This window comes from Zootoca vivipara, chromosome 7 (genome assembly GCF_965207765.1).
Source record: "Zootoca vivipara chromosome 7, rZooViv2.hap1.1, whole genome shotgun sequence".
NCBI classification, from domain to species: Eukaryota; Metazoa; Chordata; class Lepidosauria; order Squamata; family Lacertidae; genus Zootoca; species Zootoca vivipara.
In genome coordinates, this window is record NC_142590.1 from 78,669,337 (window position 1) to 78,813,515 (window position 144,179).

At 44.4% G+C, this 144,179-nt stretch overlaps 2 protein-coding genes and 1 long non-coding RNA gene across 8 annotated transcripts; 1 reads left to right on the top strand and 2 right to left on the bottom strand.

Moving 5' to 3' along the window:
- Positions 1 to 12,753: 12,753 nt before the first annotated feature.
- Positions 12,754 to 104,479, bottom strand: ATP9A (ATPase phospholipid transporting 9A). Of its 4 annotated transcripts, none has more exons than XM_088674658.1 (28): positions 104,131 to 104,479; positions 77,394 to 77,538; positions 76,442 to 76,555; positions 72,550 to 72,658; positions 65,838 to 65,896; positions 64,816 to 64,867; positions 62,742 to 62,836; positions 62,316 to 62,396; positions 61,529 to 61,604; positions 60,431 to 60,507; positions 58,940 to 59,100; positions 58,089 to 58,231; positions 56,557 to 56,669; positions 52,884 to 53,093; positions 48,438 to 48,599; positions 40,795 to 40,887; positions 39,701 to 39,784; positions 35,530 to 35,700; positions 30,936 to 31,034; positions 27,708 to 27,797; positions 27,450 to 27,594; positions 26,416 to 26,480; positions 24,798 to 24,953; positions 23,357 to 23,421; positions 22,144 to 22,252; positions 21,969 to 22,026; positions 19,732 to 19,935; positions 12,754 to 16,608 (listed from the first exon to the last, which is right to left on the bottom strand). In XM_088674658.1, the coding sequence occupies exons 1-28, from the start codon at positions 104,166 to 104,168 to the stop codon at positions 16,472 to 16,474; spliced, it is 3,111 nt and encodes a 1,036-aa protein (XP_088530784.1). In that variant the 5' UTR covers positions 104,169 to 104,479; the 3' UTR covers positions 12,754 to 16,471. The 4 variants fall into 4 exon arrangements, with proteins under 4 accessions (XP_088530784.1, XP_034977376.2, XP_034977374.3 ...); XM_035121485.3 differs by having other exon boundaries at positions 52,884 to 53,096; XM_035121483.3 differs by having other exon boundaries at positions 52,884 to 53,096; positions 103,782 to 104,270.
- A 4,125-nt stretch (positions 104,480 to 108,604) lies between these two features.
- On the top strand, positions 108,605 to 115,696 carry LOC148685155 (uncharacterized). Its single transcript, XR_015951168.1, has 2 exons — positions 108,605 to 108,763; positions 113,998 to 115,696. It is a non-coding gene; the product is annotated as an uncharacterized LOC148685155 (long non-coding RNA).
- Positions 113,818 to 136,146, bottom strand: SALL4 (spalt like transcription factor 4). Of its 3 annotated transcripts, none has more exons than XM_035123266.3 (4): positions 135,953 to 136,146; positions 120,915 to 123,464; positions 116,964 to 117,265; positions 113,818 to 114,398 (listed from the first exon to the last, which is right to left on the bottom strand). In XM_035123266.3, exons 1-4 carry the CDS (start codon positions 136,023 to 136,025, stop codon positions 113,964 to 113,966), a joined length of 3,360 nt encoding a protein of 1,119 aa, XP_034979157.3. In that variant the 5' UTR covers positions 136,026 to 136,146; the 3' UTR covers positions 113,818 to 113,963. The 3 variants fall into 3 exon arrangements, with proteins under 3 accessions (XP_034979157.3, XP_088530785.1, XP_088530786.1); XM_088674659.1 differs by lacking the exon at positions 135,953 to 136,146 and adding an exon at positions 135,065 to 135,191; XM_088674660.1 differs by lacking the exon at positions 135,953 to 136,146 and adding an exon at positions 131,211 to 131,349.
- Between the last annotated feature and the right edge of the window lie 8,033 nt (positions 136,147 to 144,179).

The window sequence follows — 144,179 nt, forward strand, 5'->3', positions numbered from 1 at the left end:
TTAAGAGCTTTTCTATTTTGATGCAGCAATAATTTTGACATGTAGCTAAATATTACACACACACACACACACACAGAGAGAGAGAGAGAGAGAGAGAGAGAGAGAGAGAGAGAGAGAGAGAGAGAGAGTTACCTCGGTCTATGAACAGTCCTGTTAATGAACTATTCGGGCAACAAACTCCGCAAAATTGGAAGTAGGTGTTCCAGTTAGCGAACCTTGCCCCGGAAGACGAACGAAGGAAGGGCACCGGCGGCAGGAGGCAAAGCGTGACTTGGTTTAAGAATGCTTTGGTTTAAGAACAGACTTCCGGAATGAATTAAGTTTGTAGACTGAGGTACCACTGTATAAACATTGATATTAATCTCTCTTATACTGAAGGAGACCGATTGCTTGATCTAGGCCAGTGTTGTTGATTTTGACAGAGAAAAGTCTTTGCCAACCCTGCTATTTATCTTAGATATATGTGTGAGAACATGCACACATCACACATTGTCATGTGCCCATCACACATCACGAGTGTGATGTCACATCGTCAGGAGGAGGTTGAGTGTAGAGCCCACCATGGCGTGGCTTCCTCTCTTGAGCTCAGGAGAAGCCAGCCACTGAACTGCACTGCGCTCAGTCTCCTCTGCCCCCTCAATATTGAGGGAGCCTAGCCTCCTGCCAGCAGATTTTGAAGCGCTCAAAGACACCTCCACCCCTAGGAGTTGGCGTGCTTACCACATCTAGTATCATGAACCGATGTACTTCTCTCAGTTGTGGAACCATGAGAAGGGCTGCTCTGGAAGGTCTAAGGCCCTGGGCATGCTGGGCAAAATGGTTTCCCCCCCTTCCAAATATATTGCCCCAAATATATTGCCCTCTTTCTATACCTGAAGGAGCGTCTCCACCCCCATCATTCAGCCTGGACACTGAGATCCAGCACCGAGGGCCTTCTGGCGGTTCCCTCATTGCAAGAAGTGAGGTTACAGGGAACCAGACAGAGGGCCTTCTCGGTAGTGGCACCCGCCCTATGGAACGCCCTCCCAGCAGATGTCAAGGCAATAAGCAACTATTTTACTTTTAGAAGACAACTGTAGGCGGCCCTGTTTAGGGAAGTTTTTAATGTTTGATGCTGTACTGTTTTTAATATTCGGTTGGAAGCCGCCCAGAGTGGCTGGGGAGACTCAGCCAGATGGGTGGGGTACAAATAATAAATTATTATTATTATAAATCTATAATCCTATTAGCAGCAGTCACATCTTTTTAAAAAGTAGGGTTGTTATCTCTGGTGAGCACATTTTACAGATGAGAATGACCTGAGGTTGTTCAGCTCAGTCATCTTGGAATACGTCTGATTATGTAGATAGTAATATAATAATAGTAGTAGTAGTAGTAGTAGTAGTAATAATAATAATAATAATAATAATAATAATAATAATAATAATAATAATATATTTATACCCCACCCACCTGGCTGGGTTTCCCCAGCCACTCTGGGCAGTTTCCAACAAAAGATTAAAAATACATTAAAACATCAGTCATTAAAAACTTCCCTAAACAGGGCTGCCTTCAGATGTCTTCTAAACATCAGATGGTCTTGTTAGTATCTTCAGATAAATAATAACCATCTAAATCAGGGATGGAGAACCTCGAGCACTCCAGATAGTGTTGGGTTACAACTCTCATCATTCCTGACCGTTGGCCATACTGACTTGAATTGGTGGAAGCTGGAGCCCAACAACCTCTCTCCCATCCCTGCTCTTTAAATCTTGAATTCACAAATAAACAAACAAACCAAAAGAAGACAGATCACTTTTCATGTTTCCTCCTGCTCTCTCTTCCCCACTACATTGTGGCAGATCTTGGAATGACCGAGAAGAGAATTGTTGAGACTTGAAGTGAGAAGTGTCAACAGTGTAATCAGTTTTAAAGGTTGGGAACAGATGTGCAGTACTTAGCGGAATAAACTGCATATTTATCACAGAAGGTTTAGTTCATGGGTCATCAGATTAATGATTTGGCCCACATTTCTGAAAGGATGGGGTAGTGTTTTGTGGTGCAATCAGCTCATCTGTTCCCTCCTTCTAATACTGTGGATAATTCTGCTTTCCTCGTGGCAAGCAAGTTTCTGGATATAGTTCAACCTACTCCAAGTGCATATTTAAACTAAAAATCTGTTTCACATAGAAGGACAAATGAGAATGGCTATTACCGTCATCTTTAATGCACTAAATTCTTTTGCACAGATTGTTCTTGTTACTACCGCTTTGAACGGATCTGAACAGGACACCATCTTCTTTATGTACATATGTGCCATGAGCAAAGCTAAAAAGAAAAAGCAGAGGACTTGGGAACACCAGAATGTTTGATGTGTCGCTTAAGTCAGGGTTTTGTGCTATTTTTGCTTTGTTTTTTCCGACTGCGGGCATGTGAAACCCTCTTGCCCATTGAAGTCTTTGTGGGAACCAGAGCACTCCATGCATTTCCCTATGACACAATTCCCCATAAACCCACTTCTCCAAAACTTGCGTACACAAAAAGACACAAATAAGCAACTATTCTCTCATTCATGAATGGGGAACCCAGGGCCCACCAGACATTATTGGACAACAAGTGCCATCACCCCTGAGCACTGGCCAGACTGGTTGGAGCTGATGGGAATTGAATCCAACAGGTGGTGTGGCCCACAGGTTCTCCATCCCAGGCCTAAGGTTTTACATCCATCATTTAATTGTATGCATAGCTGCCACGTTCTCCCTTTTTTTAAGGGAAATTCCCTTATGCTGAATAGGCTTCCTCGTGAGAAAAGGGAAAACTTGGCAGCTATGATTGTATTATTTAATTTATATGCAGAATTCATCATGCGAAAGGCTGGACTAGATGAATCCCAAGCCGGAATTAAGATTGCCGGAAGAAATATCAACAACCTCAGATATGCAGATGACACAACCTTGATGGCAGAAAGCGAGGAGGAATTAAAGAACCTTTTAATGAGGGTGAAAGAGGAGAGCGCAAAATATGGTCTGAAGCTCAACATCAAAAAAACCAAGATCATGGCCACTGGTCCCATCACCTCCTGGCAAATAGAAGGGGAAGAAATGGAGGCAGTGAGAGATTTCACCTTCTTGGGCTCCTTGATCACTGCAGATGGTGACAGCAGTCACGAAATTAAAAGACGCCTGCTTCTTGGGAGAAAAGCAATGACAAACCTAGACAGCATCTTAAAAAGCAGAGACATCACCTTGCCGACAAAGGTCCGTATAGTTAAAGCTATGGTTTTCCCAGTAGTGATGTATGGAAGTGAGAGCTGGATCATAAAGAAGGCTGATCGCCGAAGAATGGATGCTTTTGAATTATGGTGCTGGAGGAGACTCTTGAGAGTCCCACGGACTGCAAGAAGATCAAACTTATCCATTCTGAAGGAAATCAGCCCTGAGTGCTCACTGGAAGGGCAGATCCCGAAGCTGAGGCTCCAATACCTCATGAGAAGAGAAGACTCCCTGGAAAAGACCCTGATGTTGGGAAAGATTGAGGGCACAAGGAGAAGGGGACGACAGAGGATGAGATGGTTGGACAGTGTTCTCGAAGCTACGAACATGAGTTTGACCAAACTGCGGGAGGCAGTGGAAGATAGGAGTGCCTGGCGTGCTATGGTCCATGGGGTCACAAAGAGTTGGACACGACTAAACGACTAAACAACAACAATGATTGTATGCCCCCTTTCCATAACTTAAAGCATGCTTAAAAGCATGAAAAAACACATGATTACAAGTAGTCATAAACAATAAAACATCAAACCTACACAACAAAATTAAACAATTTCCACATAAATCATAAGAGCTAAAATAAAGATCAAAACCAAGTCTGTTCAGCAGCCTCAGCTTTTGTACCTGGAGTCAGCCAGGGCCTCACCATCCCAGGCCAGGTGGGAAAAGGACTGCAAGACAAGGAGCTGGTCTTCTAGGACTCACAGCCTATTTTAATTTAAATAGCTACCTTTTAAAAAGCCGCCATGATTTGTGTAATTGCCTACTTGTTGTGCATTGCTACAATCCGAAAGTTGTGCTATTATTAATGTTACATATTGTATTTAATTTTTTTGCATTTCTGTTATGGCCTTGGATCAATATGAAAATAACAGTGAACAGGGCTAATTTTTGCTACATTCCTATATGTAATTACTTGAGTTCTACTAAACTCAGTGCTAGCAGCTTCTGAAAATACATGTACAGTATAGGATTGTTTTGCCCAATAGCAACTGCTGCCTCATGCAGGAGTTTGCTTCCCTCTCCCATTGCAATGGCTGCCAGTTGCTGTTGTAGCCCTAGCAAATGTAGCCCTAGCAATCATAGCTGTCAAGTTTTCCCTTTTCTCGTGAGGAAGCCTATTCAGCATAAGGGAATTTCCCTTAAAAGAGAGAGAGAACTTGTTTTCATCTTGCATTTTGAATGTAACATTTTACTTCCAAATTCAAGTGATATTGACTTGTCGGTAATCAACGGTTGCATTGATTTTGACTCGTGTCTGAAATGTTACACATTGCTAGGTCTGTCAAGCGCGGAACACCATTACGTGTCAACTATCAAATACTGTCAAATATTAAGTACTGAAATTGCATAACATTGTACATTATGCATAGCAAATATCTGGCAGATATTCAATTAGTCAAAATATGCGGGGAAGAGAATTTTGAGCAGCACAATTATATTGTTATATAGTAAAATAACCTTTCCCACTTTTTCAGTTGCTTCTTACCTAATGTTTAATGGCGCAAACACTGAAAAACATACAGAGACATCAATCTGTTAGATATTACAGTGGTACCTCGGGTTAAGTACTTAATTGGTTCCGGAAGTCCGTACTTAACCCGATGCGTACTTAACCTGAAGCGAACTTTCCCATTGAAAGTAATGGAAAGTGGATTAATCCGTTCCAGACAGGTCCGCAGAGTACTTAAATTGAAAGTACTCAACCTGAAGCATACTTAACCCGAGCTATGACTGTACTCTGTTTATATCACTTTCTTCACAAGGCAATCAAGAAGTTCAATCCCACATATTCAGCTGCCTAAAACAAGGTCAGACTCTGTCCCTCTAGCTAAGCATTGTATCCTCTGCCTGGCAGCCATTCCCAACAGTCTCAATCGGAGATATTTCCCATCACTGGCTATGATTAGCTACAGATGCCAGGAGATCTGTGGCTCCTCCCCTAGATATACATGCAACATATAGTAACAAAAATCCAAATTCTTAAACAAAAAATGCAAAATGTAAAAAAGGAGGGGGGGAGGTAAAGGACCCCTGACAGTTAAGTCCAGTCGCAGATGACTCTGGGGTTGCGGCGCTCATATCACTTTACAGGCCAAGGGAGCCAGCATTTGTCCGCAGACAGTTTTTCCGGGTCATGTGACCAGCATGACTAAGCCGTTTCTGGCACAACAGAACACCAAAACCAGAGCAGTGCACAGAAATGCCGTTTACCTTCCTGCCAGAACAGTACCTATTTATCTACTTGCACTTTTTGGTGTGCTTTAGAACTGCTAGGTTGGCAGGAGCTGGGACTGAGCAACGGGAGCTCACCCTTTCATGGGGATTCGAACCGCTGATCTTCTGATCGGCAAGCCCAAGAGACTCAGTGGTTTAGTTTAGACCACAGTGCCACCTGCATCCCTTAAAAAAAGAGAGAGAGAACTCCCACCTAAATTGTGGTTTTCAGCCGATGTTGTTTTCTGACCTGCAGGAACCTGCAGTAAGGACTGGACTTAGAATGAATGGCAAGGGCAGCAATAGCAACAGGCAGAAGGCACAGATCAGATCACAATTAGCTGCAAGGACGAGATTGAAAGCTTTTGTTTCTGTTTTCAGTTTACAGCAGTTTAGCATTAACCACAGTTTAGAGTTCAGGCTAATCTTGAAATATAGTGGCTAGCAACCATTCAGCTACAGGACTCATAGGATAGGTATAATTCTGTAATGTGGCTGCGGGTGGGGAAATAAGGGCACAAGCACTCTTCGAGCAAGCTTAAACCTGGAAGCTTAACCAATCACGTGTGAGCTGCCAAAATTCTGCCAGCTGCTGCAATGGAAATCTGTGACATTTTTAGAATTATGCAATGTGTGTGTGTGTGTGTGTGTGTGTGTGTGTGTGTGTGTGTGTGTGAAAAACTATTGCAGAACTTCCCCTTGTCTCTCCAAAACTATTTCTAGCTTTTAATTACATTTCGCCATTAATTCAGGACAGCTTTTTAGAATAACGACCCACTACACAGAACTTATGTAACCCATTTTAGCATGGGAAATTGGGAACATGTGGAGGGAAAGCCTTTGCTGTAACAATGAAATCTGTTCCTTTTGTCTCGGAGGACCAAAATATTATCTGCTTCGTCAATATTTACAATAGTTACAGGTTCCACAGGACAGAAATAGATAGCGAAAAGCTAGTTTTGGAAGTGCCCTTGTTCTGCAAATGCTGTTGGGATCTCAAGTGAATTGTGAATTATTTATTATGGCGATGGGATTGTGGCATCATATGGAATGCATAAATATGGTTTGATGTTTGATCCCTGGCATCTCTTGTCTGAGGAAGTCAGACAAGAGCTTGCTGAGCCATTGTCAGAGCAAACAGTACTGAATCGATGCTCTGACTCTGTACTGTATATGGTGGGAAAGGACTGCAGTTTAGTCGGGGTACATCTGATTTGCATGCAGAAGTTCCCAAGTTCAATTCCCAGCATCTCCAAGGTGGGATTGGCAGAGACCAGTAAAGGTAAAAGGTTAAAGACCCCTGGATGGTTAAGTCCAGTCAAAGGCGACTATGGTGTGGCGGGGCTCATATTGCTTTCAGGTTGAGGGAGCTGGCATTTGTCCACAGACAGCTTTCCGGGTCATGTGGCCAGCATGACTAAACCGCTTCTGGCGCACTGGAACACCATGGTGGAAACCAGAGCACACGGAAATGCCGTTTGCCTTCCCGTCGCAGCAGTACCTATTTATCGACTTGCACTGGCGTGCTTTCAAACTGCTAGGTTGGCAGGAGCTGGGACAGAGCCATGGGAGCTCATCCTGTCGTGGTGATTCAAACCGCTGACCTTCCAATCAGGAAGCCCAAGAGGCTGAGTGGTATCAGGGGTGCCAACTTGAATAAAATATGGGGGGGGCAGGTAAGCCTGCATGATCAACCGCATGACATGAAACATGCACACTCAACTGCGGGGGGCAGCCCCCTCAAATATTTTATTGGGGAGGCCAAAGGGACCTCTGCCCCCTAGGAGTTGGCTCCTATGCCTCTTATGATGCCCATGAAAGGTTTGGCAAATCTTCCTTCCAGAACTCCTTCCTTAATGTTTGCTCTCTTTATATGGCAGGCATTTTGAAACTCGCACCCACACACTTCCAAATGTACCCACTAGCCCCAAAAGATTGGCAAGTTCCGCCAACCGGACCTACTGGTTACCAGCTTGCTTCTAGGCCAAATTCAAGGTGCTGACGCTTATCTTTAAATGCCCTTTGCCATCTGGGGCCAGGATGCTTACAGGATCTTCTTCTCACATATGTACTTTCCTGCTCTGTAAGATTTGCCACACATAAATCTTTCAGATTAGTGGCCACAACCAAGAGAGAGACCCTTCCTGAAGTTTTCCAGTTTTGGCCATTGTCTCTTTTAAATGGACTTTAATGAGCAGCTTACTACAGGCAGTTTTAAAATATATAGTAAGGAGACTTGTGTTGTTGTTTGCCATTGGTTGCTGTTTTCTTCGTCCCTCCTATTTTCAATAAATATTGAAAGATGACCTATCATTTTTTTTTAAAAAAAACACACACACACAGAGGATAAACATAGTAATGAGAAGGCTGCAATTACTTGGGAGTCCCATTGAACTCAGTGAAATTTGCTTTTGAGTGACATGCACAGGATTGTGCTGGGGGAAGCAGCTCAGGTCAGATCCTGCTTCGTCTCTTTCTACCAGAAAAAGGGTATCCTAAAGATACGTATTACATTTATAACCCATCTTTCCTCCAAGAAGCTCACAGTGGCATATAGAGATGGCTCTCCCCCGCTGTTACACCTACAAATAATTCGGTGAGGTTGGTTACGCTAAGAGATCATAAGGAAACGATGCCTTGTGAGGAACGGCTTAGGGAGCTGGGTATGTTTAGCCTGGAGAAGAGAAGGTTAAGGGGTGATATGATAGCCATGTTCAAATATATAAAAGGATGCCATATAGAGGAGGGAGAAAGGTTGTTTTCTGCTGCTCCAGAGAAGCGGACATGTACAAAGTACAAGAAATAAGATTCCACCTAAACATTAGGAAGAACTTCCTGACAGTAAGAGCTGTTCGGCAGTGGAATTTGCTACCAAGGAGTGTGGTGGAGTCTCCTTCTTTGGAGGTCTTTAAGCAGAGGCTTGACAGGCATATGTCAAGAATGCTTTGATGGTGTTTCCTGCTCGGCAGGGGGATGGACTGGATGGCCCCCGTGGTCTCTTCCAACTCTACGATTCTATGATTCTAAGAGATAGGCACTGACCCAAGAGCAATCAGTGAGCTTCCAGGACTGGGGGGGGGGGGAGTTTGAACAGGGGCGTAGGAAGGGGGGGCGTGAGGGGTGCGGTCCACCCCGGGTGTCATCCCAGAGAGGGTGACAAAATGGCACATCATGGGGGAGGGCACTTACTGCGGGGCCTGGCCTGCAGCGTGCCCGAGCCACGTGTCTCTCCTGGGAGTGGTGCGGTGGCTTGGGGACCCACGCTGCCTGAAACGGCAGCGTGGGGCTTGCGTCCACCAGGCGGATTCTGTGAGCGGATTGCCACGCCACCCCCGTGGGCAGCTCACCCGACCCCCGCCACTCTGGGTGCTGGAGCAGCCAGCTACGCCCCTGGGTTTGAATTTGGGGTTTTCCAGTCCTAGTCAGAATCTCTTAACCAAAAAGCCAAAATAAAATAAAATCCAAAAGCAAACAAGAGGTCTGGTGCAAGAAGATAGTTAATAATCTTGCAAGGTTGTGGCTAGGATTGGTGAGTGTGGAAGTTTCTCAGGTTCTGCTGCACATATTTACCCAATTTTAATGTTAAGTTGTGATAGTTCTTTGATTGTCAGGCATTTATCCGATGGAGAACGCAGTGGGGCATACCTGTATTACCATATATCAGGCATGTCCAACAGGTAGATTGGGATCTACCAGTAGATCACTGGATGTCTGTGGTAGATCACCGGTAGATCAGTGGGTCCCCCCAAAGAAGGTAAAAAAACTGGCTCCCCTAAAAAAGCTTAACATCTTTTCCCTACACCCCCAAAAATGGGGCTTTCCTCCCTATGAAAAGCTCAACAACCTTGACCTGAACCACCCAAACCAGGGTTTTCCTTCCTTAAAAAAAGCTCAGCATCGCTTCCCTCCTCCCTAAAGAAGCTCAACAACTTTGACCTGAACCCCGAAAAAGGGGGTAGATCACTCCCAGTTTTTAACTCTGTGAGTAGATTGCAGTCTCTTGGAAGTTGGCCACCCCTGCCATATATGTACTGGGAACTATGGTACATTAGTGCAGAAATTGGGGGAGGGGGGGTGAATCCGAAATTATGGTGGACAGACTGGATTTCTTCCAAGCAATGAATTCACAGAGGAGGTCAGCTCAAGAATACTTGTTTCTGATGACATAGTTCAGAGGTCATGAGTGAAATTACATATCAAAGAATAAAACGTAACTCAGAACCTGAGATTAAACATCATTTTCACTTTTGCGAATATTTTCAGATTTGAGAATTGTGTTTTGTCATATTTAAAGTTTTTTTTTTAAAAAAATATATTTCATTTTGTGGCTGTCCCTTGTATTTGATACCTAAATGCAGTAACTTGCCCTATGGCCTTAGGGTGAAGTGTGGGATCTTCATTTAAAAATAAATAAAATACAAAATAAACCATTGGCAGTGCCCAGAATTGAACCTGTGAGCTCATTTGGGCAAATTATGTTTTCTACTGCCTAAATTACAGCAGTCCTAGAAGCAAACATAACTGACTTTTTAAATTTCTACTGCTGGTCTGTAACTTTGGGACAGTTGGGTACTCTGGGACTAACTGGTTCTAGAAAACACATGTTTGAGAGAGCCTAAATCAATACTCAAGTTCCACCTAGTGGGCAAATGTAGAAGATCCATTTGTTCTAGTATTCCACAGCAAATTAGCAGAGAATCTTGATTGCTTAAATGAATTAAGAAACGGGGAACAACATATATATGAGGGCTGGTCATGATAATATAAGGTATCAGCTTTGTAATGTCAGTTCCAAACTCTGCAGCCTTTTTGGGAGACTGCAGTTATGAATTTTGGGTTATGAGTAATAACTGCTGGTACATTGAGACCTTTTTAAGAATTGGCAGGAAACCTGGATTTGGCACCAACTGTATGATCAAGAAGAGGTAGCCAGTCCTAAAGATTTGACCTGTAGGAAAGGCAGTTTCCATGCATAAGGATGTGGGTTCAATCCCCAACATCTCAAGGAAATGTCCCCATTTTGGAGCTGCTAGTTGATGTGGATAATACTAGTGAGATGGACTTGTGGTCTGACTCAGTAAAAGGAAGATTTCCATGCATGAAGTAGACATTATGGTTTACTACAATAAAGCAATCTGGCCATGAAACCAAACTACAAGGCTTTATTCCAAGTCACAATGTTGATTTTTAAAGGTGCTGGCTCATTCTATTTTTTTTCTCTTCTCAATGTGAGTCACAATCATGTCTATGGTGCATGCCGGAGAGGGACTATTTGCACATAGAATCTGCTGGTTTGTGAACCAAGCTTTACAACTGTCTCATCTACACTTGCTCCTATTGGCAAAAATGATTCCAATGCCACTATTCCAATTCTCCCATCCTTATTTGTCTTCTCCTTTGCCAGGAATAGACTTTCCCTGTGTGTGATTCTAAGCCTTTTCCTGTTCCTCTTAAGAGCAAGGTTTTTAAGGTGGAATTGGCATTCACTCTTTCATGGGGCATCTAAATACCCTATAAGAATCTAAATTCCATCTGTTGTGGAACTGTTGTCTTCCTGTATTTTCTCTGTCCTGCAGTCTTCTTTCAGGCCACAGAAAATCAGCTTTAATATTTGGGAAAGAACAGTAGCCTGAAAATTTGATCAATAAGACATTCAACTCACAGGCCAAGAATTAGATATGAAGTTGCATAAAATTTTATTTCTTTTAAACCTGGTTTTATACCATTCCCTTTTTAAAAGTTCATACACATCTGCGACACAGAACTGCACACGACAATAATAATTTGCTTTTATATTTCTCTTGCATCAAGAATAGGCACATCTTAATTAACAAGAGGACGGGTACAAAACATTAGCATCACAAATAGTTTGACAAGAGAATCCATGTTCCCCAACACAGGAAAACATTTTCCCCCGATTCACATCCAAAGGTATAGAAATACATACTTTTATTAGGTGACAGTAACCAACTTGATCACAGTTGACACACACTTTGGAGTATCTGAGAGCCAGTTCAAATGTTGACAGAAAATGTGGTATAGCCTTCCTAGGATTGTTCCATGGAGAATGCCCAGGAATGGGCGGTTACTCTCTGTAGCAAAAAGCTAGCAAGCAATACCCTCGCCTGCATCCTGAAACAGTAATCTTAGAAAGCCTACCACATACTGCTTTTTAATTTACACTGTGGTAATTGCAATTGCTGGGCATATCAACCCTACCCGCTGCTTTAGGCCAACACTTGTTCCAGTATACTCAGTGTTCCTGCTGGCTCCTGACACTGAAGACCAGGCTATGATGTTTCATTATAGTATTGCTCATGCATTTATGTGAGAACACAATGGTGAGAACACCAAAAGACTGGCCCCATAAGCTGTAGACAGAGAGAGAGGACATTAAGCCCAGAATTTAGAAGGATTTTCTGTGCATGAAAAGCCTCCTAGACTTTCAGATAGAATGTTCCATATCTGATATTAAATGTCAGAAGTTCTGTGTAGTATTCAACAGATGTTGGGCAGAAGGTTTAGGTGAGCATTTCCGTCTTTTCATCCTATAAATATTTTCTGAGGAAGCCCAATGCAATAGCTGTGACGTATGAGAGCATTTGCCTCAACATGAACAGAAGGAGGGCAATTCTGGCGACTGATATAATCAGTCAGGGAGCTTCACGGGTGATTGTTTCCCTTAAATCATTTGTCGTGTGAAATCTCAACAACTTCCCAATGCCTGCAAATATCACAATTGCCCAGTGCCACAAGCCACAATACCGTGTTGCTGTGAAAATGCAATATATTGCGGCTGTCTCATCTAATGCTGTGTGAAATATGGCTGCACAGGTGCAATAGGCACCCCACGGATAATGTCTGACATAATGGGTGATTAGTACTGCAATTCCTCTATGCAAAGCCTGTACCAATTCCTGAACTTCAAGTTTACTTATTTATTTTTAAAGAGTTTGGGCATTCAAGTATGGGTGTAGTCAAAGCAGTAACCGCAACCCAACCACAGTCCTCACTTGCAGCATCTTCCATTATTTGGGGGTAGGCTATGATACTATTACCTCTGGGTGCTTCGAGCAGGAGTATAGTGCCAATATGTAGCTAATAGCCCAAATCTTAGCCACATTTATTCAGATAAAGGTCCCACTGAAAGCAATGGGACTTTCTCCTAGATGTGTTTGCACAGCACTGCAACCTTGTATTCCTGTCTGAAAAAAGGCTGTGGGAATATGGGCAAACATATGATTCAGAAGTGGGAGAATAACCAACAAAGTATCAGAAACAAAAGGGATGCTGTATCTCCATTTAATGAAACAGAAACATGAGAGGATCATCGTATCAGTGCAAAAATAAATAAGTGTTTTTAGTAACCAGCTGCAAAGAGAAATAGTATTTATCAGCAATCTACATAATGCACCAAAGTATTTCTCCACTTTCTCCATTTTAAGGAAAACTGCCACATTGATTTGTATCACACTAGGTACCGGTAGAATACACAATCTATAGGGATGTTTGCCAGTGTAAACCCAATTGAAACAATTCATTCCAAGCTGTGCCTTTGTGCAAATTTCCATTCCAATATACTGAGATTGTGCTGGCATTCCCAGCAGATTGCACGCCACAAGGTATGATTGCCAGGCTTCACATACTTAAAGTAGCTTAGGAAAGGATAACTCCATTTCTCATAATGACACATAATTATTATTTTTTAGGAGAAAGACAGAAGAGGGGAGAAAAGTTCTGATCTCAGTGGAATTATTGATTTGTGCAATTTGTGCTCCAATCCCCCCCAAAACCAAGGTAATTTTATGGAGATCCTATTAAGCTATAATAATAATAATAAACAAATCAACTGTTGCCACTAGTTTGTTCTACAAGAGGCTGTTTTGAACAATGATTATTTTTTTTAAAGACACGCTCACAAAATTAAATCGCACCCACTCAGAAAGAAACACTTCACAGATTACAACCTTGTCTAAGATGTTATCTACAGAAGAACAACAGGTCAAAGAGATTTCATGTCTTACAAAAAGCATTAATAGTTACATTACTGCCACTAAATAAAATAGTTCCTTAGTCATTAGTCCAATAAATATTACTGAACTTAATTAGAATTCATTCCCTTTTTTGCTGGCTTTGTTAATGTGGCCATTAATGGCCCAGTGATCATTATTTAGTGTAAACTTCACTGATTTAAAAAAAAACCACACACACACAACCCCAAAAATCTATAAAGTCTACCAACATGGTCTTGCATAATAACCATTAAATCTAAAAGGAGCTGTGCAGGGACTGTGACTACAGTTTTCTTATAGGAGACTCTTATACACTCAGGGAGGTGTTATATTTATAGACAGAGAAGACAAAGACAACTCATAAAAGAAGTTGAAGGAGGATAAAATAATTAAAAATAAAATTACTGGCCATGCTGTATTTATGGAATCCTCCCCATTAGGAAAAAAAAAAAGCTGTACAACCCACAGTTAGACATGCTCAAGTCCCACAGAAATGCATTTCAAATGCTGAACACCCACTAATTTGATTGGACTTCTCTTAAATGGCCCAAGGATCTTGAAGTACAGTCGTACCTTGGTTCTCGAACAGAATCCATTCCTGAAGTCCATTTGACTTCTGAAAATGTTTGCAAACCAAGGCGCAGCTTCTGATGGGCTGCAGGAGCTTCCTGCACTCAGTCGGAAGCCGCATCAGACGTTCGGCTTCCAAAAATAGTTCGCAATCCAAACAGTCACTTCCGGGTTTCCGGCGTTCGGGAGCCAAAACGTTCGAGAACTAAGCTGTTTGAAAAACCAAGGTATGACTGTACACAACTCTGAACCAAATGTAGAAATGAATAACCTTCTCACCTGCAGATACACTTCCCTTTTACATGTCACATTTATTGCTGAATTGGAACAATCAGATTTTCTGTGGCATGACGTTTGTTCTGATTCAGCAGTAAACAAGGGGGGCGGGTTACAGGGAAAGTGGCAGGACAGAAGAAAAACCTTTTGAACCCATGCCTGGAAATCGCAGGAGAAAGAGAAGTGTGGATGAGCTTTGTCTGCATGCTGAAAGCCACTGTTGTTTTTACATGGAAAGAACATCCAAGCACAAGTCCACATCTGCAGTCCAAAGTGGCACAGTCCGGTGAAAAATATAAAACGTGCAGTTCAGTGTTAACTTAAAAAAAGCTTTACAGAAAACAACCAGTATCCCATGAACTTTCCCTTGTGATTCTGTTACATCTCTATTACAATCCAATACATCTGTTACGCTTCTGCAGAATAACATTTCAGATATTTTTTTCAAAAGGGGCAATTAGCAGCTGGTTTCCTTCCAAAACATTGATGAAGGTTAAGGTGTTTGTTCTATGATACGACAGTGATGCTCATATTGCCAGCCCCATCTGGGGCATTTACCTGCTGTGTGCATTTGCACAGAGCAGGAAGAAACCTTGGTTAGCTCTACTGGATGAGCCAAACGAAACCTGCATGCGAGAATGGAATCTGTATTATCTCAGCAAGCATATATTTGCTAGCTAGTGGTAAGCTCTGTGTTGAACACGTAGCAGCTCTGTGTTGAACATTTGCACATGTGTCAATTCTCCTTTTCAGCCCCTTTCAGCAGCCAGGCTCTCGCTCTCCCCATTCCCCGCCCCCCGCCGGGCAAAAACAGGAGGAGGGGGGTGACGGTGGCTGGAGGAATGTGTAACAGGGTTAGGTATTGCATCCCTAATTCTCCTTGCAAAAGCCCTTCCACTCTCATGGCGCCCCCTTAAATACAGTGGGGGCATGCCCGCCTTGCTCCCCCCCCATAGGACAGGATCCAGCCAGCATCCTGGCATGGTCAGGAAGGGGAGGTGCCAAACATCTCTTCCCAAACCCCATCGGCCATGCAGGAAGCCCCTGCCCACTCCTTCCTCAAACTGTGCTGTGGCGCAAAGGCTTCCCACCTGGAGCCCAAGGTTAATGGTAGTCTCACACATAGAAGCCAACTCCCAGGGGCCCTGGAGACTTCAGCCCCTGCAATAAAATATTTGAAGGGGCTGCGCCACCGCAAAGTTGATGGGCACTGCCATTCAAATGCTGTGTGTGCACCTTGTTGTGATTGATCATGCAGGGCGGGGCTTACCTGCCCTCCCCCTTCCAATATTTTATTCAAATTGGCACCCTTGGCCATAAGCATTAATTATGTGAATATGGGGTGGGAAGCCCATGTCTGCCTTAGTTCTGGTTGTTATAACCTTTATGATGTGGCGGCAGTTTGGGTGGCGCAGAAGTATTCTCCCAAGAAAATGGTACCATTTAATAAAACAGAACCTCTCTTTTACCAGCGTCAATCCCCGTTAAAAATAATTGGACAACTTCAGAGCAGGAAAGACGAACTGTGGCTTTTTGTTTGTTTCCGTTTTGCAGATTGAAGAAAACTTCGCTGAAATTTGGAGCTCTGGTTTGCATTGGAACACATCAAAAGAGGTCAGCATGGCACTCCGAGTTAAAGTTGCCTGTGAGCATGTGGTTTCACCCATTGTAAAGTATTTCCCAAGAAATACAAAATGCTTATAAACTAGGACCTGAACTAAAAAGATAAATAGTAATATAAAAATGACATGAGGAAATTAAAAAAAAGGGGGGGGGAATCCGTCTGAAAAATTTGTCACATCAATAGCTTACATAGCACTTCCCAAGTAAGCACATTCCAGGAATTTCCCACTGGAAGCCAATTCTTCTTGCCAGTTACATGCATTTATTAAAGTCAAAATAAATATAAAGTTGACAAAAAAACTGGATCACCTATGTCAGTTCTCCGGTTTACTTGACTGTTTCTGCTGCACTGCCAGTTATTTCAGTCTTTCGGAAACATTCTCTAGCCAGTGCACGATCCATTTGCAACCATCGGACATAACCGTTACTATGAGGAACACACATTTATTTTGTGCAAAAAGAAAGAGACGTTTGGGGGCGGGGGGGGGGAAAGAGAAGTAGTCTCTGCTCCACTGGTAGAACCACCTACGAAGTGAGTTTTGAATAGCTTGGGGGAGAAAATCTTCGCCTCAGATACTTTAGGAAGTAGAGGGGGAGACAGCTGACCAGGGTGATTACTGACACCTTCCACAAGAACGACAAGGTTGCAATGAAGTAAACATCTGCAAGAGAGGAAAAAATGAGAGAATGGTTCAAAAAAGAGGCATGTTGAGGGGGAGGGAGGAGAAGAGAAACAGACATCAAAATATGATCAACAGAACAGAGCCCTATGCATGCACCCTAACTAAATAGTAAGCCATGCAACTTTATTTATTTATTTATTTAATACTATTTAATAAAAAGGTAAAGGACCCCCTGGACAGTTAAGTCCAGACAAAAGCAACTATGGGGTGTGGTGCTCATCTCACTTTTCAGGCTGAGGGGACCAGTGTTTGCAGACAGCTTTCCTGGCAGTGCCAGATTAAATATAAGCTAAACACTCCCCCCCCCAATATACTACTTCTTAATTGTATTTCACTATTAAAATACTTCTAAACTGAAATTGTATTTCAGTTCAACAATTACTTTGATAAAATACATGTTTTGTTATGTGCAAATGACTTTAGATACCTATTAGGTCCATAAATTACCATATAGCACATATTCAACACAAAAAAACAGCGACAATTTGTTGTTGGCAAAGGACAGCTGGACATATAAAGGGCCCCATTACTTTCATTAGCTTAGCACCTCATCAAACCTAAATCCGGCCCCGTTTCCGGGTCAAGTGGCCAGCATGACTTAAACCGCTTCTGGCGCAACGAGACAGCATGACAAGTGCCAGAGCGCACAAAGATGGCACTTACCTTCCCGCTGCAGTGGTACCTACTTATCTACTTGCACTGGTGTGCTTTCAAACTGCTAGGTTGGCAGAAGCTTGGAGAGAGAAACGGGAGCTCATGGATTCAAACCGCCGACCTTCTGGTCGGCAAGCCCCAGGGGCTCAGTGGTTTAGACCACAGCGCCACCCGCTTCCCTATTTAATAAACATGCTTACTTCAAGGAGTCCAGCTGTACATTTAAAGCTAACTGGAATCATTTTACTACCCAAAAGTAAGATGGGGGCTTTTGCAGATGGTTCCTCTACTTTGGCAGCTTAACTGGAGTACAACTGAGGTGCAACTTAGAACTGTTAATGAGAAGCCACCAAAATGTGCCCCCCCCAAAGCACAAGTGGGCCAGGAATTGTTTTTTTTTAAATAAAATGCAGATCTAAAAAGGAACATGTTAAGGACTCCAGCGCATTTATTACAGTGTTGCTGTTGTTTTAATACAGCATTTCATGTGTTTATTGTTGGGATGTTTAAAGGTTGGTATTTTTTGACCCTTAAATAATTACTTTTCAAAATTTCCATGTTTTGCATGGTTTGTTAAATGTAATGTTCTGCTAAATATATATTTTTTAAAAGCAAATACAAATTCAAAGAAAGGAATAAAGTAATGGAATGCTCACACTCAGTTTTCCTCCAACTTTGAAGGGACATTTATGTACAGTATATTATGAACTTAACATTGGGAAATGTCACATTTTTTCTGGAAGTCCCATTGATAGCAACAGGGTTCACTTCTGAGTATATAAGATTGTATTGTTAGACTACAGTATCAGTAGTACTTAGCTTTTTTTACACACATTTGAGAAGAAAGCACAGGCCCTTTTCAAAGCATACTTAAATGCCCTTAAAAATAAAATAAAACTGGGTGTAAACATTCCATGAATGAATTTCATCAGTTCCACTCTGATGAAGTAGCTAACTGCCTAAAGTGCTGTTTCAATAAAAATAAGTTCAGGTTAGCTGTAAAAGTGGAACTGGATCCTCTTAAAACAGCAATGGAATCATACAGTATACAATTAAAAAAAAGCAAGCTTCCATATTTAAAATGCGACTGCTAAAATAAAACAACCATGTTACTTATACTTTGAATTTCCAAATGAAAGTTGGTAACTAGTAGCTAGTTTTCAATCTTTGCAGCAGAAAGCAAACACTTAAAGTTAAAAGTGAACTGACTAGAGTAGGCATCCCCAAACTTCGGCCCTCCAGATGTTTTGTACTACAATTCCCATCTTCCCTGGCCACTGGTCCTGTTAGCTAGGGATCATGGGAGTTGTAGGCCAAAACATCTGGAGGGCCGCAGTTTGGGGATGCCTGGACTAGAGCGTCACACTAAGGTCTTCAAAGCGGTGGGGGGGGATAAATCTTCAAAGTTTAAGTTCTGGAAATACAACTTTTAATTCAGCATTGACAGCTGCATATTTTGGAATGGGGGTAGATATATTGTTTCATTGCAATTTTAGACCGCTCTGCAAATTAGCAGTTGTGTTCCTTACATTTTCCCCTGTTCCATCAGCCCTTCCATTACTTCCTTTTCCCCCATTTCCACTGAAAGATTAGACTAACAATGGATACAAAAGAAGACTTTAGTAGACTTTTCTATATTATTAAAAGAAGAGGGCTATTGTTAGCCATTCTGAGAAGATCTGTGGTGAATTCTCATGGTGGTGGCCCCATGCCTCGGGGAAAAAACTTCCCTCTGAAGTGTGTCTCACCATGACCCAGTTGTCATTTCATCATCAGCCGAAGACTTGCCTCTTTACTCAGGCTCTTGGATAATGGAGAGGTACATCGGATTGGATTTCTATTGTGGCTGCTGTTTTATTTGTATGGAAATTGTGTTTGCTGCTTTTAAATGTTAATGTTTAATTTTAACTGCCTGTATTTTGGCACCTTTGAATGAAGGGTGGCCTTTAAACGTAGTAAGCAAATGAATAAAATATGTTGGCTACTGTGGGGAACAGGCCTTTTGGTCTGATACAAGAGGGCTTTACTTATGCTAATGTTTTTATAGGATAGGGTGACTCCTCCGTAAAAACTTACAACAGTAGCTTATAACTGCCCATCACCATCTTGACCTATCAATGGGCCAATGAACGAAACTGACTGTGTTGCTCAGAATTTTCAGGCGGTCTTGTAGATCACAGGTTTTCTACATCTGCTCCAACACCAATTCATCCCTTTCTTTGTCCATTACAATTCATGGGCTTGCAGTTGAACATTTGGAGAGTGGGATGGAAAATCCACATGGCACCCGCTTGCTTTCAATATTCAAGACGGTCATTTCTTTAATTTTAGCTGCCCTAGAGCCCGTGCCCTAAATCCACTTCCAGAAGTACCTTGGCTTCCAGAACTAGCCCTGGTTTTGCATTTTGACTGAGGAAGTTTTGAGAAATTCAGAGCAACGGCTATTACCAATAAACTCGTGCAAGAAGACCAGCGAGGCAATGTAGCAGGAGAGGCTGAGTAGTTCTGCCACTATCATGAGCCAATGCCATGTCTGGATTGTCAATGCCACCATCAACAGCTCAGTGAGGATCAAGGACGTGAAGGAAATAGCCACAATGTGGACAAACTCAGATTCAAAGAGCAGCAATGCGCCGTACATAATGATGCTGCCTGCAAGTGGACGGAAGAGAAAGGAGGGGTTAAATAAAATACAAAAAAAGTTTTAAAAAAAATATACAGTGGGTTGGATCCAGACTTTGAGTGGTCTCCCTGAAATCAGCAGGACTTGTTAGTCAGAGCTATCACTCTTCCACGAACAAGAAAACACAGAAGACTTCCTTCCTTCCTTCCTCTAGCTCAGGCATAGGCAAACTCAGCCCTCCAGGTGTTTTGGGACTCCAACTCCCATGATCCCTAGCTAACAGGACCAGTGGTCAGGGATGATGGGAATTGCAGTCCCAAAACATCTGGAGGGCCGAGTTTGCCTATGCCTGCTCTAGCTGCTAGAAAGTGTCTTAGTATTATACAGTAGCTGTAGAGATTTCAAAACACTTACTATTATTATGACCAATTATATTATTAACTAGCATAATACATCAGAGGCGAGGAACCTTTGGCTCGCCAGGTGTTGTTGACTCCAACTCCCATCATCCCTGACCTTTGGGCCATGCTGCTAGGGTCAATGGTCCAGCAACATCTGGATGGCCACAGGCTCCCCCCTTCTGACATATTACCTGGCTAACCTTACAAGAGCCCTGCAACTAGGTAGATCTGTAATAATATTCACACATTGACAGTAGGGGCAGGTTAGGGGGAGAGAGGGAGAGGGAGAGGGAGAGAGAGAGAGGGAGGGAGGGAGAGGAGCTTGACCAATATTTCTCAGAGCATTCACAGTTGTGATGAGATTTGAAGCTAATTTTGTCGCCAGTCTTAAGCATTCTAAGAAGTCTCAATGATCTCAGTAGGACTTATGTTCAAGGAAACATATTTTTTTGAGAATGGTTAGGGAGAGAAAGACTGAGAATCCCTTTGCATCCAACTTCTGGCTGATCTGAGAATAGCTACACAACGTCCCAGATCATCAGCTGCAGACATAACTCATGTCATCAGCATGAGTAATCTGCACTGATGACTAATCCACAGACATCACATTATGCTTGTTTGAAGAACAATTCTACCAGTGACTCAAGATCAAGCCATAAAACACAGACCCGGGGAGTAAATTTTCCACCATCTGGGTACTGCTCAGTTTTGGGCCATCCCTGATCCTGAGCGATAGCTACTAGCCAAAATTGCATGGTGTGATCCATCAAGGGGTGAGGTCATCTGACCAACAGAATGTAACAGGAGAAGGCTCTTGGCTTGGAAAGCTTTCCCACGATGTCTCACTCTTTCTGACTGTCCGGGAGCTGTGTGATCTCTGCAAAGGCCAAGACACTGCTCTATAGTATTGATTTAGCCCTTAAAAATTGCAGCCGTCTCTCCAATTCTTCCCTGACCCTCTTAAAACGTAATATATTCCTGGTCCTCCTTTTCCAATTAAAAAGGCAATCAATAAAGTGGGTGTAACTTAGCCCCTTTGAATGTGAAGTTAACTGATGGACAATGGCTGCTATGCAGAGCAAACCTGTGACTGGTTTGCTGGAGGAGGCAGGCACCTGTTGGCTTAGTCTTTGCCGAACTGCATTGTCATTACTGTCAATGGCCAGATGGTGGTAGCAGAATGGACCACTCAACAGAGGTCAGATGATGTAACAGCCAGATAGGGTTCTACCCAGTCCTACAAAGCTGCTGATTATGGCTTGGTTCCTTGGCCTCATTGCTCAGGTAGACACAGGATACTGAGCTGCTATTGTCTCCAGACCACCACCCTGACAGCCCCTCTGCACGCTGCTCTCTGCACATGGAGGAAGCAGGATTGCAGCCAATGTCTGGGGAAATCTGAGAAGCCAGAAGGAAACTGAGCAGGACTTCCAGTGGTCAGGGAATGAGCGTGTGTTTGTGTAGATACAAATCTCTGCAGAGCTCATTGCCTCTCTTCCAAACCTATAAAAACCAGAATTTATTACGCACAATATTCAATTTAGTAGATTTGCCTATTCAAGTCAGTGTTTGTTGTTTCCGCCAAACCTGGGAAAATATGAGATTTGAACCATTCATTTCAAACAATTCACTGAGAGGTACCTGGACAGACAGTCTCTTACCTTGGTAAATACTTATCAAAACCCATATCAAAAATGTCTTGTATGATAAGGGCCTTCCCTAAAGAAATGAAAGAGGACAGGAAAACAAAATGAACATCAGTCTGATGCACATTTCTGTATGTGATAAAAAAACCTGAAGACAAAAGATGAAAACACAACACAAGATGTATCAAACCTTCAGAAGATCTTTGTAGAGTTCTGGGTACAGCATGGCAACTTCTGATTTGACATCTTTGTCCAGCACTAAAGAGAATACTGGAAACATAGTATAGAGTGTAGAATACCTGAAAGCAACAACAGAAGAGATCCCCATTGATTTCCACGTGGATTCAACACCACCTCTCCCGCCTTGACAACCCCCTTAAAAGTAAAGAGACCCCTGACCATTAGGTCCAGTCATGAGCGACTCTAGGGTTTGTTTACCTTTTACCAGTATTGTCTACTCTGACTGGCAGTGACTTTCTACAGTCTCAGGCAGAAGTCTTTTCCATTGCCTTGTCACCTGACCTGTTTAAATGTAAATGCCATAGATTGAATCCCCCCCAACCTTCTCCATCCCAGGCATGTGTCCTACTGCTGAACTACAACCCCACCCTGAGGCTGGTGTCCAAGAGCTGCTTCACATCTGAAATGAATCTCTCTCTCTCTCTCTCTCTCTAAAAAAAAGTGCAATGTGTTTTTTTGTGCGATCTAAAATCATAAATGTGGCAAACACATTTGCAAAGCATAGATATCACACGGAGCCACTCATCAGGGGTTAGAATTAGCTGCACCTCCCTAGCAAAAACAGACTTTGAGGCAAATTTTGTTGTGCTGCCGTGAAATGTGTGATGTTGTCTAAGACACAGGCCCTAACACTGAAAACCAATGTTTGCCAATGCTCAGCCAATGCTCAGTCTTAATTCTTCTGCTACAATGACAGACCTTAGGCCAGAAACGTGTGAAGTGGGGCACATGTATCTCTTGTGCTTTCTTGAATAAAAAAAGGGCTCATGTTAGAAAAGCATTGGCTGCCCAGGTTAATTTACTAGTTTTGAAATTTATATCCTGCTTTTCTTCCAAAAGAGGGACGTCTGAGCAAATTAAACCATTTCTTCCTGATCCTCAAATAAAAGTTGTCATAACAGCTGGAATTGGTCCTAATAAGATCCACGTGCTTATCATGATTGAGGGATTAATCGCTGCTTTGAAAATGTGAGCCTTCAAAGTCTCATCTCTTATTCTGATAACAGCAGCTATAGCAGGAAGGAAGGCAGTCCGCATTTTAGACAGCGGCACACAAGGATGTGAACGCTTCCAGACATATGAGAATTTCAAAACTAGCCTCCTTGCATTTCAGACTTCCTAGTCACATAATAGGGGTGGGGTGGGGAGTGTTTGGTTCTTACCCAATAATGAGGAAGCCCTGGTAGAGGGGGACGGATGCAAAGTAGAATACCGAAGAAAAAACAGCCTACAGAAAAAACAAAAAAACAGGAAAGACTAATAATAATAATAATAATAATAATAATAATAATAATAATAATAATATATTATTTATACCCCGCTCATCTGGCTGAGTTCCCCCAGCCACTCTGGGCGGCTTCCAACAAAATATTAAAATACAGAAATCCATCAAACATTAAAAGCTTCCCTAAACAGGGCTGCCTTGAGATGCCTTCTAAAGGTCTGGAAAAAAGCTATTGTTTCCACACGAGGAAGACTCAATGTGAGCTGAGCTAGAGAGGTAGGAGGCTGTGCTTTAACCACAGAAGATACAGACTTGTGTTCTGCGTTCCATCCTACCTATTCTCTCTGTCCTCAAAAGCAATTACTCCCATTGCCCATCATCTGACACATGCTTAAGTATCCTGATGAACAACAGGCCTGAAGTTTCTTTGGGATGCAAAATAGGTCACTGATGTTTTCACAGAACTATTTGGACACAGAATTCAAACTCTGCCTCACTGTTGGCGCATCGCTCAAGATATACAGAGAATTGGCCTCCACAGTCACTTACAGACCCTTTGTTAAAATCGTGTTTATGGAAGACAATCTTACTCGGATATACGAGTGATCGCCAAAGAAGAAGAAGAAGACTATGGGGGGAGGGGAATGTCTCTTTTCAAGTTTTTGGTAAGTTAAAAAGCAGAACTCCACCAATGAGTTCACTGGAGCTTGCTCCTAGGTGAGCAGGTATAGGAATACAGTCAGCCTTTATGCTATTGGTTCTTGGCTTTTACTGTTCTAGATGATAGGCTACCTTGTTGGACTTATTTTTTAGGTGGGAAACAAAATTAAATATCCATTTACAGTGGATAGTTGTCAGAGGATATGGCTATCAATGGCTACTAGCCATGATGGTTATGTTTTGTCTCTGGTGTTGCAGGCAGCAGGCCTTTGCAAATACCACTTGCTGAGAAGAGTAAGTGGGAACAGCGCTGTTTCACCCAGGTCCCACATGTGGGCTGGACCATGGACATGAGAAAAAGATGCTGGACTCGGTAAGCCTTTGGTCTGGTCCAGGCATCTTGACATTGGGCAGGTGGATCCATGACTCTGCTCCACCACTACAGGAACAGATAGGGCCAGCCCCAAGCCTTTGCCAACCGCAACCCATTATTTATTAACTAATGTAGATTTTAATCGGGTCACCGACTGAAAAGCTTAAACTTTGCAGATCCGATAAAAATAAGACACATTTTCAGTTTTAACAGAAGCAAGACGCTGCACTGAATCAACTTTGTGACGTATCAGAGCAATGTAAAAATACTATTTTTAACTTTTGGACATCAGCCGTCCTCTCGTAAACAGGCAGAAGAAAAGTGAAGATGCTGTGGCGTTACTTGCCTGCATTGTACTGATACACAAGCTTCTGTGGATCACAAATTGGCTGAGGGCTGCAGATCTTTTGTAGCTGTTCCGTCCATGCACCATCAGTAGCCGGCCCAGATGCTTAAACTGAGTGATGGAGAAGTCTGCTGCAAGGGAAGCTTGCTTTCCTTCCTAGGTACACCAAGAAACAATTAAGAAACAACCTATCAGACCACGAGATAGTAAGAAAACATACCCTGCCATAGGGAAACAGATACAATCCTAATTCTGTGGCACCTACCTCTCCCTTACTCAGCTGGAATGCAAGCTGCGGTCAGGTGGTTAAGCCCTGCTTCATATGCCCTCATTATGAGAGGTTAGAGCTATAAAAGCAAGATTCAGAACCTTTATCACAATGGCCCCAAGACTCTGCTACAGCATCCTTTGTGAAAGTGGCCATCTCTGGCTCTTTTACAAAAGGGCAATAAGACTTTAAAAAACAATAAATTGCAGATATATGTCTAATGTGCTGTGCAAGCCTATGTCTGTTTATTCAGAAGTAAGTCAAAATGTGTTCAGTGGGGCTTACTCCCAGGTAAGCATGCACATAATTACTGCCTTAGTAGTGTTTGGTCCATTTTTCAGAGTTATTATTTACTGCTTTGTTTTATGATTAGATTTTTTAGTCCACCCTGCTTCCAAAGAGATTAGGTTGGAACACATCATTTTACCCTTTCATCCTCACAACCACACAGAGAAGTAGGTTAGGCCTGCACAGCTTGTGATCTACCAAGCTGAACTCTACCGAAATTGCTACTGAGCCAGCAACCAAGCACAGCAGCTCGCCAGAGCAGAACAGACCTCTTGCTTTTGCTCTTTGTTTGCATTCACAAACTCTTGGCAGGTCATAAAATGTTCTAGGGTTGCACATCTACCAAGTGGTATCTTAATGTGGGAAACATGCATCACCATGGGCAGAATTGACTTTGTCAGGAGGAGAATTTTACCGTTCCAAAGCATGGCTTGTTTTGAAGCCATTATCCACCGTTTCCTGGTTTGCACATAACAAGAAACTATGGTTAACTGTGGCTTCCTGGCCTGTTTCTCCACATGTACACAAGCAGGGAGTGAAGGAACTGTGGTGGGTGCATGGAGCTTGTGCATATCCCAACTTATTCAGTAAGGATTTCATCACGTAAACTAGGTCAGACACTCATTTCATCCCTTTTAGCAAAACAGGTTCCTTGTGTGTGCATTAAGATAAAGGGTAAAGGGACCCCTGACCATTAGGTCCAGTCGTGGACGACTCTGGGGTTGCAGTGCTCATCTCACTTTATTGGCTGAGGGAGCCGGCGTACAGCTTCCGGGTCATGTGGCCAGCATGACAAAGCCACTTCTGGCGAACCAGAGCAGTGCACAGAAATGTGGTACCTATTTATCTACTTGCACTTAGACGTGCTTTCGAACTGCTAGGTTGGCAGAAGCAGGGACTGAGCAACGGGAGCTCACCCCGTCGCGGGGATTTGAACCGCCGACCTTCTGATTGGCAAGCCCTAGGTGGTTTAACCCACAGCGCCACCCACGTGCATTAGCTATCAATATAAATGTTGGCTTTAATTAAAATGGAGAGAGAGAGAGAGAGAGGGAGACTCACCTTTCCTTCAACCCCAACACCACAATCTGCCTCTTGAATCATACTGACATCATTCCCACCATCACCTGAAAGAGGCAACAGAGAAAAAGACCATAGAGAATCTTGATGGAACACCAATCTTTACTTGCAGCTTAGCCTATATTAGACTGTAGGGCTGCTCAGCTTGATCACAAAAGAGCCTCCACTCTGGCATTAATGTGCTAAAGGTGCCTTGCAGCATTTTTGTAGAGCAGGAGAGTGCAATCCCTGGTGCTAGAGATGGATTCCTTGCTTTGGTGCATAATCAATGAGTTTATCTCATATTGTCTGGCTAATAAAGCAAAGGTAAGTTACCCAAGGTAATGATTTCTGTGCTTCTAGTTAGCAAGGGATAGGGAAACTTGCATATATCGCTTTGCATGATACGCAAATTTGAAATGCCCATGGCAGCGGGGGACGGGGGACGGGACAGATGCACAAATTTGTATATTATCAGGGACCTAGGCGTGATGCCTGTGGTAAACCTCCTTGCCCTTATAAACCCAGTCATTGAGAATCAAGCCTGCTCTTGCCAAACCTTCTTGATCATGCTAGAATATGGTGAAATATTGGGGGGACGGGGGACAACAAAACTGAAGCCTCAAAGGGAGGCAGAGACAACGACTTCCTTTGAAGTTACAGCATCTTCTGCTTTCAAGTGGTAGAGGGAGCCATTCAGCACCCAAGGGAGAATGGCTTTTTTTATGGAGTCTATGCTGGGAGGTGCCTGTTTGTGTGTGCAGAGAGCTAGGTAGGCCTGAGTGGATGTGCATGGTTGATGGGGACCTCTGGCAGTATCTCTCGCACCTCATGGGGTGCTGTTCCAGAAGGTATCTGACCATTGTAGGGGATTTCCTGGGGAGCCAGGTGGGTGCAACCAGAAGCTGTACACTGAGAGCCCCTGGAAACATGACATTTAGATCACAGCAGCTCTGTCTCTCAATCTCCAATGAAGATGGGTAAAATAAAACCGCCCAAAGGTGCCGAGCTGGAAAATGAAGCTGGAAGTGACCTACCCACAGCACAGGTCAGCTTCCCAGTTCTCTCCTGGAGCAAGCGTACAATCTGAGCCTTCTGCGTTGGGGCGCATCTGCAGCAGACCACAGCTGGGCACTGGCAAGCCAATTCCATAAACTCATACTCGTAGTATTTCAAGCACACCTGTTCCACAAAACAGATAAAATAATTACGCGGATATAAACATTTCCCCACCACCACCACCACCACCACCAGCTCACCTGCTGCAATGGCTACCACCACAACCACATTCTCACCTCCAATGAATCGCCAGAAATCACTAGGGCACAGTCGTGCTTGCGGCGGAAGGCATTGAGTTCCAAGTGAGCTTCCCCACGGTTGGTGACCTAGGAAAGAGCAAACAGATAACCACAGGCATTCAAAATCATTCCAAGCGGATTTCTAAAATTAACTTGGAAATCAGAGAGAGAGAGAGAGAGAGGAAGAGAGAGGAGAGAGAGAGAGAGAGAGAGATGCTATGCAAAATTGCATGGCCAGGAAGTCACCCCCCCCAAAAGAAAGAAATTCACACAACAACAACAACAACAACAACAACATGCACAGGATCAGGCCATTGAAATGGATTAGTCAGACTATTCCATATTACATTGAACAACTTGAGGACTTGAGCTACTGAGGAGAAATTATTCTAAGGCAGGCATCCCCAAACTTCGGCCCTCCAGATGTTTTGGACTACAATTCCCATCTTCCCCAACCACTGGTCCTGTTAGCTAGGGATCATGGGAGTTGTAGGCCAAAACATCTGGAGGGCCGCAGTTTGGGGATGCCTGTTCTAACGTAATAGCCACACTACAAACCAGTAACACTTTCAACAGACATTGATTTCCTCCAAAGAACCCTGAGAATTGTAGCATGCTGAGCTGAGAATTCTCTTGGGAGCTTCTCAACTTCCCCCTCGCAGAATTACAATCCCCAGCGCTCTGTGGAAAGTGAGAGTGCCTATTAAACCAGTTAAAGATGGCAGTGTAGAAATGCCATGAGATGGCTTTTCATGCAGAAGGTCCCATTCCACGTCTCATGTCTAAAAGGAACAAGTAGCAAGTGATGTGAAAGCCCTCTGCCTGAGGCAATATTGGGGGAAATAGGGGGGCTTGCTATGGTCCTTTATTTACTGCACAACTCTAGGAATTCACAGTAAAATGCTGATGAATTTTCCTGAGGAATAACATTTCAAGCTGCTGGGGAAATGTTGAGAACTGAATTCAATGTGAGTGAGAGAGAGATGAAAATGACAAATGCATCTATCTTGAGACCCTCTGGAAAAGAGATATGAAATTTACGTCTTGTTATGCGTTAAAAGAAAACATGTTGAAAATGCAGTATCGCTGGTACCTCACGCCATCTAGACTCTCCAGAATGGACAAAAGTATATCAGATTTATGTTGGAGATGCGGTGAAAGGAGAGGTGACATGTATCATATGTGGCGGGGGTGTCGAAAAATTAAAGAATTCTGGAACGCTATATATGAGGAGATGAAAAAGATCTTTAGAATAACTTTCATTTTAAAAAAACCCAGAGGCCTTTCTTCTTGGAATTCTGAGCAATGATATTCCTGTAAACAAAAGAGAAATATTTTTGTACGCCTCAGCAGCCAGCCGTCTACTAATAGCAGCAAACTGGAAAGGGGACAAGATCCCAACAGTAAAGGAATGGCAGAATAAACTTCTGGGCTTTGGGGAAATGGCTCAATTAACATACAATCTGAGGGGGAAATCAAAACAAACATTTGTGAAAAATTGGGATATGGTTAAGAGGTATTTACAAGAAAATAATAATAATGATGCGATCTCCATGGCAGCACTAGAATGACTCATGTATAATGTAACATAAAACACATAGGAAACTGAAAGTATGACCTGATATGGATGTACAAAAAACGAAAGAAAGAATACGATGAGAAAAGCAGGTACATCGATAATACTAATGTGATGTACTTCAAGACGGGACGGGAAGTCCAATTTTTATTTTTATTTTTTCTTTATATTTCTTTTTCTTTCTTCTTTTTTGTATCTTAATGTAGTATTTAGATTCGAAACACAGCAAACAACTTGGAAGGGGAAAAAAAGAAAAACAACAAGAAGAAGACTTTTCTGAGTTTGTAATAATCTTTATTTCTTAACATTTGAAATGGAATATTGTATATGTATATAATGTATATAAGAATGTACTATGATTAATACAAAAAAATGCATCTATCTTAGGCATGTCCAAAGTCCCTTTCGGGGGCCTAATCCGGCCCGCCGTTCAGTTGTCGCTTTAATCCGGCCCCTCAACAACTTTGGGGTAAAATTGTAAAAAAAGCACAACAACTCTGGGGTAAAATCATTAAAAAAAGGTCACCAACTTCAATCCTTAAAAAAGGTCAGCAACTTCTGAGGTAAAATCCTTAGAAAAGGTCAACAACTTTGGTCGGCCCTCAAGCATGTTTACTTCATCAAATCTGGCACCCCTGGTCTATCTCTACTAGTCAGGTCTCCTCCAGACTGTCAGTATTTTGTAGGGGGGATTCCAAGCTTGGTACGGGGAACTTTTGGCCCTCCAGATGTTGCTGAATGACAACTCTCGTTGGCCAGGCTTGCTGGGACTGATGGGAGTTGTGGTTTAGAAACATCTGGAGGGTCAGAGGTTCCCCACACCTGCCCTAGTGCAGCAAATCTACATCAGAAAAAGGAAATGGACTTTGTGTCACTAGGAAAGTAATGGGGAAATGCATTGAAATGAATTGTTGAATTAATCAACAAGAATGAATGAATGATTAACAGGAAGATGTCTAAGCACCTCATAAGCATGTCAGGATGAACGTTCATTGTTGTGTAACGCTCCCAACCCCAAAGCAAATCAGAACAAATGCTCAATAATGACCAGATATAATCTAAGCTCCATGTACACTTTGTACAAGCAAATCAAATAAATTGGAGGAGCCCTAAATTATCTGAACACAGGGCCAGTATTGGCTTCTCCTTTTGAATCTCAGAACCTGTCGTTTTTCTGAGCGTCCTCAGAAAAAGCATTTTCACAGAGATTCCCCAAAGAGCTGGAGCTGAGCAAAATTAATGAAGACAGGAATTCTCCACCATATTTACATTGGCCACTAGTTAGCAAACCTATTGCTCTGTGTTTTGCCTCTTAAGTTGTTACAGAAGGGATCCAAATTCACTATGTCAACCGTGCCTGCAGGAAAGAAATCATTTTATCCCAAGAGGGATAAACAAAGGAGGAGGGGAGGGAGACTTTTTTTTCGGAACGCTCTTTTTCCACTATTAATGTCCAACTTCAATGTACTCATCAGATGGGTCTAGGTGTTGTGTAAATGCAACGATGGTCAGAGGGAGATTAGATCTGCATAATATACTCATATTTTATTCTAACTGCACATTGGGGCTGGTGTAAATTATTCCCCTTGATTCATAATGTAGCTCCGTGGACAAGTGCTAAGTAAGCTAGTTTCATTCATATTACTCACCATTCTAAATATATGAATGTCCTGGGTCCTGGTTACCAGATGTGCATTCTTAGCTGTACACGTGGCTGTTTCTAGTTTGTCCCCTGTGAGCATCCATACCTACAATAAAAAAAGCACCATTTAATATCCTGGAATCAGCGATACAAAAATGCATTCGACAAAATGCTTAGTTTGTAGGAGGTTTATCAGATACTCTTTATTTATATTTGTACTGGAATCCAGGAAAATTGGTGTGTGTGTATGTGTGTGTTTGAGCCACATTGTTTTCACATTAAATGAATCAGTTTGAGCAACAAGCTCATTTAAAAATTGAATTTTATTCTAATTGGATCCAATAACTGAGCTACACATTAGAAATAGAAATACTTTATTGTCACTGTACCACTTGTTTACAGTAAGATTAAACGACCCCCCCCCCCAAATCTCTCAGTCCTTGTTACACTCTATGTGCTGTCGTACGACCACCAACCTGTCTTCCATTCAGGAGCTTCACAGCCCATGGGTGGAAACTGTTCTTTAACCTGTTGATGTGGCTCTCCCAGGGCAGGAGATTAAAAAGGTGCTGGCCAGGGCGTGAGTCATCCCTGAGAATGTTCCTCCCTCTTCTGAGGCAACGGTCTCCCGCGATAACATCTAGCGGACTCAGGGGACAGCCCACGATATCGTGAGCTGTCTTCACCACTCTCTGTAGGTACTCTCTGTCCACGGCAGTCAAACCAGCATACCACACCGTAATGCAGAGAACACTTTCTATCATAGACCGATAGAAGGAAGTCATTAGTTGCTGTCCAATCTTGTTCTTTCGCAAGACCCTAAGGAAATGAAGTCTCTGTTGGGCCTTCCTAACCACCTGGGCTGTGTTGACCTTCCATGTTAGGTCTTCACTAAGATGGACTCCCAGGTATATAAAGGAAGAGAGTCTCTCCGCACAGCCCCCCCCCAATATACAACAGGGCTAGTTCCCCTCTCTTCCTCCGAAAGTCCAACACCATCTTCTTTGTCTTGCCAATGTTTAGGTGCAGATTGTTCTCTGAGCACCATGTGGATACCTTTTGAACCCCCCCCCCCGTACGCAGATTCGTCTCTGCCTGTAATTAAACCCATTATGGTGGTGTCATCAGCAAACTTAATAATTGCAGTAGATGGGTCAGATGAAATGCAATCATATGTATACAATGAATACAGGTATGGACTTAGCATGCATCCCTGTGGAGTGCCAGTGCTGAGCTTCAGGGAGGTAGATGTAACAGGTCCAATCCTCACTGTTTGTGTCCGACCTCTCAGAAAGTCTTTAATCCAATCACAGATGTTAGAAGAAAGGTACAGGTCCCTTAACTTTCCAATGAGAATGTCCGGAAGGATGGTATTGAGAGCCGAGCTATAATCAAACAGCATTCTGACACAATTCCCTGATCTCTCCAGATGACTTGTTGCAAGGTGAAAAGCTGTAGCAATGGCATCATCTGTTGACCTATTTCTCCTATAAGTGAACTGGTGTTTATCAAAGACCGGTGGAAAACATGTTCGAAGATGTTGAAGGACCAATCTCTCGAAGCATTTCATCACTACAGATGTTAATGCAATGGGTCTCTAGTCATTTAGGGAATTAATTGCTGTTTTCTTTGGGACTGGGATAATGGTGGCCACTTTCAAACATGATGGAACACAAGCAGTTTGCAGAGAGATGTTAAAAATCCTCGTCAAGATCCCTGCTAATTGATCGGCGCAATTTTTTACCACTATTCCCAGCACCCCATCTGCGCCAGCAGCTTTGCTGGGATTGACCGCCCACAATGCAGCTTTCACTTGATGGTCATATAAAACAAGTGGCTGCGAGTTTGTAGGCTGGCAGACAGGAGCCGAGATATCTGCTCTGTTTGCCTCATAGCGGACAAAGTAGATGTTCAGCTCCTCTGCCAACATATCATTGGCCATAACCATGTTCGTCATATTGTCTTTATAGTTGGTTAGGTGCTGCAATCCTTGCCACACTTGTTTCAAGCAGTTCCCAACCTTGAGCTTATATTGCTGCTTTGCCGCCTTGATGCCTTTCCTAAGCTTGACACAGTGTGAGGCTGTAGAACAGGCATAGGCAACCTCGGCCCTCCAGATGTTTGGGGACTACAACTCCCATGATCACTAGATAACAGGACTAGTGGTCAGGGATGATGGGAATTGTAGTCCCAAAACATCTGGAGGGCCGAGGTTGCCTATGCCTGCTGTAGAACTTGGGAGCTGTATCACTTCGCAATGTGGAGCTGAGTATGTGTGTACACATTTTTGAATGCATTTGCACGTGAAAAAGCTCCATCAATGTAGTTAGCAAGCATCTTTAAGGGGGAGGGATTTCTACATCATACTGGGATCTGTGCAATTTTTAAAATAAATAAATCAGGAGTCGACCCAATGACGTTTTTAGAAATGTAAAAGGTGTTGGCACCTGTGATCCAGGCATTCTACAAAGCCACTTTAAATTGTTCCCTGTGGCTACTGACTTCACACAGCAAGGAAAGTTTGTGGTGTCAGAGTGAAAAACGCCTCCTTGTGCACAGCGAGTCGCTTGTGCTCCTTGAGGAGACAGCCATCATGTGGAGAAGTTTAAAGTAACTTAATGGAGCTAAAATACATGCTTTAGTTAAAATACGTGTAATTCCTACTAAAATCAAAGAGACTGTGTTCATCACCCAAACCATACATCGAAAACACGTGGCTCCCTCCTCCAAAGAATCCCGGGAACTTTAGTTTGTTGAGGGTACTGAGAATTGTAGCTCTGTGAGGGGTAAGCAACAGATGGGGGGTTCCATTTGATAACTGTCTACATTGGGCAGACAGAGATGGCAGCTTAGTCAGTGTTACAGTCTCTGTGTGGGCAGGAACTACAGGCCTTCCAGATACAGATATGGCAAGATGGCAGCTCTGCCTTTTCAGGTTAGGACAAACAGGTCCTTGGGCCTAGCTCAGAACTGAGACTGAACATTTTTAGCCTACCCTTTTCTCCCAAAATCTCAAAGGCAACTATCAAGAAGTTAATTTCATGTATGTAGGCACAGGGTACACAATCCATCTCCAGTTAAAAACAGGCTAAAAACTATGACAGATAATGCTTTCTTAACCCCCTCACTTCTCATCCAGTCATGCTCATCAAAACCCAGTGGTAAATAGTAAAGTAAGTACAGTATAACTTATCAGCGCATGATCCCCCCCCCCAATTCTGCTCCCTCTGGTGGCCATTTCAATACAATTCACTGTTTCAGAGTTTGTTTGTTTTTCAAAATATTTCATACACCACCCCAGGAGCCTCAAGAGAAGAATTGTGCTAGGTAAGGATTCAGTGCTGCCCAGATTTCCTAAGTGCACCGAAGGAAGGGCAAAGTGGTCGAGTTTGCTTGGCAACACTTAAAGCAAACTTGATCACACAATCTTTGCCGTGTTTTCCTGTTGTGCAACAAAACAGCCCCCAAACCACATGGGTCGCCAAGATCATGGGTTGTGGCCCTTCTCTGGGTTCTCCACCACTGACAGATGGGTTCTATGGAAGAGCCTTTTCATTCGTGGCACCCCAGCTTTGGATCACTCTCTCTAGGGAGGTTTACCTATTACCTACTTTGAAGTCCTTCTGGCGCCAGACCTTCATCATTTCTTCTGCTTTATCCAACCTAGTAACTTTTAATTCCGCTTTTACAGACATGCTGCTGCAGCTAATTTTTATGCTCAGGCACCTCCCGTTTTGTGCAAATTTTAAAAAATGCACTACTGTGCACGTGCAGGCTGTTTTTGGACCCAGAAGAGGGCATGACAGGCTCAGGACGAGGGCATAACAGCGTGTAACACACTTATGTGCATTCTGCCAACATGCGCGACGACCAGAATGCAATCCCTGCATAAATAGGGGGTTGCCTGTACTTCAATTTTGTTGTAAGCCACTCAGATAATTTAACTGAACACAGCAGGCAATGCATCTTAAACCCAACCAACCAACGAATACTCTTCCTACTTTTTTTTTTCTTCTGAACTCACATACTTGGAAAATTTCCAAACTTAAGAACCAAGCACTCTCCTGAGTATCAAAGTGAGAGGGTAAGAATGACAACTCTTCAAGCATTTACAGGAAACTATTTTTGTATGTGTCTGATAAAAACAGTTGTTATTTGATCCAAACATTTGGTTGTCAGGATGCCTCATTTTTCACAGCTCCCAAAGTTCAGTGTTGTTTGTTTGTGTGTGTGTGTTAAATTTTCTGCTTTACAATTTACAATACTCATTTTTACATCCTTAAGACATCAAGGACTTCCCATGGTTCATTTTACATATCGTAAATCCCTGCATATTTTACAAAAAAACCTCTACCATTCAGTCTTCCATTATTGCATCCATCAAAACTTATTTACAATCTTGCATTTATCTTAATGCTCCCAGCGTTTTCAGCTGCCAAGTTCACTGTTCTGGTTGCTGGGGAAATGCCCCCCTTTTCCCCACGAAATGATGCTACAGTATCTCTCACTTTCTCTTGCTGCTGCACTGTCAGATTGGGGGGGAGAGAGAGGGGAGAGAGAAACCAACAATGCTACGCTTTCCATTTGCGGTTTAGCCATACCTTCATGCTGGCATTTCTCAGTGTTTCCAGAGTAGGCCTGACATCCGCCTGCAGCTGGTCCTCCACTCCAGTCAGACAGAGCAGCTCCATCTCCATCTCCAGGCTCTCGATCACGGTTGCTACCTTCAGGGAACGGTCGTGGACGCTGAGCTTCGCTTGGACATAGCGTGCCTGTCAAAGACCCGAGAGAGACATAGCCGGTCGGTACGAAATCAATCACTTTGCACTTTACACTTATTTATTTTTAATGTATTTTGCCTTGTTGTATCTAGGCCTGGGTCATAAACTGATCTACGTTTAGATGGAGATATATCACGAGGTGGGAAATCAGATAGCTCAAAACTTCCCAGAAGACCCATGGTCGTTCATTCGATTCAGGCGGGGAACTTTTTTCAGTCCAAGGCAGGACTGGCCCACTCATGAGCCTAGTTGAGGTGACTGCGTCGGGCAGCAGATCCTGATGTAGATCTTTATTGCCTCCTTGTTCCTGACGGAGATATTCACTCACCCCTTATTCCCTGGCAGGGAGGGAGGGGTGCCATTTTGCAGTTCTCCTCAGGTGCCAACATGTCTTAGGCTGGGCCCTAGTCCAAGGGCCACATTCCATTCTGGGGAACCTTTCAGGGGCCACATGGGGGGCAGAGGCAAAAGTGGGCGGAGTGACAAAGGCAAATGATACTTTTGTACAGTAAGCTCGTTTCTATATACAGTATACTCATATGCCCCTCACATACCTTCCATTAAGACGAAGAGCTATTATCAGAGTTCAAGGACACATTCCAGCCAGGCAAAAAGCACTCAGATAGTGCGAGATAGGGCCACTGAGGGGTGTGGCCTGGGAAGAGTCTCAAGAGCCAGACAGAGAGGCCCTGAGGGCCACTTTCAGCTCCCAGGCCTGAGGTTCCCAACCCCTGTATTGGATGGACTGGACAACCCCTGACAGAACAGGGTGGGAAATTGTTTCCCTCTACCCCGTTACTCATTTGGCCTATGTCAACATGCAGGAGGAACACTGCAGGAAATACATTGGGTGGGGTAGCCGATGTGCTTTTAGCAATTTCCCCTCTCTCCCAAAGCCAGATGCGTAGAGACTGGCTAGGCCTGTGCTGTGAGATTCTTTATCTACTCAAAGAAGATGGGTGGGTGGTGAGCCAACTGGCTGCCATCCACGAGTTGATGTGGCCCCCAGGCTGCCAGATGGCTCCTTTTTGCTACAGACTAAGAGCACCTCTTGGTCATATTTCATTTTTATTTCATCTTTGTCCTCCAGTGCCCTGGAATAAATTGCATAATGCCATCAGCAATGGGAGCAAGGAAGGCAATGCAGGAAGACAGAGACATCAAGGGGATGGGAAAAAGGGAGAGCCAAGAGAAAGAAGAGAGGGCACCTTCTATGCCAACTTCTAAATGCCTGATGAAAACTCTTCTTTTCTGCCAGGCTGATGCAGGCAATTAAGGGCACATCCTTGCACAACAGTTAATTGATGCCTGCTTCTAACTCTTTTAGGGTTTTTAATTGCGTGGTTTTAGGATTTTATTGCTGTAAACAGTGTTGATACATTTCTTATGACATAGCAGTATACCAGTCGCCACTCTCAGCCTCCCTGGGGTGGTCCTAAGGAAAGCAGAGCAATATGTTTGGCTGCAGGAGTTGCCGGAAGGAGGCGTACAAGATGCCACCCACCCACCTTAGGGGCTCCACTCCAGATTTGTGTAAGGCTTACTCCTTGACCTTTTCTTCTCCCGAAGATATCCAGTAAAGCAGCAGAGGTTTAGGATCAGAGGTTTCCTTCTCTTAGGTGGGCTACCTTCCCATGTTGATGGGTCTCATCTGCCTCTCACTTCCTGCCACAGCACGTGATGAAACTGCTTTATTGACCATTGCACCCACTATCGGTCTCGTCCGCTCAATCCACCAGAGCCTGCCTTCGCATTCAGGGTAAGTCTCTAACTCACCAAGGGTTAAGACGCATCTGCTACCCTCAACTGGTTTAGTCAAAGATGTTCCCAGGGTGCTGCCGCTACTATTGCATGCTGACAGCATCCAGGAGCCACAGGTGAGAGCTAAGTGCAGTTTGGGGCCCAAGGGTGGGCAAACTATGCCAGAAGGAGCAAGACATGGCCCCCACCAGATGGACTACCCCTTCCCTTACACCCCATACACCCCTGGACCACCCTGGTAATAAAGGAACAGGGGCAGCTGAAAACTTCTCTGCAGGCAAGAACTTGCACCTCTTTCACCAAGTACTAAAATTGTAGCCGAGAAAAATAACAATAATAATGAGAAAGTGGGATGAAAAAAGTGAAAGATCACAGGATGTGGTGTGGGTTGCTGCATCCCTTTCTCGTGTGAACATCGGCAGCCGAATTTGCAAAACGCTGCTGGCCTTGTACACACCCTTTTTGTCGGAGGAGTGCCTTCAAGGATATTTATAGCTAAATAAGCCATTGTTTGGAGCGGCTAGAAATTTGCCTCTCCAAGTTAGGCTTGATGCTGGCCTGAAACCCTGCATTCTCAATCACATGCCTATTGTCAAAACTAGAGCTCAATGCTGAGCTCGATGTATCAATAGTCTGACTCGGTATAAGGCAGCTTTGTATGTCTGTATGTTGAAGGTGGATCTCTCTCTCTCTCTCTCTCTCTCTCTCTCTCTCTCTCTCTCTCTCTCTCTCTCTCTCTCACCCCCTTTTCTCATCCTTCCTTCCAGCTTCTGCCTCAGGGATGAGGAGCCTGTGGGCCTCCAGTTGCTGTTGCAACTTCTTGTGTCTGAATCAAGGATCTCTGGCTTAAATGCCCATGAACAAAACAAGCTAATAAGTCGGGATAGTAAGGAGAGGAAGAACGCCCAGCCGCATCCACAACTTCACACATCACATTTGACAAAGCTGCAGCTCAGTCATTCCCAAAGTGGATGGTACCATCCCCTGGAGGGTGGTGGGATTACCTAGGGGGCAGCAGGAGAGGGTGCTGGAGGTATAAATGACTATCAGGCATTAAAAAGCTGGCATGGTTGGGTAAATTTCGTCAGTTTTGTTGCATTAAACTAGACAGTTTTCACTGGATTTTGAATGAATGTGCAATTGATTGCTCCTGTTTTGGATTCTCCTGTATTATCTTCCTGAGTGGAGCATGCAAACTGTTATTTTATAAGAACAATGTTTTTTTGTAAGGTAGGGGGCTCTGGAGTTGAGTTTATGGTACCAAGGGGGAAGCAGGCCAAAAAAGTTTGAGAACAACCACTGCTGTAGATGAACATCCAAACACTGCCACAGACCAGCTTCATTGGGACGCATCAAGCATGAAAAAAACCGGGGTGGGGGGAGGCTTTTGAAAACTGCTGTGCTAGTGACAATGTTCCTCTTTTAAAGGGCCAATGACATAATGTAAAAACAGCTCACAGCAAATTATCAAGTTGCGGGTGTGAAACTAGCATCCTTCCAGTTTCACAACTGATAAGGAAGGAAGACACAGCAGCAGACCAAGCTTGAAGTAGGCAGCCTGCATCTGAATTTTTTAATGTGCCATGTGAATGAAATGTTCATGTGGTCACCAGCTCATTCACTGTGGAAGTAAGTGAGGATACTTCTGGGGCAACTCTTAAAACGTAGTGTGTGCATTTGCCCCTATGCTACGTTGTCATTTTTTCCTGTAGGTTATTATTTATTCATTGAATTGTTGCTGTAAAAATTTTGAGCCCCCCTTTCATTTCCCATAAAACGCAAGATGGAAAACAGTACGGACATAACAACCCTGGAATCCCAAATAAAGGATTTAAAATACTATTAAACAGAAATGGCAAATAATCAAAACGTAATCATCAGATACCCACAACCAAAAGCTTACTGGAACGGCTTCAATTCTGAACAGCAAAATCCTAACAGCAATGGTTTTGCCAGCAGGGCCTGCCTGAGCTTTTCCACAACAATGGTGCCACAACCAGGAAGGTCTTGTCTCTCATGGCCATCCAACAAGTTTCACCATGGAGCAGGACTCCTGGTATTGTTTGGGAGTAAACGGGGGAATATGCAGGATAAGATGGTCCTTAAGTCAACAGGGTCCCAGAACATCCATAATTTTAAAAGTAAGAACAGGCACCTTGAATTGGGACCTAAAACGAATAGGCAAGCAAGTAAGATGACACGATACCAGAGGTAAACAAAACTGGCTCACCTCAAAGTCTTGATATTGTTCCTCAGTCAGGGATTTCTTTGCTACCACAAGGACCCTCAGGCCTTCCCTTGCCATATTGCCACACTGTGGAGGAGAAATTGCAAATTTGGTCAGGTCACATCTGAAGCTAGGGATCGCAAATCAGAGATCCTTATTTTGTTAAAATGTTTATGGGACAGATCCAGCCTCTGTGGGCCACTTCCACCTGTCCGTCACATTGACACCAGGTCATTCATCTTCCAAGGAAGAATCTTGAAAGACCTACAATGGCTCCCAGTAAGTTTCCGAGCACAATTCAAAGTGTTGGTGCTGACCTTAAAAGCCCTAAACGGCCTTAGCCCAGTATACCTGAAGGAGCGTCTCCACCCCCATCTTTCTGCCCGGACACTGAGGTCCAGTGTCAAGGGCCTTCTGGCGGTTCCCTCACTGCAAGAAGTGAAGCTACAGGGAACCAGGCAGAGGGCCTTCTCGGTAGTGGCACCTGCCTTGTGGAATGCCCTCCCACCGGATGTCAAAGAGAACAACAACTACCAGACTTTTAGAAGACACCTGAAGGCAGCTTTTAATGTTTGATGGACTACTGTATTTTAATATTTTGTTGGAAGCTGCCCAGAGTGGCTGGGGAAACCCAGCCAGATGGGCGGAGTATAAATAATAAATTATAATTATTATTAGGAATGCCCTCTAAGGTTCTTGTTTGCTCCTTCGCAGCCACAGTTGGGGCAGGTGGGCATGGCTGGGGGGGGGGGAGAGTAAAATTAGGGCCCTTGGTGAGGGTTCCCCATGCCCAACATAGGAGGAGATGGCAGCTTAGATTTCATAATTCTGTTATTTCACTGAACTGTTTCATAACGTTTTGCAGCCTTCCCCATGGGTGGTGTGGTCCAAAATGTCTGGAGGGCATCAAGTTCCAGAAGGCTGCGCTATTGCTACTATAGCTTCTGCAAACACAACTCATTGTTTTGAGAAGCAGCTATAAAAGCTAAGTCACAGTCTCAGTTATTACCTCCCAAGGCAATAGTGTACCCCATGTTCCCTGTACCACTTGACAGTCATTGCACCAAGTGCAACTTCCCACTGGTGTGCTTCCATACCTCTTCCTCTAGCCAGTCATTGTATTGAACAATTCCTGCCATCACCACATCAGCCCCTTTCATGTAGAAGGTTATTTCCCCTGTAGATTCATCCTGGAAGAGAGAGAAAAGGTTCATAGACTATCTGTTCCAGCGCTACTGCTAATCCATGGTTGCCTGAACCTGGGATCGAGGTGGTTTAGCTCTCTCCACACCTACCACAAGCTATAACCAAGGTTTGTCCTATGATTTGCAGGTCATGGGGTTTTGGGGGGAGAGGTAAACCATGGACCTAAGTTCAGATGACATGCTAAGTCAAACCATGGCTTGCAACAGCACAGCATCAGAACAACTGAAGAGGAGCAAAGCAAACACAATCTCTTCTCCCAGAGCCCATACATTTGCGCTAAGGCATGGTTTGGCTTAGGATGGCATGCAACCCAGTCCACCCACAGTTTCTAGGGGTTCGTGCTAACAAGCATCATTAAATGGTATAGTTTTTTTTTCTGCTGTACCAATTGAGATTGCAGGAGGGTGCTCAGATGAGTCAGCGCTCCTCCATACAATGCAATTAATCCCCTACCTATGCAAAACTAGCACATCAAGGCGAAGGCCTAGACTTCTCCCTGACATGCTATCTTTTGTTTCGAATGAAATAGCACTCAGTGACGTGAGCCCTCATCTCCCAGAAGTCCCAAGCAGTGCAATGAAGAAACAGGTTTAGCGACTCTCATTTTCTGTTTGTGAGAACCAGGCCTTTGTTAACAACAGGTGATATTGGCCTAAGTCCCAGGTTCATGTCAGATTCCCACCATCCTTCATGGAAAAGGTCACTCCTTTTTCCTCATTCCAATCATTCTCATGCTGAGCAGGGAAAAAACATTACGACCAACTCATTTTTAGCTTAAGGCAAATTAACTACAACATTAATTCCCGTTTTACTGTATATGTTCACATTCAAAACTGGCAAATGTTAAATCACCAAAATAAATGAGAAAGATGCACATCTGTTCTGATTAAATCTGAATGGACCCGAATCTTGAGGTGAAATAGTGCAAACTGGCGCCACCTTGTCTCATTCCTGAAAGAGAAACCCCTTCCTCCCCCCACAATTTTTTTTCCAGATGTGTGAAGAATCTTTCCCCATGCCCTTGTACTTTGGGGGTGTAAAAAAAAGTCATAATAATTAATTCTGTTGGTTTGATAAGACTGTCATATGGAATATACCCTCCATCTCCCGGATTGAAAAATCCGGGATCAGCGGCGGTGCGGCACCGGAAGTCGCTTCTATGCAGCGGCGCAGCACCGGAGGTCGCTTATACACATGTCCAGACATGCATAGAAGCAACTTCTGGTGTCGGTGCCACCCGATTTCCAGTGCCCAGACATGGGCAGAGTGGCGCCGGAAGTCACTTCTACACATGTCCAGACACGCGTAGAAGCGACTTTCGGTGCCAGGCTGCCCGTGTCTGCATGTCTGGGCACCAGAAATCGCTTCTGCGCATGTCCAGACATGCGCAGACAGCCAGGAGCCGGGTCATGACCGCCAGCAGGAGCTTTACGGGATATTTACGGGATATAATCAATTCGGGATAACAGCGGGAAACGGTAACAAAATACGGGGGTTTCCCGCGAAAAACGGGAAACTTGGCAGCTATGATGGAATAACACCCCACTCTCTACTTCATGTAAGGTTTTACTCACTTAAAAAAACCCACCTCAACTCCAACAGATTCTGGAAATCCAATCTCACCCCACAAATCTGTATTTGCTGAACGTTAGAACCAAAATATAAGGTTTCGGAATATTTTGAAAACTTCTGAGTTTCAGAGTTTGGACTGGGTTATGTTTTAGTCAAATTTAACTGACTGGTCTGCAGCTGCAGAAAAATGCTCACGAGTAAGCAACCCATCTGTTTTCTCCTGTGTAGATCTCCTGGCTAAGAGGGAGCCAGTCTGAGACCAAGGGTTGTAGCCAATGCGAATCCTACTAAGAGGTGACCCATTTAAATTAAGGAACCTTAAGTGAGCCATGCCCGTTAACTTTAGCAAGTCTACTCTTTAGCTGGGTACAACCTTAAAGCTTCTGGTTAAAAACAAGTTCTAAGGTAGTATATTCTTGCCAATCTGCTAGATGAGAATGTAGGTACGTACGTATTGCAGTTTACAGCACACCAGCAGCTAGTTCATATCGGAAGCATGCCTGCCCTCTATCCCACTTCATTCAAAAAGTCTAAGAAAGAGGGCAGCCAAAAGAGTTCAAGAGCCCAAATAAAGCTTGTAGCTCAACATCAGCATCAAGAGAGGAGGCTAAATTTGGAGCAAAGAACCAGATACTGTGAAAGACCCATCATGCAGTTAAGAACCATGGGAACTTTGGGAAGACTACAAAGTAGGCGAAATTTGTTAGGCCTCCCTTTTCAACAGACACTGATGGGTGGAACTCTCTATGCCCAATCCTTAATCTGAGCTCAGCCTGCAAGCTTCTGCAGGGCCACGATGTGTCCCATGGTCGCAACCCAAAACCCAACATGTTTAAGTTGCCCACTGAAGCCAATGGCCTTGCAGCTGCTCAAAACTGTGTTGGGATCATGGCCCAAAGCTTTTGAAGAACTGCTGGATGCCATATTGTTGTTCAGCTGTGGCTTTCAACTTATTTCTGCAAAAGGGTCAACTGTCAATGTAAACACAGGACAATGTAAACTTCTGAAAGAGGCCAGGAAAAAAAAACCACTTTAAAATAAAAAGAAGATCCTTGGCATTAGTTAAGATAGATGTTTGCGTATAAAATGATTTAAACTGTTAAGAAGCGTTTTAACAACTTTTTGGTAGGAAACTGAGCAGAGACTCCACTTCCTGTGGTGTAGAACTAGCTTTAAGATAGTTTAGATCTTTTGTCCAATATAAATACTGTATCAACTATCTCCTTGCATTAGTCATTTCCTCTCACCAAGTTCAGTAGGAGGTTAGCACGTTCCCATGTTATGGCACGATTACAACTATAAATCTGCAGAAAGATTTGCCAGTTGTATTGTTTCTCTACCACATCTTTTTCCACCATGGTCTGATTTTGGCTAAGGTTCAAAGGCCTTCTCTCCCCTCACTACCTTCCCCCAAACTCCCATTTGACATACGACAATAGCGCTCTCTGAGCTGCTAAGAAAACATGCTCCATTCCAGTTGCTCAAAGAGAGAGAGAGAGAGAGAGAGAGAAGCAGAAAGAGAGAGGGGGGGGAAACTTTTGTGGTCAGATAAACAACTGCTTCTGTCACCAACGAGAGATGGCAGCAACGAGAGATGTCTGAGTGGTTTGCTTTAAGGGGGCCTTTTGGAACAGACATCTTTAGAGCAGCCAACGCTCTTGCCACCATCTTTTAAGCAGCAGACACTAAAACAAAAAACAAAACCAAAGAGAGAGTGAAGAGATCAGACTTGCTCCACAGTGAATGGAGAGGCTCCTTCCATTTATGCACGGAACCTGACTGAAGCCTGTTGCTGAAGGAAGTGATTTGGGGGCCAATTCCTCATCACTTCTACAGCCCCCAACACCACTTTGCAGCCTGTCCTGGAGGCTCTTCTAACCCTGATGGGGCAGTTCAGGGGGGAAATTGTCAGAAGCAACTTCCGGTCCTCTTCCACCAACATGAGAAAAACTCCGCTGAGTGCTAGGGCTGCTCCAGACGTCCTTGCCATTGCGCATTCACAATTATTTATGCTCATGGTGGTGCTATTGGGGTGGTCACAAGCAATTCCAAAACTGTTTGTGTCTGCAAAAGTTCTGGGGTGTTCACTCTTCTTCCTTTTCAATCAGAGCCTATCCCGTAACTTCCTGCTGAGGTCTCTCCACTTTTTGTACCAAAAACATTATTTACTTCATAAAATTTACACAGTAGAAGTATTTTACTGGGTTTTGCTGTGTGCGCATGCACAGAAGCAGTCCTCAGGTTGCAGAAACCTCAGGATCCGACCAGACCTCCGGATCGGATCCCGTCTGCAACCAGAGGTACCACTGTATACTGCTTGATTGTTTAAAAATATATATACAAAAGGAGAAGCAACACCCTCAGAGAAGTTCTGGTTTCATTTCTTCCAATTTCATAGAATCATAGAATTGTAGAGTCGAAAGGGACCCAGGGGTAATCTAGTCCAACCCCTCTGAAATGTAGGAATCTCGGCAAACACATTCATGACATGTGCTATAGCCTTCCAGACAGCAATAATGTGGTAACTTTGGGGAAGCACTGCAGAACAAACGAAAGCAGAATAAATCCACCGCTGACACACTATTATTGAGTCAAGAACTTGCTGCAAAATATGCCCACAATAAAACACCAGTCTGGAGGCGTCTCATCCCACCCGTAAATTGCTAGTCCCTCCTCTGCCAATTATTTGCAAGCAAACCTCCAGAGGCAGCTCGAGAATTCAAAAAGGGTATTTGAATTCTTTAACTCCGCTCCAAAGGCTATGAGTAAACAGCAAGCATGTTTGAACAGCCACTAAAGAATGATTGTGCATATGACTGGAGAAGCATTCCTCGATAAATCTCCAGGTTGTACAAAATAGAATTTCTGTCTTCTTTTCTTCACCCGCAACCACTAAACATGAAGTTTCACAAAACCGTAAGTCTGCATATCTCCTGCCAAAGAGGTGTACCAAAGTTCTACCACACGCATAGCAGTGGTAGACGCAACTGAGAGTTTCCTCTGAGGTAGCGCTACGTCAAAGTCACTGAGCGGTATGCTTGCCCCACTGATGTTTTGTGCAAGGGGAACATTGCCGTGCATGAGAATGCATAAGCAGCCTGCTGGTAACACTGCTGCATGATAGATTATGCAATCTGTTGTGTAAAGGATTTCTGCTAACACACCTGCTGTGTTGGACTCCTCTGTTGCACAACATTTAAATCCATCTGTCTGCTAGTGAAGAGCCCTTGTGCCAGCAGATGGAGAATGCTGGAAGCAGCCCTTATAAGCTCAGGAAACAAGAAGCAAGATGCCTCAGCTTCCCTTGGCAAGACAGCCCCTTGTGGACCTCTCAGTTCTTCTATGTATCCTGTGCCTTCATTAAGCAGGGAATGTTTCAGTGGGTAGATAACTCTCCCCCCCCCCACTGCTATGGAAGAAGCTGAGCTAGCTGAGATTCCGCTAAATGAAAGGCAGAGAATCCCAGGGGAGATAGCAATCCTATCCACACACTCAATGGTCAACAGGTAAATCAAGTCCACTGCTAATAGTACCACGTCTTCTTTGCTGAACTTTCGGTGTACAGACTGATGCACATGCAGTCAAATATTCCAGAAATGTTTCACAAACCTGCTATGCATGGGCTTAGCCAGGATTTTGTTCCGGGGGGGGGGGGGCAGGACTTTGTTGAGAAGGCAGGACTTTGTTGGGGGGGGCAGAACCGACATGATTGGTCAGTTAGTTACGGTAAGTATTTCTATTGTTTTACTTGATGGGGGGAAGCAGCCCCTCCCAGCCCCCCCTTGGCTATGCCCAGGCTGCTATGATTTCAACTATATAAAATGGAGGAAGTCGAGGCCAACTGCTGCTAACAGTTGGGTCTGGCAGTCCTAGGGTCTGGCAGCTAGTTCATCCCCCATCAGATGGAAGCTTCCAGTTCCTGGACATCTATTCACACCTACCGGTAGCAGCTGCCCGTGGGTTTTTCAGAACAGTGCAAGATGAAAGCAAGGCTGTAGAAGCTGATAGTTGGTTGAATTTAAAAGCACTGTGTGCCCAAGTGGCTTGCTGATATAGGTCCTGGTATTCTAACAAACCCCAACCAAAGGCTTCCAACGAAGATGAGCAACAGCAGCAACAAAACCTCATGGTGACTTAAAGAACAGTAGATTTATTTTGCCTAAGCTTTGTGGCCTTGCTGCAGCCGATAAGTGGACTGTAATCCATGAATGGCCATGCCATAGCAAATGTGTTGGCCTCCTGTTGTTTTTTTCCTGCAACTGACTAACATAGCTAATCCCTCTCTGCAAACTGACAGGCATGAAGTTAAAGACACATATATTTATAATATATATTATTTTAAAACCACTCTTAAAGTGGCTCATGCTGGTCTCCCATCCAAACAGGTCCACACCTGCTTACCTTTAACACTGATGCCTCGCCAGGTGATCGCTGTCCATTTCCTGGGCCCAAGAAATAGTTTTTTGTAGAGCAAATGTCATGGCCAATGGTAAATTCCTGGTTTAAACCTTACCCCTGCCTGGACCTCACTAAGTTGCCTTAAGCAAATCATGATTTCTCTGTTTCCTCGCCACCCGCTCAAATGCAATTACACACACCTTGCAGGGTTGTTGTCAGGCCTAGAAAAACTCACAACTCTCCCCACCCATCATGTTATTCTCCCAATCGCCCTGTGAAGTTGGCTGATCTAAGAAAGAGTGGCTGGCCCAGCGTCACCCAGTGGGTTTCATGGCTGGGGGGTTGAGGGGGGATTTGGTCCCAAACCAACATTTTTAACCACTACACCACACAGTAACAGTAGTTACTACTTGGAGCAACTTATTTGTAAGATAAAAAAAGGTATCACATATACAGTGATTGAACTATCTGAGAGTTTCATCCCTCAATGTCAAAGTTACCTGCCTTTGCAAATGTATGTGCCCCTTTTCCCCAAATGCAATGGCAAGTCGTCAACTTGATGTCTATAGGAAACAAGAATGCACCAAAACTCATAGCATTTATCGTTATTTGTTGGTGACAAGCAAACAACAGAAACCACGGCAGTCAGCTCCACCCTCTTGGCTGACAAGCACCTGACCTTCTGCTGTGGTTGTAATGTACAGCGCTTGACCTTATTTCAAAACCCAGGGCATGAAAGCAAAACCCAGTACTAATGTGGTCTTGCAGATCTGTGGTTGTGAATCAAGCAGCTTTTTAAAAAATATCAAATCTCAGCCGAGGGAGACCTGATACAATTTTGACTCTTCTGTGATAACCTACATGAAAACCTTATTTTGAACAACTACCTGACATTTAGAAAACACCTAAAGGCAGCCATGTTTAGGGAAGTTTTTAATCTGTGATATTTTAATGTATTTTTGTATTTGTTGGAAGCCGCCCAGAGTGGCAGGGGAAACCCAGCCAGATGGATGGGGTATAAATAAATAAATAAATAAATAAATAATTTTGCTTATGGCAGTTTTGCTACTGTATTGTACAACTTTGTTGTTGCTGTTGTTTAGTCGTTTAGTCGTGTCCGACTCTTCGTGACCCCATGGACCATAGCACGCCAGGCACTCCTGTCTTGCACTGCCTCCCGCAGTTTGGTCAAACTCATGTTCGTAGCTTCGAGAACACTATCCAACCATCTTGTCCTCTGACGTCCCCTTCTCCTAGTGCCCTCAATCTTTCCCAACATCAGGGTCTTTTCCAAGGATTCTTCTCTTCTCATGAGGTGGCCAAAGTATTGGAGCCTCAGCTTCACGATATGTCCTTCCAGGGAGCACTCAGGGCTGATTTCCTTGAGAATGGATAGGTTTGATCTTCTTGCAGTCCATGGGACTCTCAAGAGTCTCCTCCAGCACCACAATTCAAAAGCATCAATTCTTCGGCGATCAGCCTTCTTTATGGTCCAGCTCTCACTTCCATACATCACTACTGGGAAAACCATAGCTTTAACTATACGGACCTTTGTACAACTTACCCGAACAATGATCCCCATCCGTTTGCTTTCGTACGTGAAAGGGAAAATCTGGAGGATGGTGTAGTTTAAGATGTGGCCACCAGGGGTCCTCAGCTGCACAGAAGACTGATCTCTGCCCACCAGTGTTAAGCCTATGCTTTCTGTCCACTGCACCAGGGCCACCTAAACACAAGAAAGGTTAAAGGTCAGGTAGGCTGCTAAGCTTAGAGGGTGATGCATATGGAACAGGAGAGCGATGGGGCGAGGTATCTGGATCCTACCTTTTTAACACTGAAGGCACTCAAGGAGGCTCATAATTATGCAGCTGGCATTAAGAAGCCACTGAAGAATATTAGGAGCATATTAGCAATGAGCTGCTGTTAGGATCATATACAGTGGTACCTCGGGTTACAAACACCTCGGGTTACAAACGCTTTGGGTAACAAACTCCGCTAACCCGGAAGTAGTACCTCAGGTTGCGAACTTTGCCCCAGGATGAGAATGGAAATCGTGCGGCGGTGGCGGCAGCACGGCGGCAGCAGGAGGCCCCCATTAGCGAAAGCGTGCCTCAGGTTAAGAACCGTTTTGGGTTAAGAACGAACCTCTGGAACGAATTAAGCTCGTGACCGGGAGGTACTACTGTACTGAGATGGATCACTAGACCAGCCAGTCCAGTATTGCCTACACTGACTGGCAGAGGCTCTCTAGGGTTTCAGGAATCTGAAAAACCGATGCTTTGCCACTGAACTTCAGCCCTTCCCAGCTTAAAAGTATCAAATAAATAAATAAATAAATAAATAAATAAATAAATAAATAAATTCATATAGCCCCCTATACCCGGAGATCTCAGAAAATATCAACATAAAAACAACAACATATATATATAATCAAAATAAAAACAACAACCCAATAACACTGACACTGACACTGTCTTCACAAGCTTGCCAAAAGGAAGACAGCGATTAGTCCAACATTCTTGGACAGGATTGCATATATGGAATATCCTTTCTGGGAACTGTAACTCTTTTGGGGAATAGGGGTCTGCTAACAAACTTCAGCACCATTAACAAACTACCGCCCCCAGGGTTGTTTGGGGGCTGTTTAAAGTAGTACGGTACTGCTTTAAATAGACAGTAACTATTTGCCCAGACTAATAAGATCTCACCAGTTTTGATTACTGAGGTATTCAGGAATAAATAGATTAATGATCCCAAACCCCAGTTTTAAAATACAGCATTGTACTATTTGGGATAGCTCAGTTGGTAGAGCATGAGACTTTTAATACCAGGGTCATTGGTTCGAGCCCCACATTGGATATACCAGTATATAAAAAAGATTCCTGCATTGCAGGGGGTTGGACTAGATGACCCTCACGGTCCCTTCCAACTCTTCAATTCCATGTTTCTAATATGGATAATTTATTGCATGCCCCTAACTAGCCCTAGGAATTGTTTGGCAATAACAAGTCCTTGTCTTTGTTCTGCCTATCTTTCCCCAAACCTTCTACAATGCAAGCATGTAGCATTAAAGAGCTTTGTTACAGGTTGTCCTATTGCTCATTGTCTTCATAACCCTCCAGATAAGACAGTTATCCCAGACATTTGATCATTAAAGCTTAATAAGTAACACTAATCAGATGCTTTTCTCTGACCTCTGTTCCGCTTGCTTCAAATGTCACGTTCCAGTTTTAAACTACAAGCGGGAACTGCAACCAAAATGTTGCAGCAGGACGTGTTTCTGGTCAGGGTTCCAGCCAGCTGGCCAGCCAACCAGTCATGGAGTCTTCCTGGAAACTCCATGCCATCTGACCTCCCACAATATGTTTCCTATTTTCCATTCCCACTGAGCCTCATAAGTAGCACAATTGCAAAACAGCCTTATTATATTTTATTATATTTTATGTGCACTTCTGCAAACCTTGGGTTTTCCTAAGCTTGCCAATACTTCCTCCTTCTGCAGGTGGGGGGAACCTGTGGTCCTCCAATGGTTGCTGGACTACAACTCCCATCAGCCCTAGCCAGCATGGATGATGTGATTTGTAGACCATCAACAGCTGGAGAGGCCGGTTTCCCCCCCCCCTTCTCCAGTGGGTGGCTGGTCGCTGGTGCCATTCTGGCGACATAAGGATCCACAATCTAGGCGCTTCCATATTGTCGCTATTTTCGGTTGCAATTCAATTGCACAGCAGCAAATCCCAGGTTGTGCAATTCATAGCAATGTGCAACTTTTGTGCAACAAACACACTCCACCACAAATTTGCTTTCGCACACAAGAGGAATATCTGCTGCAGACTTCACAAAAGCAAAGCAATTCAAATTAATTTCCTTTCATAAGAGGCAACTGGAAGACACATAGCGGTTATGAGAATGAGGTACGAGCAGCGCTTGAAAGCCAACATCTGAGCCTTTGCCCTCAAACAGAAATATAGGAATAAAAACCTCACTGGGTTGCTTTACAAATACTAAATGCTCCAAATATGCAATATTTACTACTCTTAGCTAGGAATGTTACACCCACCAGCCGAACTACGTGGGAGCTAAAAGGAGGATTTTGGACTTTGAGCTGGGAAAAAGAGTGGCACTCAGCCTATAAAAGAGAAACTTCTGGGAATTTGGAGCTGAAGCAGTTTTGGAAGTGGTCCTGTTTCTGAAAAATGCTGCTGCTGCAGAGCTACCTCTTCCAGATTATAGGGGCTTGCTTGCCTGCTCACTCAGCCTGCATATTTGTAAACTATCTATGGGGGATGAGGTGGGGGGGGCCGACGACAAGGACAGCGACCATGATCCTATAAAACCGCCCCAGAGTTTCCACCCAGGGAATATTGGGTTTCATTCAATCCTAGTTCTACTCAGAGTAGACCCATTCAAATTAATGGGCCCAGCAAACTCCATACCATTGATTTCTTAGTATGCTGGCTGTTTGGCCGTAATTATAAACATACATTGATTCATTGAGTTCAATGGGTCAACTCTGAGTAGGATTTCGCTGGGCAAAAGTGGATCGTTACTCCGCTTTATGAATTACTGTTCTCTACGAATTTTTAGGCTTCAGCAACTCCCCAGCACATCTGATCGAGTGTTAACTCTTTCCGTTCACTGAATAGTGTCAAGCCAAAAAAAGGCTATTAAAACCACTTCAGAATCGGAGAAATGGATCCCTGTTTGTCATTAGTGCTGCCCCACGCTTCAACTGGGCTGCCTGGTCCCGGGGACTGCTGCTGCTGCTGTTACTGATCTGCACATTCTTTCACATCCCGGAGCGCGGTGAAGTGTCGTCAGGGTTAAAGGCCAGATTGCCAGGATTCCTCCCGGGCGAGTTATCTCTGATCTGATTCTACCTATTACATTTCCCCTCTCTGTTACTGTATGGCCTCAACCTGACAGGAGCACAGAAACCCCAGAGGCTGGTAACTGATCTCTCAATAAAGATGCTTTCAGGGGTCTCTGCCCAGGAATGCATACAGGAAACAAATCTAGGAAATCCTGCTTTGTGTTTCAGGAAATGAATTCTGTGCCAACTGGTAGAAATTACCCTGGGTGTTCAAAAGTTTGGTGGGGGGGGGGAGGAAAACACCTCCAAGGTTTTGTTCAGATTCGGAGGGCAAACTGACCTTCCTGCCTTTTATTGCTATAGGATTTCAAAGGTGGAGTTTGGACGCCTATTAAAGAGGCTTTTCGTGGAGTCACCCTTAGGGAATTGCTGGTTCGTAGCATCTCTCGTATTTGAAGGTTCCTGGAAGCATCCAGCTCTTACTCAGCAACCATCTGTTGCAGAACTGAGAAACTGCAAATGATATGTGTATTTCATATTGCTTAACGCTTGCTGTGCCAATTGCATCCCCCCTCAAAACTGAGCCAGATTATTATCCTCCTTCCCTTTAGAGGTATCAGATTTGCCGTCCCCACCCCCCAATGCTCAGTAATGTCTTATTTATTCGTCCTGAACTGCTTAAGACCTATTTATTGTGGCAGGGCATTGGAGCATGGCAAGAGTGACAACATTTGTATACCATACATAATCTAATGTGGATTATTACTGTATTGTTCACTTCATTCCACAACTCTACTCTTGCTTTTAATGTTCCATTTTGGGGTCCTTGAGCTCTCATGAAAGGAAGGGCAAAGTGTGAGACGTAAAAATCACCCATTAGGAATTTGCTTTTAAAAGGAAATGAGATTCTTGTACATTCTACTTATTCTGTAATTGTCAATTGTGCATTTTCTAAACAATGGCAAGGCAGTCTGGCCAGGACTGATGGTATAGACTAGAAGTTCCTCTCTTGATAGGGTTAGATAAATGGTATTCTTCTAAATATCATCAGATCTTCCAGCACTGGTGCTGTCTGAAATTTAACAGCTCCCAATTGGCAATAATATCAATAGCTGCATTTGAACACACACAGTTTACAGGAAGTCAAACCACACAGTTTACAGGAAGTCAAACCATTGTTTCCAAGGCACAACTTACCTCATCAGGACTAGCAGCTTGGTACACCCTGCAAGAATCTTCATAGTGGCGCTCTGCTTCAGCCTGATCCGTCACACCATTCGATTCATAGACGGGAGTCACATTGTGGCAGAGGGCGATCGCTTTCACTGCCTCGTGGACTCTGCTGCTCAGGGTTTTCCGTACCTTGGTAGCCAGGGTGGGGCCTTTTAAAGCAGGTGGCTCCTGAGACTGCTAAGGAAAGAGGATAAAGCACAAAAAGAAAAGAGGATAAAGGGGCCTTCTCGGTAGTGGCACCCGACCTGTGGAATGCCCTCCCACCAGATGTCAAAGAGAAAAACATCTAAGTACCAGACATTTAGTAGACATCTGAAGGCAGCCCTGTTTAGGGAAGCTTTTAATGTTTAACAGACCATTGTATTTTAATATTTTGTTGGAAGCCGCCCAGAGTGGCTGGGGAAACCCAGCCAGATGGGCGGGGTATAAATAATAATAAGTTGTTGTTGTTGTTGTTGTATTAGCTAGGAAAAAAGACCTGGCTTTCATTAATACTCGCCATTTGCACAGGGGAAGGGTGGGAAGCCTAGGATTCTAGCTTGAGATCCTTGATGAGCAAATACAAATTTGGTTGCAAAAAAATATGCTGAAGAATGCAAAAATAGGTCACCACGGCCACTGCAAGCCAGGACCTGATGCCAGGGACTGGCAAAACGCAGACAACTCACATCAATGGCATGTGCTTAAGGCCATTGCTCCGAAATGATGGAAGCTGGAATGATGGAAGTTTAACAACATGTGACAGGCCGCATATTCCGCGTTCTCTGCAGTCTAGAAGCCCTCACAAGATCTCGTGTGCTTCACCTTGCCTCATCTGTGGGTCAGGCCTGCTCACGAGTCACTGAAAGACGGGGAACTAAGGCTGAGAGAGAGTGACCAAGTTGAGCAAACCCTCTACAGTTCAGTGGGGATTCCAAACCAGGATTTGAATTCAGATCTATATCCAAATACAATGCCCTCTCCTCTAAACTACAATGGACTCTCAACAACAGGATCAAGAGAATATTTTTAAATGCTTCCATGCTACTATTATGGATTATTATAGTTTATTTCTTGTATTAGCTGCTTGATACACAAGAGTCCCCAAGTAACTTACAATACTCCTGAAGCCCACCTACTGGAGCCAGGTACAAATAGTTGCTTGGAGGTACATGGGGTAGTAGGAGAGGCTAGAATTAGGGAAGAGAGTGCCTCTGAGTATGTGCTTAGCCCAGGAGCTTCTTCCCAGTATCAGAACTGAGCCCATAGTCCTCATTGTCATAAAAATCCACTCCAGATCTTCTCATAAACTTTCCCTCAGCAGCCTAATTTAGGGCAAAACCAGGCATCACCTTTAACATTGTTGTTGTTTAGTCGTTTAGTCGTGTCCGACTCTTCGTGACCCCATGGACCATAGCACGCCAGGCACTCCTGTCTTCCACTGCCTCCCGCAGTTTGGTCAAACTCATGCTGGTAGCTTCGAGTACACTGTCCAACCATCTCGTCCTCTGTCATCCCCTTCTCCTTGTGCCCTCAATCTTTCCCAACATCAGGGTCTTTTCCAGGGAGTCTTCTCTTCTCATGAGATGGCCAAAGTATTGGAGCCTCAGCTTCAGGATCTGTCCTTCCAGTGAGCACTCAGGGCTGATTTCCTTCAGAATGGATAGGTTTGATCTTCTTGCAGTCCATGGGACTCTCAAGAGTCTCCTCCAGCACCAGAATTCAAAAGCATCAATTCTTCGGCGATCAGCCTTCTTTATGGTCCAGCTCTCACTTCCATACATCACTACTGGGAAAACCATAGCTTTAACTATACGGACCTTTGTCGGCAAGGTGATGTCTCTGCTTTTTAAGATGCTGTCTTAAAAAGACCTTTGCCATACAAAGAGGTAATTTTAATGTTTTAGTATTTTATCTTTTGTATGTTTTAAAGTATGGCTGTGAATTTTTCATGATTTTCATGTTTGTTTGTTTGTTTGTTTGTTTGTTTGTTTGTTTTTCTTTTGTAAGCTGCTTTGAGGGTTTTCTGTTCTTGTTTTTTAAAATCAAGCAGTGTATAAAATTCTATGAAATAAATACAATTTGCCCTTGTGTCATTGAAAGGTGGCATTCAGTTACATTCTACTCAGAGAAGACCTATTGAAATTAATGACTCTAACTTAGTCTCCAACTTGGAGAGAGTGGTAATGGAAAGCCAACAATCCAAAGGCAAAGTATGTCACAAACTCTGAGTCTAGTTTTTGCGGGGCGGAGGACCCTCTTTTTCTTATTGCTATTATTAAATTTTAAAAAAATGGGAGTCAGAAATTCCTACCAATCTGCAAATCACCTAAAGATCGACCATTGGATCCCAATTCTGCCCACTCTAGTATGTAGCAATAAAAGAGATTCCTGACATGAGTCAACAGTACCTAAGTTTTCCTAGTTGGTCAGAAAAAGTAGGTTTCTTACAGAACCCGCCACCAGTTTGGCCTCTAAAACTCAGCTCTGTAAAGGTCTTTTCAGTGAAATCTCTTTGCTCAGTGAGAGACGGATAATTTGAAATGAACAGGGTTTTATGTTCGTAAACACACAGCCAACCGAAAAAGAAAAAACAGATGGGTCAGCATAGAGGTAGGTAGAAAGCTGATCGTTTTGATTTTTAATACTATTTTTAGAGTCTGCATCGGACCTTCCAGGTAATTTTACAATTACTAAATTATGCTGGCCACAGGGGGAACATATAGCCATCCAGTTTCCTGCTCTGTTAACCTCTTGTGTCAAGAGGACAGAAGTTTCACTTCCAGGTCAAAGGGCATAGCATGGTAACAATAATTAGAGCAATGAATCAGAACTACAGTTTAAATGAATCATGGCCAGCAAATGCTTCCAATTACTGAAGAATCTAACCTTTTAATTATATTTAAAGTTATACCTGCTTGGAAGCTCTCTTTAACGTGGTTAGGGGCTGCTTTCCTCATTCTTAAATAAAGCCGTATTAGTTAAAGTTGGGCTTTGAATACAGTTTGATACCTTGAGCTGCCTTGCTCAGTACCATGAAAGCATGGACAGAAGGGGAAAGTGGCCTGCACATCTACTTTCCATGCTTTCACTTATTGTGCGAAGACAAGTCCTGTACACACAATTGGGGACCACAACTATGCAAATATACATATTTGAATACTTTGTTTATGCATAAGCTCTTTCAGAGATTATGCTGAACATACATAGGAGGAGGAAGCGGGGTGTGATCCTGCAAAGTGGTTGCTAAGCTATTGCAAATTGGTTGTTGGCAACAGATTTTAAAAATACAGTGATACCTCGGGTTGCGGACCCAATCCATTCCAGGGTGCCGTTCGCACCCCGAAAAGTCAGCAACCCGAGCGGGGCTTTTGCGCATGCACGAAAGCACGATAGAGTGCTTCTGTGCATGCACGAAGCACACAGAATGCTTCTGCGCATGCGCGCGTTGTGAAAATCGGAAGTAAACACTTCCGGGTCTGCAGCATTCGTAACATGAAAAAATGCAACCCACAGCGGACGCAACATGAAGTATGACTTTATAACAACAACAACAACAACAACTGCTTACTGAATTCTCAATGAAAAGAGAAAATCTGGGTTAACTACATGAAGGATATGGGCTGCCATTTTTATTCTGACATTGTGCGGAACTCACCTGTGTATATATACTAAATATATGGCTCTGAACTTCATCCATGGAGTCTAGTCCATAAGCAACTGTTCCAAGATGAAGGCGTTTGAAAACCATCTCATTCTGCGTCAGGGTCCCTGGAATAAGAGCAGAATTATAAAGTCAAGGTCCAAATAAGTGCAAAAAGGTGGAAATGGATGTTTCTCACACACATACCCACGCTATTGCATTTATGAAGAAGGGAAAGGCCACACTCCTTCCATTTTTTCCTCTTCATTTTTTTCCTCATCAGAAGGTTGTTTATTTACTTATTTTACTAATTCGAGCCATTTACAGACCACATACAACCAGGGGATCTAACAACTACAACTACAACAACCCAGGTATATTCTTAACCATTTATGAATAAAAGAAAATCTAAATACATAACACACAGCACAATAGCCATGCATGTATCAATAATCTTCTATCAGTATGGAATTCTTAAAAAGAAAAAAAAGTATTTATTCTCTCTCTCTCTCTCTCTCTCTCACACACACACCATAAAACATAAATCAATCTCCCAATAGCATTCTGCCCACACAATTGCTCTCACAATCTTGCATTTTCATCAGCCACACATATACCCACACAACAACTTTGAGAGGCAGCATGGCGTACTGCTTAGATTTCCAGGCTAGGACGAGAGTTCAAATCCCCTCTCATCTGCAAAGCTCACTGGGTGACTGTCAGGGGACCACCAGGGGTCAGCAGGGAGCCCGAGAGGGTGGTGCCACGGCTCCCTCAGGCGGAGGAGCTTCGAGATGCTGAGAGTGCAAGGTTTCAGCAGGGTAGGTTTGGAGAGTCGGACCAGAGCACTGAGGAAGGGGAGGCTCCAGGGGCTACAGCACCGGCTCAACAGCTGAGCAGCTGAGCAGCTGGGGGGGGGGAGAGGAGTGCTCTACCAGCCCCATCACCCCAGAAGCGTTGCGAGGAGAGGAGGAGGCTTCGCGCGCCAAGTGTGTTTTGCTGGCGGAAGTCCTGCCGTGCGGCACTTCCGGATTCTGACTTGGACTGAACGGTCATGGACTTTGATGCTCTGTCTTGTACATATGTATATAATAAAACTCTGTAAAAAACCAGTTACGGAGTTGTAGCGCGTTACTCGTGTGAAAGCCACCCAGCACCATTACAGTGACCATGGGCCAGTCACTGCCTCTCAGCTGAGCCTACCTCACGAGGTTGGTGTGAGGATAATGTGGAGAGTAAGGAGGACCGTGTATACCACCTTGAGCCCTTTGGGGGAAAGGTGGGGTGCAACTGTAATAATAAAATAAACCAGCACACCTTTACAAGGTCTCCTTTCCTATTATTACATATCATTTCATTCACCTCTAACAATAACCTTTAGCTATGCAAGATGTACATTATGACATCTTTCCCTGCAAAGATTATGTTCATTTTTTAAAGAAGAAGAATTGTATCCTTGTATCCTTGGGGGGGGGAGTTTTCCAGAGTAGTGAAAATAAAATAAGAATAATATTTATAGATAAAAACCAGGTCTCTCTCTAACATACCTGTTTTATCTGTAAGTAAATAGGATATTCTTCCAAGTTGCTCTGGGATTGTGCTAGATCGGACTACAGTGCCAGGAATTTTAGAATCCTTCCGGATCATCCAGCTATAAACTATTTTCCCCATGTCAAGATTGACACGTAAACTGTGAGAGAGGTGAGAAAGTCAGCAGGGAAAACAACTGAGGAACAATTCCTCTACAGTTTTTCTGATTGAAATCAATCCCTCCTCCCAAGTTCCTCTGTGGTCCCATGGATTGAATATGTTGGTGAACTTCCCCCACATAAAACATCCCTTGTACATATGAAATTAGCATGCACAATTTCAGGTTAGTTTCATGATTCATGAAATAGTTTTATTTGAAGGCTCAAACTCTCAGAATTCCATTCCTAGGCCCAGTATGGACACTGTAAACCATGGTTTGCCACTCTGTGCAAGTGGAAATGCAAAGCACCCAATAACTCGTTAGCAGCAAACTGTCATTTGTTTCTCCATCCAGGCCTGGGAAGTATTCAAACCAGAGTCTATTACCAAATATGGAAGCTTTAAAATATCTTTTGCACACAAGGGCAGGACAATGCACACATGCCTGAGCTCATGTTGCCTCATCTGTGTAACAAACCATGGTTTGTTATGATGTCTGAACTGGGCTACTTGTGCATTACATGTGGAATCCTACTCTTTAGTGTTAGTTCTAAAAGCAGCTTTTTTCCTGAAACAGAGCTTTAATGGTGCTCAGAATAAGGGAGTGGGCTCAGCTTGCTATTTATGGTACAGTTCAAGTAAGGGCCAAGCAAATAAGAAGCCCCGAATAACACCACAACTGAACTAATGGGAGGGGAGAATATCATACCTAATAGGAATTATATTTGAGAAGAGAAGGAGAAATCTGATGATCTGAAGGTACCAGCGGCCAGCGAAGTGCTGAAGAGCGACCATGACAAGAGAGACCACCACCAAGGCCCCAAAGAGAATCTTGGTGAGGCAGTTCACTTCCAGATCGAAGAGGCCAATCTGAGGAGAACAGCAACAAACAGATTGCTTGCAACACACAACTGTGATGGGCTATTTTTCGCTCTCAGTAGTCCATGCTGAGGAAAGTCACACCTTGAGGTGTGGAGAAAGTAGATATTGCGTAGTTTCCCCTTCCCGTCTCATAAGGAACTCGGACTCATCCCTCTCTGAAGAGGGTTTCTAAGTATGTTGGATTGAACACACTCACAAACCTCCTTGCGACTGGGAACTCTGATCAACAACTGCTAGTACTACAACAACAACCCAGTCTTCACCCTAAGTTCCCAGGGTAGGTAAAGGCAATTTAAACCCAACATTGAATACAGCTTAAAACAACTTACAATCACAGAAATAAGGTGGGTCCCCCCCCCCAAAAAAACATCTCAAACATCAAAAGACATGGTAAAGAGGTGCATCTTCAGCATTTGTCAAAAGCTGTACAATGAAGGTGCCAGACACACCTCTGTGGGGAGGGAGCTCCACAACTTAGGGGCCCTTCCCAGGCCTCCACCCCCAGAGCTTCTGAGGGCGGTGAATGATCAAGAGAGCCCCCTCTGCTACACTTAGCACCCAAGAGGGCCCGTCGGGAAGGAGGTGTTCTTCCAGGTATTTGAGGCCTGTTCATGAGGAGGCTTGTAAGCACATTCAGGCAAAAGCACTTACAGTGGTGCCTCGCTAGACGAATTTAATTCGTTCCGCGAGTCGCTTCGTATAGCAAAAAATTCATTTTCCGAAGCGGCTCCCATAGGAATGCATTGAAGTGCGGTTTCCCATAGGGTGCCTCGCAAGACGGGGGGGATTGGTCTTGTGCGGCACCCTATGGGACGAAAAAATTCATCTTGCGAAGCGCGCCATAGGAAACTTCGTCTTGCGAGTCTCCATTGAAATTGCAAAATGCATTTGTCTTGCGAAAAATTCATCTTGCAGGGCATTCGTCTTGCGAGGTACCACTGTACAAGCTTGCCTCGGTTCTCCACACAAACATGGGGAGCGGAGCAGGGCTTGGTCCTTACTTTCCTTCCTTTACATATCTTGGCCCTTCCATGTCCAGGCCAAGTGCCTGAAGGCTCTAATGGCCTTAATATCGAAGACCCAAGAAGCTGTTTGGGTTGGTTGCCATGTGGGAGCCATAATGTGCAAAGCCACCCCATCGAGAAGCGTCAGTTTGCCCACTGCATTTTTAGGGGTGTTACATGCTCACTTAGGTGCGCCTGTGACAAACGCATCCATCATACAAGTACAAATCCTGGGAGTCAGGACTGGTCAAAGCTGGGAAACCAGGGTCTGCTACATGAGAATGAGTAGAGCGGACCAAGGAATCTCTCCTTACCTTACTCCGTGGATTTGAAGTGTTCATGACGCTGCGCAGCTCCCGCCCTGTGTACAGAACAACTCCCACAACCGTTCCTGAGGAAACAAAAAGATTCTGATTCCAGATTGATACCAATTGGAAAGGCGAGAGTTGTTTAAAAAACAGAAAGTGGACATGTGGAAATGTGGAAACGTGGAATCGTACTCCCTTGAGAGGTTGTGGTGTCTCCTCCTTTGGAGGCTTTTAAGCAGAAGTTAGATGGCCATTTGTCATGGATGCTTTAGTTGAGATTCCTGCATTGAATGGCACTGAGCATTGGGCTCAGGTTCAACTTCACACCACGGGATTCCTCCCCTTGAACACTGCTGAGTGTCCAAAATTATACCAGCACTTGAGTGCAGTCAGACCTTGACAGCAAGTACCAAACTCACATCAAATCAGGTGCACCTTTTAATGCCTCAACTAAACACAAAGCTTTCTAAAGAAGGGGAGAGATGCACAAGCTGCCCTAGCAGGAATTAAAAAAGAGCTCTTTCTTGAAATGCATTTGCTAGAGCAGAGACTGGGTACATGCGCCCTTCTCCTACAACTCCCATCAGGTCCAACCATTGGTCACGTTGGCTGGGTCTAATGGGAGATGTGGTTCCATGGAGGATATTAGATATTTGGCTCTTCCATATATTAGAGAGCTCCTCCACTCCCTGCCCTTAATGCATGACACATCTGGTCTTGCTTTTACAAGATGCTCTCTTACAGAGCTACAAACTAGGGGGTAGCCTTTATTTGAAGATCTTTCACCCTAGCTTCCATTTAAAATCTCTTTGACACCCTTTCTGTTACAGATTTCAAATGTCAATATTGAGAGCAATTAAGTGTTATTCAAGCAGGGGATGCTTTGCGCAAAGGTTACTGGAATTCCAAAGGCTTTCTCATCTATAAATGTTCGAGGGGCAATTAGACGTCAGCTCAAAGTCCCTAGAGGTGTTAGGACAAGTGGGGAACTTCATCCCAGCCACTAATTCCCGCTGACAAGAGATGATTATTTAAATTGCAAAGGGAGTTTTTAAAAATTGCTAACATACTCCCGGAGACATTCGACATTTACTCTGGCCTTACCTGAAGCAATCACTGTGCTGGCCCACAGGGTGTTTTCGATGCTTAAGCTCTCATTCACTGGAGGGTCACTGTCCTCCTGAAAAAGTTACAAAAAATAGTCAAAATAGCACTATCAACACATGGGGGAAGTATCAACAAGCTTGGGGAAATGCAAGTAGGAAAAAAAGTTTGGGTGGAACCCCAAGTGTGGCGTGTGATTGGGGTGGGAGGGAATAGCTTGATGAGACCTGGAAAACTAAGGAGAGGAGCAATGGAATGGAACACCTTAGAAAAGGGAATGGCTGGTTGGCACCCTGAGCAGCTGCACCCTGCACTGCAACGTTTTGTTACAGAAGAATAGCAACTTATTTGTCCTAGAAAGCACAAGGCACTTCAGCCAGAGAAGCGGACACGGAGCAACGGATTCAAACTACAAGAAAGAAGATTCCACCTAAACATTAGGAAGAACTTCCTGACAGTAAGAGCTGTTCGGCAGTGGAATTTGCTGCCAAGGAGTGTGGTGGAGTCTCCTTCTTTGGAGGTCTTTAAGCAGAAGCTTGACAGCCATCTGTCAGGAATGCTTTGATGGTGTTTCCTGCTTGGCAGGGGGTTGGACTGGATGGCCCTTGTGGTCTCTTCCAACTCTATGATTCTATGATTCTATGATTCTATGATTCTATGTTTTATGATCCTCGCAATACACTGAACATCTCCAACCTCTTTTGAAAGAATCTGGATGTTGTCTCCACTACCCAAGGGTTCTTAAGAGACACGTTTTTAGATTTCTTGCCCAACAGCAACCACTTACTCTAGTGAAAGTGCCAACAAAGTTGTGGATGTCAATGTTAGGTTCCTCTGCATACACATATGATCGGATCTGGAGAAGGTCCTACGGAGAAAGATAAAAAATGAGTGACAACGATGAGTTCAAAACTTTGCTGTTTAAAGTAAGTCCTCTTTCCAACTAAATGATAGGCACTTCTGGGAAGGGGGAGGCAGGGGAGGACAGATGAACTTCCTTTAAATTAGTGAAATATGTACACCAACTTTCCATCTAATTGACTATCGTGGTTAGAGAAAGCTTCAGCATGCTTTGTTTTTTACAGATGCCATCAATCTCATTGGAGCTGCAGGAAAAGACATGCTCATGTGAATTGTGCCCCTGGTTTTTAAAATGATGGCTGCATTTTAGAGGGCAATGGTTAAAAACGACAAATTAGAAAACTTTACATACAGAAGCAGTGGGCAACCTCTGAGTGCAGCTGACAGGCAGGCGCAACTTCCAGTCTGTTTCGCCATCCAGCTGATCCGTACGTAGAAAGCAGGACCCTGCGGATTTTAAATCTGTGTTAATGGGGCTTTGGTGGTTGCTCTTCAAACTGCATCTCAAAGGCAGCCACATATTTAGGGAGAGAGTATCCCAGTGGACCTTGTGGACCTTGGAGCTGGCTTCAGGCACCAGGCCTGTCGACAGACCAACTCTGCATTATAAAGATATCTGCAAATGGGACACGAAGGTTGGCAACATCAACCCTGCCATGTGGGAATCCCTTGCAGACAGTGCCTGGAGACAGGCAGTCAAGTCATGTTCAATCCCTGGCATACCCAGTAAGAAGGATCAGAGAGCTTGTGAGGACCAAAGAGCTCTACCTAAGACTCACAAGAGCCACTGCTAGAAGGACAAACCAATTGAACGGATATAAGAGAATTTAAACATTCTTACTGAATAGCACCACACCAGAAGGATATTCCATCTCGTATCATGTGGCATGCCATTGTTCTTATAACAAAACAGAACCAGGAGTCAGAATCCTTCATTGCCCCTTTCTCTTCCTCCATGATTTGCAAACAAGATTTAATTAAATCTACTACACATTTTGGAACACTGTTTGTCTGTTTACAACATCTTAAGAGGTGTCAAAATGTATAGCAATCAGATTTTGAATGATGACTCCCGAGATCAAGAAGCAGGTTTCAAAAATGCAGAGGTTTTTTTGGTTTCTTAGAATTCCCAAGCAATGCCGGGCACATTCCTAGTGCAAAATAAGCAAAAACCACGCAATTTGCTTGATTTGCACGTGCTGCACAGATTCAAGAGCTTAGTACAGCAGCCTAGAACAGGGTGACTTGTGCTATGTTGGCTGGGGCTGAGAGGAGTTGTAGGCTGGATCTACACAGCTATTTAAAAAAGCTATTTAAAAAAAAGTTTTAAAAGCTCACAATGGAAATTATCATTGCCTTCCGATTTCAGCTCCACGGCGCCACCTGGTGTCACATTGTTACAGCGCATTTATAACGTTATAAATTGACTAATGTAGCTGAGTCCATAGTCCAAATTTTTTGGAGGGGACCAGTTTGGAGAAGTCTGGCATTTAGCATGGAGGGAAGGACTCTATTTACTTGGCATTCTCCAACGCTGCAGTCTATTAGCTCTGACTATCCACACGGGCCCCATCCACACCAAATGGAAGCAAAACTACTAGGCAGAATTCATCCAAGCCAGTATCCCACCAGGACTGCGGTGTGAGCAGAGGCTTTCCTATTCAGCATCTCCCTCTTTCTTTGGCATGGCTGCAAGCCTATCAACCCAATTGCTCCAGTGCTTGGGGTGGCTCCATGTGTGCCTCCCCACTGCACTTCTGATCTGGGTCATTGTCTCCGTATGACCCACAAACAATTTGACCGTGGCCACCAAGACTGTAATATGACTGCACTTGAATAAACACTGCTACCAGCAGCTGTCCGCTTGATAAATATTATTGCACACAGACAGGGTCCCAGTGTCTGCAAAACCATGCGAGCTTTTTTTAAAATAAAAATAAAAATCAAGTCTTTTCTTTTCTTGCAGTTCTACTTGGGGGCCAGGTACATAAACATGAGAAGGAACCCCAGGATGACCGCTTATATAATATATATAATCTATTCCATCTATCGGTTTTAAAGAATGCATTTTTCACACTCTGAATAAATGGAGGCACATGTTAAAAGACAAGCCAGTATGAAGCTCCCAGTGAGCGCGATGGCGTGCAGCATCAATCTCCTTTAGCCTCGCATTGCCTGACCTCGCGCAACAGGACACCCTACAGGATAAACTAATTGCTATGGTTTGAACGATCACAAACGATAAAACAAGGATGGTAGCCAAGCTATCGAAAAAGGAGCCTCTGAATCGGGCAGACATGCTAAGCCTAAAAATAGGACCCACTTGGGCTACGTTTTCAAAACGATTCTTTTATCCCATAAAAACAACAACAACAACAACAAACCACCATTAAAGATCATTTTCACTATTGGTTCCAGATGTTTACCGTTCTTTTCCGACGTCCTGAGGAAGATCATGTCGGCAGGGACCCTCTGGTTCTGTTTTGAGAGATGGGAGGTGGGTTTTGAATGTTCGGCATACAATCAATGGCTACTAGTCACAGTTTAGTAAACCAGGCATCCCATAGGCCTTTTGTTGGCCACTGAAATGGTGGGCTTGCTGGGCCTTTGGTCTCACCTAGCAGGGTTCTTGTTATATTCACTGGTGCAGCAGAGTGGTTAAGAAAAGCACTTTTCGGCCATTATCCTCCACAAGATTATGATCACATAGAGGCAAAAAGTGAAGCTGCACCTGCTGGTCTAACCACATATTATTAAGTTAACAATATGGGTGGGTGTTAAAAAATATAAATAGCAGTTCTGCCTATTTTATTAAAATATTATCCTTATTTCTATGGGAATGCTGTGCATTACTACTTTAAAGACTTTGAAACATTTTAGCTAGGGTGTTTATGTACCGTGTTTCTCCAAAAATAAGACAGTCTTATATTTATTTTTCCTCAAAAAACACACACTATGGCTTATTTTCAGGGGTTGTCTTATTTTTTTCCCCCTCCTCCTGCCACGGCCGGCATTGCTGCTGCGCCTATCACTATGTCTTATTTTCGGGGTATGGCTTATATTTCTTGAATGCTTAAAAATCCTGCTACGGCTTATTTTATGACTACATCTTAAAATAGGAGAAACAGGGTATTAAGAGAATTTATATGCCTCTTTTCATTTCAAAATGAAATGTTAAGGCAGTTCACAATCTAAAACAACAGAATATTGCAATAAAAGCAGCCCAGTGAAGCAAAGTTAGAGTTATCAATCACAGGAACCTGGAAGGCCAGAAACCAGTATTAATGGTCAAGAAAATGCTCAGCTGAAGAGGTATATTTTCAGTGCCAATAGTGTTAGGAAAAGAGAGACAAAAGTATAGTGTACAATGCCAGACTAAGCTGGCTCTCCCTCCCAGCATGCTAGAAGTAGTAAGAAAAGTATAAAATCTTTATAAATCCAGATGTACCTTTTCCACAATAATAAGGTCCCCCACTTGAATACTGGAACTTTTCACTTTTACTGTACCTGTTGCAGGGGGGAAAGATAGACTTTAATAACATTCCTTTCTCTCCCATGTTGTTTACCTTGGTAGCACATTTCAGAACTATGTGGAATCAATATTTTTGCCTTAAACTGCAGCGCCATTAAAAGAACTTCAAAGTAAGTGGTTGGTTGACTGAAATTGTCCTCCAAAAATATAGAAATAGAAATCAATCAACTAAAATCTCTTCTTTTATGCTGGTTAATCCTGCCCTGCATTTCCAACATCTAAACTTGCATTTTATTTACTTAAAAGCATTTATTTAAAAAAGCTTAATGTTTAAAACTATTTTAAGCAGTATACCACACATAATATATAAAAACAATTAAAACAGCATCCTAAAAACAGAGATACAACATAAAACCCAGTAAACCAGAATTAAGAGGGAAAAACCCGCCCCCAAACCTAGACAAAGTCAATCTTATGCATCAGGGAAAGCATTATTTATTTATTTAATTATTATTATTATTATTATTATTATTATTATTATTATTATTATTATTATTATCTACCCGCCCATCTGGCTGGGTTTCCCCAGCCACTCTTGGCAGCTTCCAACAAAATATTAAAATACAATATACAATATACTGTTAAACATTACAAGACATCTGAAGCAGCAAGTGGGTACTATTTAACATAAAGCAGAGAGAAGACCCTCTGCAGTGTAGGGGCAATGAAAAAAAACAACCTATTTCCAGGTCACCACCCTGCAATATTTTGTAGGGTCTAGTCCCATGAGCAAAATCATCCCCAGATTATCCAAGTGGTCTTACAGGTCTATACTGGGGCCGTCAGGTCTAAAACACATGGACGACAAACCAGCATGGCTTTGTGTACCATAGGAGAACAGGGAGCTGCCTAACACTATATAGGAGTGACTATTTGCTCAGCCAGACCCTATTTGCCTACTCTGCCTGCCAGTTCTCTGAGACCTCACAGGCTGTTCATATTCCCTGTTTCCTGATCCTGGTAACTGGAGATGCCAGGATTCGAACCTGAAACCGCCTGCATGCAACCTACATGCTCTGTCACTTAGCTATGGTCCCATGCCTTAAAAAATAATAATGACATAGCTCAGTCAGTAGAGCCTCAAGCTCTTGATCTCAGGGTCGTGGATTCGAGCCCTGTGTTGGGGGAAAAGAATCCTGCTTTGCAGGGGGTTGGACTAGATGACCCTTAGGGTTCCCTCCAATTCTAAAATTCTATGATACTATGGCTCCAATTTTCCCTGGTATATCTTCCCAACTAGTGCATGCTGGTGCTAAGAGGAAGGCTCCATCCACCTTAGGGGATTGCACTAGGGAGGAAATCATGTACTGCTTCTCAACTTTCTTCTCTCACCTACCACTCCCCAAGAGTCCCTTTTAGAACAACCAAACATCATGGAGAATCTTTATAACAGGATGTCACCATCATCACCAGTGGTTTCCACTTCATGGCACAAAGGCAGTGCTAGCTCTTTCTTTGCACCCAATTTAAGGGACACATTAGGCCAAAACAGGAGTTGCCCCAGATTTAAAACACTTTTATGCCCAGCCTGGACATATGCCCAGTGTCCCAACTCCTGAGCGAAACAACTGAAACTACTTCTAAACCCCTGCTGTGCTGGTGACAAACAGCACATTTAACAAAAGTGCCTCCTGGCTTCTGCTAATAAAAGCCACAGACTTCCTTTGATGCTGTAATGATTGCTACAAATTGCAAAACTAAGTCTTGGGGAAACAGTTGCAACAATATCGATTCACTGGTAAAAAGAAAAAGGGGGGAAAGGGCTCTAACAAATTCCTCTCGGTCGCAACTGCTAGCCAACGCACAGCAGCAAAATATTGGCTGTGTGACTCAAAGATTCTTTTCAGGGAGAGTTGAATGCGCACACATTGGGCGGTCTTACACACACACACACACACACACACACACACACACACACACAGAGAGAGAGAGAGAGAGAGAGAGAGAGAGAGAGAGAGAGAGAGAGAGAGAGCAGCTCCTTGTTGCTATATCAGGGGCTCATATATTAAGCTGCATTAATTGTTTATTGTTTGCTCTTGCTTTGCCGATATGCTACTGTGTCTTACACTATGCTTTTGGGGTGTGTGTCTGTGTGTGTGTTTTAAAAAAGATTATATTGGTGGAAATGTTGTTTTAAGTATTATTATGTTTAATGCTCAAGTTGTTAAAGTGTTCTTTTAAAACTTAGTCATTGTATAAGAAGAAGAGCGGCATACAAATATTAAATTAAATCAAATCTTAAATTTCCCCTGAGATTCAGGAGCAGACAATTTGCTTCCGAATCCCCATTCTAATAACTCTGCCTTGTCACATCACTCTTGGGCTGCTGGCCTTTGCATCTGTCATGACTACAGGGTCAGGCTCAAGTTAGGGAATGAGGCTTCGGGGATTCAGAAACACCTCTGGCAAGGAGGCAGCAATAACATAGTACCTGCCCAGCCTGAGGACGATACACCACCCTCCTCTGACATCAGTCTAAAAGCCAAAGAGCAACAGTGTGGGACATCTACCTTGGGGGCCTAATCAGGCCTGCCAGGTCTTCCCATTTAGCTCATGAGGTTGAGCCACACAATTGTCCCACACTTGACACTAACAGCTGTGGGTTAAGTAAAGACATAACTGGGCCCCAAGGGGCTTGCAGGCACTTTGCAAACCTTGACAATCATCTGAAAAAGGGGAACCTGCCAGAGCATGTAGCCTCTTTCTTCTTCCCCTCTGACCATGCCACCACTAATCCCGGAAGTCTGCAATAAACCCTAGCTCCCCATGAAAGCTGAACAAGGAAACTAAGGGCTGCACCCAACATTAGTCCTACTCAGAGTAAACCTACTGAAATTAGTAAGAATCACTAACTTAGATCTACTAATTTCAATGGCCCTATTCCCGAGTACTGGTCCGTATAGTTAAAGCTATGGTTTTCCCAGTAGTGATGTATGGAAGTGAGAGCTGGACCACAAAGAAGGCTAATCGCTTCTGAATTATGGCGCTGAAGGAGACTGCAACATACCCATCCATTCTGAAGGAAATCAGCCCTGAGTGCTCACTGGAAGGACAGATCGTGAAGCTGAGGCCCCAATACTTTGGCCACCTCATGAGAAGAGAAGACTCCCTGGAAAAGACCTTGATGTTGGGAAAGATGGAGGGCACAAGGAGAAGGGGATGACAGAGGACGAGATGGTTGGACAGTGTTCTCGAAGCCACGAACATGAGTTTGACCAAACTGCGGGAGGCAGTGGAAGACAGGAGTGCCTGGCATGCTCTGGTCCATGGGGTCATGAAGAGTCAGACATGACTAAATGACTAAACAACAACAACTCCCGAGTAAAACAACTCTATGGTTACAAAGCATATTAAGCAGAGGGTTAAGACCCTGGCTTTTCCTTAACCATAGCTTCCCAGTTCCGATGCAATGGATGCTATGGGGAAGACTTCCGGGGTTAATTGTGTTGAGAAGGAAAGAGAGAAGTGGCTGCACAAGGATGCAGCATGTGTGTATCGCAGCTTATTAAAGTGCGATAATCCAAACCATTATTATTATTCTTATCCAAATTAGGCAAGCAACTATGTCATTCCGGTCTTGATTTCCAGCTATGCATACCAACTTTTGTTTTAAGAGTCAACTGAGGTTCATGATGATCCAAGTGCCACGACTGCAAAATAAAAATACTACAGAAGTGAAAATTTAATACATCCCATTAATGGCAGCACTGCACCTTTACAGTATGAAACAGTGACACCAAGATAAAACTGATAATGAAACTGGTATTGCCAATTAGCTGTTTGCTTTCAGGTTCTTTATATAGACCTCTCTGACGTGATCCTTGACACTGCAAAGGTAACCAGCACTAGCAATGGGGAATGCGTTCTTTATATAAAACTCTCAGTGGAGACATATCTGTGATGGTTCACTGCAGCCCTGAGCTCCTCAGTGGCTGGGATGCATATCATTTGCAAACACAAAATCAAAACAAAACGTCTCCAGGAACAAATCAAAACACACCCAAGACAGTTTTCATCTGTTCTGGTACGCTTTTGGCTTTTAGGTGGCCTTGCGCTCTGTAACTTGCAAAAATAAGAGCACAAAAGGTTTGGCAAAATATTGTTTTTCGATACAGCTTGTAAATGCCAGTGATCTGTATCAAAGGAGCACCCTGCTGGCAGGAGGTCTCTTTCCATTTCATAGGGTGGTGGGGATTCTTTATGTAGTTCTCCCTTACTACGCTCTGTAATCTTGAAAGGGAGTTGAGGAGAAAAGAAAAACAACTCTGGAATTTTAAATCAACAGCCTAGTGAGTATCAAAACAGAAATCTGGCCTGCAAATTTAATAGCAAAGTTGGGTTGATGGATGGATGAATAGGAAACACGAATCTTGATTTATACAGATGGTTTGGAACTATTTGCAAAGCTCCTCTTTGGTGCCTCAAAAGGTAGCAGTAAAACAAGTCATAAAGATAACAAGCTGTGGTGCAAAATATGAAATCAAATGTAAAAGAAAGTTGTCAAATTTCCACAATACAATTACTTCTATTTCACCTTCTCCCATAACCAGCCCAGTAAAGCTGGAGGGAAATTTGAAAATATTTGGGGCTGCCACATCATATTTTCAATTACCTTTCTCCAGTTACGGTATTCCACTGCCCATCACAAGTTTAAAATCATAGTTTTCTGGAGGGGATGGGGAATCTCCAAAAGCTGTTGGACTCCAACTCCCATCATCCCTGACTGTGGGTCACACTGGCTGGGGCTGATGGGAGCCCACAACATCCAGAGAGCCACAGGTTCCCCATCTCTGGCTTAGTACATCATCTGAATCTGAGAAACTGTGGTCAGGGCCGGCTCTAGGTATAGTCCCGGTGGTGTGGGGTGACAGGGCGCCGGGTTGGCAGTGCTCCGCGCTGCGAGGACGGGGGCACTGGAGCGATCTCCGCGCCTCAGCACCAGGGCGCCCGACCTGCTCGAGACTGCCCTGACTGTGGTTCAGCTTCACTATAGTTTATCACCAAAAAAAGCTAACTTCAAACCATGGATTATGAATCTGGCTCGTTTGAAACAAGTCACAGTTAAGCGCAGTTCAGGTTTCAGGTGAAAAACTAGAAAGACTAAACTATGTGACATCTAATTGTGGCCAGTGAGCAACCCAAGGGGGGGAAGTTCCAAAACTTTGCTTGCTCTCGCCTCCCACCCACCAACTGCTTATACATATTCCAAATAGCTCGTTCACATCATTTCCTCCCCCCTCCCTCAAAATAGCAGCAGAACAATCAGATGCAAATAAACCCCTTAAACACCTGCTCCAGAAAAAAAGGTCACTGCCCATGACTTTGAAAGAAGGGGGGGGTCCCTGCTACTGTACCACATGAAAACAGGTAGCAGTGTGGGTAATATATAAAACTGGGACTTTTTTTCAATAAAGGACTGGAGGAAGAAAAGCCACCTCTGAGAAATGTAGCAAGAAAAACAGGCCAGACCTCTTTCATTTTCTTTTTAAGGATTCCTTGTTCTTGATTTATCTGCATAATTTCCGGGGTTTTTGTTGGTGTATGATGTCGAGAGAACGTGCCATTTAAAAGCGATTTAATATGCCCACATCTAGACCACCTTTTAATTCCCAGGATGTAGAAAGCACACTCCTATGAAATTATGCAAATATTGCTTTAAGGGCTGTCAACTAATTGGAGATGCTTGAGTCTTGATTCTGGACAATTACAATGATGGGGATCCTGAAATACATGAAATTCACGGAAGGGGGTCTACCGCCAAAAGGCTTTTCTAAGTACCAGGGGCCCTTGCAAAGAGGCATGCAGTATTTTGGGATGACTCATCATTATGTCCTATTACACTTCTCACGAGATAATTTGCCCTTCCTTTCCTCCTCCTCCTCCTTCTGCAGCTTTCCCCCACCCCCAAATAACCCTATACAGTATATCTACAGGGTTCTCAAACTCTCCAAAGCAAATCTGGTCAGCATGCAGGTTGCAAAAGAGGGAGAAGAGGAAGGGAAAGTCCTGGTGCAGGATTGTAAGCCTGTTCTGCTAGCGGATGGTCACAATAGGATTTCACCCAAGGAGCCTTACTTCTGAACAAACATGAATTGGATTAGGTTGCATGCCTAATTTGCAACACGCATTCCCCTTCTGAAAAGACCCAAGTCAGGATTAGGATATTCAACAAATTCAGACCATGTATCGCTTATAATCTATAAAATGGATGTGGCTGTAGCAGCCATCATCTCAAAAATTCATATTCTTCATATTCTTCTCTTCGATACAACATCCGCCATAATTATTCTGAGTAATTGGCCAGATCCCAATATGCACTGAATACTCATTCTTTGTGGAAGATTCCCATTCCCTGAGAACTTATTGCCCAATTGTAGCTGTAAATTTATCTATTCTGTCATCAGGAGTCTCTGATGCTCTGCCAGGGCCAGACAGAGGGACTTTGCTAAGCCATATGCCTGTGTGATTGGCAACCTTCCCCCCCCTTTTCAACCCCCCACCCCCCTTTCAGAAACTTTGCTCCTCCAATTGTCAGCAACATTTGATTGAGTTGCAACTCCCTGCTGTTCGGGCAGTCAGCTAAGGGACTCTGCGAGCAGATGTAGAAAGCTGGAGCCAAATAGCTGACCTCTCGCTGTGAGCTTGCTGTAGATCTGCGAGTTCACTTCCTTGTCACGCATGTAGCACCGGATCTCTTCCACAGCCTCACGGATGATGGTAACGGCGAGGACAAAGCCCTAGGAGAGAGCGGGAGGCAGAGAGGTCATTGAAAATGTGTGGATAAAAAAAGCCCAAGGAACTCCCACTCTGTGCATGGAAAGCCACTGAATGTTGGGAATACATTCTGGAGCATGCGGCCTACCAGATGAAACACGGTGACACTTTTCATTAAAATTGTCAGTATCTATAGAGAAAGCTAAGTATTGTGCTATGTCTTCATTTAAAAAGGGACACCATAAAACCTTAAACCTAAACGTTCTTCGTATTTTAAGTGCTTGGGCAGCTCCAGAGGACCTGTTTGTTTATTTATTGAGCATCTATCCTGATCTGCTTGCACAATGTTTATGAGGATATTAAATTATACGACAATGAGCACCCATCTTGCTTTATTCCAGATTTGGTCATGGAGTGTTTATACATCTTTCCATTAGCCATTTTGTTCATTACACACTTTCCAGGTCATTTCTCTGCCATGTTCCTATGTGAAAAAAGGTTGTAGATTTTATGTACAGTGGTACCCAGGTGGCGCTGTGGGTTAAACCACAGAGTCTAGGGCTTGCTGATCAGAAGGTCGTTGGTTCAAATTCCTGCAATGGGGTGAGCTCCCGTTGCTCGGTCCCAGCTCCTGCCCACCTAGCAGTTTGAAAGCACATCAAAGTGCAAGTAGATAAATAGGGACCGCTCCGGCGGGAAGGTAAACGGCATTTCCGTGCGCTGCTCTGGTTCGCCAGAAGCAGCTTTGTCATGCTGGCCACATGACCCGGAAGCTGTCTGCAGACAAATGCTGGCCCCCTCAGCCTATAGAGCGAGGTAAGCGCCGCAACCCCAGAGTCGGACACAACTGGACCTGATGGTCAGGGGCCCCTTTACTTAATTCGTTCTGGAGGTCCGTTCTTAACCTGAAACTGTTCTTAACCTGAGGTACCACTTTAGCTAATGGGGTCTCCCGCTGCCACTGCGCCACTGCCACGCAATTTCTGTTCTCATCCTGAAAAAAGTTCTTAACCTGAGATCCTATTTCTGGGTTAGCGGAGTCTGTGACCTGAAGCGTCTGTAACCCAAGGTACCACTCTATTCATAAGCTGACTGCACATTTATAAACTGAATGTTTTGGTAATCATTTGTCATGAAAGGGTCGAATGATGGCTACCAGGACTAAGGACCACTTGGTTATATATTTATATAATCTGTCCTGAGATTCTTAGCACTCACTGTATGTTAAACGCCTAGATGTCCTTCATTGGCCGGTGAAGACTATTTTATTCCAGCAGGCTTTCAGCAACAGATTAGTTCTAAGGAAAGGACTTTCCATAGTGCTGTGCTGTTTTTACTATCTGCATTTAATAGATTTGTTTTTGTATTCTACTTTTTATATAATTTTATATTGTTTTAATTCTATTACAGTTTAATTGCTTTTTAGCTACTTTGTATGTTTTAAAGCTTTCTGCAACATTTTAACTGTATTGTTTTAATTTCTGTAAACTGCCTTGAGTCCCAGTCTGGGGGAAAGGCAGGATGAATAAAAATTATAATATTGACATTCTGGAGGCATTCCTTGTTTTGTTTTGTTTAAAAAAACAACAATGCACAACAAAATCCAAAAGAACGTTCTCAATGTAGTCTCTCAATATTTCTTTTCCTTAACTGTATCATGAAATTATAATTTGTTACTTAAATGCAATTAGGTCCTGCCCACCTGCCGCAACGCCTTCTCAAAGGAAACTAATCTGTCTGGCTAATTTCAGGGCATCCCTTGCAAAACTTCTCGGGAACATTAATTCAGAAGTGCATTGCTACATGCCCTCAAGGCTTGGGAACATTTTCAAAGAGATGCAAATGCTGCTAAGGGGATACATCATAGCTGCACAAATTTGGAAGTCACTGTATGAAGGGGGTTTCATTATTTCTCCTTTGAGGGCACCAAGTTGCCATGGCATACACATGTCCCCTCACCCCAAAAAGATGGAAATCTCCTCTGGCACATATAGACTTTATATACCATGACTTCTGAACGTTTTGCAGCATTTCAAACTATTGTTTTTAATTAGCATTCTGATAGAGAGTCCAAAAACATAGCTCGTTATTGCTACAGGCAACACACACACAAAGTGATAAGCCGCTGTGATGTATTTTTATGATACAGCAGTATATATTTTTATAAATAATCTAGATGCATTTGGCAATCAAGGATTTCTAATAATCACTCCCCCCCCCCAAAAAAAACCCCTTCACGTTCTGCCTCACTAACCCATCCCAAGTTGCTATTCTATACCAAAATGGTTGCATTAGCAGCCTGCAAAGAACAAAAGGCCTTTTATATATAGCCCTGGCAGCTCACATGCTGAATTTCAATGGTTCATGTGATGTGGGGCAAATCACAATGGGCTTATAGGTTTGCAAGCCAGCCTTGCAAAAAAACTAGCCTCTAACTCTCTGCTTCTCTTTCCCAAGCCATAACAAATGAAACAGTGCAGCTACAGGCGAGCACCCGATTGTTGACACAATGGCATATATAAAATGAGGCCGCAAAATTCAGGATCACAAAAATCTCAGCTTTTGCTTAAAAGGGTTCAAGTTTCTTGTCCTCGCAGCTGTGAAGGTATGCTTGAAAGGGTGCGGGCAAAGTCTGCCGAATCTCAGAAAGCTCATGGCTGGAGAAGGCATGGGGCTTCCAGTCGCTACCTTGCATTTGTTTCCTGCCCTTCCCCAATGACTAGCAAACCCAACAACGTGTAAAGGAGTTAAAACAAAAGGATTCAGCAAAATAAGACAATTTGAAAAACAAATTAATTAATTGCTCTAACAGGTTTCAGGGAGGTGCAATTCAGACGTAGGCACCACACTGTTCCAATCAAATTTAAAGCTACCCTCCTTGGTTTAAAATTAAAATAAAACCTTCTGGGAAAACCACACAGATTTTCTGCACAGCAACCCAGTCTGAACATCATATTAAGTAATATTAAAAACAAACAAACAATGGTTTAATGTGAACAAGTTCCCGTGGCCAGAGCCACGGTCATGACATTCAAATCCAGACTTGGTGGTTTGTTTCTTCCTGGGAAGATGCCCTGGGTTGACTTTGCCCCACAGTTTTGTTCATGGTTAGTGACCACCAGTTCAGACCCCCATGAACATATATACGAAGTTAGGATTTGTAAATATTGTTTTCACTGACTTGACACAGACTTACATTGAATTGCACCTGCCGTTTTACTACCCATTCATCCAGTTTGGACTCCTTTTGGAGCTCCTTGAGATCCCACTTTATTTTAGTCGCCTTGAATGATTTGGCAACATCCACAAACTTGGCTACCATGCTGCTCATCCCTAGCTCTAGATCATTTGGTTTAATGTGGTGTACAAGCTTAATTCTGAACCCAACATACATAGTCTATCCACTAAGAAACACTGGCTAAATAATATATAGGTAATTGTTGCGGGAATAATTGGTGGAATGTTCACATGATGTCTTAACTCTTGCCAGGGTTAACCCAAGGGAATCTCCCTTGGCTGTACTCCTAGAATGGCTGAGTTATGGGATAAATTACCTTTTTGGATCAAATATCCCTCATGCATTTCCTTAGACCACTGAAGGTCCCAGTTTTGAACAGCAAACCTTTATTAAATCACTTTGGGCAGCTACAACTCCCAAACACATAAAGGACAGGCTTCATAAAACAAGCTAACAAAAACCATTTTAAGTTACGGCACCACTTGGATCTCTGAGATAAGGTAACAAAGGACATCTTGTATTCAAACACTGAAACTTTTCTTGAATAAATAAACTCGATACTACCTACCAAAGGAACCCAATACGTGTAAAGAGCACCGAGCCTCATTTCAGGAACAAATTGAGAACAGGCCAGAAACAAGAAGTAGAGGTTGAAGAAGTACTTGAATTGGTTGAACAGAACCTAAGAAACAAGAGAGGCATTTGTAGCAGCGTATCTAAGGTTAACATGGCTCACCATGGAAACGTTTAAGACAGCTTTTCGCAACCCGGTGCCCTCCCAAAGTTCTGGACTACAACTCCCATCAACTGGATGGAGCTGATGGGACTTGTAGTTCAAAATATTTGGAGGATACCAAGTTGAAGGCTGTTTCAAGGCATCTGGAAAATAAACAGCTGTCTAGCAACAGCAACATTTTAGAAATTTGGCTAACCAGGAAAGCTTTAAGAAAAAATGCAAACTCCCACACATTCCAGGACATTAGAGATATGGAGTCAACTGTGGCTCCCCCATCTATTTTTCCCATTGCAGCACAGTTTAATTCAGGCTTCCTCAACCTTGGCTCTCCAGATGTTTTGAGACTACAATTCCCATCATCCCTGACCACTGGTCCTGCTAGCTAGGGATCATGGGAGTTGTAGGCCAAAAACATCTGGAGGGCTGAGGTTGAGGAAGCCTGATCTATATGGAAGGGACAGAGTGTCCATTGATACGTATAGCACATGGAAAGAGGACCGAAATTGAAAAAGTTCCAATTTCAGCCCCTTCTCTTCCCTCTTTTCAGTTCTGTCGGACTGGGAAATTTCTCAGCAACTTCTTCACTATTGTAGGCAACATGATGGCTTATTGGGGCGCAGACAGCAAGAAGCAAAATTAAGCTTCACTTAAACTCAGAAGAGTAGATTGAGCCAATCCTGGTTAGAGCTGCCTTAATTACCCACTCCAAATAAACCACTGGCACGCAACACTCAAATATCAATAGAAGAGGAAAGCACACGGTTTTTAAACATGGCATACATACCCCTGGCAGAAAAGTAAAGAAGTTGTACTTCTGGTTGTTGATCACATTGCGTGGATATCGCTGGTCCCTCTTTTCTGGATGGCCAAGCCAAACCGTTCGAGGCCTTGGGTCTCTTCTTCCACAACATCTTAGGCACTCGCAACATCTGTAGGAGATAGGGGAAGTTTTTAAAACTTATTATATTGAGGACAGCTATCATAAGAGCCCTGTTGGATCAGTCCTTGGGCCCATACGGTCTAGGATTCCATTTTCAACAATAGCCAACCAGGAAGCCCACAAGATGCCAACAAGGCAATGACCTTTTCCAGGAGTGATCAGTACGATGATCTTGTTGCAACTTACTAGGGAAGGGCAGGCTGAGTCCTGCAGACCAAGGCTGCATTCACACCATATATCTAAAGCACTATGATATCACTTTAAATACTCAAGGCTTTCCCCAAAGAACTCTGGGAGCTGTAGTCTGGTTAAGTGTATGGAGAATTGTTCGGCGAGTCCTATTCCACTCACAGAGCTACAGTTTACAGAGCGGTTCAACAATCAATTCCTCTTCCCAGGGAAATCTGGAAGTTGTCTCATAGCCTTAAGACAATCACTTCTTTTTGAGCTGAGCACTCCATTATTTAATCTAACTCCTGCCTTCCCAAGCCATCACTGACCATATGTTTCAAACAGTGTTAGATACATAAGCTAGGCGCCAAATGGCTCGTAAACCAGGGTTACTGTCGCCAAAACGGAATGTCTAGTTGCCATTTTGGGGTCAGATGCTCAAAAAATTTCAATGCAACTTTGGGGTACCTGAAATTCTCTCTGATTGTGCAGATAAAATATCACAGGTAGAATTCTACAAGATGTGTTGTTAGTGTGCGAAAAGAGGCAAGATCCAAGGATCCCCAGGAATGCACCTCCAGATGATGGAGACATCAGGCACCATCCTGGCGCCCAGGCATCTTCACTTGGTCTTAAGCGGCCAATAGGCAGGTGCAAAATGCACCTGGTGAATTTTGAGTACTGCTTTGAAACGTATCATGAACATATCCTTGTATGTAGTGCCATACATGCAAAGGTCCATGGACAGGAGCACTAATCAAACACTAGCATTAAAGAACAATAGAACTGGACCCTTGGACCCCACATCCTAAATCCACATGCAAATCCTGCATTGCAATGAAGCAGGAATTCTTCTTTCCACGCCATGTTAGGATGATGGCACAGAGAGGTCAGCCTCATAGAGGAAGTGTGGCCCCGTAACAGTGGAAAAGGAGACATGAAATGGATAGGTCCTCAGGGGCCCAGCCATTAAACTTTGCACCCTCTGAGAGCCATCCAGAGTGGCTGGGGCAACCCAGTCAGACGGATGGGATACGAATAATAAAATTATTATTACTGTATAAAAATTATGAGAGGCTCCAACCCATGACCTTCGCCGAGGACAAGAAAATTGCTTAAACAACAAACAAACCCTAAAACTACACACAAGCCAAGATTGTTACACCTGCACAGTATGATCACAGAATACACTTTGCCCCCAATTACCAGACTATAAACAATTACAGACAGGGTACAGCCAATCAAATGTCGGGGATCTGATATTACCATAACTGAGATACATACCCTCCAACGTTTCTCTGGTAAAAATAGGGACGTCCCATTCCATAATGATAATTTTACTATACCCCACACATCTTACTGATTTGCCCCAGGCACACTGGGCAGCCTCCAACATACATAAAAAATAAGAAAACATTAAACTTTTTTAAAAATAAAAACAAAACACTTCCCTATACATGATTGCCTTCAGATGGCTCAGGGATTGGATAACTCCATAACCTCCAACATTTCTCTAATGAAAATAGGGGGAAAGTGGGACATTCCGGGATAAAATCAGAAACTGGGACGGCTTCTAAAAAGCAGGGACATCCCTGGAAAATAGGGACACTTGGAGGGTCTGGAAATACAGTCACACAACTGTGAAAAATGAACTTGATGCAGAGCGTGTAAGCCACACCCTAGCCTCCCCTTGTGATCCCAGAGAAACAAGCACACTTCAACATTCATCCAGGAATTCACCTTAATTTAGCTCTTGGGCAAATTCCCCCCATTCTTTCAAAGCCTTCCCTGCCCAGTAATCCCAGAAGAGGGCTGAACTACTGATAAACATGGAAAGCAGCTGCTTAGTTTTTGGGTTTTTAAAACATAATGAGCTGCTTGCTCCTCCTCCTATAAACCCTGCATCCAATCAGAGACTACCTTCCTGGTTGTTAGTCAGGTGCCAGAAACTGCCAATGGCCACATCCAATCACTCTTTGAGCAAAGGCTGATTGAATGTTTGTTCCTGTGTGTCTGTGTTGAGTGGTATTTGTTAAGCCCCGTTGCCTTAAGATTTCAGTCCTAAACACACTGCAACTGGGGAGACACGTTTCTAAAAAAAACATGCTTGGGATTCCACTGGATTCCACTATCCCTATTAGGTAAGGTTGCCAGTTTTTCCCCTGGCCTCTGTAGCAGGGTCTGTTTAATCACAGGCATTAGCAGCTGATCTTATTCTGCAGATTGTGAAAAATCCCAGGTTGATTTCTAGAGCTGAAATTGATGAAAAAGACATAAGTGATGGTGAGGTGCGGTTTTTTTACCTGATCAGCTTGGCAAGCATAGTTCCTGTCCGCCTGCAGTAGCTGTTGCCTCAGTTCTGAATAAGAATGCTTAACACCCAGTGTTAAATAAGCATAGACTAATTTCTCCATCCTTATGGAAAGCGCCTACAATCATCCTCCAGAGTAGAAGGCAGAGCAGCAATGGGAACCTTTGACCCACAAGTTGCTGCTGAACTACAACTCCCATCAGCCCTAGCAATCGTGGCCAATGGCCAGGGGTGATAGAAGTTGTAGTTCAGCAACTGGATGAAGGGAGTTGTAGTTCAGCAACTCCCATGATGGGAGCCCCAAACATTCCCCACATGAGAGTGTTTGGGTTGAAATGTGGGACACACAGATCCAAATCCCTACTCGGCTATAAAGCTCACTGGATGACCTTGGGCCAACCATGCCTATCTAAGCCTGCCTCACAGGGTTGTTAGTTAGCTAAATAAAAAAGGGCAGGTTATACTTGTGCCAAGAACCAATATTCTCTCTTGGGTTTCATTTCCCTCTTGACCTCACTGCTAACATTCCCAGCCCCTTGCTGTTGCAGCAGCACTTCATGCTTTTGATGAAGTGGACCCTAGTCCACCAAACTTTAGGCCATAGGAACAAAGAAAGCTACCTTTCATCATGTCAGAATACTAGTCCACAAGAGTCTAGCAGAGGCTCATGATATTTCAGACCGGGGTCTCTCTGATCCCTACCTGGAGATGTCAAGCATGGGCATAGCCAGGATTTAGGTTGGGGGGGGGCAGGACACCCACCTGTCCTCATCCTCTGTCTGGCTCTGTCTAGCAGATTCGGAATGAAATGTCTCAGTGACAGTCGGAATGCCACTTGTGTCACTAGAATGCATCACAACATTATCCATGTGACCTCAGTGAGCATTTCGATTTCAAATATTCCGATTGTTTTCTACTTTTAGTTAAGTGTTTTTATTTATTCACTTGATTGGAGCGGGGAGCTGCCCCCCTTCCCACCCCCCCACCCATGATGCCAAGGACCAAATCTGGGACTATTCTGCATGCTCTGCTTCTCAGCTACAAGCCTTCCCTTATTGAATGGTTGTCAGATACTGGGTTCTGGATGCTAGCCTTGTGCTCTGATTCTATTAATCTTGCTGTGGCCAAAAGTAAAAGTCTGCAGATCCAAACCACCTTCACCAGTCTTAAGGACACAAGCAAAATACATGTGCTTAGGGCTCCACCCTTCTTTTTACAACGTTTTGCTGACATAGCCTGCAGGGTATTATTGCAACACAGGTGAAGCTTGGGAAGGCAATAAAAACTTTTTCTTTATCAACAGATATACTGAACTCGTCACATCACCACTTGGATGAGCCCATTTCATAAGAGACCTAAGGGAAACTCTCATCAACAGCCTGTTCTAAGACTTTTCGCCTCAACCCAAAGATTGGCACCCTGTCCTGTCCAGAACTTTATCCTCTCCCACATTTTAATTTCCATTCTTGTCCTTAACTCGCCCGTCCTGGGAAAGAATTCAGCCATTTGCACACTGCAAATGTGGGAATAAGCCCCGTGGAATTCCTTGGGGCTTACTTCTGCATAGCTATGCATAGGATTGTAGTGTACATTTTGTTTTATCAGATGAACACAGCAAGCCACTGGTCTGGCTGGCTGATCCATCTGGGCTTTATGGAAGCTGCTCTGAACACTTTCAAAAAGTGACCTGGGAATTGAATGATAAAGTTTTAACTGAACTGCGAGAGCAACTTACTATGTTGTAACTTGGGTTCACAAGTCACTGCTTATTTGATCTGAATACAATTGTTAAGTACGGATCTGGATACAATCTCAGAGTATGCAGTTGCACTTTGTCACCAAGCAATTGCCTTCAGTCAACACTGCCCTTTTAAAATCTGGTTTTTTGGGGGGGGGGAATTGGGTTGTTGTTTGCATTTTGATTACATATTTTGTGGTTTTATATTTTGATTTTGTTCTGTGAACTGCCCTGAGACCTCCGGGTATAGGGCAGCATATAAATTCAATAAATAATAATAAGTAAATAAAAATAATAATTAATAAATAAAACACCATAGCGTACACTGCAGCGCCCTTACAGCACATGCAGTTTAATGGTTGAAACAAATCTCTTCCGTAATGGGCTGGTTTTGCAAAAAGGCTTTGGGATACAGAGCAATGAAGTGAAACTCTCAAGCAGTTCATGTCTGAGGCTTAATTGCATTTTGTTTAACTTGCCAACACTGTAAGATCCAGAAAGAGGTAGGTTGAGGCACCTCCCCACAATCGTAAAGTCAATGTTCCCTGTCACTCTTGTCACATCAATCATGATGGAAGTAAAAACAAATAAAACTAGAGCTGGAAAATGGAAGTAAATCCCACATATAACTTTTGCCTGAGTAAATGTATGCGGAGCTGGCTGCATGGCTGTAATCCTACGTATGCTGACTTGGGAGGGGTCAGGCTACAATGCTGCTAGCCCAAGAAGGAAGTTTCATTTAACTACTGTACAAGAAAGTTACTGTGAATGCATGTGTGCAGGAACCAGTTGTAGGGTTTTGCTTTTAAATACAAGTGTGCAATCCTGAACACAGAAGGCTTCAATCCTATCACACTTTGGAGGAAATTAAAATAAGTAGAACTAACTTCCAAGATAACAAAGATAGGGTCAGACTGTAAGACGGGAGTCCTAAACCGACTGTGTTGTCCTCCAGATTCAGGTAGGTAGCAATGTTGGTCTGACGCAGTCAAAATAAATTTAAAAATAAAAAATTGTCCAGTAGCACCTTAGAGACCAACTAAGTTTGTTCTGGATATAAGCTTGCACATGAAAGCTCATACCAATGACAAACGTAGTTGGTCTCTAAGGTGCTACTAGACAAATTTGTGTGTGGTGTGTGTGTGTGTGTGTGTGTGTGTGTGTGTGTAGTTCTCCATATGTCTACTCAGAACGTAGGCCCATTAAACTCAATGGGAATACAGTAGTGAGTAGAAGGATGCAGTCTTACCATGCAATCCTATGCATGTCTTCTCAGAAGTAAGGTTTCCTTTGTTCACCTAGGTGTGCAAGTCTGCACCCTGAGCCTATTGATTTTTCCAGGATTAAACTTGTCTAACGTGGCATAGGATTGGGTTGTTACGAAAAGGTAGCCTATTGAGCATCCTTAACTTCAGCTCTTATGCCCTGGCTCTTAGAGCAATCCTCAAACTCAGTAAGGACTAATTCTGAGTAAAAGGGTGCAAATGGTTAGGCTGCAAAGGTTAATAATACACATCAAAGTGATGCAATGGTTAGAATGTAGCAGTAGAAGCACAGAGATTCAGCCATGGGTGATCTTGGGCCAATCTCTGACTGCATTCACACATAACACAAAAGTTATGGCTTATTTTAAGCATAGTTTGCTCAACAAACCATCTTACAGCTGAGCAAACATGCTATGGGTTGTTTCTCCAAAGCTTGATTTGTTTCCCATCTGCTCCTGTCTTGTACCTCTGTAGCTTGGCGAGCATCTGGGGTGGAACTGGCCACCCCAGCTCAGCTCCTGCAGAGAATATTTCTGCTTAATTGCCAACAATGTCCTTTGCGACCTGATCCTATGCAAATCTAGGTGTGTTCTAACAAAACACGTTTATTTCACTGGGTTTAGGCAAACATGAAGAATCAGGATGCAGGGAAACGACAAGTAAAAAGATGCAGGACTATGGGCATAGTGTGGGGGGGGGCAGGGGGGCAGCTGTCCCCCTGCCATAGATCAGGTAAAGCAATAGAAATACTTAACTAACTGACCAATCACGTCGGTTCTGCCTCCCTCCCCAACAAAAGTCCTGCCCCCTAACCAAGTCCTGCTCCCCCTTCCAGCAAAAATCCTGGCTATGCCTCTATGTAGGGCTGCAATCGTAAACACTTATCTCAAGTCAGTGGTGAAACTAGAGTATGTACACCTTGAGTAGTATGAGGGGACTGTGTGGTCAAAGTCTCCCCCAACATGTAGCTGCCTGAGATATAGAGTGCTTTCAGATACAGGAGTCCAGGGCCCCAAAACCCAGGGTACCCTGAAACTATAAGCCAAAGAGTAGCGGCTTTTGGGCACAAACAGCGCTGGAGTCAGCAGCTAGCCACCTTGAGCATTCCAGACTCTGCAGCAACTGACACTTGCCCTTTCTTTGTTCCTATATTTAAGTACATTTTATAATCAACAAGCCAGACATGTGCATGGATATAGGTGCTCATTTTATCAGGGCAGCAGAAGCAAAAACCACAGACCTACCCCTTGGGGACCGCAGCCCTGTGAAGATGCTGGGAAGGGAGTCTCTCAACAACAGACACAAAGCAAACTACAGTGAAGTCTGAGAGCAGTCCTGTGTGGGAAGTTTTTAATGTTTGATGTTTTTATTTTATTTATTTTTTGCTGGAAGCTGTCCAGAGTAGCTGGGGCAGATGGGCGGCATATACAACAACAACAACAACAACAACAACAACAACAACAACAACAACAACAACAACAACAACAACAGTGACCAAGCCAAAACAGCAGAAGTAGATTTACATTTGTGGTGTGCATATGCTAACCATTTTATTCCTTGTAGTAATCATGGTGTTATTTAAAATACAAAACTATGCATGCTCGGAATTTTGTTTTTATCAGTCAGCAAGCATTTTTTTGTTTCTTTTGTCTCCCCCCCCCCTTTTTTTGGCTTTAATTTATCAGAAATGTTGGTGCCAACCAGCTGATCACTCCTGAATTTCCTATTCAGTAGAAGACAGATTTTAATATATCCATGATGAAAACTTTCATTTAACTGTTTAACAGCATATTGATTACACTGTGTTGTTGCAACAGATTAAGATTCTGAATTTTTTTTAAATTCATGCCTCAAGGAGGAGCCGAGCTTGGGGGGGGGAGTGCATGAGAATCATGGGTTTGCAAGAACTCTTTGGAAATAACAATAGAGGGTCAATCTCCCAGAACTGGCTTTCGAGCCCAAATCCCAGCAGCCTCCATGCCTTTGGAGGTTGCAGGTGGCTTGTAGGGCAAAGGAAGAGGTGGCAAACTTTCCTTCCTCAAACTTCCTTAAGTTAACTTATTCAAGAAACAACGCCTATGTCTTAGCTGGGTCTATTTGACCATAGTATCTGATTATAATAAAGTTCATGCATTGTTCTCCATTGACATTTTGAAATATTGATTAATGTCAGAGACACATTGGCCACAGGTGGGGAAGGTTGAAAACAACAACAACACATGCAATGGCTCACACGCACAGGTTAAATATCTACCAGTCTACCAAGAATAATGAGGCTTGTCTGTTGCACTGATTTAGGTAAGCAAATATCTTGCTGATTAGAAGCAAACTAAGCTCTGTTTAAGAAAGAGCTCAGCACTTTCAACAGGTAGAACCATCGTCTCTATTTGCCTCACCAGAAAACAGGAAACACTTTGGGAAATGGCAAACAGTAGGGAAGGTAGTTTCATCTTAAAAAAAAAAAGTATCACATTTCTTGCTTTCCACCCCAGTGCCTGCAAATAAGAATAAAAGAAATCTTATCTGCTAAGGAAATGCTTTTAGAATTCCACCCTCCAAAAAGGAAAACAACATCTGGAAAAATCCAGTTAGAAGGAATGAGTTAGGAAATATTAGCTTTGCTTAAATCAGAATACTCAACAGGCAGCAGAAAGATTAACTTTCATGAGCGGGTATTTTTCAGGCACCCTACTGAGAACAAACACAAGATGATTTCCATGCCAGGTCAATATTTTTAAGGCTAAATATTTCAGTGGGGGATATTAAATGAAAGCCAATAGGTAAAATCCTAATATTTAGATTTGGTACCGACTCTCAGCTTTTGGTTCTCAATAAGGATCTCTCCAAGGGATGTCAAGAGAAGCTGTGGACGTGGTTTTCATTGGATCATAAAATCCTGAAACTATAAAGCTAGAATGGTTCTCCAAAGTCATTTCGTCCACCCTCCTACTCAATACAGGACCTACGCAGGATGGTGCCCTCCAGATACTTTGAAGCGAAACTCCTATCATCCCTGACCATTGACCATACTGGCTGAGACTGATGGGAACTGTAGGAGAAACATATGGAGGGCACCATGTTGCCTACCCCTGGCTTGCAAGGATGAGCAGGGTTGCCAGATTCTGATCTAGGGATTGCTTCTTTTGCATTCAAGAACATTGTTGTTGTTGGCATCTGTGTGTCTTGAGAGACAATGGAGCAAGCATCCCCAAACTGCGGCCCTCCAGAAGTTTTGGCCTACAACTCCCATGATCCCTAGCTAACAGGACCAGTGGTTGGGGAAGATGGGAATTGCAGTCCAAAACATCTGGAGGGCCAAAGTTTGGGGATGCCTGCAATGGAGTGTGCCTCCAGGGGTGAAGTCAAACCGCTGGAGAATCACAGTGCTTGCTGTGTCTATGGAGACTGGTAACTCGTAACTGCTGCCTCCTATGTTGTTTTTGTTGCATTAGCAGCACTGAACTGACCTCTATGAGGCACAAGCCTGGGCAGTGTGTATGGAGATTCTGTGCTGCCCAGACAACAAGACCCCCCTCTCAGCCTTGCTGATGTGGCCCAAAGGAAAGCAGAGCAGTATGTTTAGCACCAGCTTGGCTGCAGGAGTTGTCGGACAGAGGCGTACAAGGCACCATCCAACCATCTTAGGGACTCCTAAGGTGTGTAGGATTTACTCCATAGCCTTTTCTTCTCCCAAAAATGTCCTGCAAGGCAGCAGGTACAGATTTTTCCTGAGGGTGTACTCCCGAAGCCTTTCTCATGGATGGGTATACCCACAAGGCAGAGGAGGTTTCCACTGCAAATCATTTCCACTGAGCTTAAAGTGACCATTCCCCTATGACGGATAGGTCAAGATGTTGAGAACAAGGAAGGGTTTGTCCCCAATAAACAGTGGTGATTAGCATGTGCAGGATAGTCTCTCTAATCACGTTAAAAGACAAAGGTGGAATCTACATGCATATAAAAACGTTTTGAAAAATACATTGAATTTGACATAGCTCACTGTTGCCATCTAGTGCCGCATTTGTATATTGCCCCTTACAACACATTGAAAATGTTTCATTTGCAACTGTATAGCTGAGTCCTTAACGTAAGTTACTGTATGGGGAAAGAACATTGCTGTAGGACACATCTACGCTACCCACACCTTGCCAGCATTCAGTGTAGCCACCAAGCTCCGGGGAGCCCTGTCCACTTTTTCTTGTTGCCCAGCTGATCAGTCATCAACTGGGAAAAGAAAGACATTTCCATGCAATGGAAGGAGGGGGGAGGAGAAGCAGACCACTGACATTGCTCCACCAAACCACAAAATTGGAAAATCAGAAGGTCTTCTTCCAAAAGGCCTCCACTCTCTGCAATATCCAGCAGTTCCAGCTAACCACAAATGTCATAATCGTATAATGCATGAAGAAAGAATTATGAACGCACAATTACACACCAGTAGGTACTTCCTGCCCAACTGGATTTCTTTCTTTCTTCTTCTTTTTTTTAAAAAACAAGAGATACATGTAATAATGCTAGCTGAAGAATTAATGTCAGCATTGGCATTCAGTTGCCAACAGAATTCAGGCCTCATTATTTACATTGATATTGGAATTGCTTGTTTTTTTCCCTGGGGTTAAATGGATTGTTACGTATAATATTTACAATAATCTGCATTTCCATCATCATAATGGCTGAAGGCAAACCATGTTGCTGCACTCATTCTATAACAGATGTGTTTTAGTTAGCATTAAAAAATTGGAAATGGCTCTTGTGAACCTCCCATTCATTTAACATTCAATTGTCGGGTTTGTATTGTGTTATTCTCTTGCCAAGAGACTGCCCTGTTTGTACTGTGTGCAAACAGGAGAAGGGCATGGGAGAAGGTTGACCTGGAACCTGGCAACACTCAGGATGCAACAAGGGAACATCTCAGTCTCCCAGGATGCTCTGCTCGCTGCTGCTGACCTCAAAGCCACCATATAACCAACAAAAAGACTTCAAATGCAGGATTCCAGAGTGAAATTGCTGTGTTAGACCTTATCACAGCTGTCCATGGAGGCACAGGTCAACTCTGTGTCCAAGACAGCTGTTTATCAGCTCCATCTGGTACGCAGGCTGAGTCCCTACCTGCCCACTGACTGTCTCTCCAGAGTGGTGTATGCTCTAGTTATCTCTCGCTTGGACTACTGCAATGCGCTCTACGTGGGGCTACCTTTGAAGGTGACCCGGAAACTACAACTAATCCAGAATGTGGCCGCTAGACTGGTGACTGGGAGCGGCCGCCGAGACCACATAACACCGGTCCTGAAAGACCTACATTGGCTCCCAGTACGTTTCCGAGCACAATTCAAAGTGTTGGTGTTGACCTTTAAAGCCCTAAACGGCCTCGGTCCGGTATACCTGAAGGAGCGTCTCCACCCCCATCATTCTGCCCGGACACTGAGGTCCAGCTCCGAGGGCCTTCTGGCGGTTCCCTCACTACGAGAAGCCAAGTTACAGGGAACCAGGCAGAGGGCCTTCTCGGTAGTGGCACCCACCCTGTGGAATGCCCTCCCACTAGAGGTCAAAGAGAACAACAATTACCAGACCTTTAGAAGGCATCTCAAGGCAGCCCTGTTTAGGGAAGCTTTTAATGTTTGATGTATTTCTGTATTTTAGAATTTCTGTTTTGTTGGAAGCCGCCCAGAGTGGCTGGGGGAACCCGGCCAGATGGGCGGGGTATAAATAATAAATTATTATTATTATTATTATTATTATTATTATTATTATTATTATTATTATCATCAGCAAATATGATTCTAATCAATTTGCACAATCAGAGCTGGGGATTCATTTCCCACACCAAGAGAGTTACGGTAAATTAGCACAGCATAGCCGGGGCTGGGGGGGGGGTAGTAGTATTGCTGTTCTAAATGGCTACCCAGTTATGACTTGGGCTCCCCAAAGAAATGTTACACCTGATGTTGTAACAGACATGTAATGATCCCACTACTGACAACTATTTCTCTTTCTGTAACTGTTAGGAAGGCTTGCAAGTACATGTATTATAAAAACAGAGTCTTATCTACAAAAGCCTTGTGCCAAAATAAATATCACAAGACCCTTCATTCTTGCAGCTGCAATAGGTGACTTCCCTAGAATTAAGGAAGAGTTTGTCCTGGCTGTTTTGGACACATTTTTCACAGGCCGGAAAAACAAGTTGCCTCCAGGTGAGGTCATCGCGAAGCCTCTGATGTGTGTGCCTGCGTCGTACAAGCGTTTGTTGTAGCCACGCTACGGTGTTATTTGTTTAAATAGTTATAGAGCACATTTTCAGAGAAATACCGCAAGGTGGCATACGGCCTAAAAACACAGCATTGCAATAAGGTTGATAAATGCACAAATGAAAACATCGGTGGGCCTTGGTGAAGATGTGACGTTTTCTCCCCCCAAACAGTTTTTGATCTGGGCTTCCACTGAAATGAGGCTGCATTTTAAGTTGCATTTTAATCCCGTTTTTAAGTTGTATTTTAATCAATTGTTTTTATACCTGATGTTAGCCGCCCTGAGCCCAGTCTTAGCCGGGGAGGGCAGGGTATAAATAAATATTATTATTATTATTATTATTATTATTATTATTATTATTATTATTATTATTAAATATCAGTTTGTAAAAATAAATTCCTGTTTCAAAGGCTTGTTGATGTTCAAAAGATGTCTAAGATAAAAGTCAGTGGTGATTCTTGCACATTATTAAGCAGCAGCACATAGAGATAGGTCTCCCAAATGGAATGTGTGGAATAAGGTATTCTGATGCAAAGCAGCACAGGGCTCTTACATCTGTAATCATTGTGTAAAAGAAGGGATTTCAGTAAGTTTAGCTTGCATGACAAAGGCACACCTGCCCACATTCCCACTTCTTCACAACTAAAAGGTGCAAGAGCCCCATCCTCTTTGGCATCTGACCACCTCCATGTGCTCTGACCCTAGATCAGGCATCCCCAAACTTTGGCCCTCCAGATGTTTTGGACTACAATTCCCATCTTCCCCGACCACTGGTCCTATTAGCTAGGGATCATGGGAGTTGTAGGCCAAAACATCTGGAGGGCCGTAGTTTGGGGATGCCTGCCCTAGATCAACAGTCCTACTCATGCTTACTTGGAAATAAATCCCACTGAAATCAATAGGATTTGCTTTCAAGGAAATAGGGGCTGGCATTCAAGGTACCGGTATATTCAGAGCAGACCCACCGAAATTTAGGTACGTACTTAAGTTAGGTTCAACAGTTTCAATAGGCCCTGAGTTAAACTTAAGGCTGGCTACGTACAACTCAGGTGTGGCATGTAATCCTAAACTTGTTTACTCAGAAGTAAATCCCACTTTTACAGCCTCTGGGTGTAAAACTCGTTTCCATGCTGTGAGGCTGATTTCTGTTGCCTTTTACCTTCCAAGAAGAAACTAAAGTTGAAAGGCACCTTTCAGGAATGCATAGTAGCAACTATTAAGACAGAGTTTACTCCTGTGGATACAATACATCCACCCACCTCAGTAAACAAATGCTGGAATTTATTGTAAGGATCTTTAATAATTTTAGATGGATGTTGGCTTAGGTAGACATAAATGAAAAAATTCCTTCCAGTAGCACCTTAGAGACCAACTAAGTTTGTCAGATCGTGAAGCTGAGGCTCCAATACTTTGGCCACCTCATGAGAAGAGAAGAATCCTTGGAAAAGACCCTGATGTTGGGAAAGATTGAGGGCACTAGGAGAAGGGGACGACAGAGGATGAGATGGTTGGACAGTGTTCTCGAAGCTACGAACATGAGTTTGACTAAACTGCGGGAGGCAGTGCAAGACAGGAGTGCCTGGCGTGCTATGGTCCATGGGGTCACGAAGAGTCGGACACGACTAAACGACTAAACAACAACAACAACAACAACAAGTTTGCCATTGGTATGAGCTTTCATGTGCATGCACACTTCTTCAGATGCATGTACATGAAAGCTCATACCAACGACAAACTTAGTTGGTCTCTAAGGTGCTACTGGAAGGAATTTTTTTATTTTGTTTCGACTACGGCAGACCAACATGGCTACCAACCTGTAAGTAGACATAAATTGTCACTGGAAGGCCCACTGAGAATGAATCTACGCTTTCATACGGGTCATTCAGTAATGAAGAGTAGCATGGAAGAAATGCAGTAGGTCCCTCCCCCCCCCCCATTTTAAACACAAATGTTGTTAAGAGTAGGTCTTTGGAACTGAAACCACTAACAGGGATAACAATTTGAATACAGCATGGTGAAGAACCAGCAATACTGGTTCTGCCTGCATGCTGGCCAATGCAAAGCAAGAAATGGACAAAAGGCTCTTTTATCCCTCCTCCTCAGGATGAACAGCCACAGAACTGTTTTTTTTTTGTTTTAACTTTATATATAATTATATATAATATATATAATTAATTACCCCTGCTTTAGCCTTGCAAATAAACAAGAGCTGCTGAAAACACAAACAATACAATTTAGGGCAGATAAATGGGCAAGCATGCAGGTGGCAGGTATTGTGGTGGTGGTGGTGGTTGGTGGTGAAGAAGAATTTGTGGTTACAGTGTGCATGGAACAGGGATGGGTCTAGCCAGCCCAATTGCCTTCTAAATCCGCCCCGTGGATGGTCCGGGAATCAGCGTGTTTTTACATGGGTAGAATGTGTCCTTTTATTTAAAGTTAATCTCTGGGTTATTTGTGGGGCATGCCTGGTGTTTTTACATGACAAGAATGTGTGCTTTTATTTAAAATTCATCTCTGGGTTATTTGTGGGGCATGGAAATTCATTCATCCCCCCTCCAAAAAAATATAGTCCAGCCCCCCACAAGGTCTGAGGGACAGCGGACCGGCCCCTGCTGAAAAAGTTTGCTGACCATAGCTGCCAAGTTATCCCTTTTTTAAGGGAAATTCCCTTATGCTGAATAGGCTTCCTCGTGAGAAAAGGGAAAACTTGGCAGCTATGTTGCTGACCCCTGGAGCCTAACCGGTTCCCCCCAGATTCTTTCAGTCATAGCTGCCAAGTTTTCCCTTTTCTCATGAGGAAGCCTATTCAGCATAAGGGAAAATCCCTTAAAAAAGGGGATAACTTGGCAGCTATGCTTTCAGTACACATGAAGAAGGTCATCTAACTCACCCTTTGTGCAAGGATTGATGCATTGAATCTAAAGTCTAGATTGCCACTGCCACCTGTCACACCAATTAATTCCCAATCCCTAGTTATTATTTAGGGGTGGGCAACCTCAAGCCCAGGGGCTGTATACGGCTTTCCAAGCTTCTCTCTCTCTGGCCACTGGAACTCTCTGGCTCCATCCACCACTGGCATGCGGCCCTCAGGCAGCTGTCCATGAGGCAATGTGGCCCTTGGTCCCAAAAACATTCCCTGCCCATTGTAATCTCTAGTTTAAAAGTTCAGATTTATGGCAATCTGCCAACTGAATTACATACCCATCAACTGTCCCAACATTCCATTTTGTGCAAAATGCACGACATTAAGGTCCTGAAAGACGGATGCCCTGGTTTTCCACTGGGACATGTTGGAGGGTATGGAATTATGCTCTCCTTTGACAAGGCCTTCATCTACCCAGGCAGCAGAAGGGTTTCTTTAACAATCCCCAACAAAATGAGCAAATGTAGCTGACAAGATCTGCCCTGGAGAATTGCAGCCAAAAGCGTTCATAGATTTAGACACACTCAACAGTTATGAAATCAAGCTTTAATAATGCTTCATGGGAGGGGAAATTACACTTGTATAAATATGTTTAGGCTCGGCTGATTTTCTCTTCCTTGAGGCGATCATTTTTGTTGCTTACTTTCATACAGTTTATTTTCATGTGCTGAGTGAAAAATTAGTGGGGAACCAAATTTTCTCTTTAGCTGGTCATATAAATATTGTCTTAAAAGTGGGGATTGATATTTTCTGGGTACAATCTATAAGGTGCTCACTTACACATTGCCAAAAAACAGGAAGTGCATCACCACAGCATCCAATTCAGCCACTGATTGGCCACCTGCCTCTTTGAGAACTACCCTTTGAACTTTGTCCTCAGAAAGCAGAGGAGGAACTGGACAACTCACCCTCCCTTACAGAGGCATCTGGCAACAGCAGCATGGCCTTTTCAACATCAACCTCACTATCTGAACTTTCCCCAATTTCAGGGTTCTCCTCCTCTGAAGAATTCTGCTCTTGCCACACTGTCTCACTTTGCACCATATGGCCCATGACATGAACCATAAACCTAAAGACTCCTAGTATTCATTATTTTTTTATTTATTTTTTTTAAAAATCAAGTTCCTAGCACTTGTGGAACCTGAGATGTGAGACAAAAAGTACAGACATTCATCTCCTAATTTGTTTTATGAGAAACTAGCCACTTTTCCATGCTTTTAGCCAATGAATGAAGTCATAGCAATGGTTGAAATTTAGGAATGCAGATCAAGCCCATTAAAGGCTAGAGTGAAATGCCCGTTTTCTGAACTCTAGACTAGAGCAGGAACATCTCCAGTTTGTTTTTAAGCCTTTTCTGCTGGTCTTCCCTGGGGAAGTGATTGCTGCCGCTGCTCAGATATCCAGGATTTTAGTTAGCTGCAAATGGGAAGTTGTGTGTCAACTGAAAAATGAAAGGTAGCAGCAAAGACAGGAGTTCATGATCTTTCTAACCTGGGGCTTATTTCATACCAAAAAAAAGGTGTCTCTCCCTCCCGAGCCAGAAACCATTTTAAATGATACTATGCCAATACAGATAAAGTCCACAATTATTATACAAACTAGTGTATTTCAGCCCGTTCAATAACGGGCGCTAGAATCCTGGGGTTCGGAGAAACGCTTGCGCAGCGCTTCTCCGAACCCTGGGACCTGTCCTTGTTGTTGGCGGCGGGGGGGCAGGAACGGAGGAGGAGAAAGCGCTGCTTTCTCCTCCTCCGTTCCTCTCCCGTAGCCGCCGACAGCAAGGAGACATCCCAGGGTTTGGAGAAGCGCTTGCACAGCGCTTCTCCGAACCCTGGGACCTGTCCTTTCTGTCGGCGGCAGGGGGACAGGAACGGAGGAGGAGAAAGCGCTTTCTCCTCCTCCGTTCCTCTCCCGCAGCCGCCGACAGGAAGGACGCGGGACACATACGCCTACCTCGCTGCCGCTGCTTCACGGCCTCCCGCCGCTCCTCTCACGGGCCAGGGAGGGTTGTGAGGAGGAGGCCTCCACTGGCCTCCACCCTCGCTTCCCTGACGTGCCCTGCAGTGAGGCGGTGTCCGGCCGGGAGCGGCGGTTGGAGGAGGCGGGGGGGGAGAGCGTGCGCGTGTGCGTTCCAAGTCTCTGGTCCAATCCCTGTGCCCCTGGGGTACATGCGCAGTAACCCAGGGACACACGGGAAAACTTGGACGCAGAGACACAGGGACTTTATTATATAGGATATTGCAGGGGCAGGGCTGTGGTTGAGACAGTGGGTTTCATCAACCATGCTAAGTAGCTCAGTACCATTATGCCCATTTTACTGGGAGAAAGAGTGAGTTAGAATGACATACAGCAGGCATGTCCAACAGGTAGATCGTGATCTACTGGTAGATCACTGGACATCTGCAGTAGATCCCTGGTAGATCATTGGCTCCCCCCCCCCACAGAAGCTGAACAACTGTGGCTCCCCTAAAAAAAAGCTCAACATTTTACCTCCTCCCTGAAAACCCAACAACTTTGACCTGAACCCCCCAAAATGCGCCTTCCTCCTTCCTAAAAAAAGCTCAACAATTTCGACTGGACCCAAAAAAGGGGGGTAGATCACTGCCAGTTTTTAACTCTGTAAGTAGATCGCAGTCTCTTGGGAGTTGTCCACCCCTGACATACAGTATCACATATGACAACCCTGAGATGCAATTGTTATCCTGGTGTGTTGGTGTGGGCTTGTTTGTTTTTAGGGCAATGCAGGGTTTGTGCAAAGTTGACTGTAGCAGCGATGCAATTAATTAAGTGCTGAAGGGGGTGAAAGGAGCCAGGGAAGGAAAAGGGGGGATTTCAGCTGTGGGTGGAAAGAGAGTGTCTGGATGTCAGATCTATACATAAGAAGATGAATACCCATTGAGAAGCAATGCAGGGTTAGACCTGGAATACAAGCTTCTCACTGTATGACCACCACTCAGTCAACAGATGGACCAGAATGAATAGGCACACTATGTTTAGTTATTTATTTGGAGTACTTATGAAGAAACTCCTGCCAACGCCTATCTATGGAGCCCTTCAGTTAAACACTATATTGGGACATTTCCTACAGCCCATCTGAGCTCATTCAGCTAAATGAGGTCTTGACACATGCATCCAACCTCTCCATAAGCTCATCTTTTACGATCAAAGAGCATGATCTCTCCAGAATGGTGGCCGGCTGATCCTTGGTCCATTTTTAATCGTTCCAGCCTATCTTCGCTTTTAATTTGTTTTAAAAGCAAAAGGCCAAAATTACTCATCCATTTCCTGCTATAAAGCAACATTTGATTTCAGCATAGTCATCATATTATTTCTCTCTCTGTCTGTCTCTCTCTGGTAATAATTTATTATAATTATTTATACCCTGCCCATCTGGATCGGTTTCCCCAGCCACTCTGGTAGGGTGTAATGGCTGTGCCGCCACCCAAAGATCACTTAACTCATATTCAGATGGATATTCTTCATTACAGCAAAGCTGCAGAACACTCGTTCTGTTCTTGGCGGGAGAACTGAGGCATAAAGGAGCGTCTCCACCCCTGTCGTTCTGCCCGGACACTGAGGTCCAGTACTGAGGGCCTTTTGGCGGTTCCCACACTGTGAGAAGCCAAGTTGCAGGGAACCAGGCAGAGGGCCTTCTCGGTAGTGGCACCCGCCCTGTGGAATGCCCTCCCATCAGATGTCAAAGAGAAAAACAGCTACCAGATTTTTAGAAGACATCTGAAGGCAGCCCTGTTTAGGGAGGTTTTTTAATGTTTAATAGATTATTTTATTTTTCTGTTGGAAGCCGCCCAGAGTGGCTGGGGAAACCCAGCCAGATGGGCGGGGTATAAATAATAATAATAATAATAATAATATTATTATTATTATTATTATTATTATTATTACTTCACCAGACTTATTTCGGAAACTGAATATACAGTGGATCACATTCCGACTATCCCGAGTCTGTCATGTTTAAGCCTGCCAGGTTAGCTTCTTGCATTTAGCACTGATCCAAATACAAAGGTGCCTGCATTTTTTGCTGGCTAGAGAAGCATTTCTTGTGCTCCTAACTACAGCACAAACCACAAAGGCAGATAACTGCCACATCGACTAGAGACCCTTAGGTAGGGCTGGCTCTACGTAGAACCCCGGTGGCGCAGGGCACCATGGCACCGGCCCGCCAGGAGGGCGCCGCGAGCTGCGCCCGCCTGCTGGCCCGCCGGTCTGCTGCGCTGCTGCGCAGCTGCGCGCGGCGCCCACCTGCCCACCGCGCTGGGAAACGGGGCGGAAGGGCGCCGGAGAGATCCGGCGCACCATGGCGCCAGGGGCGCTTAAGACGGCCCTGTGGGGAACTCCTGGCGCATGAGACTGATGCAACCTTCTGAGTGTCTCTATCCAGCCCTCTGGACTCTTCCCACAAGTGGCTCTGTTCCACACCCTCTCCACATGCTTTTGCCAGGGTGGAATGTGCCCTTTAATGATGCCGATGCCCCTAGCTTGCTTTGATTGAAGCAAGCAAGATTGGGTGGTGGGGTGTACAGAAACCCCTGGCTTTTGCATGGCCGGAATGTATCCTATTGAGCAAAGGGAAGAGTCATGTCTACTGCTCTGCCCCCTCCTGCCCCTGGCCCCGCCCACCACAAGTGTGCACTAGAAGGTTGCCCATGAAAGAAAACATCCTAAAGATGGAGGGGGGAGTCTCCTGCTTAAGATTGTACGAGTGCAATGCAGAAAACTCCCTGCCCCTTTCCAGGGTGCCTCTATCCAATAGAAAGGAAATATGATAGCTTTACTTTATCTTATTTGTTATTCCACCTTGCCTTGCTGGAGCCACTTGCTGGGTGGAGCAAACAGTCTCCTACTAGTAATGTTGCTGGCACATTCCAGGAGAGGCAAGATATTCGGGAATTTGGGGTGCTTGCCAAACAGTGCTGATGACTGATGGTGCAAGCTGGGATCCTGAACCTCCTGCAAAAATCTACACAGAGCAAACCTGCTCAGCAAAGTTTGTTTTCTTTGGTCTTTTTAAGCAACTGTTGCCCAATTAAGTAGGAAGACTTTTTTTTAGTTGATCAAAACATTTGCTTGTTAATGGATCTAGCCAATTGACCCACAGAACAATCCTATAAAAGTCTATTCAGAAGAAGTCCTATTGTCTTCAGCAGCGTAAACACTGAGACTCCAGAAGCTCATCTGAAGCCCAACTACTAACCAACACACACAAATCCTAAAGAGCAGAAATGTGGATGGTCAAAAAATAAAATGAAAACACCCAAACTGGCAGCACAGCTCTGTGCTATCAACAGCTCTTGATGGTTATAGGAAATACCACTTCTGTGACCCAATTGAAGCAAGCCGATTCCCTAGCCTGTGACTAACAGCTCTGGAGCATGGGTTAGCTCAGGGCAATTGCTGCAAGCACTACTAACAAGGCAAGCCATACAAGGATGTCAATGAAACACCAGTGGAGACAGTGTAATTCTCTACAAAGAAAGCAAGATCAGCCAAGGAGTACTAATTGGCCTGTCTGCTCCACAGCCATGAGGCTGCTTTTATGTGTCAGCAGAACCGCCTTGAAACATTGCCAATTCCCTTTACCATTTCATCATCTGGCATTTCACCATTATACCATTATCATGCAACTAGCAAAGTACCCTTCATTACTATAGGGTGTTGGCCACCAGGGCTGGACAAAGGAACAGAGGCTAATTTGGTTTGTAAATTCACACTTCTGGAAACAATGTGTGTGCATGAAAGCATGTCTATCCCTCAAAATTATAATACTGTAATAATAATAATAATAAAATACCACCCCACCCATCTGGTTGAGTTTCCACAGCCACTCTGGGCAGCTTACAGCATATATAAAAACATAGTAAAATATCAAACATTTAAAACATCCCCACACAGGGCTGCCTTCAGATGTCTTCTAAAAGTTGTGTAGTTCTTTATCTCCATCTGAAGGGAGGGTGTTCCACAGGGAGGTGAAAATAAAATTCAAAATGATGCATTTTGCTAGGAAATTGCATGCCAAAAATGTGTGCAGTAGGCAAAATTGTGCACACATATGTGTTCATTAGGAGAAATCTATAAATACATATGAATTTGTTTAATTAATAAAATAACAATAATAAGAAGTCTAATGGGCAAACTACAGTAATATGGGAGATCCATGGACAGCTCTCTCAATGCATATTTTCAGACAAAAGGAGCTGTGATGTGTGTATATGTGGTTGTGGGGTAGCTATCTCCCCAACTTAAATTATGCACCAGTGACTCCCTTCACCCCACACAACAAATCATAATTATGGTGGTGAGAAAGTTTAGAATAGGTTGATTCAAATCAGGCTATTAGTCTGGGGAGAAAAGAGTTCTTTTTATCCAAATTTTAAACAAATTAACAACTAATTGGGGAGAAAAGGTTAAACTCGTATCTCTGGCATGGCAGCCTCAATCCAATTCACATGTTCTGGCTACTTTAAACAACCAAGCAAGCTCTGGAAGATCCAGTCACATGTCGCCTTGCCCTAACAAGAGACCTGTGCATCTTGTGAACCCCACCAAGTCACACACAGCCCATCTCAGTCATGTGTGTTAGATCTTCTGTGATCACTCCATGTCTGAGGCTGCAAAAGCAGAGGATTAACAAGTGGCAAGCAGGAAAGTTGGCTGGCTTTCACGGCCTCTGCCTGCAAATGAGGTGGTGGTCATTTTGAATCATCAATAGCCTCAAAACATTGCATTGTGCTACGTTGGGTATGGTAGGCCCCAGGTTGTGCAGGCCTGGCCCAATATATGCAGCTACTGCCTTGTGCTTTGACTGGCCATTGGGTCAACTAGCCCACCTCCAATGGCGTCACCTAGCCGTGGCTCTCAGGCAGTAGTCTTTTCTAGCCTGGTGGTTGGAAATCTTTTTACAGGGAGATATCCCACAGATCAATGTGCATGTAAAACAATAACCTCTACCACTGAGCTCTGATCCCTCCCTTGGTGTGCCTCCCTAGAATGTGAGAGGCAGTTTTGTCTAATTGTTTAGAACAGTGTACTGTTACACTGTGTACTAATGCACACTAATGTACTAACTGTTCAGAACAGTGTTCTTCAGCTTTCAGTCCCTAGATGTTGTTGATACTACAACACCCATAATCCCTGGTGTCTGACTAAGATGGATATGGATGATGGGAATTGTAGTCCAGCCCCAAGGCTAAAGAACACAGATTTTGAACACAGTGCATATACCAGGCATCCCCAAACTGTGGCCCTCCAGATGTTTTGGCCTACAACTCCCATGATCCCTAGCTAAGAGGACCAGTGGTCAGGGATGATGGGAATTGTAGTCCAAAACATCTGGAGGGCCGAAGTTTGGGGATGCCTGGCATATACTGTAGGTGAGTAAGAATATAAGAAGAGTCCTGCTTGATTAGACCAAATCTGGTCCAGCACCTTTTTCTCACAATAGCCAACTGGATGCTTATGGGACCTAAGCACAGCAGCTCTCTCCCCACTTGTGATTGGCAGCTTCTGGCATTGAGAGGCATACTGATACTGAGAAACACCCAAACTTAGTTCTTGGCTTTGTTCTGGGAGCTTTGTAGAACCTCATTAGGCTGCTGGCAGCCTGACTTGAAGCCAGCTTGTAAAAGCCATAAAATGAATGTCGAAAGCACGGCAGCACACATTCTGCAACGGATGTGCAATTTCTAAATGAGAGACTGTAACCAAATGTTGGCTTTGAGATAAAGACTGACTACCAGTGCTTTCTGCTTCATTTACAGCGTGCCCACTTTGCAAGCTACACCAAGCTAGAATCCATGCTGCCCCAGACTGCTGGAATGGGGAGACTCTCAAAGACCTATCAGATTGCATTGTTATTGTAGGACTTGAGAGATGCATTTAACTTAGTCACTCACAAGTTGTACAGGCCTGTTGCACATTATGAGGTATACTACTGAACATCTCTAGTAAGGTAAACACACAAGGAACCAATTCTGAAACCAATTGACTATTATCCTTTAATATTTCTTTAGCAAAAGGAACATGGATTGCATTCAAGGCTGTACTGAGGGGGTTGTTTTTCCAGGACAACCGTTTCTGATTGCCCAATTTATTGGCGTGCCTGCAAACCTGGGAGTAAACTCCACTGAACTCAACTGCATGGTGCTTATTTCTAACTGCATAGGTTTAGCTTGCAAAACACAACTTATAAAACACAAAGCATCTTCCACCAGCTGAAATGCAACATTTAGCTTTTAATTAGAAATACAAGCATATCTTGCAATAAAGTATTACCATTTAAATAGACAGCAGATGCAGATCTGGGACAGTGTGACGGGTTCTGCCACACTGAACACCAAGCCAAGGGGGCGCTACAGAGAATTGGAAATATGACACAGCAAATTGAGCAGAATGGAAGGGGAGGGGCTGGGGGGTACCAGATTTGGCCTTGCACAGGGTGCCCCTGTTGCTAGTGTAAAGTTGGAAGCCCAGCAACTCTGTCATTTTTCTCATCCTCTGACTTCCTCAATGGCAATCTGTCACAAACACACTTGAAAGCCTCATTATCATCCCCATTCCCTTGCTAGAGCAAGGAAAAATTGTCAATTACCCAAGCAAATGACATCATTACTCCTGTCCTGAAAAAATAAAAGTCCCAGAGCGGCACCCCCACTGCATGCAGTGGCAGAAGACCTTGGGGTCTTAAATTTCAGTGGCGCCTTGTGTGATGCCAAAATTTGGTGCCCCAGCTTCTCACCTTCCACGCAACATCATAGTTGTGGCACCCCCTGCAGGTCCCCCGAGGCTCTGCTCCCAGTGCAACCCAATTAGTTGCACTCCCCGAAAGCCGCCTCTGCTGCATTCTCTCCACTACACCATGGCCAATGACTATTTCGAGTAGGATTCCAGGTGCACAGAGCCAGCAGGGAAGCGAGGAAGGTGGAGGAATGGGCAAAGAAAGAACTGTTCATCTTCATCTTTACCTTCATTGGTGACTTTAAAGATACCAAGCAAATCTCTAGGGCAGGGTTTCCCAAACATACCGTGTTTCTCATATTATAAGACATGTCTTATATTTATTTTTTCCTCAAAAAAACACACTATGGCTTATTTTCAAGGGATGTCTTATTTTTTTCTTCCTTCTCCTGCTGTGGCCGGCATTGCTGCTGCACCTATCACTATGTCTTATTTTCGGGGTATGTCTTATATTCCTTGAATGCTTAAAAATCCTGCTATGGCTTATTTTATGTGTATGTCTTAAAATATGAGAAACAGGGTAGGTCTCCAGTTGTTTTTGGACTACAATTCCCATCATCCCTGACCACTGGTCCTGCTAGCTAGGGATGGTGGGAGTTGTAGTCCTACAACAGCCAGCTGGAGACCCAAGTTTCAGAAACACTGCTCTAGGGTCAAGCTTTACAGATGAGAGGACATGGCTTCTCCACAGGCACAATCTCCTGCAGGTCACCATTCAGAAATTAACCATTGCAGAGATTATTCCTGAAAAATCCACTTTGGGTGACTTATCCAGATGTAACAGTTTTTCTACGATGAGCATGCCTCTACTGAAATTATTCATTATTTAGAAAGTTCTCTTGATTCATACCATAGAGCAAACAGCCATAATGTTTCCCTTTGTTTTAAATTGTTATAAGAAGAGGGTTTGGATGTGTCATCTAGCAGCTCCTCGAAGCCAGAAATATTGGCAAAGGAAGAGGGCAACTCCTGTGAGGATTCTGGTAGCCATGTCTGGTGGAATACCTTTGTGGCAGGATCAGCCCCACCCACTTGGACTGGACATTCCTCCCTCCTCTGCTCCCGGACGCAAGAGGTGAAGTGGATTTGGCCTCCCAGATGCAGCATCGCTTTATTTACAGCAAATAGGGACGGGTCATAGGTGTGGCAGGGGCAGAGCCAATTGGTACTCCCACCTACACCTCACTGCCACCCTGCTTCTGCACTGCCCTGGTAAGTGACAGCAACAGTGCTGGTGCCACGAGGCCAGGTCTATGATGCCACCCTTGCCTGCCTGCCTGCCACTCCTCGCTGGGTCTAATCTCAGAAAAGGAGAATTTTTTTCTAATAAGAGGTTGCTCTCCAAGTCAGCCAGGATCTACACAGGAGATAGAGCTGTATAATAACGCTATATGAATCATAAAATTAAGAAGTGGTACCTGAGCTGCTTTCCCCCTCCTCCCTCCCCAACTCTTTTTCCTCGCATGCCATGTCTTTTAGATCAGTCTCTCATTTATTTTAGTAAAGGGATTTACATACCCTCTCTTTCCCTAAGTAAAGGAGCGAGATACCAAATAAAAAAAGAAGAAGCAGTAGTTGTAAGGCTATGATCTAAAACCACTTTTCCCAACCTTGGGTGTGTCCTCCCCCCCCCCAAAATGCTGTTGGACTACAATTCCCTTCAGTCCCAGATGGCATAGCCCAATGATCAGGGATGATGGGAGTTGTAGACCTATATGCCCCCTTGTCTTGCTAAGTAAAGGAATAGATGCTTTTACAGTACTAAAGGAATGAATGAACAGCTGGTTGTAGCACAGCAGCACATCCGCTAAGGAGATGTTCCTTTGCATCTCTCCACTAAGTAGGGTTGCCATATTTCAAAAAGTAAAATTCCTGACATCCGGGTGAGACAAGCAAAGGTAGGATAAAGAAGGGATTGCGGCTGCACTGGCTCTCCTCTTGTCCTGGTTTCTATCCAGGCCTGTGCACAGAGCAAAAGAATGCTGGCAGGAGCAGCGCCCGCCCGCCTCGCTCTCTTTCCGCCTTCTTTCCCTCGACCAGGATCCGTGGGCTGGAATGGCAGCCTCCGCCTGGGCGTGCCACCTTACAATGGCGTCAGGAACAACCTGCCAGCTCCGGCTGCCTGGGCGAGACCCCCCGCTAACAAAACAGTCCCTTCCAGAGGTCGACGGTCGACCTCTCCCTCAGAGTCCCAGCTTATGGGAAAAGGATCAACCCTGTCCCTCGAAGGGCACCGGCGACTTTCTTTATCTCCCAAGGAGAAGGAGAGGGTGGGGGAGAGCGATGCAACCCACCCAGCGCGCCCAGGGCGCGCGCAGATGCCCATGGAGAGCGCTGCCCGCCTCCAAAGCTATTTCTCGGCTTGGCGACTGAAGCGCCTTTGAAATATACACAGATCTGGAAAGGCGAACCCACATGGCGAACACAAACGGAGACGGTGGGGGAAGGTGGGGGGAGTCCGGATCGGGGAAAGGGAGATCCACCGCGCGGCTTGGAGACAGATCGCATAGCAAAGAAAGGCGTTTACACCCGGTCGTGGGAATGCCCGCCGCCCCCCGGATCGGGCTTCCAGACGTTGGGAAGAGGCGAGAACGAGCGACTAAGGCAGGGCCAAGGCGCAGCAGCAGCAGCAGCCGGCCTCGCCGAGAGAGCCGCGGAGCAAAGAGACAGCGAGAGAAAGGAGGCCGCCCCGGCGTCCATCCAAGCCGGGCAGGAGAGCCCAGGAAGGCGCGCTGGCTGCGGAAAAGGCGAGGCCCGTCGGCTGCCAGGAGCCGAGGCGCGCACGAGGGGAGGGAAACGAGGGGAGCCGGGCCCGGCGCTGCCTTACCCGCCGCGGTGCTTGCTGTCCATCCGCTTCTTCTGCCGGACCGGCTGCAAGGGGATGTTGTCGGTCATGATGGCCGCGGCGGCCGAGGAGGAGCGCCGGCGGGGAGGATCTCGCCTTCGCGCTAGCAGCCTCGCCAGGCGCGGCCCAGCCTCTCCGCGCTCTGGTGGCAGCGGCGGCGCTGCCGAGGACAACCGGGCGGGCTGGGGGCTGGGCTGCGACGCGCAGGTAACGTGGACGCTCACGCCGCCCCCTCCCTCGCATCTCCCCCTCCCCGGCCCACCCATTGGGCGGCGGTCGCCCCCGCCACTAGGCAACGCTGCCTTCCCACCCGTCCACCGGCTCAACGCACCCTGCGCCGCAGGGTCTCTTCTTCCCGCCTCCGACCATCTCTCTCAGGTAAAGGTGCTGCGCTTCTTCGCCAAGCTGCGCTTCCGAGCAGCCGCGGCCTTGGAGAAAGTTGCTGTCCAGGCTGGACGTCGAACCATCCCCGCAGCAAAGTCACTCTCCCACCCCCCTCCACACACACTTCCTGGTGCCAGGATATTTGGCTGGCTGCCACGCTGGCCAGGCCTTTGTGCCAGGACTCGGAGCTGGCTTGGATTGGCAGGTGACTCTTTCTTCAACCCTGGCCCTGGGGTGGCATCCTTCAGTGGACTGGAGGGCAGTAGGCTAGTTTAGGGAGGTGCCTGAGGGATTCTCTGTGTCACACCACAGCCCTGATCCCCAAGGGAAGGGGGTGGCCAGGAACCTCAAGGTCAATGGCCTAGTCCTGACACCCAGTATTTGAGGTCATTGCCTCACTCTGTCTAGTGATAGGGTCAGCCCCTGGCCAATCTCAGAGTTTACCCACACTTATTTTTTGCCCCACTCTTTCCAGGCACAGGTCTGCACTTAAAAGCTCCTTGTCGAGATCTTCTTGTTGCACTGGAACATCTTCCTCCTGCAAAACCACTCTTTAGTGCTCAATCAGAGCAAACATCGATTCAAGTTTTCCATGGGTTGTTGTTTGCTCCAGTGGGTTTTTGTACAGGAAGCTTGGGGTGGAGGAGGAAAAGGTGCTCCGACACAAGAGCTTTAAACCACAGGCTGTGCCTGGAAAGCGTGGAGGAAAGGGAAGTGTGGTCAAGCCCTCAAACCTAATCATTATTTTGTCCCACCTGTGTGCAGTGCCAGCTAGACACTTCACACCACACTGGGCTGAAACCAGGCTGCTTGGATTGTGAGACTCTTTTACTTCACCCAAATTACAGTTAATCCTCAGGAGTCACAAGGCCGTTTGTTGACCCAGATTAAACACAGTTGGGGAGTGCCAACAACCAAGTTTTGAGGGACCCTTCGGGAAGATGCCTTCTACCTTCCCAAGATCAGGATATATAGTCCTTGGGATGTTGTTGGACTACAACCCCCATCATCTTTGATCATGGGAGTTGTAGTCCAACAGCATCCAGAGGGCTGCTTGCATCCCTTGCTGTTGCATCACCACTGCTCCTTCTGCAAGATGTTTAGAGAAAGCAGAGTGCAAAGCATTAGGAGTCTGCAGCTTCTTCTTCTTAATTTGACCCCTGCTTACTTCCTGGGTGAGAACAAGTAAACAGGCAGTGACAGAAGGAGCAGCCATGGCCAGGGGTTGGCAGCAGGTCCCTGCTAGGACATGCTGACTCCTGACAACGGGTATGTATGGCCAGTTGTATTAGGTGCTCCTTTGATAAGTAAAAAAAGAGATGCAGGTGGAGCTATGGGTTAAACCACCCTGCCACTTGGGCTTGCCGATCAAAAGGTCAGTGGTTTGAATCCCCGCAATGGGGTGAGCTCCCGTTGTTCGGTCCCAGCTCCTGCCAACCTAGCAGTTCGTAAGCACGAAGTGCAAGTAGAAAAACAGGTACCACTCTGGTGGGAAGGTAAACTGTGTTTCCTTGCGCTGCTCTGGTTTCGCCATAAGCAGCTTAGTCCTGCTGGCCACACGACCTGGAAAAACTGTCTGCAGAAGCGGACAAATGTGGGCTCCCTCAGCCTGTAAAGCGAGATGAGCGCCATAACCCCAGAGTCGTTTGTGAGTGGACTTAATTGTCAGGGGTCCCTTTACCTTTACCTTGATATGTGAGCACTGACCTGTTTATTGAGCATTTCTTCTGATTTGTTTGCACGAAGTTTTCAAAGTTATATGGTCGTGGAGGAAGAGGGCTTTGTATGCTCTTGGAGGAATGGTGCAAGACAATATAGCTAAATCCAACTGACTTCAGTGTGATTTAAACCAACTAAGTAGGCAAGTCTATAGGCCTCAAGTATAGAGTTTCTTCTCTTTGATTGCACCAACTGGGCTGAGAAGCTGTCACCATGCCATTGTCCTTTGATCTCAGTGCTAAATGTGTTCGTGTGTCACAGTTTGCCTATTGGCAGCTGGATTACCCTAATTGACTCCAGGAACTGGATGGTTGTCTTTGGGGAATTCTTGGCCTCTCTTTAACTCTGCTGTCCCATCCTCCTTTTCCCATAAAAACAGGTGCATCCCAAAGCTGCTTGATCCCATTGAGGAATTTGATTATCCTTGGCCACTGCTCTTCCCACTTCTTCATGTCATCTGTTAAATGCATATTTATCTCATCAGGACGACACATCTGGAAAAACTCAAGGCAACAGGACTTAGGGCAGACCGCATTAATCATTGTGGCAAGTATCACTGCAGAGCAGGGCCCAAGCCGAATGAATTCTATAAAAGCTGTAATTTAGCTTCACTGTCTGCACACAGGGGTGATAAGAGATTAGTCCCAAGGAAAGGAAGGTATCACTTGTCTTAGAGTAACCATTTCGTATCCAATTCTCTGGGGAAAATCATTCTCTGGAAGAGAACTAGTGGTTGTGATGAGGGCAGACTGTAAGAAAAAGTAGCTCTTACATGTGGCTACAAGTGTCAGGGCTTTTGAGCACTGCCCAGATCGCCTAAATCATGGGTAAGCAAACTAAGGCTCAGGGGCCGGATCCGGCCCAATCTCCTTCTAAATCCAGCCCGCAGACAGTCCGGGAATCAGTATGTTTTCACATGAGTAGAATGTGTGCTTTGATTTAAAATGCATCTCTATGAGGCATAGGAATTCGTTCATTTCCCCCAAAATATATATATATAGTTCGGCCCCCACAAGGTCTGAGGGACAGTGGACCAGCCCCCTGCTGAAAAAGTTTGCTGACCCCTGACCTAAATGCACAGAAGACTGGGCCAAGTGGCCAGGTTCCTTCCGAAGGAACCAATCACATTAGAACCAATCTGCGCATTGCTCAGAATGAGGCATCATTATTTTAATGCTCTCCTATGCACAATGGAACCACTGCCCTGCATAAAGTAGAAATATTAAGCATAAACCTTTCCCTGCTGTGTTAGATTACTACATGCAGGGAACTACCTACATGGGAGAACAGTAGAAGACATTATCCATCACCTGCAGCAGGAAAAGAAACATAGCTCAGTGGTTAGAACATCTGCTTTGCATGCAAAAGGTCCCAGATTCAGCCCCTGGCATCTTCAGGTAGGGCTGGGAGGGAGCCGTACATGAAACCTTGGAGAGTCACTACCAGCCAATGTCAACACTAGGATAGATGGACCAAAGATATGACTCTTCCAGAGGGTAGGACCTGAACCGATGTCTTCAAGTTACAATAAAGGGAAGTCCAACTAAACATCAGGAAGAACTTTCTGACAGTAAGAGCTGTTTGACAGTGGGATGGACTCCCTTGGAAGGTGGTGGACTTTTCTCTACTGGAAGTTTTAAAGCAGTAGTTGAATGGCCACCTGACATGGATGCTTTAGTTGAGATTCCTGCATTGCAGGGGTTGGACTAGATTAAGGTTACCAGATTTTTTTTTCAAAGAATCCGGGGACACTTTATTTTTTTTGAAAAGTGAAAAAAGAAAAGTTATTTTTAAAAGTTATTTTTAAAAAAGAAGAAGTAATATCTTCTCTTCTGTGGTCTCCTCTGTCATGCGGCCTTCCTCTGGGTCTTGGCCTGCTCTCTTGGAGCACTAGCCGCCGTGGAGTAGGCTTGGGTCAGGCCTGGGCTCGGCCACGTGGCCTTGCCCTCCCAGTGCTCTCCTAATTCTCCTCTTCAGCGGCGGCAGTGGCATGACAAGGTCGGGGCTCCCCTCTTCCTTCTCCTTCTCTCCTCCCTGCATCAGCTCCGGGGTTTTCCTGGCCCTGGAGCGCCATGCCACTGGGCAGTCGGCCGGGTGGCCGGGCGCTCTTTCTCCCGGCTCTATTTGGGTCGCGGGGTGTGTGTGTGTGTCAGCGGTTTCCTCAGTTGACACGCCAAGTGTCCCCAGTTCCGCCTCGGCAGTGGTGGCGACAGCGGCAGTCTCAGCTGCCCAGAGCCAGCCTGGTTGGCTCTGACTAGCTTCAGGAGCTGCTCGCTGCCGTGGCGCCCGCCATTTTGCCTCGTCGTAAGTCCCCATATGATGTGTCTTGTGCCGTTGAACCAACCACACAACATTCATCCCCTAGTAATAAATCCACAACACTTAATAAATCCGGGGACATTAAGTGAAATCCAGGGACATTCTGGGGATGTATTTTGTCCGGGGATAGATTTGTAAATCCGGGGACTGCCCTCGGGAAACGGGGATGTCTGGTAACCATAGACTAGATGGCCCTTGGGTGTACCTTCCAGCTCTACAATTCTATGATTCTATGACTCTGTACAAGGCAGCTTCCTCTGTTCCTAGCAACATGGGAGCTTGAATGCTTAAGGGGCCTTTAGCCTCCTTTAGAAGACTGTTCCATGAACTGCATTCAGATCCCAGTCATAAATGCCCTCAACCCATTATATTCACTTTCTAAGGAGAGACAATAAAAGAACAGCTGTGAACAGAGGCAAGGGCGTGCTCTTCTTTTGGTTTAATGGACAAAAACCTCACCAAAATAAAAACATCTCAAAACAGAAGTGCTTCTGCAACGGAAACGATTGTGATCTTGGATGTCAAAACTGAAATTATTAGAGGTACGGCAACGGTATATTTGCCCTAAATCTTCTCTGTGTTTGAGCACCAACAAGGCCACTGGAATTAATTGGCCAGTTAATCACTACCAGACTATAATAAGCTGTTAACACCTGTATCTCTGAACTGCTGGGATGGCTTTGATTTCCCCCCACTCTTCTCTCGCCCGCTTAGACAAGTGGGCGATAGCAGATATCCTTTAAACATACATTTAATGAAGCCCTTCGTAAATCCATCAGCACTTGCAAACGGAAACTACAATAAATTCCTGCTGCCACGTAGCTTCTGCAGTGAGGCCATTTGGTATCTTTCTACTGTTGCATCTGTGTGTTCCTTGCGCTTCAAAATATATGTTATGTATATAGCCTAGAAGGGTTTGGGAGGATCAGTTCATAAATAGTAAAAACGAGAGAGGTTTGCTAAGGCACAGAGTAGCAGTTTTCTCCAGAGTTTGGCTAAGTGTAGCATTTTTATTTCTACTTTGGTGCTGTAAACAAGTAACATATTTCTGTATAAAAGGCGGCGGCAAAAGGAACATATGCTCTGCACTTCACAGATGCACCTATTCTGCATGTCAGAATCATGCCTACTGACTCAGCCTCCCAGGGCCCTATTCCTCCCCACCTCATGCCTTCAGTAAATGCAGGTGTACCTTTGCTAAAACAAAGGTGTAAAAACAGAGCTAGATTCAGGTGATGACCAAGTTGGGTGTTTGCTAGGGCCCCATAACCAACAAAGGGCCTGCCACCCTGCTAAGATTCCCTCCCCCCCAAGAAGAATTGCAGGAGTTTAGACTAGATTACAGTGGTACCTCGCTAGACGAATGCCCTGCTAGACGAATTTTTCGCTAGACGAATGGGTTTTGCGATTGGAGGTTGCCTCGCAAGACGAATTCGTTTTGTGAAAAATTCATCTAGCGAATCACGGTTTCCCATAGGAATGCATTGAAATTCAATAAATGCGTTCCTATGGGCAAATTTTTTTTCCAATGCATTCCTATGGGATTCGCAATACATTTTTTTCGCAAAACGAATTAAATTCGTCTTGTGAGGCACCACTGTACCTGTTTTGAGTCATCTACAATTCTTTTATTCCAAAGTTAGGTGCAGCCTAAGCGTTTCCTGGGTTGGTGTCATGGATTGGTTGGACACAGAGGAATGGTGGGAAGAACCAGATGGGGAACCATCAAGAGAAGAAATCTCAGAGCCTGGGGAGTGGTGGTGGGAGGATGGTGAGTTTGTCAGAGGGAGAAGAGGTAGCAAGGTTTAGTGAGCAGGGGTGGGGGTGGACGAGAGAGTCTGTGGCAGAGAAGTCCAGAATCAGAGGCAGAAACTGAAGCAGGCAAGTGGAAGGAGAGAGGCCAGGAGGCAGATAGGAGTTTGGCTGGTGGAGAGCCACAGGTGTCTCCCCCTCCTGCTGTGACCAGTTTCCCTCCCCCTTTGTTTCCCTGAACCAGAAGAGGGCTGAAAGGGATGTAGCAGTGGCAGGCTGCACACAGGGGCAGTCTCCCAATTGCTTGGAAATGAGGTGACTTAAGATGGCTGTGGGGAAGCAGAGACTTTCAGTCTCTGCAACTGATTCATGGGGCAAGACCTACTGGGGACGAGCTGCTGTGCTCATTAAGCCTTATAAGATTGTGTTTTTCCTCATTTACCATACCCATTGAGTCAATCGCCCATCTCCTACTACCCTCCTGAGAAAACCCCCACCCCACCCTCCCACTGGTGACTTGTTTCAGTGTATCTGAAGAAGTGTGCTTATGAAAGCTTATACCAAGAACAAACTTGGTTGGTTCTCTAAGGTGCTACTGGACAATTATATTTATATATCTCGACTGCGTCAGACCAACACAGCTACCTACCTGAATCCTCATAGAGAGTTAACTCCCATTTGGAATAGTGCGATTTTGCTCTTTGACAGTTTCAGGTTGCAGTAGCCTTATTCAGGTGCATTGCCTGAGCATCCCTCAGATCAGAAAAGCAGAATGCTGTCCATTTTCAGGTTCTTGATCAGGGGTCCCCAAACTTACCCGGCTTCAGGCCGGTTCCTCCAGCGCCAATCGCGCAGCGGACTGGAGGGTGGGGGAACATGCTCCCATATGCACGCCCACTTGCGGCGCCGGAAATGGCTTCTGCGCATACGCAGACGTCATTTCCAGTGCACTTCTGGGTCGGCGTGGCACCAGAAATAGCTTGTGCATGTGTGTATGGGAGCGCATTCCCCCGCCCTCCAGCCCCCCCACACGCACATGCTTATTTCTGGCACCGCATCGACCCAGAGATGGGCAACTGCACCGCAGCGCACCGATAAGAGAGGGCGGCGGGGGTCGTTGGGGGCCGCACAATTGGCTTGCATGGGCTGCATCTGGCCCCCGGACCTTAGTTTGGGGACCCCTGTTCTTGATTCTTGAAATCTTCCTATACTGGGAGTTCAATAAGATTTTCAATGGTTAAGGGCAGGGGCAGCTAACCTGTGGCACCTCCTATCATCCTTTGCGATTGACCATGCTGACTGTGGCTGCTGTGAGTTTGAGCCCAGCAATAACTGGAGGGCCACATATTTTCCACACCTGGTTCAGTGTAGCACTCCAGTAACTTTGCTTCTTCCCCAACTAGCAAAGCTGGAAAGTACCATTGGTACTCATCTGAAAGGTATTTCCGAGGGGCACTAGGACACTACCAATGGGATTTACAGTGGTACCTTGGAAGTCAAATGGAATCCGTTCCGGAAGTCCATTAGACTTCCAGAACATTCAGAAACCAAGGTGCAGCTTCCGATTGGCTACAGGAAGCTCCTGCAGCCAATTGAAAGCAATGGAAGCTGCGGAGGATGTTCCAGAGAACATTCGCAAACCCGAACACTCACTTCCAGGTTTGCAGCGTTCGGGATCCAAAACGTTCAACTTGCAAGGCGTTTGGGATCCAAGGTACAACTGTACTGCAAACTCTTGAAAGGGGGGGGGGGAACCACCCCATTTGGCAGAATTTATACAATTCCCAGAATTTGAATAGCCTGTGTGCAGATTTTCTTTTTGTTTAAAGCATAAATACATTGAGCATTGGTTATCAAGCACCTTGTACACTGAAAGAGCTGTAGAAACGCCACAAAAATGAAAGTTAGATGCATCAAGTGTGAAAAAGTCATCCCAAATTTATTTTCGTAACATCAACAGAAACATTTCAGTAGATAAGTTTTTTTTCTTTTTTTAAAAAGCTACACAGTATTTCCTTAAAAGTCCATACATTCGCAACACAGAAGAGACATTTGATGATTGGGATGAACCTTTGGCATGTTCAATGTAACAAGATCCATTTTACAGTGTAAACAGGGTTGTGTTCTTTACGAAGTCCAGCAGGAAAGGCACAACTTGGCAAAAAACTGATCCCAAGCAACAACAACAAAAACTGAGAGGAGAAACACACACAATATAGTTCAGGTGCAACAACATGGTGCAAGTAAAGTGTATTTTTTCATTATTATTATTACTACTACTACTGAATCCACATTGTTTCATGAGCCTTCCACATGAGCACAGCTGGACCCTTGAATTCGGGGTGGGGGAGAAGTCATATGCTTATTCCAAGTCATTTTAATACCGAATGCTAAGCTCTATTTTCCAATGTAGCTTCACATCCACAAAGAGAGATTATGCAGAAGCCAGGAGGGGAGGGGCTTGGGGGGGAAGCCCCCAAACAAACAAACAAACAAACAAACCTCTCTCACACACCATGACATCATCAGACATTCTTACCAGCATATCATATTTTGGTTCAAATAGTGCACAGCAGCCTCTGCTTGGATCTCAAGTTTAATACAGTGGTTATTTGATAGAAAAATAGACACTCAGCACTACAAAAAGAACAACAACATAATAATATAATAATAATAATGAGGTAGATAACTTAGAATCCACAGGGCCATCCCAGTAACCTTCATACAAACACAAATGCCATCAGGGGCTTTTTGGCGGCGGCGGGGGGGGGGGGGTTGTTGTTTTCCCCTCCAAAAAAATACAAGATACACAAAGTCAAAAAGAAGGAACCTGCCCACCCCTTGCAAGCAAGCCTAGATTTCTCCTGCACAAACTCCAAATGCACCACAAGAATACAGGAAGTCCAGCCTCACCCCCCCCCCTACTTCATTTTAAATACAGAATCTTGATACAGACATTTCCTAAGAAAATCAAATATGCATGAACAGGGGGAAGGTTTCCTCATGCTACATGAACTGTTTCCAAAATGCAGTCACCTGAGATTCCTAGCAGAACATTCCAAATCCAAACTCAGCCCCCCCCCAAAAGGATCCAAATTCCCTTTCGACAGTATATACAAAGCTTTTACCCTCCTGCTCGTTCGACGAATCTCTCCCAACTTCCTCCCTGCAATGTGGCATATTTGGGAGGGGCAGTGGGTGTGGAACAGCAATGCAATGCAATATCAGGATTTTGGCACAGTTATCTTGACGGTGTGCATGCGTTCATGTAGTTTTTAAATAAGCAGCAGTCATCAGTACAAGGTATTTAAGGTTTATCGTGGATTAAACAGACAGTGCCAGTTTAAAAATGCATTTTCATATCCAACAACATATTCTTCTGAGTAAAGTGGGATCTGCATGTCCAGTAGGCATTATAGTAATATTACATTCAAAAACCACATTTAAAAACAAACCACACACGCACACAAAAGGTACTATCCTAAAAGGGTGACATTCTTGGATATTTACCCGCATAATTACTTTCCACATATCAGTCGTGAATTCCAGGAGTGCCAAACTCCCTGTGTCCCCCTCTGGATGGCCAACTGATTTGACCCTACTCTTCTCGAAGCCGCAACTGATTTCTAAGCCATAATAACGAAACAAAAAGAGGTACATATGTTCATCAGTTTTGGATTTTCACATTGTAAAACGGGCAACGTTTTACACATTAAAGTCATCCATGTAAGAACTATTTTGCAAGACCCGCATCTTTCCAAAAAAGGAAAAGAAAAGAGGAGAGCCCTAAATAGACTCTCCCCCCCAAAAAACAAAACAAAACAAAACCCGGCATGATTGTACTCTGGGCAACTCTTTTCAAAGACAACCATAGACTCATTTGCACATTGATAGGAAAATAAGGATACTTGAGGTGTAATCTCTTAAAAATATAATATATATATATGTTTCTATAGTGATTCCTTTAAAAAAATCCATTCTGCTTGGATTTCAATTGACAGCAATTTTGTTTTCCTCCATAAAGTGAGGGAATTGGCGTTTTGGCACAGTGTCTGTGGCGGTGCTGCTGGGCTTCTCTATCTCTGAACCAGTCGTAGACTGGGAACCATCCATCTTGGAGACTGTGGCGGAATTCATTGCTATGTTGATTGCCGGACCTCCCCCAATTGTGGTTGGAATAGAAGGTATACCGCCACTCTGGATCACAGAGATCTCGTTGGCTTTCATGGCTAAGCCGTTGCTGAGGACCGCAGTGTACTGGTTCCATGCTGAGGGATCGAGGCTGACCGAGGCAGGAACAACCTCCTTGGGAAACATCTCCGATACCTTCTTGGGATCGTTTCCGAGCAGAGCCATGGGGTTGTCGATGGACAGTCTTCTTCCACGCCTGGCAGAGTTGTTCCACATGTGAGTTCCAACGTGAACCTTAACAGAGACAGAAAAGGAGGGTGAAGAGAGGGGGAAATATCAAAATGATGTTTCCACTTCTAACCAATCCATTGGCAAGAAGCAAATGGGAGCTATGGGTAAAGCACTTACATTGTGAAAGAGTTTCAAACCACAGCCATAGAACTATCACTTGGGCAAAGTCCACCACTCGCTCAACCTACTTTCACGGGTGTGTTAATAGTGAAAAGTGCAATAACCCCAAGCACTTTGCCCTGTGCTCCCTGGAATGACGATGCTACACAGATGCAAGAGATTAAAGAGGCAAGCGATTAAAAAGGGAAGGGGACAGATGGCAAGAGGAAATTCCCTACCCCCACAAACACAGTACATTCTCAGTGCTGGTCTTTCCCAGCAAGAGGTACAACAGCAGGAACCTTCTGAACATCAATGAAGTTACAGTGGTGCCTCACTTAACGAATGCCCTGCTTAATGAAATTTCCGCTTAACGAAAGGTTTTTTCTACTGGAGGTTGCCTCGCTAGACGAATTCGTTTCACGAAAAATTCGTCTAGTGAATCGCGGTTTCAAAAAAATAATAAAAAAACATTCAATGCATTCCTATGGGATTCGCTAGACGAATTTTTTGTTATAAGAAAAGACCCGTGGAATGAATTAAATTCGTCTAGCGAGGCACCACTGTAGACTCTTATGGGCTTTAGGAAGCTCTCCAAGAGGCATTTTACAACACAAAGACAAGCCCTTTTAATGTGTCCTCTATGTCAAAGTTAAACTCATGACATGGAAAGAAGAGGGGCTGCAGCAACTGGCTCTGCTCTGACTCACTCAATGCATTTAAAAGGATTGCAAAGGTATTCACACAAAGTCCACCTGAGCCCACCATTAACATATTTTCAGAGCCAGGTAAAAATGTTTCTCCCAGGCATTTGATGGATTATGATGATTTAGCTGTTTATTGATCCGCTTTTGCTGCTGAAATCTTTGCTGTTGCTTTACTGCAGGCACCCCCAAACTTCGGCCCGCCAGATGTTTTGGACTACAGTTCCCATCTTCCCCAACCACTGGTCCTGTTAGCTAGGGATCATGGAAGTTGTAGGCCAAAACATCTGAAGGGCCACAGTTTGGGGATGCCTGCTTTAATGGGTCTATGGACAGTTCTATGGACTGTTGTATGGCTTTAATTGTAATGCACTGTCCTTTTTTATGTTGTGCTTTATGCTCTTAACATTTCTGTAAGTTGCTTAGAGACTCTTTAAGTTAGTGGTTCTCAAAACTTTTTTCCTCTGGGCCACACTTTCAGAATAAAAATTTGCTTGCGCAACACACTAGATTCTTTATTGTTAAGAAATATGTTGGAAAACAAAAAGAAACAAATCCTAGAAGTGCTTGATTTATAACAGAGAACACAGCTACTTTAGATTATGATCATGGGACACCCAGAAAGTATATAATAATGCAGCTGCAGAACAACATGAATCATTCCTGAAATATAATTCTAAACAAGCCTCTTACATATTTACCTTAGGTATGTATACAATCTAAAAGAGAGGTGTGAGATTGCTTTTTGCTGGGTAATCTCATTTATATCAGGTCTAATTTGAGACAAACAAACTCTCATCTCCTCGTCAGCGCAAAGAAGCCTTTCTTATTTTCTGATCTCTCACATTTGCCAGATTTGAAAATCCCTGTTCACAACAATATGCTGTGAGGAGCAGTAGAATAGCCAATGCTCTCGCTCTTATTTTGAAAAGACATCTATCCACATTCTGCAAATAATAGTTTTTTATACTATCCTATCCTATACCGAAATGTCTAAATGTTTCTTTGATTGCCTTACATCTTCCCACACTTTCCACCCTCCCCTGCCATATCTGTGTGGCATGACACACCCTTTGAGAAACGCTCCTTTCTGTAGACGGGAACATGTAGATCTCATAGAACACTTGTGTCTACAGCTATAGGCATGCTTTTGCATACGTTTTGCGGAACATTTATTTAATTAATTTAAAGCCATTTTTATACTGCCCATGTTTTGGATATACCGGTATTAAGGTAGTTTACAGCAAGGTAAACCACAATTAAATTAAATTAATCTGATTACTTCAATCAATCACAAATTAATTGAAGTGCACCATTAAAATAACAACTGATAACTAATGTAGCAGGAACATCCACAATTGACTATAAATTGCCACACAACTAAGTTGCCACAATTGCCGCATGTGGACTTGCTGATGGTGGGCCCATCTCCCCACCCCAACAGAGGGACCCATGTTGGCAGAGGAACCTGTAGTTTTCTAGATGTTGCTGAACTAGAACTCCCCTCAGACCCAGCCAGCAAGGCCAGTGGGTCAGGGATGAAGAGAGTTTTAGCTCAAGAACATTTGGAAGGTCCCAGGAAGAGGGAGACAAGTGACACATTTGACCACAGTACCAGTTTCAGCTTCAGAAGTTTGCTGCTGTTCTGGCTTTCCCACAGCAACCACTAGCAGTCCCGTTTGGGTTGGAGAAAGAAAAGCGAGGGATCAATACTTAAAACCTTCTGCAGCTGAATACAAATTGGTGCTTTCCCTCCTTGGCTCACCTTGAGGTTCCCTTTCGTGGTGAAAGCCCTTCCGCAGATGGTGCAGGCAAAGGGCTTTTCGCCCGTGTGAGTCCGCTCGTGAATCTGGAGGGCGCTTGCCGAAGAGAAGTTCTTGCCACACGTAGTGCAGATATGCTGCTTCGCAGTCCGGCGAGGGGGCGGCACCAGCAGAGGAGGCCCAGAGGACGACAACACATGGGGGCCAATAAAATGGGCCGCGCTGATGGCGCGATCGCTAGGGACTTCCATTTTTATAAGACCTGACGGCGCTCTGACAAAAGCAGCGTGGATACTGTTTCGACCTGCAGAATAATTTCCAAAGAGGGACAAGAGAACGCATTGGTAACTTGAATGCGACGAGCAAATGCAAACAAATCACCATATGATCATATGCTTAGGTTGGAGACAGATGCACAAAAGCGGAAGGTCATTTGTAAATAGGATAGCTGGTTGCAGTCGGTATATGCATTCTGCAGAGTGTCTTTTTTCATCAGAGCAGGACAAAAAAATAATGATGTGTACCTGAAAACCTCTCTTTGGCTAGAATTCTAGGGTCTGTCCACCAGCCAAACAGACTTCCACTCATGCCATGGGACTCAGATTCAGGACAGACAAGTGAAGAGACTTACAGTGGCACCTCGCTTAACGAATGCCCTGCTTAACGAAATTTCCGCTTAACGAAAGGATTTTTCGAGCGGAGGTTGTCTCGCTAGACAAATGTGTTTTACGAAAAAATTGTCTAGCGAATCGCGGTTTCCCATAGGAATGCATTGAAATTCAATTAATGCGTTCCTGTGGGCAAAAAAAAATTCAATGCATTCCTATGGGATTCGCTAGACAAAATTTTTCGCTATAAGAAAAGACCCGTGGAACGAATTAATTTCGTCTAGCGAGGCACCACTGTATTCTCACCGCACAAAGTTAAGAGTCCCTGAAGGAGCGTCTCCACCCCCATTGTTCTGCCCGGACACTGAGGGCCAGTACCAAGGGCCTTCTGGTGGTTCCCTCATTGAGAGAAGCCAAGTTGCAGGGAATCAGGCAGAGGGCCTTCTCGGTGGTGGCGCCCGCCCTGTGAAACGCCCTCCCATCAGATGTCAAAGAGAAAAACAGCTACCAGATTTTTAGAAGGCATCTGAAGGCAGCTCTGTTTAGGGAGGCTTTTTAAAGTTTAATCGATTATTTTATTTTTCTGTTGGAAGCTGCCCAGAGTGCCTGGGGAAACCTAGCCAGATGGGCAGGGTATAAATAATAAATTATTATTATTATTAGACTATGGAACTCTCTCCCACTAGAGGCAGTGATGACCACCAACTTGGATGACTTAAAAGCAGCTTAGAAAAATTAATGCTGGATAAAGCTGTCAGAGACAACTAACCCTGATGGTTATGTTTTGTCCCCACTGTTGAGAGGGAGCCTGCAGTATCAGATGCTGGAAACTTCAGGAGGAAATAAAGCATTTGGGGTTCAGGTCCTGCTTGCGAGCTTCCCCTCTGCATCCATCCAGTTGGTCACAGGAGCTTGGACTAGATGGACTTCTTCCCTACCCTGAAGCTCTGCAGGGACCCCAAAATCTGCTCTGGAGGAGTAGGGGACCTTCTGGAGCAGATCATGAGGAGCATGTGGGCTTCAGGGGTGCAGGAAAGGCAGGGCAAATCTGCTTGCCCAATGCCAAATGTCATCCTTTAAAATGGATGCCTGTCTCCAGACTTGCGGGGGAGAGGAGACCCTCCTCTTTTTGGGTGGGTAACAAAGGAGACTTTATTGACAATTAAGTGTCATACAAATTTTGCTAAAATATTAAATGCGTATTCACTAAGCACAGGTTTTGACGTCTTTTTCTATGTTTGCAGTACTTTTCAATGCTATAAAAAAAATTGATGAAAAGAAAACGCATGTCAAAAGTTTGATGTTCTAATAGCTTTGTTGTATTAGGCACTAACTCCCAACTCTTTTAGACCCACCCAAAATGGAGATGGTTTTACAGTGCTTCTGAAAAGACATAGAAGAGGCAACTGCTAGATCAGATCGAAGAATCATCTAGTTCAGTAGCCTGCTCTTGCAGTGGCCCAACCAGGTGCCCATGGCAAACCTGCAAACAGGAAGTGAGCACTAACATAGCCTGCCCTACTGAGATTCCCAGCAATGGAGACAGGAGATGGCCTTCCTCCATCAATTCATCTAATCCTATTTGAAAGCCATCCAAATTGGTGGTCACCACTACCTCTTGTGGAAGGGAATTCAACTGTGCAAAGAAGTCATTGCTTTTGCCTGCCTTCAATCTTCCAGCTTTTAGCTTCATTTGGCTGTCAATGTGGTATGGCTCTTTGATATTATTGCCTTTGCAGCACTCCCACACAGCACCAGTAACACAGGAAGATTAGTTACAGGTAGGTAGCCGTGTTGGTTTGAGTCGAAGCAAAATAAAAAAATTCCTTCAGTAGCACCTTAAAGACCAACTAAGTTTTTATTTTGGTATGAGCTTTCGTGTGCATGCACACTTCTTCACATACACAGGAAGATTAATTCCACATGGCTGCTTTATGGGGAACTTTCCATGCTGCTGCTGGCCCTGGTGGAGGGAGGGAGGGAGGGGCAACAACAGCGAAGGAAATCATTCCTAGGTTATCTGCATGGCACAAATTCCAGCCGCAGGCCAGTGACTTGGTGGCAGCTCAACGTTTCACTGTTAAGATATAACACAGGGATCATCCTCGATTGGAAGCATCTCAAGTAAGAGAAGATTCAACAACCAATAACAGCAGCCACCAAGATCATCTGTATATATGATGATCTTGTGCTGTGCTGAAAATTTATCTTACATTTCCTCCCAAATGAATGAGAAATTAATTTGAAGCTTCGTGAATTAACAACAACAACCAATTCAACAGAAAATTATGAGACAATTTTAATTGAAAAGGTTACTTGTGCAAAGAGAAAGACACCTGAAGGCGTATGAAGGCTTGTGGGCGTATGAAGCAGAGGTTGGATGGTCACCTGTCATGGATGCTTTAGTTGAGATTCCTGCATTGAAGGGGGTTGGACTAGATGACCCTTGGGTCCCTTCCAACTCTACAATGCTATGATTCTATGAAATATGCACTTCCTGAGGGGGTAGGGCAGGCAACACAGAAGTTTCACATTACTTCTTAAGCCATTGCTTTAGCCATAGGGTCAAGCCATTTTAAGCAACTGGGGCTCCGGCAGAAAGAAGAAACCAAACATTTCCTTTCTCCCATCAATGAGAGTACTGCGGCTCTTCAGTCAGACACCTTCATGTATCCCTAGCACTCTTTAAAGGGAGAAAAAGAAAATAAACCACCCAACCGCTCCTGTCTCAAGGAAACTAGTGTACGTATCTTGGGTTGTGTCATTAGATGTGTGTGTCTTTTTGATTACATGTAGGTTTGAAGCTTTACAGACATTGGGAATTTGGGACAACCTGGGCAGGCAGATGGTGAGGAAGCAGGAGCCTGACAAAGAAACAGAGGCGGTGGTTACCTGACTTCTACTTTGCTCATCTGATGAGAAGAGGACATGGGGTTGTTCTTAAGCCTCCCGTCATGTTGCTTAGCTTTAGATCCAGAGAAAGACCAATACCAATTCCACAAAGAGAACAGCTGTAGAAGGCTGTAGCATTTCTCCAACTTGGGAGTCTCCCAAGGTGGGTGCTCCCTTTCTGTAGCACAATGTTGGAGAACCTCTGGCCCACCAGACATGGCCGGAATCCAACTCCCATCAGCCCCGGCCAACACAGCCAGTGGTCAGGGCTGATGGGAAATGTAGTCCACCAACATCTGGAATGCTACCACTTCCTCTTACCTGGTCCAAGAGACTGGCTAGCCAGGCACAGTCAGCAAGCTGTGAAGCCGAAACACCCTCCCCCCAATAGATGTAACAGTAACTGTAATGGGGACTTTTGAAAGAGAAAGAAAGAAAGAAAGGGAGACTCACCATATTCTCCATTTGGGAAGAGCAACCCAGGTTCCTCTTTGATAATCTTTCGACCAATACTGCCATAAGTTAGATCCAAAGCACTATCCCTTTCCATGGGACGGATTTCAGGACCCATGGGGTGGGTTTCGGGACCCTCAGCCTTACTTCCCGCTGCACTATCCTCTTGGATGTTAAAGTCTGGAGACTTGGATGTGGGGCTCTCTGCTTGACTGTTGGCCGGAGACAATGCTGGGAAAGAAGTTGAATCAGAGGCAGCGGGACTTCGGCTGCCATTCTGATAGTCTGCATCACCCATTACCGAGGAAGAGTCATTGGTCATACCATCGCTCTCTCCTGAGCCATTATCGCTGCATTTCTGGCTGCTCTGGCGCTGCAAGGACAAGGTGGAGTTCACCATCTTCATCTGGCTTTCCAGGGCTGAAATGCTGGAGAAAACAGAACTCGTAGGCTCGCCTGGAGTACCACATGGGGCAAGTGGCTTGGAAGAGTGGCTTGGGCCATCCCGCAACTCCAGATCTCCTTCTGTCTCCATGGCTTCCACACTATCCTCCTGGCAACACGGGTCTCCGTTGTTCTCAGCTACGGTAGCCTCCACCTCAGTGTTGTCCCGCGTGTTTTCTGGGACTGGGCTATTGGGGATTTGCCCGCCCATGTGCATCCGGATGTGTTGCTGCAGCACCACGGCATTTGTAAACTTCTTCTGGCAGATGGGGCAGGAGTGCTGCATCTTCAAGGGGGTATTTGCGCGGTGCACTCCATAATGCGTCTTGAGGTTGCCCTTGGTAGAGAAGGCGCGGCCACAGATCTTGCACTTGAAGGGCCGCTCGCCCGTGTGAGTGCGGTAATGCATCTTGAGGGAGCTCTGGCAGCTGAGGACTCGGTGGCAGATCAGGCACTCGTTGGGGTCCGACGCGGATTTGTCAATGTTCTCCACCAGCTGCTGAAGCTTGGTCGTTTCGGAGCCTTGCTCACCAGCTCTGCCCACATGAAACACACCTGCGCTGCAGCCGGCCTGCGGGGAACTCCTGTTCTGCTCGACTCCCGACTCGTGACTCGCCGTACCCGATGAAGACCCCCCTTCGCTTTCCGGAGAAGGCCTGGGCTGCATGTCACTCAGAAGCACACCGGCAAAAGAATCCTTGCTGCTTGCCAAGTTGGAAGAGTGTGGAGGTAAGCTGGCCCCTACAGAGGTAGGCAGTGCAGTCAAGATGGGCTTGGTGTCCACAATAAGGTTTGATTCATCCAGCGGGACAGACATCCCATAGGGTATGCCGCTGCTGGTGGGTATGTTGTCCAGGTGTTCTGGTACCGGGTAAGGATTCATTTTGATTTGGGGATATTTGTCCTTATGCCGCTGGAAATGCACTTTAAGGTTGCCTTTGGTCGTAAAGCGATTGCCACAGATGTTGCACTTGTAGGGCCTTTCGCCCGTGTGCGAACGGAGGTGGATCTGCAGGGCGCTGTCGTTGCCAAAGACTTTGCCACAGAACTTGCACTTGTGTTTGAAGAAGGAGGAAGGCTCTTCCAAGCTTGGTTTGATTTCGGGCATGTTGAGGTTGGGCAGCTTCCCTTTCGCCTTCTTTGAGGGGTCAACCGCTGCTGGGGAAATGGCCGAAAGCGGGTTTTGGAAGATGACCGAGCTGGACGATTGAGGTAGCAAAGGGTTTGGGAAGCGGGAGATGGCGCCCGACAGGCCTCTGATTGCATCGGGCTTCAAGGAGATGGCTGCTGGCGTGAGCCCGCCAGCCATAGAGACAGCGGCCGGCATGCCAGCACTTGAATGAGGTAGTTTGCCTTGCTTCAAGGATTCCAGGGATAGGCTTTGGTTCCCAGCTTTCTGTCCGATTAATGCCACAGCAGCTGACAGTTGTTGGGACATGTGGGCTCCCAAAGCTTTGAGTGGGTCGGCAGCAGCTATTGAAGGGTGCAGGGTGTGGGAGGCCATCATGGCAATCTGGATCCGGATTTGCTCCGTCAGCTGGATCTGTTGAAGCTGCTGCTGCTGTAGACACACGAGCTGCTCAAGGATCATCGGGATGGCGTTGAGGCCAGCCACGGATGGAGACAGAGTCTCCGAGGTACATTGGTTGACAGCCACTTTAGTGCCACGTATGGACTGCAAAGTCACGTTAGTGTTTGGTACTTTAGGTTTGGGCATATAGCTCAACTCATGAGCCGCAGGAACGACAGGGGGCTCCGATTTGAGATACATCCCTCCCTCCGGTTCAGCGCCGACCTTCTCTCCTCTCTTGTCCGCAGAAGCAGAGCGACTCTTGGCAGGGCTCTCCTTGGCAGTCTGACCGTCCACCTGATTGCTGGGGAAACTCCCCGAGGAGCTGTCAGGGAAGTCTTCCAGGGGCACCGTCACCTCGCCGTCATTCATGATTAGGACAGGTGGCGTCTTAGTGCAATTTGTCTTATGCTCGAGGAATTCGGAAAGCTCAAAGAACTCTGCACAGCATTTCTCGCAGATGTTGGTCTCCTCCGTCCGGCACCTTTTGGAACTCATTTCGCCCCCCCTGTCACCTGGGACGTCTTGTGGACTCCCTAGAAAGAGACACCAGAAAGAGAGAGGGGAGAGAAGGGGTCTCAGAGCAAGGTTCTTTTACAGGAACAAATGCACAATCAGATGTTCTCCGCAGGGAAAATATGGCTAGTAGACCAAGACATTTGCTCATTGGAAATGCAAGGTGCAATCAAGGAGGATTTTCTATCCCTTTTACCCAAATCCAGTTCCCATTCCTGCCACGTGTCAAAGCAATATGGGTGCTAAGCTCCCTACCACCCCAGTTTAAAGCATTTCTTATTAGCTATGCAATGACCGAGTACACTATACATGCAAATGGCCTTCCAATACTAGATTCAAAGGACTACAAGAACAGAACAGGTAGGCTAAAGAAGTCCAGGTGTGCAATACAGGGTCAGCTCAAAGTATGAGGCAGCTCAAAGTGCCCCGACAGCAACACACACATACCCCCCCATCAGTGGAGGCTGGTTCGCTCAGGTGAATGGGGCGCTGCCCCATCAATCTCAGCCAGTTCTCACTTGCCTGCCTTCTTATTTACAACCTTGTCAGCCTCCTCCCCACTCTGCTGCGATAGCTCAGTCAGTAGAGCATGAGACTCTTGATCTCGGGGTAATGAGTTTGAGCCCCACGTTGGGCAAGAGAGTCCTGCATTTAGAAGACATCTGAAGGCAGCCCTGTTTAGGGAAAAGCTTTTAATGTTTAACAGACTATTGTATTTTAATATTTTGTTGGAAGCCGCCCAGCCAGATGGGTGGGGTATAAATAATATTATAGATGACTCGCAATGTCCCTCAAACTCTATGATTCTAGGTGGGTGGGGGCAAAAGTAGAATTAGTTGGCTCCACCAGTCATTGGCTCTACCCACTGTTCACCTTTGTGCCTGACACCTGATTAGTCCCATCAGCTACCACCACTGAGCCCCCGCCCCACGCAATCCACCAATGCCAGTGTGGCTTTATTTAACTCATGCCTTGCAGGCTTCCTATCTGCATGGGTTTGGACGCTATTTGGGCTACATCCTGATCCCGTAAAGATTTGATTCCTGTAAAAGCTCTCTGAACAGGAACAACGTACATCAGGAGAGCACACTTATCCCTGAAGGAGTCAAATGCACCCACAAACACAGCAAAGTTGGACATTCACATCTAACCGCAAGTGCAAGAATGAGATGCCTCATCTTTGTGCCACCTTATACAGGAGAAACTCGGGAAATTAGAATATCATCGAAAAGTGCATTTATTTCAGTAACCAATATATGAGATAGATGCATGACATGCAAAGCAAGATATGTCAAGCCTTTATTGTAATTGTTGTAATTGTAATTATTTGTCGTTAGGTGGGTCAATTATAAATGGAATGTAATTAATCAAATGTAATAGCGATGTTTATTTTTGTATTATTGTAACTATTTGTTTTATCACTGTGGAATTTCCAAAAGAAAGCATTTGTAAAAATTAAAAGGAAAAAGAAAAAACAATAAGTTGCATTACTGAAATAAATGCACTTTTCGACGATATTCTAATTTCCCGAGTTTCACCTGGGAAAGAAGCACCATACCAACTTTTTTTTAAAAGTAACATGATGGAATTATACAGCAAATTTCCTCATTAGTTTTTCTTGTAGATGCTCCCCCATGTGGAGATCCCGGGTGTTTACACCATTAACAGAAAGGAGGAGATTTTGTAAACTCCCTGAAATTACAAAAAAAAATGTCACTCCATTGTGGAGGGGAAAGACTGGAGGAGGGCAGATGTTTATCCCAGATGTTTATTGCAAGGTTCAGGGGCTCAGGTTCAGGTCTTTCTCAAGAAACACATGCAGAGTTGAAGCAGAAATTGCTGCTGTGGACACAGCATTTCTTCTTCAATACAACATTCAATTAATACACAGAGAATGGCTGAAAGGGGCTCTTGCAATGGATTTCCTGCATTAAAAGTTAAAATCATTAGGTCCTTATGCATAGGGCTAATTTGAAACCTTTGCACAGCATCGGAATATGACAAGACAACTGGAGTTTTTGGAAGTAAAGAGTCTGAATATTTTTTTTAATGCCCACCAGCATGAGGGGAGGAGAACAATTCCTTCCCCTCACCCCACCCTAGTGAGCTGAAAGGAATAAGCACTTTTCATCCTGTTTAAGATGTATTATGTACTCACTCTCAGCTAGGGGTGGGGAGAAATTAGATTCAATCTGCATTTGAAGGCAAGCAGTTTGCACTATCCACTTTGCACTTTCCAAAGCAACCCAAGAACCAAAACAGAGCTATCCTTTGAAGTTCATTCTCCTCTGAATTTTGCAATGCAGCTCCCCGGCCTAGTAGTGTGCAGAAAAATGCATCCCCCCCCCCAAAGCCCAGTCACCCACAAAGATAGCAACTCTGTTCTTTCCACACAGTTATAACGGCATATGCATGCAAACCTAACAGCACCTGCACATTATTCCCCTAGCAAGAGAAATTTATCCATTCACATTCACTCCATTTCTATCCTGCCCCTGGACAGTGCAGGGTGGCGTCCTCCCCTCCAGAATGAGTCACCACAACCACTTTGTAAAGTAATGTTGGGAAGAGAGAATGACTGTCTAAGGTCACGCCATGACGCTCATAGCATAGTAGGGATTTGAACTCAGGTCGCCTCAGCCCTAGTTCAAGTTTCTAACCACTATGTCACACTGGCTTCAACCTCCCTGTCCAGATCACAGTTGACTTCATTCTTACCTTAGCTGTGTGACCACCCATCCACCCACCTCTCCCTTAAAAGCAAATTCCTATGAGGTAAAGTCCCCTCCCTTATACCCTCTTCCTTTCCTCTAATGACATCACCAATTTCTTCACTTGCTTTCCCAAATGTTTACTCTTCACTCAATAACAAAATATATTGACTTGGGTGTTTTGCTGGGGTCCCAAGTCAACATCTAGTCAAGGGTGACACAAGGCAGAAGTCTCAGAAAACAGCATATTTCCCTAAATAGTAGCCAGGAAGCCAGCCAAGCAAAGTCTAAATAAGCTTGCTTTGCAGATATTATTTAAGTTTTGAAATATCACTCCACAGCAGTAGTCAACATCACAAATTTATGAGGAACAGCAAGCAAAAACCAGAGGTGGGTTTTTTTGTTTGTTTAAAATGGATGCACTATTTTAAACACTGAAGGCAAAAACAACTTAAAGGTGGGTTCACCATCACAAACATGTTGCCTAAAGCACATTCACTGTCTTCAAAAGTATGTGCAGGAATTAAATCATTTATAGCAATACGATATATAATGGAAAATGAGGTGGAAAATGTTCAACAGGAAGTTCATGCATTCACACACACACACACACGGGTTCCCAAACAGTTGTGGAAAAAGCAGTTTTTGAAAAACATTTCTTTGAACTACAACCACTAAACACCCGCAGAGGAATATCTGGGACCAGAGATCTTCCTTCAGTAATACATTTCTGAAGATCTTCCTTCAATAATAAATTTCTTACTAGAGCTCATACTTGAGAAAATAGCAGAATATAAAGTTTTGCAAACATTTGGTTGCTTTTTTAAAAGGAAAATGTCACCACAAGTGCAGACATCCAGGGATGGAGAGCTTCTGGCCAGTGCGGACCAACTGCGGCCAACCACGCTTTGGAGCTTGGCCCAACTAGGTCATAATGCGCAAAGTACAGCCACTTTCCCCAGATCAAATACTATTGACTTTTTGAATCACAGCTTATGCTGCACTGGTTTTAAATTTTAAAAATCCAGTTCAATGGACAAAAGTTGATGAGAAGGGAAGATCTGGCATGCACATTCCCCCATGCAAATTTGACACCACTTTCAGAGTTACTTTTCAATTCTCAGATCTGCTCCTGAAACATAAGCGATCATAAGACCTGGAAGCCTGTCAAGGCGTATCTTTCAGCGAGCATCCTATTTCCCATGGTGGCTAAACAGACATTTTGGAAGCCCAGAAGGAGGACATAGCCATAGCATACTCCCACTGTTCCTGGGACCTCCAGCCGCTCCACCACTGACCTATGACCCTTTTCTCCCCCTTCACCTTTGCAACTGTTCAGCAAAGCTGTTGGCTTGAGAGAGGTCTTACTTCTCTGCAAAGAAAGGGTATCTTAGAGCAGCTGGAGACCACTTCTCACAAGTCCACAGATCACAATAGCCTACCACCATTCTTGGTGGCCAAAAAACCCAGGCCACTAAACGCTACCTGCACTTTGGAAGTTGTGTAGTTTGGCTGATTTGTCACCAGACTGAAGAGCAGGTGCTTAAACACATGCTAGGCCCATCCCCACCACTAATTTGGGAGTTTATAGCTAAACACGCATTTATATCTATGCCGCAGACTAAGACTTTTTAATCCCATATCCAGTGCTTGAAGAAGATCAGGTTCTGTTTTTCTCTCTCCAAACGAAGACCTGGAATGCAGTACTCCCAGCAGGGAAATTTATGAAACAACTCTGTACAGTGGTATCTCGGATTATGAACTTAATCCATTCTGGAAGTCCGTTCTTAAACTGAAACCGTTCTTAAACTGAGGCGTGCTTTTCCTATTGAGGCCTCCCACCACCACTGCCCTTCCACCTTTTGGATTCCATTCTTAGACAGAGGTAAAGTTTGCTAACCGGAACACTACTTCCGGTTTTGCGGAGTTTGTAAACCGAATCATTCGTAAAAAGGACTGTTCTTAAACCGAGGTACTACTGTACTTGCATTAAGGCACTGCTTTGTTGGCAAAACAGCCTCTAGTGCATGTTCAGCCAGAGAGGAAGAAAAACACAAGTACAGTGGTACGTTGGGTTACGTTACCTTTGGGTAATGTGATTTCAAGTTACGGACGCAGCAAACCCGGAAGTGTATACGTGCATGAGCGCTCTGTGCACTTTGCACGTGCACCGAAGCAGCACCTCCAGATACGGACTTTTCAGGGCAAGTATGGACCCCTGGAATGAATTAAGTTGGCTGTATAAAATACAAAAATAGTGACCCGGAAGACTCTGCTAACAACAATCATTCAGGGGTCACCCAAGGAGAAAACACTAGGCATGCGGCCATTGACCCTGGAAACACTTCCAGAGACAACCAATGGCCACATGCCCACAAATGGAGGAAGCCAGCAAACTCAGTGATGATGGAGACATGCCTTGAGCATCACCCTTACCCAACCCATGAAAGATGCCACATTGTGTCTGCTCCGATGCCACAGGCGTAAAGTTGCACCTTCAACTGGAGTCAGGAGGGCTAGGATCCGGTGTAAGTGTGCTCGTGCCTTGTGTCACCAAAGTCCCACCCAATTACGGTACACTAACTCATTTTAGCTGTTCTGCTGGTGTTCTCCATCAAAATAGCGGTGTCATGTGGCATTCTTCTGGCATGATGAAGCTTCCACAAAATCCTAAAGTCCTACATCTGCCAAACCTCCAGAACAGGATTGCACATTTAGATTATTCAGAGTACAATGGATGGAAAGTAACTCCTAACGTGTTGATGTGATCATGTTAAAATAAGGGCTGATGCAATAATTCAGACCTCACAATTAAGCCCATGTCTGTGGAGTTGATAATCTCATTTAAATTCTACTACAATGATCAAATTAGTGATGAAGATTTCTCATGCTTCAAAGTATTTCCCTGACCATACCTCTGCATACAGATTAGATTCAAAACATACACTAACACACCTTGCCTTTCAAATTTGCCCACTGAGTTATAAACAGCAGTTCCCATAGATGCCACCTTATCGTAAAGCAGAGATAGCGCTTATTTTTGGCTGGATCATGATTGGGAGTCATTTATTTCAGTAGGAAATATTTCCTCTTCAAAATCCTTCAGTTTGGCTGGCTGTGTCCTAAATCATTTGTACACACACTTAAGACTTCTTCCCTTTCTCCCTCCCTCTCCATATAGTCAATTACTCAGTGCTTATTGGAAATGGCAGTGAGTAGGGTCTGCACCCTCAAAAATACTCACTCCCCCTATACATAAAGTCAGAGGTCCATCATGGCCAATGCATGCAGATTCTTTACTGGGCAGTTTTGAGAATCCTCCCGTTCCAAAATTCTTTTCTAAAAGGTTTTGTTAATCTTGATTGGACTAATGTTGAAGTCTATTAAAGTTTACACTTATCCTGCTCATTCAGATCATTGCCAGTACCACCATTGGCAACCGTTCTGAATAATTTCTTTAGTTGGACATTTCAGCATGTGTTCCACTAATATAACAGGGATCTGAGGATTTGGGGGGGGGGTTGGATTGCTGTAAAACAGGGGTCAGCAAACTTTTTCAGCCTTGGGCTGGCCCACCGTCCCTCAGACCATGTAGTGGGCTGGACTATATTTTGAAAATAAAAATAAAAGAATTCCTATGCCCCACAAATAACCCAGAGATGCATTTTTAGATAAAAGCACACATTCTACTCATGTAAAAACTCCAGGCAGGCCTCACAAATAACCCAGAGATGCATTTTAAATAAAAGGACACATTCTAATCATTTAAAAACACGCTGATTCCTGGACCATCCACAGGCTGGATTGAGAAGGCGATTGGGCCACATCCGGCCCCTGGGCCTTAGGTTGCCTACCCCTGCTGTAAAACATTCCCAATATTCCAAGCATGACTGAAGACAACAGCACAGATATTATTAGAGTTAGGTCAATACTACTCAGTTACGCAGGTGGTCCCACGGAGAACCTTTTTGTGTTCGAACTGTAACAACAGCAACAAATTAAATGCAGTTTTGTTCTGAAAACACAAAGAGTTGTCAGGTGCGATTCCAAATATGTTTACTGATAATAATAAAAAAAACCCAGAGATTTCAATGGCACATACTCTCTATTACACAACCTTGAAATAGGATTCTATATTATCCACTGTCCAGGGGTAATTTATGTTTATCTATTTTTAACTTCACATTACCATGTGAAGTAACTTTAAATGGGATTAAAAAATTTTTTTTAAGGCTACTGATTGCTGACAAGCTTCTTTTAAGAAGTGTCCTTAGTTACCTGCTGGGCTTAAAATGAAAGCCTTAACTGGACATCTGTTCCAATGCTATTAACATGGAGATTAAAAAGGAGGCCAGAGAAAGGCATTTATTATAGTGAAGATAGCTTTGTTCTGCAGAAATGGGTTAATTTTTTTTGTTGGCTCATATTAAATACACCTGTATGCTTTCATAGTCAGAGTGAACGACCTTTTAAAAAAAACAGAACAAAAGGGGTGGCATTTCACAAAAAGAGAATCACAACTGATGTGTTATCTATGCACAAACCAGAAATACTTTGCCCATCCCAGTATTATTGGCCAATTCCGCATTCTTGCCCAAAGCATTTTGCTAAATAGCACTACATCTGCCTATGCAAAATATTGCAAGAGCCATAAAGAGGTTATTTTTATTTTACGATCTAGCTCAGGTTTGCATTTAAAGATCAATGAGAAATAAACAGCTGTACTGAATTTCTGCCCCCTCCACCACTACCAATGATGCCCCCTCCCAGTATTGAAGGGGCACACAGAGACACCCCACCTCCCACAGATGACAGCTCAGTGCCCAGAAGAGAAAGGGAAGAGGGCGAGAACAAAATCTTGCTTCTACCTTAGCCAAGGAACACTTCTTCCGCACTCAATTACTTCCACCAGCAAGACCCCTCAACTATAAACAAGGCAGCTCCAAACCACACTTAACACTAGCGCAGTGTTTAAGGCGAAGCTAAACAGCCGAAAACCCCGCTGCCAAGGTCAATTGCATGAGAGTCCTAATTGTAAGCTTGACATCAACTTACCACCCACAGCAGGCAGGAGGAGGCAAAGGTTAGAGCAGCAGCTCTGTCAAAAACGTCACAAGCTGCCGGGTTTCGCAGAAAAGGCCTGATCACTACAACCAATATAGTGTTCCACTGGCATTTTTTTTCGGGGGGGGGGGAGAGATGGGGAAGAAAATGAAGAACAAGGCAGCATGCACAGCACCCCATGCTTTGCGCCTCCAGCAACTCTGCCAATCAGCTATTCTCCTATTGCTTCTTTTAAAATGATTTCATCTCTCCAGGGCAAAGAACACAGAGGGGAAATCTTAGTTGGGACTCTCTCAAGTTTATCACATCAAAAATAAACTCAAGACGCTCCTATAAACACTACTTCGATCATCAACGCAAGTTTAAAGAGAGCTCATTTTGTCATTTTGCTTAATCCTTTCCATTTATGCAAGTTGGTCCTTTTTTTAAAAAACAAAACTTATTTCTTGTTGAATTTCTTGATATTCAGTTCATATGTCTAATGAATTATTCCTGCCATAGCAAGGAACGACCATGTTTCACTCACTTCTTTTTTAGTAAAAACTGCACAAGTTGCAGGTCTGGAATTTTCCCAAGTATTAGAAAAAGTTCTACATTCTACACAGCATTAAAAAAAAGAATTTGGCCTTGTGGCTGTTATCAAACACAATGGGCAGCTAAAATGCAAGGGGGGAATGCTAATTTTCAGTATGCAATTATTGTTCTCAAGTGACCCACCTGCTATTTTTTTGACCTGCTAATTGATCACTAGGTTAGCAGCAACATTCCCAACCCCACCCCACACAACTGCAAACACACACACACACATTCACTGAGATGGTTCTCAGATTGCTTCACAATTTTTGTGTCTGGGTTTATTTTTCCCAAAGCCCAAAGATAGAAGTCTTGGGCTTAATTGTGCCTCCCTGCTATGCATATGCAGGAAACCTTGCAGGAATTTTCTGATCAAATTTTACTCTTTCCATATTTAAAAGTGCACAATATGGGCATATTCAAGTTCTTGCCATGATTTTAAATGCGCATTCCATGCACGGAAGTGAGAGAAACTGTTTTTAAGACACCCACTAACACTTTCTGCTACACTCTTTTCTATTATATTAAATGAACTCCCACGACAATAAAATTCTATCTCACAATATGAAAGAAAAGTGAAGATCTCCATCGCATGAGTTCTCCTTCGTTTGAGAAAGCTCCTACATCCCTCCGGCAATGTTATGTAGAGAGTGCAAGTTTAAATATGAGGACGCACATATCCAAATTCCTACTCAGCTACATAGCTCAGTGGGAGGGTCTTGGGCAAACCATGCCTGTACTACCTCGCAGGGCTGTTCTGCAGCTAAATACAGGAGGGGCAGGTTACACTTGATATCAAGCAACCCCTCTCCCTCTCCCTCTGCAACTTACAATGCATTTAGAGAAGTGGCCTCTAGTTGAGGACCGCTTATGCAGCGTGAACACAAAAAGCTACCTTCTACTTGTCACATCACTAGCTCAGTGTTGTCCACACTGACTGGCAGCAACTGTTCAAAGTTTCAGGCAAGGTTCTTGACTTTCAACCCTAGGTGGATGCCAAGGATCAAACCTGGGACCTTCTGCATGCAAGGCAGAAGCTCTTCTATACCTGACATTTGTTGCAGAACATTTGTTGCTTCTTTCCAGAAAAGTGGCACTTTGGGGGGGGGTTTGGGTTTTTATTTTTTGGGACAACAGAAGACTTGAAGCATTCCCTAAAGGACCACAGCCTGTTTCACCATGCAAAGGCATCCAATGAACTCAGCAGCTTCACTATCAAAGTCCTCATTCTTTTAAAGTAGCTGAGATTCCTGCATTGCAGGGGGTTCGACTAGATGACCATGTGAGGGGATCCCCTTCCAATTCTCCTATCACACTGGCAGCAAAAAAGGCCAACAAATATCTACTCTGCTGAAACAAAATAAATGAATAAGCGACTTAGCACAGAGCGACTTCCACACAGTTCTTGCTAGTTTGCTTTATACCGTAGGATGGGGGGAAAGAGGACAAAATCTCTCACGCAGGCACCAAGCAGACTAAGGCTTGCCTCCCCTTCGCCCCAAGGGCACGACTGACACATTCTCAGTTCCCGGGAAGGCATCCCGAAATAGCTTTAGCAGGCAGGTCGCTCGTGCAGATTTAACCTAGCCTCTAAGAACCATCAATAGCAGCAAGGGGAAAATATAAACGTATGCGATTATTGTGACCAGCTAAGTTTCACCCACTGATAGGACCGAAAAGTTAGCCATGCGTCCATCTCATTTCAGCGGGTCGAGCGCCCAACTAAAATCGAAAGAACCTATACTGTGTACAGTAAAGAGAAAATGCGTTTTTCCAATACCGGCGTCGCATCGCCGGCAGAGCCCCCTAGGTGGCGCTGGAGAGCAACCGAACTCTCCCACGCAACCTCCCGCGCGCCCTCGCCAGAAGTTACCTTCAAACAATTCCGCGCGAGTTAAAGAGCGTGGTGTTTTTACTACGGATAACGCACTCGCGCGTTAGTGACACGCAGGGCTTCGGCTTCTCCTCCTCCTCCGCCCTGCCATTATTTCCTCCCCTAGTTACAGAACTCTGCAGTATCGGAATCCAGTAATGCTGAAGGCTTCGTTGCTGCAAAGTTAAGTATTTTTTCTTTAAGTGCAAAACATCGATCAAATAAGTATTATTTGCAATCCAGGTGCCTGCAGCGGGAGAGGGGCACCTCCAAGTAATAATTCCCCGATAACCCTTTTTTCTTCTTCCCCGCCCCGCCTACCCGGAGCGCGCCACTCCGAGGGATTCATTAACCCTTTTGTTTCAAGGGAGCCCCCCGGAGGTGATTCCCCAGCTGCGGGCAGAGATTTACACGGAAGAAACATCACCTCCAGTGGCCGCCCCGCCCCGCTCCATCCTAAGCACACGCACAAAGGAAAAACAGTCATGCATTAAACATGGGATTTATTGCCTTCTGGTCAGCTTGCCGTTTTCTTAAATCACCATTAACCGGACTCAACAATTGGACATTTGGGCTCGAAAGAAGAGGCGGAGGACCGCGAGAGAAAAGCCCCACACCTCCTGCGGGTCGCGAATGGGACCGTCCCCTCCCCCCGCGCCCTGCAAATATACATTGTTATCGACCATTTCCATCCATATGGGGGGGAGTTCCCCCTCACCTTTCAGAAAAAAAGAAAAAAAGACACATATGCACTTTCAAGATTTCATCCCAATGTTTCCATTCGCCCCTGAACAACAACTTTGAAACAAATCTGCAAGTTATGGAATTGAATTTCATCTAAGTCACTGTGAAAACTAATTTTGTTCCCGAAAGGCTCGATTGTTCCCCCACTTGAATTGCAAAGGTTCGGGTTTGCATCGATAAACCAATCTTAACACCCCCCCCCTTTCAATGTTTTATTGCACTCATCCCCGGATTCGTGTTCTTTATTTAATAAAAGGGAGTCGAAATGAAGCTTCCCCGGACGCGTAAAGCCAGCTACGTCCGGCGAGGATCCCAAAACTCCCAGCCCGGTCTCAACTCCTCGCACCACCCAGGAATTTAAAGCCCTCCGCTTCGCCTTCGAGCGAGTTCTGCCAACATCCCCTTTCCTCCGCGCTGAACATCCACACGCAGCCCCTCCCTTGATCAAGGAGATCCGGAGAGGTAAAAGCCAGCAAATTTCTTTTTTTCTATAAAAGGGGATAAAAGTCACGAAGCACCGGCGATAGAAGAGAAGGAAAAGGGGAATTAGAAGAAGTAGAAATGAGAGAGGAGGCGCCCACGAGTTCTGGAAGGTTGTTAAAAAGATCTCTCCCTTTTGCTCACCCCCCACCCCCAACACACCATATTAGCTCACCGGAGTTATTTTAGGAAGTCGGAAATCAAAGATGGCTGGAGGTCAGGCTACAAAAGGTCCCGAGTGATTGCGATCTCTCGCTGGCTCTCCCTCCGACCCCAACACCAAGATCGTCCCAAAGTTTTTGGTGCACAGGAGAGGAGAGGAGAGGAAGAGACCCATCCAAATAAGGAAAGAGATGGAAGGGTGGGGGAAAATATTCAACCCCCCCCCCGCCAGCCAGCCTTGCATTACAAAAGGTGTTGCTCTCGCCTATGCCCCATCCCTCCCAGAAATATTTCCTGGAGGTGTGGGGAGGGAGGAAAATGAGTTACCTTCCAGCAACATCCATTGGGATTTAAGGAGAAGATTGTCCCACACAATGGGATGGGGTGGGGTGGGGTGTTGATGCTAAAGAGATCTTGGAACCACCACAGAAACTTTCCCCCCGGTCCCACACACTACAAAAGCCTGAGTTGTTGTCTTTTTAAATAAAAATATATGTATTGAGAGTTCATCCTCCCCAAAGCTAAAGTGATCAGAAGCCAGGTCCAACACTGATTTTTTTTGGGGGGGGGAAGAGAAAGGACGGGTCCCAACCTAGAATATTAAAATTATTATTAATAATAACAGGAGCACGCACATTATCCGATCCGTTCCTGCCGTCGTTAGAAATAAAGGTGGGATAAAAGTGGTCCAGATTCCGAAAGGAGGAGGACTCAAGGATCGCGAACCAGCAACCCCAGCGCGCAACGTTGGGAGAAAGACCCACTCGCACAAAAGCGATCTCTCTTTCTCTCTTCCCACCCCCCGTCCCCTCCCCCGCAGATCCGATTCCCTCGTCGATTTCTTTTGCCCATCAATTAAAGTTAGCGACTGACCCGCGAGCTCCGGTTGTGTCGCCCTTACCATTTGCTGCGCGCGGGGCTTGCTGCTCGTCCGAATGGATGTGCTGGGGCTTCGCCTGCTTGCGCCTCGACATGGTGCACACGCATCGGGAGCAAAATAGTAGCAATTATTTTCTTCTTCTTCTTCTTCTTCACAACAAATTCCTAGAGTTGGGAAATTACTCCCCTGGACCGGAATGCGCATGTCAGAGTAATTATGATTATCAATAATGCATTGCGATTTATCATGGGTCCCTGACAGCTGATTGGCCTGAGTCCAAGAGCTCACAGATTATTCAAATAAGGTCCATTGATCAGGGCGAAGAAGGGGACGCCGGGCGTTGTAGTCTCGGGCCGGCCGCTGGGCTCGCCCATGTGATGGAAGCGTGCGCGCTGAGTCCGGGAGCGCAAGGCGCGCAGAGGGACTTTGGCGTAGCGCTTTCGAGCGCCTGATTGGATCAGATGCCCCTTAAGGGGAGCGAAGAGGCGCACGGAGCGTCCCGAATCCATCTTTGCAAGTAAACAAACAACCAGGCTACTCCAGCGCAGTCGGAAGAGAACAATACCTCTGCGCTCTCTCTCCTTTTAATTGCCTTTTTTTAAAAAAAAAAAGTTAGGGTTTCCCCCACTTTGGTTCAGAATCCCGAAAAACACCATCAAGCGGAGGAGGTATTTAATTAGTCCATCTCCCACGCATTAAATCAAAGAGAAATGCTCCTTCCGGCACAGAAGGAAACATCCTCGCACGCAGATTGATCCTTTCGCTCAGCTCAGTGTTGAGACATGCGCGTTTACTCGGAAGTCAGGTCCGCTGAGTCGGGGGCGGGGGGGGGGGCTTGCTGCTGCGTGAGTTGCGCGCAAAACTGCAACTTGACTGCCAGGGAAGGATCGTAACCCCTAAAAGCATAATCGCATAAATGTCTCCTCGGATGGAAATCCCACTTATTTTAAGGAGGATCAAGGATCAACTGGAATTAATGGAGGTGGATTTTATACGGGGAAGGAGCTGGAGCAAGGTGTTTGGGGTTGTTATTCCTATAACCATCAATGTTGTGGGGGAAACTTGAAAGAACTTGAAGCCATGCTTCTGCATGAACCTGATAGTTAACACTCCAGTTTTAAGACCAGTGTACAGTGGGGGCAGGTATGCTACCTTTGATTTCAGAATTGTTGGAAGTTACTTCGTAGAACCTAAAAAGCAGCAAATATTGTGGCATTTTGACCCAAAACAGTTTTTGTGGAACGGGGGGGGGGGTTTACTATCAGCTGGTTAGAACCTCACAGAGAATAAGCAAAGACCAAGACCAATAATAATAATAATAATAATAATAATAATGTATATATTTCTTTTGCCCAAAGATGTATCATAGACAGCATCCTTACAACAGCCCTGTTATGGTAGAGGTCAAGCCTTAATTTTTCATTATATATTGTGTCTTGTCTATCCACCTCGAGCAGATACTTGCTGATCGATGAACTTTAGATTCGAGTTCCTATCCCATCTCTTCCATGGACTCACTCTGTGGCCTTGAGCAAATGGAAATGATGGAGTGACAGAACTAGTGGAGTTTGAGGAGAGGAAAACACAGAAACTGTAAATGGTAGATAGATAATGCATCTTGCTGGCAAAGCCCCTAAATTGAGATTCCTGCATTGCAGGGGATTGGACTCGTTGGCCATCAGGGACATATTGAAATATTTTTGCACTTAGAGATGCAGTTCGAATGTACTCTTCACCCTGAATTATATATATATATGCACACACTTTGCCTCGAATCTTGGGAATAACACATTTAAGTGGCAAAATGCATGTGTGACATGGACATTTGTGATGGTTGTTGCTAAGTGGATTTAAACTACAGTGGTACCTTGGGTTACGAACGCTTTGGGTTACAAACGCTTCAGGTTACAGACTCCACTAACCCAGAAATAGTATCTCGGGTTAAGAACTTTGCTTCAGGATGAGAACAGAAATCATGCTCCGGTGGCGTGGCGGCAGCAGGAGGCTCCATTAACTAAAGTGGTGCCTCAGATTAAGAACAGTTTCAGGTTAAGAACGGACCTCTGGAACGAATTAAGTTCTTAACCAGAGGTACCACTGTACTAGGCTTTTGCAAAATAGACACAAAAATGACAAGTGGGAAAGGTTTGAAGCCATTCTCATTTATTGTGGGGGAGTCCAAACATTTATGCAGTATTAAGAACTTATGTATTTAATATTTTGCCATTTAAACCCTGGTGCTCTAAGCAAATGAGTTGGCTCAAGACTCACACAAACTAATAAACCTTAACAGAATAAAGCCTGAATGGAATTACTGTACTCTACAGTGTCTTGAGGATTGTGATTTAGGGGCACAATCACAGACGTGAGTTTAACTAGGGACAACATTATAGACTTTTAATATAAAATACAACTCAGGTTGCAATATCCTGCCCCTGAAATAAAAAAAATTCCTTCAGTAGCACCTTAAAGACCAACTAAGTTTTTATTTTGGTATGAGCTTTCGTGTGCATGCACACTTCTTCAGATACCAAAAAAGTATCAGATACCAAAAAAGTATTCTTCAGATACTTGCCCCTGAAAGTAAGCCTTGGAAATCAGACTTACAGTAATTTCTGTGCTGTGTATAAGACTGCGCTGTTTATCGTAGTTGTTTCTGAATAAATGTACTCAGGTTTGCAGCTTCAGTTAATATGATAACATAAATCTTGGTAATAATCTGAGAGGTTAATAAATATTTCAAAATAAAACACAATAAAATGGGAAAACAAACAAACAAACAAAACTACAGGTTTCCCCTTTTGCAATGTTGTGTCAAGTCTTATTGAAGATGATTTGATGAATGGCTGTGCTATATCTAAAGAGAGGCCTGGAAAACAGAACTTTGCAAACTCATGCAAAGCGGTTCAAATCCCTGCAACGGGGTGAGCTCCTGTTGCTCTGCCCCAGCTTCTGTCAACCAGCAGTTAGAAAGCACACCAGACTTCAGAGAAGTGTGACTGGCCCAAGGTCACCCAGCAGCTGCATGTGGAGGAGTGGAGACGCGAACCCGGTTCCCCAGATTACGAGTCTGCCGCTCTTAACCACTACACCACACTGACTTTCCCAAGAGTTTTTTTAAAAAGATTTTTATTCAATTTTCCAAATATACACACAACACACAAACAAAAACAACATAAAACACAATTTCAATCTTTCTTATATCTCCTCATCTTAATTTCATTCGCTCTGCCGAGCTATGACTTCCCTCCCCCCCACCATTCGGCTTTGTTGGTCACTCTTATCCCGCAGTTCATTTTAATATACATTTTAATTCAGTTCGTAGGATTTATCTCAGTCCCGCAAGTGTCTTCAAACTCTTACAGTTCTTCTCCATATAGTCAATGAATTTACTCCATTCTCGTTGGTACTTTGTTTCTCCTTGGTCTCGAATTCCATAAGTCATCTTTGCTAATTCTGCATAGTCTATCATTTTTGTCCGCCACTCCTCAATCGTCGGTATCTCCTGTGTTTTCCATTTTGGGGCTTCTAAAGTCCTAGCCATGGTTGTAGCATACATAAATAGTCTCTGATCACCTTTTGCAACTTCATCTCCCATTAATCCCAATAGAAAGGCCTCAGGTTTTTTAGGGAACGTATACTTAAACATCTTTTTCAACTCATTATATATTGTTTCCCAAGACTTTCCCAAGAGTTTTATGGCTGAGTGGGGATTTGAATCTTGGAGTTGTATCCAACAAAGCCATCCAATTAGCACAATGACTTTTGTCTGCGCAAGGGGACTTCCTCTCACTGTGTGCCCCCTCCATCTACTCCAGTGGGCTAAGAGAATTCCTAAAAAAGATTGGGTGGGGCGTGAGGAGAGGAGAGGGAGCCCTATTAAGCAGGGGCAGTCCTTACGCTTTTGCGACAATTGTCTCCGCAGTCTTGGCCAAACACTCTATGCGAATTAATATACTGCTTGATGCCAAAATAGATTTCTAAGCGGTTTACAAGGGTTAAAAACAATGACATAAATATTACAATACAAATATCCATAATTAAAATATGCAACCAAACAATCCCACTCTTAACTTCTACATAGCATAGACTTTCAAGACACAGGCATCATTTAATAATGATAATTTGTCCTGACATGTTACCAAAAGCAGACTCATGTAACCCAATTGGATGTGTGTTAGTCTGCAATAAGTCTACAACTCTGAATTCACCTTCCCTCAGCAGCCAACAATTTATTTCAAATTGTTCCCGTGATTTCAACATCTACCAGTCTTTGTGCTACTTTGTTAGATACCACACAGTATACATAGCACTTTAGAGAAAGAATATGGAAAGTGTTTGTTTGTTTGTGTGTTTGTGTGTGTCCGTCTGTCTGTCTATCTCAAATCCGGACTAGGAAAAATATTTATTAAAGTGTCCAAATGCAAAACAAAAAGAAATATTATCTGTGTAATAAAGAATCAACCTGTGGAACGCATTTCCACAGGATGTTGTTACAGCCATCAGCCTTAATAGGATCAAATGATTACATCAGTTGCTAATAGCCTCGTGTTAACTGCAAAATGAGTTGCATTTTTATTGTCAGCATACTTTATCCACCAGATGCTACGGATTAAGCTCACCATCATGCTGCTTCATAATCCTCTCTGAGGAATCTGTCTGCTGCTTGAGAGACAGCAAGAAAAATTCCATTCAGTTTTGAAGTAACCAAAGAAAGTGCCGGGATTTAAAACACCCCTGGGGAAGAGTTTAAAACAGCACAGAACTGTGTTGAGTTTTCCTCAATAAAAAGGGAAGCCCATGGCACCAGTGGGCTGTCCTCTGCTGATCACTTGTGATAAGATAAACAAGATGCAGAGATGTATGGACCACATATTGCACTCAGTGTGGTTCTCTTTCTTACATAGGTTTGGGCTTCATATCCACGGGGAACACCTGTAGTTTTGGGAGTTGGGCGAGGGGCTGCTGCTGCTGCATGCTAGTTTCTGAGAGCAAGCGGACAGCTACAAACCATAGATCAGGGGTAGCCAGTGTGGTCTCTCCCCCCCAGATGTTACTAGGTTACTCATCACCCCAGTCAACATGTCCAGTGGCCAGGGATGATGGAAGTTACAATCCAACCATGTCTAGAGACCACCACATCGGCTACCATGGATCTATGGCTTGTAGCTGTTCTAAAATGCTCTAAAACATTTGGAACCAGCCTATCTTGCATCTAGGAAGGAGATGTTCTAATCCAGGGTACAGGTCCTTATGTGCTTGCACCAGCCCTTGATAAAAAAGCCACTCCCAAATATTCACATGCTCCAAAGGAAGGAAGGAAGGAAGGAAGAGAAAGAAAGAAAGAAACCTAGGAGACCCCCTAACTGTAACAAATTAACACAGATTGATGAAAGTGACTTGTATCAAGAATATGTGTAAGGCTATGAGGGCCAAACTTGGCCCTCCAGCTGTTTGGGGACTACAATTCCCATCATCCCTGACCAAGTGTGCATGCACACGAAAGCTCATACCAATGACAAACTTAGTTGCTCTCTAAGGTGCTACTGGAAGGATTTTTTTTATATATTTTGTTTTGACTGGTCCTGTTAGCTAGGGGTGATGGGAGTTGTAGTCCCAAAACAGCTGGAGGGCCAAGTTTGGCCACCACTGGTGTAAGGGAATGCTCTCAGTTCAATCTGCATTGACATGCAAGGCTGCCAGGTGTTGGCCCAGAGACATTGCACATCTCTTTAAGAACTCAGAGTAGTCTTCTAAATTCAGCAGAATGCTCCTCTCTTCTTACTGTGTTCTCTCCTGACTGGCAATTTTTGCTACTCCTCTTCAGGGAAGGGATGTGGGTCCAGTGGTAGAGCAAGTGGTTTGCATGCATAAGATGCCAGGTTCAATCCCTGGCATCTCCAGGTAGGGCTGGCAAATACTTCTGTCTGAAATCTTGGAAAGCTGCTGCCAGTCATTGCAGATAATACTGAACTAGATGGAGACAAGCAGCCAAGGCGTGTATCCATGGCCTGTATCCATTGCAGTGACCAGAGCAAGAATGACTGCTGGGAAGAGCACAGAGAAAGAAACACCATGGTGCATCTGCAGCAGCACAACCAGACACCTTCATCTGCCCCAGCTACAACAAAACATGTCTCTCCCTTATCTGTCTCTACAGTCACAGCAGGCGCTGTGGCCTTCCAACAGTTTGACTTCACCCCCAAAGTCGCACTCCATTGTCTCCTAAGATAGACAGATAACAACAACTACAGATGGACCAGTTGTTTGTTTGTTTGTTTGTTTGTTTGTTTGTTTGTTTTGGCAGTTTATGTGCTCTTTAACACCATAGTATCTGAGATGGCCACACGACCCAGAAAACTTGTCAAATGCCAGCTCCCTTGCCCTGAAAGCAAGATGAGCGCTGCACCCCATTGTCGCCTTTGACTGGACTTTAAATTTTACCTAATTAAAAACAGCTAAGTATCTGACTTAAGCACATGTGGCGCTGTGGGTTAAACCACAGAGCCTAGGACTTGCCGATCAGAAGGCTGGCGGTTTGAATCCCCGTGACGGGGTGAGCTCCTGTTGCTTGGTCCCTGCTCCTGCCAACCTAGCAGTTCGAAAGCACCTCAAAGTGCAAGTAGATAAATAGGTACCACTCCAAGTGGGAAGATAAACGGGGGTTCCATGTGCTGCTCTGGTTCGCCAGAAGCGGCTTAGTCATGCTGGCCACATGACTCAGAAGCTACGCTGGTTCCCTCGGCCAGTAAAGCGAGATGAGCAGCGCAACCCCAGTGTCGTCCGTGACTGGACCTAATGGTCAGGGGTCCCTTTATCTTTACCTGACTATCAGAGACTGTTCTCTTCTGCTTTTCACTTCTGGTATTTTAGATTTAGTTTTTTTCCAAATTGACTTGGGTTTAGCTTCTTCTATTCATAATTTTAATGTTTATTTTATTTTAAACACTTAGAGGTTGTTGTTGTTGTTTTAAAGTAAACAATATATACATTCTGATTAAATAAAAATAAAATAAAATTTCCCTCTGGTGTCCGTTTTCACACTTCTGCCATACAACTCTGTATATATGTACCTGCAACTCAGAATAACATTCATGCATCTGATGAAAAGCTTCTTTCATAATAAATTTGTTAGGCTGTAATCCCAACCCCACTTCACTGGGAGCAAGTGCCAATGAATTCAATAAAGTTTAGGACTGTACTAAGTCTTTAAGTTACCACGAGATCCTTTGTGGCTTTTCCTATGACAAGAGAGACAAGAGTACAGTATCCTCATGCATGCAGTACTTTGCTTTTAAAAATTTAAATGCTGTTAACAACTCAATAATCATTTTGCACAGAATGCATTCCCCCCCCCCATATTTTTGTGGGGAAAGAAATCTACGCAAACCTAACAGGAGCTGAAGTGAGATCTGGAAAAGACAAGATTCAGGGAGCCCATCTTTCTGTAACAGACAGCTCAAGAGGTCTATAGGATCTGTAATATTTTGAAAGACACTCTGACTGGCTCCACTGCCCCCAGAAGAATGACAAGTATGTGGGTGAGGCAGGTAAACAAACAAATGCCGGGATGTTTGTTAAAATGCCCAGGCGTTTCATCTCATCCAAAGTAAACATCATCAGATCTATTTTTCACAGTATGAAGCAACAGCTTGCGTTCCAGGTGGAGGATGGGATCTGTGAGGCAAAGGGCCCCCATTTGCTCCAGGAACAAGGTTCCGACATTATTTGGGGGTGTGTGTGCCTGGAGCTGTAGCAACACAAGGAAGCCAGCATCGGCCCAGCTTAGATCTGGATCCAAGCTGCTAGTCAGTTATTATGATGCTCTCTGAGTGACTTTGGCTCAATCTGGGGTCAGTGTGGCACGGTGCCTTGATTGTTGGGGAGGGAAAGCACTCAGACGCAGCACTTTAAATTGTGGACCTGTGCTTCGAAAGCACAGGGCAAAAGGTAAGTGTGGCCGAGCCCTGAGTCACAAAGCTCATGGGGTGACCTTGGGAGCAATCGCTGTCTCTCTCAGCCTCTCTACCAAGGAAATATAATAAACGAATAGATGGAGAACCTACCCAAGTGACACTGGCATAAAACCCCCACATATACACTTAAGTATTACCACTCCCCCCCCCTCTTCCTCCTTCCTCAACCTTATTCTGTATACAACACTAATGTCTCACTTCAAATGTAAAAAAAAACACACCCCAAAACTAGTCTATAACCTGAAAGAGAGACAATGCATGTACTTTTGCAA

What these genes read in the sequence shown, in the direction of transcription:
- ATP9A (XM_035121483.3), bottom strand. Translation starts at nt 104,065, where the DNA reads ATGGGTGGGCCGGGGAGGGGGAGATGCGAGGGAGGGGGCGGCGTGAGC. An exon ending in TTGTTGGCACTTTCACTAGA is followed by an intron (nt 61,605 to 62,315) that starts GTAAGTGGTTGC and finishes TAACTTTTTCAG; the next exon opens with GAGGACAGTGACCCTCCAGT. An exon ending in ACATTCATATATTTAGAATG is followed by an intron (nt 27,798 to 30,935) that starts GTGAGTAATATG and finishes GCTCTTTCCTAG; the next exon opens with GTCACCAACCGTGGGGAAGC.
- SALL4 (XM_035123266.3), bottom strand. Translation starts at nt 136,025, where the DNA reads ATGTCGAGGCGCAAGCAGGCGAAGCCCCAGCACATCCATTCGGACGAG. An exon ending in CTTCCCAAATGGAGAATATG is followed by an intron (nt 117,266 to 120,914) that starts GTGAGTCTCCCT and finishes ATTATTCTGCAG; the next exon opens with GTCGAAACAGTATCCACGCT. An exon ending in CCACGAAAGGGAACCTCAAG is followed by an intron (nt 114,399 to 116,963) that starts GTGAGCCAAGGA and finishes GTCTCTGTTAAG; the next exon opens with GTTCACGTTGGAACTCACAT.